Raw genomic sequence first — 144,179 nt, 5'->3', positions numbered from 1 at the left:
ACATTTCAGATTTGGAGAGGATAGTTTGCATTAGATGAGCACATGGACTAAGTAGCCATGGAGAGGTGGATCTATTTCTATGTGTGTAGGTTAGTATCGGGGTACATTGCCCTAAATACAGGTGGGACTAGAGTTACCTTGGCACTGATACTAGTTATCATGTGAATAATGGATGCAGGAGTCCCAACGGCTTGGGGGTCTCTGATGTTGGCAAAGTTATGTCATGATTTACACCAAATTGTGTATCAGAGGGCTAGATAGTAGGGGAGGAGTATATGGTTCCCCACATTATTATAGGTCTGGGCATGGGAGCACATCACGGCATTCAAGATGATCGAACAGAGGGATAGGCAGGAAGATGAGTCAGTGGCATATAGCTAGGAGATCCCTTGACCTATCATCATATAGAAGATTTGGACTGCTAGTGAGTCCAGATTGATGAGATCAGGGCAATGGTATGGAGGCTGTAAATGGGTTTGGGGCCATGGGTAGAGGAGCGATAGTATTTGTCATATACCATAACACCATGTTTTATTTTTGGGTGGTGGGAGTATATCACAGAGCAGTACTAGAAGGATAGGGCCTTGCAACAATTTGGATGGGTGCAGGTGGCTCTAGGAGGGTTGAACTGGTATCAGCGAGTTACCCGTGAGCCAATGTCTATGTATGGGCCAACGCTCCATCAAGAGGGATTATTACAGGCTTGGAGAGAGTTAGTGTCATAGCCTTGGGATTGGTTTGGTGGGGTGGCAGATGTGGGCTCCACATAGGAGTACCAAGATTGGTTCAAGCGATCAAGGCCAATAGGCCAAGCCCAAGTGATGAGAGTGGCAATTGTAGCAGGGGAGATAGCCTGAGTAGCATGACAAGGTAGATATGTAGCGAGAGGGCTATGACAGTGGGTAGAGGCTATAATAGAGGAGGAGGAGCCAATGTGGTAGAGATGGAGGGGAGGGAGGCAAGAGGAGAGAGGGGCACAACCTAAGAGAGGAGATGAGAGGCCATCGATGGAGAGGAGATCATAGGGGGGGAGGAGCAGAGGTCATAGAGGCTAGTGGGTGGAGGAGATAGGGGGCTCTTCGGTACAGGGAGGGGATGATGGATGGGCAGATGGATATGGATCCCTATAGCAGACACATGATGCTACTAGTCAGTTGTTGTGAGACACCAGCAAGAGAGAGATCAGCTCAAGATAGAGCAAGATCAGCTGCAACAAGAGCATGATGTGGCATGGGGACAGGCAGACAAGGCAGGGATAGAGGTGGGGACACCACAAGTGGAGGTTGGAGGTGGTGAGCCTAGAGAGATAGGAAATATAGGCAAGGGTGGACACTCTTCAATAGGAGCGAGATAGACTAGTGGTGGAGGTGGCGACCTTGAGAGTGCAGGTGACAATTGGTGGAGGGATGGAGGAGCTGAGGAGATTACGAGGAGAGGTGGAGTTGAGAGAGAGGGTAAAATTTTATTGGGGGAGGTACCATGCAGTAGTTCCAAAAAACTAGATAGAACATTATAGATGACCAACATGATCAGGGATAGTTGGGACCCACATAGGCATGGAGGGAGTGGGGAGAGTGGATGGAGCACTGGGGGCTCATAAAGGATGGGTGGCTCTAAGCGTAGGGTAGAGCCATAGGATAAGGTAGAGCCAAAGGTGGGATAGGGGAATGAGTAGGATGAGAGATGAGGCAGAGAGCTTGGGGATGGGAGGAGGATGGGTGGGGCCACCACCTCCACCACCAGTAGTGCCAAGGGTAGAGAGGGATGCCTATGAGTCCCGTGATGAGGAGGCAGCAGATGAGGGAGGGCGGTGATATGCTCATTTTGATATATTTATTGTTGGATCCACTGGTTGATGTATTTTTGCAGGCGTAGACCTGATGTATTGATATGATTATTTGTATGATATGATCACTGGATATTTGGACTATGATGGACATTGGTATTTTTGTAGGGATGGGTGATTTATTTGTTATTCTTTGTGGATTTTATATATATATATATATATATAGGGGGAGAGAGAGAGAGAGAGAGAGAGAGAGAGAGAGAGAGAGAGAGAGAGAGAGAGAGAGAGAGAGAGCAGATCATTCTTTGGGGTGGGATATGGATGTATGTATTTATGATGTCATGATGATTTTTATGATGTGGATGTTATTGTAGATGTATATGAGAGACTGATGTGTTTGGATGTAGGATGTGATGGTTATGAGAGGCATGATGTGACTTCGTATGATGCAGGATATGTCATTTATGATGTGATTTGTATGGATACCACTGAATATGTTGTGATGCAGGATATGATGTCTTGATGATACAATTTGATTGCACTAATAGATTATGATGCAGGATGTAATGAGCATTATGATGTGTTTTGTATGGATATTGCTGATATGTTGCGATGTAGGATATGATGTTTTCATGATGTGATTTGATTGTACTAATAGTTTATAATGTAGGATGTAATGAGCATTATGATGAGATTTTGACATGTTGTAATGATGATGGCTTTTTGTATGATAACCTTTTTCAAAAAATAATTACAAAGATCAAAGCTAAGAAATGAATGTAATACGATGCTAACTATGGGAAAAGATAATTGGAAATGAATGTTTGTAGAAAAGAATAATAATAAAAATCATGACCTAAGAGATGAACCATGAAGGTAGGATAAAAAAATAAAAATAAAAGTGTATGTGAATTTATGATGATGGTTTACATGTTTAAACAAGAGACATGAAACTATGATAAAAAATGATAAAAAGAACATAAACTATGATAATGACTTAGAATAAAATGAACACAAACTATGATATTTTGAACATGAGATTTATGATAATGAAACATAATACAAATGAATGCCAATTATGATGATAAAATGTGATAAAATGAACTCAAAGCTATGAGGAGAACATAGAATTAATGAACTAAAGGTTTAGATTGATCAACCATGAGAAATATATTGAACATGCAATAAATGAATTTTAACCTATGATGGTGAAACATGAAAAGATAAATTCTAACTATGATAATAGACATGATAAATAAACACAAACTAGGATGTTTTAACATGGTAGATACATTTAGCACTATGATGGTGAATATGACAAATAAACATAAGCCATGATGAAAAAAAATGATAAAGGAATTAAAAGCTATGATTCAGGAATATGATAAACAATGCAATCTATGATGATGAACAATGATAAAGAATGAATCTTGAAAAATATGAGAAATGTGATCGCTAAGAATATGATGATGGGAAATGAATTGAAAAAAGAACTCTAGCTATGATGAGAGAAAATAGGGTAAATGCACCTAGGTTTAGGATAGTGATCTATGATAAAGAATGCCTTTGGATGATGGTGAAACCTTAGCTAAGGGATAAGGGTTGGATAATAATATGATAATGAAGATGAACAAAATGTTTTTGAGGATAAGGAAATTGAATTGATAGATTCTGATGAGTGGCACCATTGACAAGGATGGTGCAACATATCACTAATAGGTCATGACCTTGGTTTAGAGGGGAAAAGGGGATGCACAAATTTAAAAAAAATATGAGTGTAAGAGGCTTGAAGGGAGGGGATTAGGTAGGAGTTTTTTTTTTGGGAAGACAGGAAAAAGGGGATAGGAGAAGAGATCCCTTTTGGAGGAGCAAGGAGAGAGAGGGGAGGTACATTTGTAGGCCAAGACTATTGTGATGTGTAAGGGTGATAGGAACAAGACATTTTTTTTGTATGGGAGAAATGGGTGAAAGTGAGAGGATGTATCAAAAGCTTGAGGGTGGGGTACTTCATAAAGAAGTACCACCATGTAGTGTGAGCACTTTATTTGATATAGTAATATTAGGGACATGCCAAGGTTACTAGGAATGTCAAGGCATTTTCCCTAGTATTACATAGGACTGACCAAACAAGCACACAAGGATTGCCCCAACATCACACATGAGTTTCATAGAAATCAATATGGAAACGATGCTAGGTGATCCACAAGAAAATGATAGTCCCCAACTACATCATGTGATCATGAATAAAAACATGTTTGGATATGCAAGGGTGATATCCAACTAACTCACAAGTAGAAAATGACCTTAAGTAGAACCATGCTCTTGAGTTGTCCCATTCACAGCACACCATGATATAGAAGATTGTGGCGACCGTGAGGAAGGAATAACTAAATCACCTAGGAGGTCCCTTCCAAAAGATAAAAGTACATGAAAACTCAATGTTAAAAGAAATTCATGATAAAGTAACCTTTTTCCAAAGAGATTGGGATAATTGGATATTGACAGGCTAATAGGAGAAAGGATACCTCCTAGAGAATTCCAATGACAATATTTGTTAAGATAATGATAAAATTGGCAACCATAACCTTTTATGGATAATTGGATATTGATACGGGATGTACTAAAGGACTTAAAAAATTTACAAGCATGACTATACAATAGGCGAATGATGCAAGGACTTATGACAAAATAAAGTAGTGGGTGTGCGTATGTTGGGGAAAAGCTCAAGATGAGGAGATAGGATTGATACAATATAGTTAATATTACATTGGTATGATACCTATAATACCACTAGTGCTACAAGGATATGATACACAAAATACTATGGTTGTTACAAGGATATGATACATATGATACTGCTATTAGTACAAGGCTATGATACATCAGATATGACATACATAGTAGGGTAGAAGGATAGGATGGCTACATCAGAATATGGTAGAATACATGATCTAGATGGGGTGTTGAAAGAGACAGCATGAGATTGTGGAGTGTGAGGGTGAAACTTCTTGGAACACCTTGAAGAATGGGAAGATGGGTGATGAGGGTGAAGGGGTGATGGGGGAGGTGTAGGTCATTGATAAATAATGAAAAGGCTAAGTACACCAGGTGCCTAATTGCTAGGTTTTCACCAAAGTACCTATCCAAGGTGCTTGAATTGCCAAGTTTTCAAAGCTTTACCCTCAAGTGTGGATAGCTAATAGACGCCTGAACCAAAAGAGCTATGATCACATAAGGATCGAGCCAGGTGGGCTCAAACTTGCCTTTCTTTTCTCTATCAACTTGTACCTTCATGTTTTCTCTGAGGACCATGCCTCCCTCTTGAAATTGGTGCGGATGGACCTTTCTGTTGAAGTTGTGCTTGAGGCAATTTTGGCAGACCATGAGCTGGTTATAGGCCTATTGCCTCTTTTCATCAAGTAAATCTAGTTGTGTAAGCCTAGCCACTTTATAGTCTTCATCTGATATTTGGCCTTGCAAAGAAATGCGTAGGGATGGGAGTTCAACCTTAATAGGTAATACTGCTTCAACACCATAGACCAAGGAGTATGGGGTTGTGTCAATGAACGTACAGAATGAGGTGTGGTAGGCCTATAAGGTGCAATTGATTTGTAAATGTCAATCGAGGCCAAAATCATTGACAACTTTCTTTAGGATTTTGAGTAGAGTTTTATTAGTTGCCTCTGCCTGATCATTACCTTGTGGGAAGTATGGGCTAGAAAAATAGTGATGGATAAGAAGGGAAGTACACAATTCCTCCATATTGAGATTTTCAAAATTACCTCCATGGTCAGTAAAAATGGTAGTCGGGGTGCTGAAGTGAAATATGACATGATAGAGAATAAATTTGGACACTTGAACTCATATGGCAGTGACAAGGGGGACTGCTTCTACCCATTTAGTGAAATAATTGGTGGTCGTGATTATCCACTTATGTCCTTCTGAAGAGAGAGGTGCTATAACACCAACAAGGTCAAACCCCCAACATGCAAATGGCCATGGCGGTGCAATAGGTTGTAGATCTTGAGCTGGGGCTCATATTAGATTAGCATGTTGTTGACAAGGTAGACATCTTTTCACAAAGTTGCATGCATCATGCTCTAGGGTGGGCCAATAATATCCTACCCATAGGATTTGATTAGCTAGAACTATTCCACTTGTGTGAGCACCACAAAGTTTGGCATGTACTTCTTTGTGAGCCATTGTAGCCTTATTTTGGTGTAAACATCAAGAGAATCATAATAGCCACTATAATATAGGTTTTGAGCTATGATAGTATAACGGGATGCTCTGTGAATAAGGTTCTAGCATTGGGTTCATGTGAGATGGGGAGATATGATACCATGTTGTAGGTAAGCATGAATTTCATGGTACCACAGGGATTGGGGACCAACCAACATGTAGATCCATGTTGATTCATCATTCTCGTATGGAAGCTTGTGTAGCTACTCAACTAAGAATTCATATTATGTAGCCTCTTGCAGGATCTCTAAAAGTGAGCCAATAGTGGCCATTTCATCCACAACTTTATTTTGCAACCTGGGTATCTGTATGAACTGTATTTGAGTAAAATGTTCCCTCAATTGATCGACCAACTATTTGTAAGGTTACAACTTGTCATCTTTGGTATGATATTCATCTAGGACCTGTTTTCTAATGAGTTGTGAATCATTGAAGATCTACAACTCTGTGATGTTGCATTCGACTACTATTTTGAGTCCTGCAATAAGGGCCTCATACTCTGAGATGTTGTTGGTACACTAAAATTGTAGTTTAAAATATTTAGGACTGTAATCTCCCTGAGGTGTGACCAATAGTATGTCGGCTCCAGAGCCATGGTATGTGTAAGATCCATCAAAGTATAACCTCTAGGATGGTTGTTCTTCTATTAAATAGAGGTTTTCATCTCGAAATTCCATAATGAGAGGGTGATCTACAACCAAAGGTGCATCTGCCAAGTGATCTGCTATAACCTGGCCTTTGATGGCCTTTCTATCAACATATTGGATGTCAAATTCACTGAGAAGCATGACCCATTTAGTGAGGTGCCTTGTGAGTACTGTGTGTGACAACATATACTTTAATGGGTAAATTTTGGATATTAGTTGCATAGTGTGACTCAACATGTAATGACACAACTTTTGAGTAGAAAATACTATGACTAAGTAAGCCTTTTCCATTGGTGTGTAATTGATCTCATATCCAACTAGAGTATGGCTAATTTAGTAAATAGCCCTTTCCTTCCCTGTATCATCAAGTTGTGCCAGAAGACCACCTAGTGTTATGGGAGTAGCTATAATGTATAATATGAGTGGGCCACCTACAACCGGAGGAACCAAGATAGGTGGGTTAGCCAAGTATTACTTAATGAGCTCAAAGTTGCATTGGCAAGTGGGGTCCCACCTAAAGTCCTAATCCTTTTTGAGTAGATGTGTAAACGGTTGGCACTTATTAGCGAGTTGGGAGATGAATCATCTCATAGACTGTAGTTTCCCTTGAAGAGAGCAAAGCTACTTGAGTGTCTTAGGAGGAGACATATTCATGATGGCCTTAACCTTTTTAGGATCAATCTCAATACCATATCATGATACAATGAATCCCATGAGCTTTCCTGAGGTAATGCTAAAGACACACTTTTTAGGGTTGAGCATGAGGCGATATGTAGCCAATTGGTTAAACACTTCCTTGAGATGAGATAAGTGATCAAGGGCATTAAGAGATTTGACAAGAATATCATCCACATAATCCTCTAAAGTTTTATGGATTAAGTCATGCAAGATGACTATCATGGCACACTGATAAGTTTCCCCAACATTCTTTAATCCAAATGGCATCATATTATAACAAAATGTCCCCCAAGGGGTTGTAAATGTTGTCTTGTGTTGGTCTACCTCTACTATCTGGATCTAATTGTATCTGGAGAAACCATCCATGTGTGATAAGAGCTCATGGCTTGTGGTGAGATCAACAATAATATCTATGTTTAGTAATGGGAAATCATTCTTCAAGCAAGCCTTATTGAGATCTTTGAAATCTGTGCAAATTTGAATATCACCAGAAGTTTTTGTGACAGGTACCATGTTGGAGATCCATTCTGAGTAGTCAATTGGGCGAATGATTTTTGCCTCTAGAAATTTTTGTAGCTCTGCTTTAACTAGTAAAGAAACTTTAGGGTGAATCTTATGAAGCTTTTGCTTGACAGGTTTGGCCTTTGGATCCATGGCCAAATGGTGTACTACTAACTTGGGGCCCACCCCTGGCATGTCTTGATAGGACCATGCAAAGTGACCAACATTTTCATGGAGGACTTCGATGAGAAGGTCCACTTGTTCAAGTGGTAGAGATGCTACAATGTATGTGATCTTTGGTTCTTTGGTCAGACTAATATTGACTGGTCTAGTTTCCTCTATCAAGACTAATGATATGGCAGGCCTGTAATCCTATTGGGGGAGGATGAAATCTCCATCTTCAGGTGCCTCTAAGAAGTTTTCACCATCGGATGCATCTTTTACTTTCTCTTTATTGTTTGAGTCATCCAATGGTGCCTCAAAGGATTTTTCACCAAAGAAAGGTTTGGCTTTCCTTTTTTGCTTTTTTGTTTCATTGTTCAGTTTAATTTTGTGAATAGAGATTTCCTCCTCCCCAAAGTAACCTATTGGATCCAATTTGTAGACATATGCGGAAGGTGGTGGTGATCATTTGTGTGGCATTTCTACCCCCATGAATCTAAGGAGCACATTCTCTATAGAGAATTCATCAACATGGACAAAACTTGGTTGGTCCCAATCAATGAGTTTGGGGTGAGTGAGTGGCAAGTCTATGAGGTTTAGTGATAATTGGCAGAGCACAAAAGCTCTAAGGATAATTTTGTCAAGGAAGATATCATCATAGGCTTTCTTTTCTACTTCCTCAAGGATGTCTTCAACCTCAATAGAAGTGTTTTGGATATTGGTGAAGGCATGACCTTCTTTCATGGTGCCCCCAGCTGTGGGGAGTCTGTAGCCTAAGTCTTTCTTTTTCTTTTCTCTATATGCTTCCATTGGCTACTTAATTCCTGACTCTAGATGACCAAAACTACCTAATCCAATTATTTAGTAGCAAGGTGATGTGACCATGGGAATTTTTTTTTGAGGTGATTGAGAAGTTCTTCACTCTTTGGAGGTTCTCACTCTTTGGAGGTGGCTCTTTGTATAGCCATGCACTAATGTTTGGAGTGGTTTCCTCTCCATCGAGGATACCTTTGGTAATGAATGTGGTAGGGCCTAATTTCTTTAGCTGAGAGGTTGTATCTAGCCTTGGTCTCTGATGTGTTGGGCGCCCTTGAGTATGTGGATCGAGGGGCAAAGCGTTGATAACAAAAGCATCTGTGAGACTGTACTCTCCACAACCTTGGTAGTTGATCTTAACCATGGAAAGGGTGGAGGCTAAAATGGTATCCAAATCATGGTAGGTGCTAGAGGAATTGGCCATGGTAGGACAATGGTTGGTGTATGAAGCTTCAACCACATTGCAATGAGCAAAGGATTTAGGATCTGCATGGATGGTTACCTTAGTGCCATTATGTGGAAACTTGATGTACAGATGATATGTGGATGGAACAAATTTCATGGTGTGAATCCATGGTCAAAAAAGGAGGATGTTGTATGGAAGGTTAAGATCAACTACATGAAAAAGTGTTTCTTGAGTGGCTGGACCAACTCTAGTAGGTAGCAAGATGGTTCCTTTAGTGGTGCACTCCTTTTTGTCATATGCTTTGATGGTAATGACCTCATTAATGATATTTGCCTCAGTGTATCTTTCTTGTTTGATGAATTTTTAAGTACGTAGATTTGAATCCAATCCATTATCTATCATGAACCATTTGACTGCAAAGTCAAAAACCATGATAGTGATGCAAAGTGGGAGTATATGAAATGGTTCAACTATTGAGATATCAGTGGTTTTGAAGGATAGAGCACATGATGTAGAAAGATAGACGACCAAGTTGCAGAAATCAGTGGCATTTATGTCAGTGGGGACGCGTGACTCATGGAGAGTATTGTCGAGGATCTCTTGATAAAGTGGGCTTGTTTGTAAGAGATCTAGAATGGAAATCTGAGCTGGCATATTTCCAAGGTGTTCTAAGATATTATATTGTGGTCCTAATGGTGGCGATCCTAATGAAGATGGTCTTGATGGAGGTGGTCAAGATGGTGTAGATACAGATGGGCTAACTATATTGAGTCGGGTTCGTCGCATAGTAACTACACATTGGGTGTCTAGGCCTTTGATGTTTATAACATTGATAAAAGGCTCAACTTGGGATATGTGCCCAATAAGGCTTCTGTAGTCCAAGTACATTGAAGTATAGTTTTGAGACTTGTCTCAGTTATCCCCTTGTTTATCTTGAGTGTTGTTGGGTTTTTTGATAGGAGTGTTTGTAGGTCCTTTACCTGTGTTCGTGTTATGGGGAGGAAATGCATTTTGGTATATCAGTAATCTGATATTTGGTGAGGTCTGTGCTCCCACTGTGATCTCTTTCTGATCAATAAGGTCTTGGACATAGTCCTTGAGTTGCATGCATTTGAGGGTGTTATGTCCTTTGACGTGATGGAATTTGTAAAACTCATTATCCTTATACCAAGATGTCCTAGACTGATTGGGTTCCAAGGGTTGTGTTTTTGGATGTCGAATAAGATTATCCTTGACTAGTTAAATTCAAAGATTGCATCAAGGGGCTCCCCCAATCGGGTGTATACACGAGGTTGTCTCTGAACATGTGGTTTAGGTCCAGCTAAAAGTGTGATACAAGTAGTTTGATTTTGATGGCTAGGTATTTGGACATTGTGTTGATTGTTCTGCATAGGTTGCTACTAATAGAATGGTGGTTGTTGTTGATAAGGTTGTTGTTGACAAAATGTGGTAGGAACATTAGTTGCTACCCCAACAACACGAACATGTCAAGTGTCAGTGACACCATCGGTAACAATTTTCTTATTTTTATTCCAATACCATGGTTTTTCATTGCTTGGGCCTTGGTCATGTGTGTTTTCTTTGTAAATTTTGATGATACCATCCTTGATGAGCCCTTGCTCAAGTACCATCCCTTTTTCTCTAATGTCTTTATATGTTTGCAAACTTTTCATAACCATGTAATGGGCAAGACTAGGATGTGTGTTGTTAATGAATATTTTGACAAGGTGATATTCAAGGATAGTACATGAGATCCTAGTTGTGAGGGTTTGCCAACATTGTAAGTATTCTGCAAGGCTTTCTCCTCCCTTTTTTTAGTATGAACTAGGTCCACTACAAATACCTCAGTCTCAACTAGGTGAGCATATTGATCCACAAAGGCTTCAAAAATATCAGCAAAAGCTTTAATGGTGCCCAGGGGTATCTAACAGAACCATTCAAGGGCAGGGCCCCCTAAGCTTTTTGAAAAAATGTGCATGAGGAATACATCATTATAGGCCACTTCTTGGTAATGCATATAGAATTCCTTGACATGTGTAATTGGGTCACTTTTCCCTCTAAATTTATCAAACTTGGGGATCTCAAAGTGTTTGGGAAAAGGTGTCATCATGATGATTTTCTCAAACGGATATGGACAATCATTTTAAAATTTGAAAGTTTTTGAGTCTGTCCTATCCTTGAGAGCCTTAAGAGCATTCTTCATCTCTTCCTATCCAGAGTTTACAAGTAGAGAGATGGGTACCCCCATTCTAGGTGCCCCCAGTGTAGGATATGTAGTAGATGTTGAAGTTTGATATGGGAATCCTTGACTACCATAGGGTGGTGCTTGAAATGCGGTTTGTGATACTGGTGGAATAGATGTTATGGGTTGTTGGAATGGGGTTTGGGCATATTGTTGCATCTTTTGGATAGATTGTAGATGAGGGATTTGTGGTAGGGGGACATATGTGTGGGGTTGTTATCCTTCTAAATAATAATGTGGGGATGCCTAGGCATGTTGCTAGTGTGATGACTATGGCTAAAAAGGTGGCAATGTAGGTAATACATGGGCCATGCTCTGAGCCTGTACACCTTGCTCAATATATGTGGGTTGTGCTCCTACTTGGGAAGGTAACTAGGTGCTAATGGGTGCATATAATTGATGTGTTGAAGGGTGTTTGCAATTGGGTGTTGTGATTGAGGGAAGATTTGGCAATTGCCTAAGGGCGGCATAGAAAATTAGTTGCTAATGGGTGGCAATGAATAGAATTGAGGAGGAATGGATGAATACAACTAAGGTATTGACATGGGCATAATGCTAAAGGGGATACTAGTAGTAGGCCCTTGTGTCATACAAGAACTCCAAGGTCCTAAAGGGAATGAAGCTAAAGTACTTTGGCTAGTGATAAATGGATTGATAGTGATTTTGGGTGGGATGGAAGATGAAGTATTTAACCCTAATGGGGGCATTTCTATAGTGTGTTGGGATGTGGGTTGGATATTTATGGTACTAGTAAAAAGAATTGGATGTATTTTAAGATGGAAGGGGAAATGTTGCACTGCCAAGTGGAAAAGGAGTATATTGTAAAGCAAAGATATGGGTGGTGGCAAAAGATGCAGATGGTATATTTGTGGTTGATTGAGTGAGGATGGGTTGAGTGTTTTGTGGAATGGGAGTAGTGACCTGTGTTGAAGGGATATTCAAGTTTTTTGGTTCTATTTGTGCTAGTTGACACCCATTGTGTGGTGAAAGAAGAGGATCATGAGGGAAAAGCAACCCTGTGGATGGTGGTTGTCATCTAAACAGAGGATGTGTAGGATCTTTTATGTTGTTAGGTGTTGGTCTTCCAAAATCAAAGGCACCAATGTTGTCTCATAAGAAGTTTGTCATGATGGTCCCTCTATTTTGATCTATGATAGCATTAATAATGGTTGTGTGTCTAGGTTGGTTTATGAAAGCATCAATATCTATTGAGGAACCTATTCCTTCAAGAGTTTGTGATGGTGGGTGTGGTGGTGCTACAGAAACTATGGGGTATGGCTAAGCCCAAGTTTTTCTACTACTAAGACTAGGATCCATCTCTTTCTTCTTCCATTTGTTCTTACCAAAACATGTGGTTAGTGGCATGAAATGTTGACTTTCTTAAGGATGGAATACAAAGAGATGGTGATTAGTGGAAGTGATAAGATGATTCACCTAGGTGTGACTAGAATGGAGGGATTTTCCTGATATGCAAAGGAGGATATGTGAAAATGTTTTTAGTGATGTCTAGGAAGCTTAAATGATATGGTACTAAGTGAAGGAGACTGCATTTCCCTTAAGTGTGAGCTTGAGAATGTGGTGGTGATATCAAACCCTAAAGTAGCCTTTTGAACTTGTGGAAGACAAATGGGATCAAGTATGTAACCCAACCTTTTGCTCAAGGTGATGTGGGACATAAGTGAAAGTTTATCCTAAACAATGCTTAGTGTGAGGAGAATTATGATAGTGATATGGATGGAGGTTTCTTTAGGGAAGCAAAAGCTCAAAGGGGTGATGCTAAATGTTTCTAAAGGTGGAGCAACTAAAAGAGGATTTATGAAAATCTAAGGTTGATAACAACAAAGGGAGAAGATGATTCTACCAAAGTGCACAGATTGGAGGAGGAGCTATACGAAAGATTAAACCTATGAAGAGATAAGTGCATAAGTGTATGTGGAAAAAATAAGGATCTAATCAGAGTGAGTAACACTAGAGTTGTTGAGAAAGCTATGGTTAACACCTTGTCAGAGAGTTAAGTTCTAAATTTTGTAATCCCACTCATTTTGTAATGCAATGTTTGTGTCATCTTTCTCAATTTGGTCTAGTTTGGTGATCCTTGGGTTGGGGGTATATTTATTGTGTTCTGCTTCTATTTCCTTGTAAACTAGTATTTGTGGAAGTTTAGCCTTTTTCAACTTGGTCTTGGTTTGGCCTAACACAAGATAACTCTAAGAGATTTGATCGTAACTGTGAGTGTTTATAGGTAGTGACTACTCTAAGTATACCTTTTTAACCTTGGTTTGGAAACATAACTTAGTTGAGGAGTAGCTAAGTTCCCAAAAAATGGTGAGGTAGTAAAGTGGGGCAAAGTAGGTTCAAGATTTGATGCGAATAAACTTATTAACAATCCTTTTGAACAAAGGTAAGTGGAACCTATTTTGAAGATAAAATGTGTTATTTTCGGTCAAGTAGGATTGGTAATAAGGATATTTTTTAAGGAGGCAAATTAGATCAAGAAAAAAAGGATTGGTTTGCAACTAAATTATGTCAATAGTTACTTTCGAGATAACAAGGATAGTTTTGAAAAAGGTAAAAAATGAACCAATGAGACAATTAGTTGTTGCGAATGGACTTGATAACAACTATTGTTGAAACAACAAAATTAGAACTTTTCTAATGTGTTTGGATTATGAGTAAATAGTTTCTCAAAGGACAAAGCAATTTTGAGAAAGACAAACAAGTGATCTCTTTAGCAAAAGGATTTGATAGTAACCATAGAAACTGTGTATGTTTTTACAAATTTTTTTCACAGGTCTTGAGCACAAATAAGACAATTCAAAAACACTCTTTATCCCTAAGGTCAAATTTTGGTTGCAATATGCTATTCAACAGCCCATAACTTGATGTCTCCTAATTCTAGTGCAATATGTCCCTCTAATCGAAGAGGTGAGTCAATACAAGAGTCAATCGATAAATGATAGACATCAAAGAATTTTTAAGGCATGGAAAATAGAAGTCCCCCTTCTACAGGAACAACGACCCTTGGAGATGAAACCCAAGAGGCCTTATGCCTCTACCAGGGGAGCACAATGGTGAGTAATCTTGAGGGATGTTGTTTCCCTTGCACTGTGAATGAATATACCATGGATAAAATCAAGAATGACTAAAATATGGTTGTAAATAGGTCGGTGGCATCTCACCAAATGGTTGTTACATATGTGATCTACTTAAGAATCTATTCTAGACATGCTGAAATAGTGGGAAAGTATTCCCACCTCAGGCTACCTCCAGAAACACACCACCCAAACTTGGGTGATAGAGTGAAAATTTTTACCTTTCCCCTCATTTATATACCAGCCAAAATTTTTACTAGTTTGAGCTTCTCACCAAAGGGGATGCACTTCCCAGAGGTGGATGAACTTGCTAGAAGCACTCCTAGGTTGTTGTGGATGATCTTGCTAACAACTTTTGGTACATGTGTCATGTATTTTAAGGTCTTAAGATGCAAAAAAGAGAGAAGACCAAGATGTGCTAGAGGGCACAATCTCAAAACATGCAAAACACTTGATTTATTTCTATTTTTACGCTTAAGTGTATCCTAACAAACTAGTTTTTTGAAGACACATGATTTTAGCATTCAATTCATTCATTTCCAACTTCACAATGATGGTCAACAAAAGGAAATCTTGTCAACAAAATTAAATCGATCGAGAAATATTTGTAAAAGGAGGGAATAAGAACTAGTTATAGCCTTCATGCATTCAAGATTTTATGATTTCATTTTAAGCACTAAAATTGAGGTGTTTGCATATAATGTTCATTTGCACCTTAAAATGAAGTGTTCATTGCATTGGTTCAATTTTTAGTACTTAACATTCAAGAGTGGATTTTTTATTTAAACTATCCAAGCATCCCAATAAAAAATGCTCTAAAAACTTAGATACTCATTCCATGAAAAAGCAAGAATTGTTCATTTTAAGCACCTAGAACACGATTTTTCTAACAATCAATCTAAGAAACCTACAAAAAACTAGTTAGCATTTCAATCCCAATAGTACCTACAACAAAGAGGTGTTAAAACTTGCTGCTATTTGGTCAAACCTGCAAACTCGTGGGCTTAGGCTGCAATCCCACAATGCAAGAACACAACTAAGAGTCATGAGATTAAGGTATAAGGATTGGTGAAAAAGTGCAAAAAAAATGGGCATTGGATTAAAAGTTATAGAGCGATCCTATGAAACCAAGATCCCATAGGTATTTGGGGGAGTGTTCCCACGAACAAATGGGTTGGCAAGTTTGATTGGAGAGAGAAAAAGTGGGTTTTAAAGGTTGACTAACTGGGTTAAGCATTCTTGCCAGTCTTTTCCAATGATCTCGCCAATAAAAAAATGACGTTCTCATGGGAATAGGGTTGGCAGGGATGTAAGGAGTCTATTTAGTGACACGTGGTAATGATGGTTGGAGGAAAATAATAATCCTGCCTTCTCTACTTCCCATTCCCACTTGTTTATGTATGTGATCTCACAACTATGGGTTCATGATTCTAGGGTGGCAGGATTGTGAACAAAGTGTGTATGGAAGTGGTTTAAAGTGAAAAATGATTTTATGGCTAGAAGTGTGATTTCTATTGAGAGACCTATGTACCTACAACAATATTAGAAATCCACCTGCATACACATATAAGCACAAAATGTCAGTTTGGTTAGTCTAGTATATAAGACACAAAAACAACATTATAGTGACCCAAATGTAGGCTCCCACCAGGTGTGCCAAAATATATCACGTAATCTAGTAGTGTAAAATGAATACTAATTAATAACAAAAGCATATATAAAACTAAATAGTTGACACTTAAGATAGGATGGGGTTATCACCAAGAAAGAAGGCAAACCAAGAATGGTAGGCTACTTGTGGTATAACCTACTATATATGCGAAAACCAAACCTATTAGAACCACGCATAAACAAGCAAATATTAGTAGCATGTGCATTCAAGATACAAATAAGATTGAAAAACTACTAATTCTACTTGAGTTTTAAAAAGCTACGCAACCAACGTATTAGAGTCCTCACACAACCTCAGAGCAACTCAACAAGGGTGCCCAAAAGAGGCCTTGTTGGTGTGCTTAAGTGTGAGGGATGTAGATGTTCTCTCCCAAACACAACTATTGAATCTCTTGATGATGAAAATGTAATATGAAATGAATCTATACTAAGAATGTGTGTGAAATACTTTCAAGCAATGACTATGAGTAAACCACCCTCAAAGGATTTCATGGATATGAAGGTGAATGGAATGCAATGAAGAAAGAAACCTAAAACATCATACTACAATGAAACTAATGCAAAATCTAGAAATCTTAGTAATGCAAACAACTACCAAAGGTTAGTTCTAAGCATAAAATCTCTAAAAATCTCTAGAACTATACTAGCATAATAACAATCCATATGGAGGAGATGGAAAAATGCTTGAGACAAGGGCTCTATTTATAGGTTTGAGAGAGGCCTTGGGAAGGTGGCATCTATGTGGCATCCACATAGGTGCCACAAGGAATACACATGGGCTAAAGGACAAGCCATGCAAAAGTCAAAAAGAGCCTTTATGGTTGAGAGGCTCAAGGTGTGCTCACACGTGTGAGCAACCTTGGGGGAAGGAGTGGGGGGACAAAGGTGTAAGAGGTGTAAATGAAGTGGAAGCTTTATTGGATCATGAGCTTCTCACACATGTGTGAGCAAACACTTAGGAGCTAAAAGGTGATTAGAAAAGTGTTTAGGATAATAACGTGGGATTAAGTAGTGAGTAGGCTTAGAAGGATGAGAGTGATGGGTATAGACTTGGTTTTAGGATAGGATTAGTATTAAATTAAATAAGATTTAACTTAATCATAGGATTAAAGAATTTAATGGAATGGAGTGAATTAAATAAATCAGAATTTATTAAAAAAGGAGATTTATGGAGCACTATGTATTAAATAAATTTAATACATTGGAGGGATGTATTTAAATTAACTTTAAATACATTAGGAAAATGAGCCTATTAATAAATTTAATTAAATAAGTAGAAGAATATGAAAAAATATAATTAATTAATTAATAATTAAGTATAATTTCAAAGGAAGTATTGCCAATAGTGGCATGTTGTGATGGTTAAGTTGTTGTGTTGTTATCCTTGCCAACAAGGATCAAATCTCATGGGGATGAGGTCCCCTGTTTGTGGCCTTACTGGTTCATAGCTTCAGGTCAAAGCGTTTACCCCTCTTTTTAAAAAATAATTTCAAAGGAAGTATTAAAAGAATTAATATAGTATTTGGGACAATTTTAAGCATCTACATTTTGCCCCTCTTTAATGTGATGTTGGAATGATATTACATCAAAAAAAAAGAAAATATAGGTTTCCCCAAAGAGGATAGGAATCCTAGGAGCTATGTCGAAGTGACAACAAGGGAGGAGGGTGCCCCCTCGAGAAAATAGGTCAAAAAATAAATTTTGGACAATTTTCGCTAAAAGGTCTTTAGAAGAAAGGAAATGGTAGGAAAAAGGCATAGATGAACATTTTGCATGACTTGGAGATAAACAGGGGTTGACATGGCCAAAGAAAGGGTACGGGCTCGAAAAGGGACCTTGGAGGGCCTATATAAGCCTCCAAAGGTGTCAAGGAAGAGTCATTTGCACACCTAAAGAGCAAAGAACCAGAGTGAAAGATGGATCCAATCAATAGATTACAGTTTGGAGAGCATGTTCGGGAGCACCAAAGGTCAATCGAGATGGGCCCACCAGTGAGTTGACTATCTCGCCTTGTCAAAAAAATTATTGCGCACTTAAATTGAGTATTTATTGCACATTAAATGGGAGGAAAACTCGGTAGGGGCTAAGATGATAGTCTCCACTCTGTCATCTTCATAGATGACAAACTGGGAACTAAAGGGTCTACGAAGATGATAGGATGTGTCCCATCATCTTCCCAGATGACAAAAGGGGGAAAAGGGGCACTAGAGTTGGGTTAAAGATGATGATCTTTGGGTCGTTGTCTCTGTAGAGTATAGTTCAGCAGGCGTCAATGGGAAAACTGACATTTGCGCAGCTACTAGAGATGCCAGATCAGTGTCTCCAAGGTTTGTCATCTCCGTCAATCCACATCTGCATGGATTGGCATCTATGCCAATTCACATCTTTGTGAATTAGCATCTTTGCTAATTTAGACAAACCGATAGAGTCGAGTGGCTATTATGACTAGGGAGGAAACAAAGTAGGATTTCCCATGCTAGGATAGGCATAAGAGTAGTAGATAAAGGATATACTAACCACTACATGTCTATGCTATAGAAGGAGACGGTGAAATTTCAATTGTGGGAGCACTATCCAATGACCATGGTGCTAAGGGATACATTGACTGAGGCAGAGTGGGGGCATGTGAGACTATGTGGTTTAGAGCATGTCCATGAGTGGCTTTATTTGAGAGCTCACTTAGTACAGCTATCAGCATTAATAGAGCAGTGGCATACACCAACTTCTAGTTTCCATTTACCTACTAGAGAGGTGATAGTTACTTTGCTCAATGTGTGGCAGATTATGTGGAGGTAGCTGAAGTATGTTCTAGAGGGTGTCAATCCCTATCTATGAGAGTGCTTTGGGCACCAACGATAGAGGCTACCCATACAAAGATCATGGATGGCATGGAGGGAGGCATTGGAGTAGAGATTGCCATGACTTTCCCTTTACCTTGCCTCACTCTTATGGAGTGTGGTACCGGACCATGTTGGGCATGGGTTCTTGATTGGGTGGACACAAGTGTTGAGCACTCTACTATAAGATGATGGCATGGTCTTCTACTAGGGTTAGATCATCTTCGTTGAGTTGTACCATGACTTACATATGTGCACCTACAGGACACAGTGGACTATAGGTCTAGGGTTGACATTACTGATGGTGTGGTCATGGAAGCACATAGCTGTGACAAACCCCATCACCAAACGAGAGACCTGATAGCTTGGCAAGCCATATGCATGTCAATATAGGTTGTTGATCCAGTACACCTCCATCGAGTCTGTTAGATTTTGGAGGAGATGCCTAGATGAAATTATCTTGTTTGACTGGACTCCGTATGATGGTGTAGAGTGGTAGGCGAGTATTTTACCAATAGGGGGAGAGGACAACAATGAGGATCAACTATACCTCTAATACACATAGACAGATTGTTGGTTGATTGGGTGAACCATGCACATTGTGATGAGATATATGCCCCCTAAGGTCCAGCGACAGTTCAAGAGGGTCCAGGATGCGGTGCCAGATAGATTTGTATATCTAGTGGTATCTTAGGAGTACAATAGATTATGGGGTCATGGGGCCACCTTGAGGTTAACTCGGATATCATGGCAGGGGATGCAGCCAGTGCCTTGGGTACACAGACAAGATCGAGGAGATGTAGGGATGACACGTGCATACACACAGTGGTGGGTGTCCCATCCGCAAGTATGACTAATAGTACCCAGAACACCACCAACAGTAGAGTAGGCACAAGGCAAGGGGGATGGAGTAGGGGATGGTGGGTAGGAAGCGATGGTGCCACCGCAAGGGCAAGGAGCATAGTAGGGTCCTCGAGGGGCACAGAGTCTACCAGAGGAGAGTACCAGTACCAGTGGGGCCACCACAAGGACCACAACTATAGGGGCCACCCCAGCCAGAGGATGCCGATATGGTCAAGGTGGAGTGAGATAGCCTTCGGACAGAGGTTTCCCATCTACAGGGTGAGGCATAAGAATAGCGGGCAAGGGAAAATAGTTCCCAACAGGCCTTGGTTGTCCTACAGGATGAGGTACAAGCACAACAAGTGAGGGCAAACAGTGCCCAGGAGGCCTTGGTAGCACTGTAGGCTAGGATAGATGTAGGAGAGTTCAATAATTTTACCATGTATACGAGGGTAGATGAGCTGGTTGAGCTAGATGTGTCGCAGTAGGAGGTGGTTGTCGTACAGGAAAAAAGGATGACACAACAGATACAGATGGATGAGTACCGAGGCTAGCGAGATATTGCCTGATAGATGGTACAGGGTGGGGGAATGGTGATAGTGATACAAGAGGCCATGACTACATGTCAACATGAGGCATGAGCCATGCAAGAGGCAGCCTACTATAGGTCTTTGTATCATGAGGTCATGCCAAAAGATTAGCATCGGCTAGAATTCTAGGGGGAGCCAACTCATGGACCATAGGAGGTCATCAAAGGTCAAAGTCGTTGGTTGGACAATGTAGGCCTCCATGAGGAGGGGATATAGGAGGAGCAAGGCCCTCATAGCCAGCTACATGATTCTTATAGTGAGTAGTTTTTTGACACAAATGCAGATGCAATGAGTTTTTGATGATGCATTTATGCACGATGATACTACATGATTTTTTTGTATATGGATTGTACACGGACACTTATTCTTTTGATATGCATGACATGATTCAATGAGCCTAGAGTTGTATGGATGATTGTTTCTTATGCATGTGATTTCTATGATATGGTTATGACATTGTGATGCAGGATGTGTGTGATGTTATGTTTCCTATGATTTATATATGATGACTAACGTGTGAATGATGCAGGTTCTATGGCAATATATGAGTTGTATGCATTGTGTTATATTACATGTATCGATATACTATATGCTCTGTGAGATGTATCATGATGTATATGTCACTAAATGTAATGATTATAATGTATGCACCTAATGGATTAATGCAATGAACCAATGATGAAATCTAATAATGAATAAAATGCCTAATGTAATGAATATACTAATATGACAATGAATGAATCCTAAATGAAAATGTTAAAAATAGAAAAAGATACTAATGAATGCAAAGTGAAATGATTTAACGTAAAGTGTAAATATGAGATATAAAAATGTAATATGAATGAACCTAATGAATGGACATGTGTCAAAACTCTTCACTCGTAGGAACCAAGTAGCGTAGCATAGGAGGGGGGAAATAAACAGAACCCTTGTCTCATGCAAGGCGCAATGAAACCCTATACTATATGAATCCTAAGTACATGATACTGAGGGATTCATTTGTGTTTATATGGGAGAGCAAACCCTAGTTTGATTTTGCAAAAGGAGTGATGAAAAATATGCTATACAAGCATAGATGACAAGATTCCTTTGAGTGGACTAGACTCTAAACATAATAGATACTTTAGGACGATATATGTAGTCTGAATAGTCATGGTGGAGCAAATGACATATACGTATTTACAGAGGTCTAGGCACTCCCAAAGCCTTTTTAGGGGTCTTTGGTGGAAAGTGTGCTAATCTGTTGCCCCTAGTGAGTAATGCATAATCATAACTCAAACTGACATACATGTACTAAAGCATCAAAAATAGATTGTACCACAAACAAAATGTGTAGTCAGTTGAAGCCATTTAGGTGATACCAAAATAAGGAAGATCAAGGCACACTGTAAAAGGCTACCACTAACACACAAAATGAAATCGACCAAAAGAGACCTCATGACCAAGTAGTTAATTAGTCCAAGAATGTTAAGTCTCAAAATGTGAAAATTGTTATACCATGTGTAGGAAGGAGTCATCCTATGTGTTTGTCTAATGTTGTTGCAAAAGTTTGTTGGCAAGGGCTGTGAAAAGAAAAATTTCTAGAATCATTAAGTCTCAAATGGTGATTTTGTTTAGGTTTTGTTGCAATCATTATCATGGGAAAAAGCTCAGTGTAATGGGTTTAGGACCAACACTCAATGGAAAAAATGCCTCGCAGATGAAAGGTTTTTTGAAAGATGGGAGTAAATAGATGTCTCACAGAAAAGAGGTCTTTTATTAGATGCATGAAAAGTGCAAGTTAGTTAGGACTTCTACACAAAGGTTGGATGAAATGGTGGAAAGTGGTGAGCCTTATAGATAATGGACCAAACTACTTTTTTCAGGAACTTTTTTTGCTTTTTAGTCTTTTCTGTAGGAACATTTTATGAATTTTTTTGGAGTTTTCTGATTTTCTAATTTTTTTTAAAATTTTGTGGAACTATAACAACACTGTACAGGAATTTCAAGACTCAAGCATATAATTTCTTGAGGTGTTGGATATTTATAGGTTCAAGGAGCGGATCTCCCTCTGAAGTGGCAATCTAATACACCCCAAAACCATATTTGGTTGTATGGACCAAGCCAATTAGGTTCAAATTTTCCTTTCTTCTCACAGTTTTGGAGGTTCTTCATGTTATGCTACAAAACTAAGTCACCCACCTCAAATTCCTGAGGCCTAACTTTTTTATGAAACTAAAGCTGAAGGCAATTTTGATACATGCGGAGGTGGTTCAGGGCATGAAACATCTCTCATCGAGGAGTTGTAGCTCTTGCAAGTAAGAAACTTGGTATTCTTCTTCGGACATTAGATTCTTGAGAGAGATTTTGAGGGAAGGGAGCTCAATTTTGATGGGTAAGATAGCTTCAGAACCATAAACAAGGGAAAATGGGGTGGCTCCTATGGGGGTTCGGATGGAGGTGTACTAGGCCCAAAGGGCGGGAGAAATTTGGAGGTGTCAGTCATGACTAGCTACATTAACATTTTTCTTTAAGATTTTCAAAATGGTTTTATTAGTAGCATCAGCTTGGCCATTACCTTGGGGGAAGTATTTGGTGGAAAAATGTTGGGTGATTCTAGATTTCCTACACAATGTGGCAACTTGCTAGTTTTTGAAAGGAGTTCCATTATCTGTGATGATGTCTTGAGGTATACCAAAATGATAAATAATGTAGTTCAAGATGAACTTCAAAACTTTTTTTCTAGTGGTATAGGTTAATGGGATAGCCTCAACCCACTTTATGAAGTACTCAGTGGCAGCAATAATATACTTATGGCCAATTGCAAAATTTGGATATATTTGGCCTAGAAGATCAAATCCCAAGCGGAAAAAGGGCCATAGTGTGATGATGGGTTGAAGGTCTTGGATGAGGAAATGTATCAAATTTCCATGCTACTGATAAGGAACACATCTTTTTACAAAATAATAGACATTCACTTCCATAGTAGGCTAATAGTAACCCATCCTAAGAAGCTTTCTTGCTAATGTAAGGCCACTAGAATGAGCACCACAAATTCCTTGGTGGACCTCTTCTAATGCCATTTTGGCTTCATCTAAACTGAGACATTGGAGGATGGTTCCATCAAAGTGTTTTCGAAAAAGTGTATCACCTAGGATAGTAAATCGGGCAATGTGACAAATGAAGGTTTTGCTTTGATTTGGGGAGAGGGTTATGGGGATTGTTTTGTGATGAAGATAGGAAAAAATCTCGATGTACCATGGAGACTCAAGATTGACAATCTCACACACCAACTCTGATTTGGGTTGCTCATAAGCAAGAAGAAAAAGATTCTCAACAAGAAACTCACACTTAGGACTGTACTCAGGCATGGAGATCATGGAGGCAATGGTGGCCATAGCATCTGCTACTTTGTTATTAGTCCTTGGTATATGTTAAAAAATTAGCTTGGTAAAGTGTTGTTTAAGATCTTCAACTATCTGACAATATGGTAGCAACTTTTCATCCTTTGTTTGGTATTTATCTGTGACTTGTTTAATGACCAATTAAGAGTCTCTAAAGAAAAGAAGGCTTTTGGTATTCCATCTGATAGCTTGATGGAGTCCTGTGACTAATCCTTCATACTCAGCTATATTGTTTGTGCAAGGGAATGAAATTTTATAAGACTTAGGAATGAGGTCTCCTTGCAGTGTAACAAACAAAATTCTTACCACTGATCCCTTTTGTGTGAAGGAACCATTAAAGAATAGCTTCCATTGTGTACTAGGGGTAACAGTCATAATTGTGTCATCTAGAAAATTTGTTATAATAGGATGGTCTTCTTGAAGAGGAGCTTCAACAAGCTGGTCTACAATTGCTTGTCCCTTAATGGCTTTGTGATCCTTATAGACAATGTCAAATTCACTTAAAATTAAGACCCATTTTGTAGCTCAACTAGTGAGGGAGGCTTTTGATAGAAAATATTTGAGTGGATCTATCTTGGAAATGAGATGTGTCATGTGATTAAGCATATAATGGTGTAGTTTCTACATGCAAAATATTGCTGCCAAACAAGCTCGCTCAATAGTATTGTAGTTCAACTCATAGCCAACTAATGTTCAACTGAGATAGTATATGGCTTGCTCATTGCCTTTTTCATCTAGTTGTGCCAACAGAGCACCTAAGGCAACTAAAGTGGCAGAAATGTATAGAATCAATGGTCATCCTGCAATTGGAGGGACTAGAACTGGTGGATTAGCCAAGTATACCTTAACTTGTTCAAATGCTTTCAGACATAGGCAATCCCATTGAAACTTAGTGTCTTTTCAAAGAAAATGTTCAAATGGATGGACCTTATCTACTAATTGGGACACAAATCATCTGATGGACTATAACCTTCCCTAAAAACTACGAAGTTGTTTCAATGTGGTAGGCGGAGGCATTTCCATGATGGCTTTTGCTTTGGCGGGATCTTCCTCAATGCCTCTTCATGACACTATGTAGCTGAACAACTTGCCTGATTAACCCCAAAAACACACTTCTTTGGATTAAGGCGCACTTTATATTTCTCCAACCTTTCAAAAATGGTGGTGAGCACATCAATATGGGAATCACGTGTCTTAGACTTTCCTAGGATGTCATCAACATAGTCCTCCATTATGACATGTAGAAGATCGTGGAAGATTGTAGTCATTGTGCATTGATAGGTGGCACTGGCATTCTTCAAGCCAAAAGGCATGACTTGGTAACAAAAGGTCCCCCGTGGAGTAGTAAATGTTGTTTTATGTTGATCTTCTTCTGCAATTTTGATTTGATTGTAACTAAAGAAACCATCCATTAAAGACAACATTTCATGTCCAACAGTCAAATCCACTATGATGTCTATGTTAGGAAGTGGAAAATCATCCTTAGGACATGCAAGATTTAAATCTCAAAAATCTAAACAGATGTGGATTTCCCAAGATGCTTTCCCTATGGGAACAATGTTGGAAACCCACTCAGGATAATCAATAGGGTGGATAAATTTTGCCTCTAGCATTTTTTGCAATTCTGATTTGACTAAAAGTGCTACCTTAGGATGCATCTTGCACAACTTTTGTTTCATAGGTTTAATCATTGGATCTACTGCTAAGTAATGCATAACCAAATCTGTGTCTAAACTAGGCATGTCTTTGCATGTCCATGCAAAATTGATTTTGTCTTTTTGTAGGAACTCAGTCATCACTTTTTGTTCTTCAGGACTCAAGGTGGCAGCAATGTAGGTGATTTATGGATTATCTACCATGCCCAAATTAATTGGAATTGTGACCTCATTTAGTATAGATGACTTTGATCTGAATGGAAAGTCAACCTCTCCCTCTTCTAGTGCCTCTAGAAGGTTTTCATAAGAAGATGTGTCCTTTATTTTATCCTTTTCTTCATCCAAAAGCACTCCAAAAGAGTTTTCACTAGAGGATGTTTCTTCTTTTTTTTATTTTTCTTTTCTTTTTTACTTTTGTGACTAAGAGAGTTGACTTGGCTACCAAAGTAGGCTTCCTCATTTTATTGGATCTCATGTTTTTAATCTTGGAGATTCTTAAAGCCAAAAAGTTCCATCACTGCTTCATTAGATTTATAGATATCGAGAGTTGGTGGTGTGTCTCGAAGGTCTCAGTTTATCATGTCAGGGTTGGTGAGAGGTAGGTCAGTGGATGAAAGGTCGGCTATGGTAATGGCATGAACATGGTTAGCTAGGTCATCCTCAATGTATTGGAAGGGTACTTCGAAGAATTCCTCCTCTTTAGTCTCAAAATTAGGTTCAACCATACAATAGTTGTTAGCAAAGGACACCTTGGGTTTAATAGAGCCCAAACCATGTCCTTTACGAAAGCTATTAGCCTCAAGGGGTTGTCTGATTCCATCTTCTTTAGGCCCAAGGCCGGTACCATGATATCCCATGTTTTTAATGATGTGAGGAGCCTTAACATATTTATCTTTAGGGAATTCCACAGGTTCATCTTTTCCATCAAAATATAGCCAATCTAGGATATTAGATTCCATGTGTTCATCACTAAGTGAACCCCAATGTTCAAATGTTGTCTTATTAACATGCATAGTATCCTTATTTGTAGAAGGTGGTATTTGGGAAGGCTTTCTAAAGGAGCATGGGGAGAGTGTTAGTTGTCCAACACAAAAGGCATTTTCAAACCTATACTCTCCCATTCCTTGGTCAGAAAAAGTAACCTTCTTCACTGTAGTATTGACCTTAATATCATCAACCTTCTCTTTTCCTTTATGGGAACTAGAATCATTATGGGATAGCTCTGGCATTATTGTGGAAGGTGATTCTATTATGGTGAGAGATCTAGATATAACCTTAGCAAACTCACTTCCTAGACAAAAATTTGTTGGTGCACCTTTCAATCTCTTACAAAAAGCAAAAGGCAAAGAATCACTTGGAATTGTGACCTTTCTTCCTTGGTGGGAAAATTTGAAGCATTGATGATATGTAGATGGGACTACTTTGAGTGTATGTATCCAAGGTTGACCAAGCAAGATGTTATATGGAAAATCCAAATCTAGGACATGGCATTCAGTGTTTATGAAAGTCAGCCCAACCTTTAGATGTAGCATGATAACTCCTTTTGACTCTCTTTCTCTTTCATCATATGCTTTGATTTTTATCCTTTTATTGATATCTAGGAGGTCTTCTGAAAGCCCCAAGAAATGGATCATCTTCAATGTACAAAGTTTCAAACTGGATCCATTATCTATAAGAACTCTTTTTATCTTATGTCATTGTATAAGGACTTTAATGTGGAGCGATAAACTGTGGTGTTGGTTAGGACCGTGGAAATCTTTATCTGTGAAGACAAGGTGTTGTTGTGCAACAAGATTTCCAATCATGGTGGTAAATTGGGATGCATTAATGTTTTTAGGAGCATGAGATTCTAAAAGAGTAGTCTCCAAAATCTCTTTGTGGATAGGTGAGGTGGTGAGGAGCTCTAGAATGGATATTTGTATAGGAGTCTTTCCTAACTAGGATAATACATCATAGTAAGAAGCAGGTCTTTGTGGAGTGGATGAAGCAATAGGCGCATGTGGAACTAATGGATTAATGGGGTTGGGAGTGGTAGCTTTCAAAGTAATTGTTCCTCGTCGAGTGGTTGCACCGCAATCAACTGCTTGTAGGACAAGGGTATTCATGTGAGTGTCTACCTCTTCAATGCAACCACACATGGAGTCAAAACCACATATATTGTTTGTTTCTATTTTACCACACAAGGAGTCAAGTCCTGATATGTGGTTAGTAGAATAGTCATAGTGTAATGCATTTGATGTGGAAGCTTGATTTACATTGTTCATATTGTTGTTTCCATTGTTGTTATTGTCATTGTTGTGGTCAGGAAATGGCTTTTGAAATATCTCCAGTTTAGCATTTTTAGAGGGTGGTCCCCCTTCTACCTCAATTTCTCCTTTGTCAACAAATTTTGAAAGAAAAACTTGAGTTTCATACACTTTTTTGTGTCATGTCCTTTGATGCGATGGTATTTGCAATATTTATTTTCCCTATACCATTTTGATTTGGATTGATTTTCATCAAAGGGCCATGTGTTGAGAAACACCATCAAATTGTGATCCACTAGTTTTTGGAATATGGCATCCAAGGATTCACGAAAGTTAGTGAACTTCCTATTTTGATCATAGTCATAGTTGTAATTATTGTTGGTATTGTTGTTGTTGCAAGGAAAAAATTGTGTTTGATTACGAGATTGTTGGGTGTTTTGATTTTGATTTTGATTGTCATGGTTTGAATTGTTATTGTTTCAGTTACGATAATTGTTATTGTTGTTGTTCCCACATTGGAGGTTTTGTACACTTTTAACACCAGTGACCATCGTGGGCAACACCTTTGTTTTTGGACCAAAATTTGGGTTTTTTGTTATTGTTCATGCCATTTTTTGAGGATGAAGAGCTATAATGTTTAATGGAACCCTTGTCTAGGAGTCCATTTTCAATGTTCTTGCCTTTCTTGACTAAGGTGGCAAAGTCTTCAGGACTAGCCATCTTCATGTGGAAAGACATCTCTGGTATCAATTTTTTGATAAATATATTCACAAGGTGGAAATCCTCAATTTTGTATGGCATGTGATTAGAAAGATGCCACCACCATTGTAGAAAGTTGGAAAATGTTTACCATTTCATTGTTTCATGTTGCACAAATCACTTAATGAGGCATGATGTTCAATTTTGTAAGAGTATTGTGCTACAAATTTCCCCGTTAAATCATTGAAGGAAGTAATGGAACCCTTGGGTAAGTTCATTAGCCACTCTAGTGCAGGGCCTGCAAGACTTTGTGTGAAGAGCCTCTTAAGATAATCCTCACTATAGGCTACTTTTTGACATAAAATGAAAAATTTCTTGAGATGTGTGATAGGACATATTTCTCCCATGTATTTGTCAAATTTAGGAATCTCAAAGTTTGGTGGAAATGGTATCATGTTAATGGATTTTTCAAATGGAAAGGGGAAAACTTCCTCAAAAGAGAAATCCTTCACCCCTTTGTTGCTCATGGTATGGACCAAATTCCAAAGTTTGTGTAACTGTTGGGCTAGATCTTGGTTTGGTTGAATTTGTAATTGTTGGGAATTGATAAACCCACCTCCCAAGTTGTATGGAGTCCCAAACGTATTGTGAGGTGGTGGAAGTGCTCCACTTTGGCCAATGTATTGCTATGCAGTCATTGGAATTAGCACAGATGTTTTCATCATATTTGTTGGCATTTGCAAATAAGAGGAATATATTGGTTGTGTTGGAATTGACATATGTTGTGTAGGTACTTTCCCAATGTTTAAGCATCCTACAATTGGACCTATCAAGGTTGACAGTGGAATACTAGAATTAGTAGTTTTGGCATAGCACTAATGATTTTTTGGATATGTTCCACAGTTAATTAGAATGTTGGTTGTGTTGAAACACTTGATGTAGATATGGAACTAGTTCTCTCCACAAGTTCCTTCTCTTTACCAAATGTTTGGGCTTTGTTTGAAGTTGGTAATACGGGAGCACCACCCTTGGTAATTTGTCTAAACAAAGTGCTCTCATCAAAACTCATAGGGACATTAACACCATCTTTAAGAAAGTTTAGGAAGATCTCAGTCTTATTTTCCCTAATGGACTTTTCCATCATTTCCAAGTTGTATGGATCTATAAGAAACATTTGGACATCACTAGGGATATTGTTGTTGTCAATAGGATCTTCATCTTGGTATACTTCTTCGTCATCATGTGAATTACTTCCTAGAGTTGTGTTGCGAAAGGATTCTCTAGTTCTTGTGTGAGTGTTGAGCTAGGCATACCAAAGTTTGTACTAGGGGGAAATGTGTTCCTCAATGGAGCTAATCGTGGTGGAAAAGGATTCTCCATCTCTTGTTGCCTTAATGATTCCAACAAATGTGACATGGGATTAAACGTGAATCTGTCAAATCATGTATGTACCACACAATTGTGACCAAACTACTACATGGAAGATTGTGGAAGAAAGAGAAGAATGTGTGGGAGAACAACTGAACCTTATATGATAAAAGGGCCAAGAACCTAAATGTAAACAAAAGACCTTGTTGATTTAGCAAACCAAGTGTGATATAGGATTAAAGTATCTTTCTCCTACCAAAGATGGACAAGTGATCTTTAGGCAAGATAGGACACCAAATTGATTACCCACTATTTATAGATGGACTTGTGATTCCAAATGAGTGAGTGTAACTATGATAAATGTTTGCTTATGGATAAAGGTCTAGTGTTGTAATCTTGAAAGTCTTGTAACTAAGATGTCCTTATGCCCAAAAGATTAAGGTTCAAATGATCAAGCTCTCTAGATGAAATTTTGCAAATGGAAGACTAGAAATTTGGAAATGGGGTTGATGTGGAAAATGAAGGTGTTATGGTCACTATGCAGTTAACTCAATCTTCTCTCACTAGGAACAACAATCTTGGGTTCACTCCAGGGAAAGCAGACCAATTTTGAAGTTTAGCATTGTATTCGATTCTATCATAATGGTCATGTTCAGCTTCTTCTTTCTTTATGTCTTTGATAGTGTATCAAAATTATTTATCACTATGTGTTAGGTTTTTCCTTTCCTTGTAAGCAAATGGTTTGGACAATTTCAGCATCTTAGGCTTGACTTTGTCGGTCATGATAGGAACAAAACAAACCTAGTTTCAAAAAAAAAATCGCAAATAAGCTTGTGACTAAAAGACCCAATGTCTTTCAAATGGTAGACCAAATATAAGAACTCCTAAAAATAACCGTAGGTCAAGAGGACCCACATACAATTATTTCACTTACTAAAAGTTTAGCTCACCATTTCACTCAATTTTTAAACTTGTTTGATGTTTGGTATTGGTTTTGGATGTTTAAACAATCAAGCATGTTGAACACATCAACAATCCTAATAAGGCTACCACTAGGATATACAAAGATTATCTAAAGGGAGTCCTCGATATATGTGAGGTCCAAATCTATAGATGAAAGAAAATAGTGTCACACAACCGGGGGGAGATGGTAACCCAAATCTCCGCCTTCACTTCCCAAAGGTATAAAGTTCTTTGGGGCTTATCTGAGTGACAAAATTTTACTTCCAAGAGAGGTTTCTTTTGATTCACCCCCTGATTCTTATACTCTGCTAGAACACTAGAGTTGAGGTCATCCCAAGGGGTGATGAAATCTCCAAGCAGGCCTCCTAAAAATATAAACAAGACCACTTATTTCTTGTGCACTCAAGATCACCCGAAGGTGTGAGAGGAGAGAATACATAAGTGGCCTCGAGGTTAAAAGAAACTTGTTCTTTCCCAATGGAGCTTTAGGTTTTGTAATCTACTCTTGAAGACCCTCATGTTTAAGCATGCATTGTTCTTTCCAACTTGACAGTATCATCAACATAATGAAAAGCAAGGATTCGTCAACAAATGTAAATCAATTCTAAACATAAGCAAATTGCTGAAAATAAAATTAATTCCATTAAGTCATTCAAGATTGAGTGAATTCATTTTAAGCACCAAGTCCAAATGTTTCATAGCAAGCTTCTTTGTCCCTTATTCATTCAAGATTGTGTGTACTATCTAACCATTCATTTCAATGAAAGCATGTCAATTTCCTGAAGGCACTCAAGATTGTGTTTGAATATTCTACACATTCATTCTAATGAAAAAATTGTTCATTCATTAAGGCATTCAAGAGTGTGCTTGAGCATCATCCATTCCAATGAAATGTGTGTAGATTTCTTTAAATCATTCAAGAGTGTGTAATATTTTTACCTTAATGCATTCAAGAGTGTTTTTAGCCTTTAGGTATTAGTTTGTAACATACATTCCAAAGAAAAATTATTATTTCATACAAGTTCATTCACCATCTAATCCTACAAGTGATTAAAATCACTAAAAATTTCTCAAGTGATTAAAATCACTATAAACCTTTAAGTAATTAAAATTACTACAATTTTTTTAAGTGATTAAAATCACTAAAAAGAAGTTTTCCAAAGCTTGTCTCCTGCAACAAAAACTAATTAGAAATCTCTATCAATCAACCAATCAATGAGTTAAGTGTTAAAAATTTGATTCAATTTGTCAAAAAGTAGAGACGACAGACACTAGGTGCAGACGACAGAACTGTTCAGATGCCAAAACATGTAGACGACAGAACACTAGGATGTACATTTAACTTTCCACTGATAAGTTGTCAGTCATAGACAATAAAATAGAGTCACAGATGTCAAAACTCAGAGATGAAAGAATACACAGATGATAAAGTACTAACAATATAGATTTTTGCAGCACACAACATAGATCACAAACTATTGTTAGTAGAGACGACAGTATAGGGATCGAAGACAATAGAACTCAGTGACAAATCATAAACGATAATATAGTTAAATAGTTGGTTTTAATTACCACCTGCAATGTAGACAACACTATGGTAAATCTACAGAGATGACAAAATAGACTTCCAAGATGCTAAAACTCAAATTTAATGCAGGATCAAGTTGACTTTAAAAAATTAGCATCTGCGGAGATGCGAATCTATAGAGACGTGAATCTATGGAGATGCTAATCTACGAAGATGATAGAGCATCTTGGCAGATGACAATTTGTCCTAGTGGAGATGACAATGCACAGGTTTCAATAGCAAGTTAATGGTTTTGATGATTCTTGCAAGTGGAATAGGGATGTAGGTCCCACTAGGCATGCAAAAATGTACATTCAAAAATCTAACCTATTAGGAGCACGCGTAAACAAGCAAACATTAGTAGCATGTGCATTCAAGATATTAGAGTCCTCACACAATCTCAAAGTAGCTCAACAAGGGTGCCCATAAGAGGCCTTGTTGGTGTACTTAAGTGTGAGGGATGTAGATGTTCTCTCCCAAACACAACTATTGAATCCCTTGATGATGAAAATGCAATATGAAATGAATCTATACTAAGAATGTGTGTGAACCTTCAAGCAATGACTATGAGTAAGCCACCCTCAAAGGATTCCATGGATATGGAGGTGAATGGAATGATATCAAGAAAGATGCCTACAACATCATACTACCATGAAACTAATATAAAATCTAGAAATCTAACTAATGCAAGCAACTACCAAAGGTCAGTTCTAATCATAAAATCTCTAAAAAGCTCTAGAACTATACTAGCTTGACAATAATGCATATGGAGGAGATGGAGAAATGCTTGAGACAAGGGCTCTATTTATAGGTTTGAGAGAGGCCTTGGGGAGGTGGCATCTATGTGGCATCCACATAGGTGCCACAAGGGAGACACATGGGCTAAAGGACAAGCCATGCAAAAGTCAAAAAGAGGCTTTATGGTTGAAAGGCTCAAGGTGTGCTCACATATGTGCGAGTAACCTTGTGGGAATGAGTGGGGGGACAACAGTGTAAGAGGTGTAAATGAAGTGGAAGATTTATTGGATCATGAACTTCTCACACATGTGTAAGCAAACACTTAGGAGCTAAAAGGTGATTAGAAAGATGTTTAAGATAATAAAGTGGGATTAAGTAGTGAGTAGGCTTAGAAGGATGAGAGTGATGGATACATACTAGGTTTTAGGATAGGATTAGGATTAAATTAAATAGCATTTAACTTAATCATAGGATTAAAAAATTTAATGGAATGGAGGGAATTAAATAAATTAGAATTTATTTAAAAAGGGAATTTATGGAGCACTATGTATTAAATAAATTTAATACATTAGAGGGATGCATTTAAATTAAATTTAAATACATTAGAAAATGAACCTATTTAATAAATTTAATTAAATAAGTAAAAGAATATGAAAAATATAATAAATTAATAAATAATTAACTATAATGTCAAAGAAAATATTAAATAAATTAATATAGTGTTTGGGACGATTTTAAGCATCTACACCTACGATGACATAGATATATCCCTGATGGATGGAGATGTGTGCTCAATCTTCCAATTGATGGATGATGATCAAGTATGGGAGTGAATGGATGTTTCAACAATGGAGGTATGGAGGGGTTTCAACATTATGATGGTATTTTGGTAGTTTTTAGGCTCTCAAAATAGCATGATAACTTTGCATGGAAGGTGAATGATATTTGTGAAGGGAGAGGGTTTCATTTATAGGCCAAGGGGTAGAGAGATGGATGGTTAGGATGCAAGGATAAAAAATGGTGAGGGAGAGTCAAGATGCACTCAAAGGGGAGCGCATGGATTGTGTCTATTTGGAGCCAATTAGGAGGTGGCACATGTCATAGGGTGATTGGATGGAGGGAAGGGCAAGTTGAATAGTCAACAAAGGAGACTCAAGAGATAAGGGCTTCATAAATGTTCATAAATGCTTTGTAAGAGCTTTTAATGCTTGTGTAAGAGCCACAAATGTTTAAGGGTGAGGGTGAGGATGAGATTGTTGACTTTGTCTTGGGTTGGCAAGTCTTAACTCTTGTTTAAAGTTGTTCACATGTTTAGGAGGGGGATTAGGCTTAGCTTAGAAAGGGGGTTAGGGGGCAAGTGGCTTAGCTTTGATGGGATGGGCTAGTTAGGAGGCTAAGTGAGGTTAGTATGGGTCAATAGGTTGGATTAGGAGTAAAGGTTGGGTTTAGGGATGTTTTAAAGGTTTGGAATAATTTATTAAATGATTTATTTAATAAATAGGGGATTTGGGATTAAATTAAATAGATTTGAGAATATATTTAATTTAATTGAGGAATAGGGTTTTAATTGATAAGTTGATTTTGGGTTATCATTTGATTTTATCAATTGGACTATAGTTAATTAAATAAATAAATTAACTAGGGGATGACGATTAATTAATTAAATAGTAAATATTTAATCAATAATATCCTACAAGATGACTAAATATGATTACCTAATGATGCAATCAGATTTAGGTGTCTACAACTCTAAATTATGAGAAGATTAAATTTTAATGACATAATATCCCATCTATTTTTTTTAAATTTCTCCCTCTACCTTTTGTAGGTATCCATCTTCCTCTGGTTTTGGTTTTTTCCCTTTATGATTATGTTTATGTTCCCATTCTAATCCTTTATTTTTATTTATAGTTCTAATGTGTGTTGTTTTGTATCCTATATGTTTCCTCCTTTCCTTCATTCCCCTCCTCTCCTTTTTTATTTTTCGTATTCCCCCTCCTTTTCTTATCCCTTTATCCATATTTCTTCCTTTGTCATCTTAATCTCGTATTTTCTATTTTATCCCCCCTAAACCTATTAGGCTTTTATCTTTCCTTTATTCTTCTCTTTGCAATGTTGTATCCTACATAATCTCGTTCTATATATTTTGGATAAATATTATTAGGATATAACATTTTTAAGGGAATAATTTCCCCTTTTTCTTTTTCATTTTTTTTCTGTAGCTATTATTTTTTGTCCTATTGTATAGATCTAAGTTCTTTTGCTTTCTTCCTATGCTCTGATATTTTATATCCTTTATTGGAGTTGATGAAAGCTTAACCTCACAACTCCCAATAATCACCTACATGTAAACACTTATCATAGAAAGAGAGAAGCCAAAGCTATGGAGGTTTGAATTCCCAAATCCAAAGATGAGACATTCTTGATGAGCAAAAAGACAAATTGTTATTATCAAAATTGAATGAATCTACAAAGAGAGATCAATCTTTATAAAGGAGATCAAAACCCTAAAAGGTAAAACCTAGGTTGCATTATAATAATTAATAAAAGAATTAAGTATTATATGCCTAAAGTTTATCTTAAGTAAAAAAGAGTTAATTACAAAATATCTAATTACTCTAACATACTTCATAATCACTTATTTTTGGAAATTTAAAATATGACAATTCCAACATAAGTGATTATAAGGATGTAAATAACCATAACATTAGGCTTTTTTCAATTCAATTAGATTTTAAATTATATCATTCTTTCTTTATCTTAATTTTACCAATGATTACTAACAACTTGATCAAAGATGGCTATGGAAGAATTAATTTGCAGGTTGACCAAGACTTTACAAAGAAATTGGAAGACAAGAAAGCAAAGCAATCCCCTCACTTGCTTAGACATGTACTTATAACCTATTCAGTGAGAATGTATGATCAATTTTTACAAACTAAACATGTTATTTTAATATTGCTAGTCTAGGGTGAAGATTAATTATAATTTAGTATACATGATTGATTAAGTCTTGAGGTACACTAGGGTTTTCTTACCTCGTTCTTTTCCCCTAATTTTCACATTTGAATAGGGTGTAAAAAAAAATTATATGAGCTAAGACTATTTCAAACAAAAAATAAATAATAATTTGAATTTGAATTGATGTATCTCCTATTTGTCTAGCAAATTATTCTCTCCAATATATAAACTTATATACTATTTCCTATCAACTAACTCTTACACCTCCTTTAAGTGAAAATACTAGTTTTTATTTTATGATAGATTCTATTTATCGTTTAGTCTCATTTTTGAAGTCCTCTTTTCTTCTTACCTCACGAGTTTGCAAGTGCATTTCTTTATTTTTATCTAGCTTCGTATTGTCTTTAAATATCTTTGTATATTTTGATGTATGACCAATTTTCTTTATTACTTTTGTTAAATTATATTTTTGGTATAGGAGAAGCAAGTGAACTCTGTATCACCTATTTTAGTAGAGTAAAATGAACACTAATCTATAAAAAGCATTCTCAATACTAAAAACAAATAAACACTTAAGATAGGACCAAAGAAGACAAAATTGAGGAAAGTAGACCAAAGATGGTAAACTCCTCAAGTGCTTCTCATGATGACGAAGCTATGTCCCTGATGGATAGTGGATGTATGCTCACGATGTGCTCAAGCTCCAAATGGATGAGTGATAATCAAATATGAGTGTGGATGAATGATTCAACAATGAAGGTATGGAGGGTTTTCAGCATTATAATAGTATTTTGGTAGTTTTTAGGCTCTCAAAATAGCATTATAAGTTTGCTTCAAAAGTGGATGATTTTAGTGAAGGGAGAGGCTTCTATTTATAGTCCAAGGGGTGGAAGGATGGACAGTCAGGATGCAAGGATGGCAAGATGGTAAGGGAGGGCTAGGATGCACTCAAAGGGGAGCACATGGATTGTGCTTGTTTAAAGCCAATTAGGAGGTGACACATGTCACAAGGTGATTGGATGTGAGAGGGTAGGATATGGGTTGGTCAAAGGATTAATGAGGGAGGTTGAGCCATAAATGGGGATGGTTGGGTCAAATAGAGATGGTTGGGTCATAAATAAAGATGGTTGGAAGGAGGATGAGATTGTTGACTTTGGCTTAGAGGTGGTTGGGAGGAGGATGAGATTATTGACTTTGGCTTGGGTTAGCAAGTCTTAACCCTTGCTTAAGTTGTGCACATGATTAGAAGAGGGATTAGGATTAGCTTAGGAGTTGGCTAACCTTGTTTAGGGAATGTGACAAGGTTAGAGGGGGGTTTAGGATTAGAATTGACATCTTCTAGAAGAGTCTAGGCTTTTAGGATGAGGATAAATAAGATTTTTTAGAAAATAAATAAAGTTTTATTTATTTCAAGAGTTTAGGTTGAGAAAATATTTATTAAAATATTTTTAATAAATATGAGGATTAATATTTAATCTTAATTAAATATTTTGAGTTGGGATTAGGGGTAGGAAATGATGGGATTAGCCTTTAATCAAAATTAAAGAAGGATTTAGAAGATTTTGGAAGAGGTTAGTGGTCTTAAGGAAATTGGCCAAGTTTTGGACAAAAAACAAATAAATAATTTATTTTTGGATTTTTGGTCAATTTATTAATTAAATAATTAATAAATAAGGAAATAATGTTTAAATAAGATTTAAACATTTTTGGGAGGGATTCCTTAATTAAATATTTTTAATTAAGATAAAGGGATTTAATGGAATAAAAATAAATAAATTAATTAAATAATTAATTAATTAATAAATGATGATGTCATCAGGGATTTTTTTCAGAAAATAAAAATACTTTATTTTCTAAAGGATTTTTAGGTGTCTACATTTTGCCCCTCTTTGAGATAGTTTTGGAACAATACTATTTCAAAGAAGTTTGAAGATAGACGACACGAAGGAAACTTTGAAAGGAACATGATTGCCCCAGTCTTGAATAGAAGAAGAGAGAGTGGACTGTGTGATGCCCCCTCAAGAAGATGGCGGGGAGAGAAGGGGAGGCCCGATAGCTTCTTGAAAGGTATAAGAATCTAGGACAAGAGGAGGACTGAGGGTAGCTAAGAGAGGTGAATCAAGGAAGCTATGGGAGAATGATACAAAGGAAAACCTTTTGCACAAGGATAACCAGTGGGTAAGAACACTAGCTTTAGGGAGAGGGGAGAGGGTGATTGGTTTTCTAAATTGAATCCCAAGGAAGTGAGGTGGAAGATGGGAGATTTGGGGAGATAATGATTCAAGGATTTATGATTGGTGATGACGAAGATTACGATAGATGCAGGAGATATGATGATGATTGATGTAGAAACTATGATTATGATTGATGAAGGAGCTAAGATTATGTTTGATGAAACACCTAAGATTATGATTGATGAAGGAGCTAAGATTAGGATTGATGAAGCACCTAAGAGTATGATTGATGAAGGAGCGAAGAGTATGATTGATGAGGCACCTAAGATTATGATTGATGAAGGACCTAAGATTATGATTGATGAGGCATCTAAGATTATGATTGATGAAGGACCTAAGATTATGATTGATGAAGGAGCTAAGAATATGATTGATAGAGGAGGTATGATTATGATTGATACAGGATTAAATACCATGGGATTGATAGGAGATATGATTGGGCTATGGATAAAACCTGTAGATCAGGATTGTAAGACTAATTGGATGGGATGCTTGGATAGGATGGGATGTTTTGATAAAATGGGAGTATTAAGTAATCCATTGAAGCTTGAGCATGCGGGTGTTCCAAAGGGGAGCACCACCATGTAGTTGAGCACTTATTTTGATATAGGAATATTGGGAATATGCCAAGGTTACTAAGAACATCAAGGCCTTTTTACCAATATTACATAGGACTGACACGAAACAAACACACAAGGATTGCCCCAGCATCACACATGAATCCCGAAAGAATCAGAGTGGAAATGATACTGGCTAATCCACAAGCAAACAATATTTCCCAAGTGCACCATGTAACCACAAGTGATCACATGTTTGGACTATGCAAGGGGCATATCTGACTAACTCACAAGCAGAAAAGAAAAAGAAAAAGACCTGATCAAAACCTTTCTCTTGAATTGCCCCATTTATAGCACACCATGATATAAAAGATCGTGGCGACCAGGAGGAGGGAACAACCCAAATCACTTGAAAGAGATACTTTAAGAACCAAATGTGAAATCCTGAAAAGAAAATAAATCGAAAGAAAATTTAAATCCATGAAAAAGGAACCTTTTGCCAAAGAGATCGGTAGGACTGGATATTGACGGACCAAGATCAGACGAGAGGAAGGATGCAGCCTGCAAGGATCTATCGGTAATATCAAGGACTAGGATGAGTTGGGCAATCAGAACTATTTAGGACAACATGTTGATGACAAGGGGTCTCGTACAAGGATTCGCGAAAGTATCTAACCAAGATAACTAAAAATGTTTATTTGTATTTGATTTTTGTTGAGCAAGCATGAATGGACATGAAGAGATGAGAGATATACAATGATACCAAGCGAAGGACTGACACACAAGAAATATACAGTGGATAAACCAAAGTATTTACAAGGGATGACCGTACAAAAGTTCAACATGATAGGATAGTGGCGGGAAAGATGAAAATGAGAAGGTTAGCAGAAGAAAATCTAGGGATGAGGAGATAGGAGATAGTGCGAGGAAAAGCGTGGGAAGTTAGTGGAAAGAGGTAGGATATAGCATATTGTTACTATAGGGGAGGGGAGCTGTGGAAAGGACGGAAGTAGTTGCCGACTTGACTATTATGATGGTGGGTATTGAAGCTTGTTGCCGAAGAGATGGATAGCGTGTAATGGAAGCGATGGAGAATGTTGTGGGTTCTATAAAAGGTGAGTGAATTTGATGAAAGCTGAACAACAAGAAGTGTTAGCTGAAGCATAAGAAAAGTGTGAGTGAAGAATTAAGCTGTGAGGGAAATATCAATGGCCGATTCGCAAGAGCAGAGGCAGAAAATGCCAGAGGCGATAGAAGGAGGAATGGGGGGATGGAGTGAAGAGGAAAATGAAAGCCAAGGAGAAAGGAAATGGGTGCGAGGGCAGAAGCGGGGTGTAAAGTGAAGCCAACAAGAAGGAAGAGAAACCTTGCCATGTCGAAGTGTGTGGCATTGTGATCGGGGAGTGGTGGAGGCTAGCAAAAGTAATCCAACTCAAAATCAGCCAGAAGAGGAAGAAGAAGATCCGACCTTGCTGCAACTATTAGCAAAAGGTGCGAGGCAACAAACAGAGGCGATGGAAAAAGAGAAGGAGACAAACTTACCAAGGGTGGAAGTGTGGTTAGAGGGTGCAAGTGCAGAAGATTAGCCATCTGTAGAAGAGACCCTTCCAGAAGGGGAATAAAGATCTGTGATGCGACCAACAGCGGTTGAATGGAAGAAGGGAAAAAGTAAATTAGGGGATATGATGCAGAGCTCTGGGGAACAAAAGGGTGACCCGGTGTTGTCTGCATTTCGGCCATTTCGAGCATTGCAATCTGATGCGGCAGCAGAAGAAGCTCATGATGCAGCGGTGGTGATGGAAAAAGCATTGGCAATGGAAAAAGAACGGGCTGACCAGGCGGAGAAAGATGCAAATTTCTTTCAAGGCCTGATTGAAAGAGCACGAGAGGATGGTGCACGAACAGAATTTGAGCGTCTAGGGATGATGTTAATGATGGAGCAAACAAGAGTGGAGACTGTGGAGGCGACTTTGGCAGCTAAGAGAGCGGCGATGGAGAGATGTGAAAATGAATTAGTGCTCCTACGGTCGCAAGTAGAAGCGTACAAGGAGTCAGCAGTACAGACCAATAGTTTAGCACGGAGGGCACAAGAGCAGCTGAATGCAAGTAATGCGCGCATTACATGGTACCGAAATCAGTTAAATATAGTGAAACATGAGAGGGAGTCAATGAAAATGCTATCGAATAGATATGAAAGAGAACGTGATATTGCGTAGAGGACAACAACTATTCCAGGAGCAGAAAGACTACGGGCAGAAATGAAAGATGTCATGGAGCAATTAGTGAGGGTTGCGCGAGAGGCGGCATATTACATGGGATTATATCACCAAGCGGTCCCTTTGGAGCAAAGGAGAGGAGTTGTATACTCTGAAAAACATTTTATGGAGCAAATAAACACCCTCTTGAGGCGTGGTAACATCCCTATCCCCATGGATACACTGTGGGCAGGTGTGAGGATGACTCCAGGGGCATCATCATCTGGGACTGGGTCTGAAGGAATGCCATTGTTTGGACATCCTGTCGTGCCACCTCCCCCAGGGAGGCTAGAATATAAAAAAAAGCTGCCAAACATTAGTAGGTGTTGCTGTCGTAGGAGAATAGAAAGTTTGTGCTTATTGTTGTGGCAATCAAAGGGACAACAGATGTTGTTCATAATGTAATGTTATGTTTTGTTTGTGGGATTTTTATGGAAGATATATGGATTTTTTTGTGTGTTTTTCGAATATTTAAATGTTTTTGGGATTTTTGATATATATTTTAATGTTTTTTGTGTTTTTGGGATAAATAATGAAATAGTTTGACACTTGTAAAAGTGGGAACAATACAATTGGTAGAGTAAGGGTAACCATGACTCATAGGCGAGAATGTTTGTGTAGATTTATCAAGTATGACAGACAATAATAAGACAAAATGTGGGGATATTTCTCTAGGTCTGTGATGAGACGGATGTTTATGAGGCATGGAAAAGGCATTGGGATCTACGCAAGGCATGTGATGGCCAAAAGAGGTCCTTGAAAAAGACGTGTGAGCCAAAAAAATTGTCTCAAGGGCCTGAAAAAGGCGCTTGAGCCTAAAAAGACAGTGTGGGGGCCTGAAAAAGGCGCTTGGGTTGATAAAGGTATCGGAGGGGCCGAAAAGGAGCAAAATAGGGCCTTGAAAAAGGCACTTTAAGCCTAAAAAGGTAGTTTAGGGGCCTGAAAAAGGCGCTTGGGCCTATAAAGGCATCTCGGGGGCCGAAAAGGATCAAAATAGGGCCTTGAAAAAGGCGCTTTGAGCCTAAAAAGGTATTAGAGTGATCCAAAAAGGACACTTGTATCTTGAAAAAGTATTTAAGGCCTAAAAAAGCACTAGAGTAGTCCAAAAGGGACACGTGGGCTTTAAAAAAAAAGCTTTTAGGCCTAAAAAGGCGCTAGAGGGGTCCAAAAAGGACACATGGGCTTTGAAAAAAAGCTTTTAGGCCTAAAAAGGCGCTAAATGGGTCCAAAAAGGACACATGGGCCTTGAAAAAGGCTTGTAGGCCTAAAAAGGTGCTAGAGGGGTCCAAAAAGGACACATGGGCTTTGAAAAAAAGCTTTTAGGCCTAAAAAGGTGCTAAATGGGTCCAAAAAGGACAGATGGGCCTTGAAAAAGGCTTTTAGGCCTAAAAAGGCGCTAAATGGGTCCAAAAAGGACACATGGGCCTTGAAAAAGGCTTGTAGGCCTAAAAAGGCGCTAGAGGGGTCCAAAAAGGACACATGGGCTTTGAAAAAAAGCTTTTAGGCCTAAAAAGGCGCTAAATGGGTCCAAAAAGGACACATGGGCCTTGAAAAAGGCTTGTAGGCCTAAAAAGGCGCTAGAGGGGTCCAAAAAGGACACATGGGCTTTGAAAAAAAGCTTTTAGGCCTAAAAAGGCGCTAAAGGGGTCCAAAAAGGACACATGGGCCTACAAGACAGTATTGATAGATTTTTGGAAACTGATTAGACTAAACGTGACCACTGCAACTTAAATAAGACTCAAAATCCTTCTTGATTTACATTAATAATGGTTGCATGGAAGGAAGGCGACAATCGGCTTTGCGGCATCTCTTTTGCTATCCGAGTTGTGCTGGATTTTCCTAAGCTTGAAATTATGTTTCAGGACATTACCACGCTTCTTCTTAATATCAGAACTTGAGAGGATTTTTGGAGTGGTATTTTAATGTTTCAAGCTTTTATGGCCATATTTGGTATTTATGACCCCCTTTGGAATGTTTGGGAATTTTATTGTATTTTTTTTATATTGTTTGGGCAAGTTTTTAATTTTTTTTGGTATTTCTGGGTGATTTTTGAATTTTTTTGGTATTTTTGGATGATTTTGAATTTTTTTTTTTTTTTTTTTGGGTGCTTTTGGGTGATTTTTGAATTTTTTTGGTATTGTTGGATGATTTTTGAATTTTTTTGGTATTGTTGGATGATTTTTGAATTTTTTTGGTATTTTTGGGTAGTTTATGAATTTTTTGGGTATTTTTGGGTAATTTTTGAATTTTTTTGGTATTTTTGGGTAGTTTGGGTAGTTGTGCCGGCTATCAGCGTTGTCTTTCCCTCCATCCTTGTAGGGTTGATTTTGGGGTGGTTTGTGCATAATCCTCTGGCAATCCGTTGGAGGACATTGAAGGGCGAGTTTGGCTTCATTTTCTAGATGTATCGATGGTCAGTAGAGGAGTGATGGGGTTGGTTCTCCTTTTGTGGTGTGAGGCAACTGGCATGGGCCTTGCAAACGGTTACAACACCAAAAGATTCTCTTCGAGAGGTCTATGTGAAAGGGTTGTAATTCTATTGGTTTCTCATTATGTAAGGTCTGTGAAAGGTTTTTGTCTCATGTCAAGGTCTTTATTGTGGAAAGGAAGGTGTGTGTGAAAGGGTTGTGAGAAAAGGAAGCTCTTGTTCTTTTTTTTTCTTTTTTCTTTTTTTTTTAAAATTTTTTTATGGATTTTTGGATGAGTTATGAATGTTTTTGACAAATTTTTTTTTGGCAATTTTTTATTTTTTTGGTATTTTTGAGTTTGTGGGAGTGAAACAGAGGATGTGAGTGAGATAGTGATGCTGGATGCTATAAGGCTCAAAAATATACAAGCATGAAAAGGAAATGGGTGGATGACTCTAGAATGTAAGATAAAACATAGTAGCGGATGTGCAGCGGATGTATGAACTTTTGAAAAAAACTTGGAAAATGGGGAGATGGGCGATGAGAAGGAAAGGGGTGATACTGGATATGTAGGTCATTGATAGATAATGGAAAGACTATAGTACACCTGGCGCCTATTTGCTAGATTTTAACCAGGGACCTATCCAAGGTGCTTGAATTGCCAAGTTTTCACCATTGGACGCTTTATTTTTCTTTGCCTATTTTTGATTTGCAAATTCTGCCTTTAGGCGTAGAATTTCTTGAGGTGAATAATGTTGGTAGGATCATTCAGGACTTCACCTTCAAGGGTAGATAGTTGATAGGCTCCTGAGCCAAAAGATGCTGTGACCACATAAGGACCAAGCCATGTGGGCTCAAACTTGCCTTTCTTTTCTCTGTCAGCTTGAACCTTCATATTCTCTTTGAGGACCATGTCACCTTCTTGAAAACTACGTGGATGGACTTTCTTGTTGAAATTGCGCTTGAGGCGACTCTGGTAGACCATGAGGTGGTCATAGGCATGTTGCCTTTTTTCATCAAGTAGATCAAGTTGAGTAAGTCGAGCCACTCTATATTCTTCATCAGATATCTGTCCGCGTAGAGAAATGCGGAGCGATGGGAGTTCAACCTCAATAGGTAGGACTGCTTCAGCACCATAAACCAAGGAGTATGGAGTTGTGCCAGTGGCTGTGCGAAATGAAGTGCGGTATGCCCATAGGGCGGGATTGATTTGCAAATGCCAATCACGGCCAGAGTCATTGACAACTTTCTTGAGGATTCTGAGCAGGGTTTTATTAGTTGCCTCTGCCTGACCGTTACCTTGTGGGAAGTATGGGCTAGAAAAACGATGATGGATATGAAGGGAAGTGCACAATTCTTCCATATTTAGGTTTTCAAAATTACCTCCATGGTCAGTGAAGATGGTAGCTGGGATGCCGAAGCGACATATGATATGATATAAGATAAACTTGGACACTTGAACTCTCGTAGCAGTGACAAGGGGAACTGCTTCGACCCACTTAGTGAAGTAATCAGTGGCGGTGATTATCCACTTATGCCCCTCTGAAGAAAGTGGTGCAATAAGACCAATGAGATCAAACCCCCAGCAGGCAAAAGGCCATGGTGGTGCAATGGGTTGCAAGTCCTGTGCTGGAGCCCGAATTAAATTAGCATGTTGTTGACAAGGTAAACATCGTTTCACAAATTCACATGCATCATGTTCTAGAGTAGGCCAATAGTATCCAGCCCGAAGGATCTGCTTTGCTAGCACCATCCCGCTCGTGTGAGCACCACAAAGTCCAGCGTGTACCTCTTTGAGAGCCATCGCAGCCTCATTTTGATCTAAACATCGAGAGAGAGTATCATGATAACCACGACGATATAGGGTTTGGGCAATGATAGTGTATCGGGAAGCTCTACGTATAAGGTTTTGGCGTTGGGTTCGTGTGAGGTGAGGAGATATGATACCATTTAGTAGGTAAGCATGAATTTCGTGGTACCATGGGGATTGGGGACCAACCAAGACGCATACTTGTGTTGACTCATCATTCTCATATGCGGGTTCATGTAGCTGGTCGACCAAGAATTCATATTGTGTAGCTTCACACGGCATTTCCAAGAGAGAACCAATAGTAGCCATAGCATCAGCTGCCTTATTCTGGAGTCTAGGTACTTGTATGAACTGGATCTGAGTAAAATGCTCCTTTAATTGATCAACCAAATTTTTGTAAGGTAGTAGCTTGTTATCCTTGGTCTGATATTCATTCAATGCTTGTTTAATGATAAGTTGAGAATCACCATAAACTTGAAGCTCTGTGATATTCCATTCAATGGCGATTTTGAGGCCTGCAACAAGGGCCTCATACTCTACAATGTTATTGGTACACCGAAATTGTAGCTTGAAAGATTTAGGAATATAATCACCTTGAGGTGTAATCAAGAGTATGCCAGCGCCAGAGCCATGAGATGTATAGGAGCCATCAAAATATAGCTTCCAAAGTGATTGTTCTTCTATCAAACAGAGGTATTCATCTAGAAATTCCATGATTAGTGGGTGATCTGCAACTAAGGGTGCATCAACCAAGTGATCTGCAATAGCTTGGCCTTTGATGGCCTTTCTGTCAACATATTGAATGTCAAACTCACTAAGAAGTGTAACCCATTTTGCTAGGCGTCCAGTGAGTACTGTGCGAGAGAGCATATATTTTAATGGATCAATCTTTGATATCAGTTGCACAGTATGACTCAACATGTAATGACGTAGCTTCTGGGTGGAAAACACTATTGCTAAGCATGCCTTCTCCATGGGCGTGTAGTTGAGCTCATAGCCCACTAATGTTCGGCTAATGTAATAAATAGCTCGTTCCTTTCCTGCATCGTCAAGTTGTGCTAGAAGAGCACCTAATGCTATGGGAGTAGCTGTGATGTACAATATGAGTGGGCGCCCTGCAACTGGAGGAACCAAAATAGGCAGATTAGCTAAGTATTGCTTGATGAGCTCAAAATTGCGTTGACAAGCTGAGTCCCATTTGAAATTCTAATCTTTCTTAAGCAAGTGAGTGAAAGGTTGACACTTATCAGCAAGTTGAGAAATGAACCACCGGACTGATTGGAGTTTTCCTTGCAAAGAATGAAGGTGCTTGAGTGTCTTAGGAGGAGCCATATCCATGATGGCTTTGACCTTCTTGGGGTCAATCTCAATACCATGCTGGGACACAATGAAGCCTAGGAGCTTGCCTGAGGTGACACCAAAGACACATTTCTTTGGATTCAGCATGAGACGATACTTTGCCAATCGATTAAACACTTCTTCGAGGTGAAATAAGTGATCAAGAGCATTGAGAGACTTTACTAAAATATCATCCACGTAATCCTCAAGAATCTTATGGATTAGGTCATGGAAGATGACCGTCATGGCACGTTGATAGGTTGCCTCGGCATTCTTTAGCCCAAATGGCATCATATTATAGCAGAATGTGCCCCAAGGTGTAGTAAATGCTGTCTTATGTTGATCTTCCTCTGCTATATGAATCTGATTATATCCAGAGAAACCATCCATTAGTGACAAGAGTTCATGACCTGCGGTGAGATCCACAATCATGTCGATATTTGGTAATGGAAAGTCATCCTTCGGACAAGCCTTATTAAGATCCCTAAAATCAGTGCAGATTCTGATATCACCCGAAGGCTTGGTAACAGGTACCATGTTAGAAATCCATTCAGAATAATCTATTGGGCGAATGATTTTTGCCTCCAACAATTTTTCTAACTCTGCTTTAACCAATAAAGCAACTTTGGGGTGCATCTTACGGAGCTTTTGCTTAATGGGCCTGGCCCCTGGATCCACTGCGATTGTGGGTTCGAGTCCCATCGGGCGTGCCAAAATTTATCACCTATTTTAGTAGAGTAAAATGAACACTAATCTATAAAAAGCATTCTCAATACTAAAAACAAATAAACACTTAAGATAGGACCAAAGAAGACAAAATTGAGGAAAGTAGACCAAAGATGGTAAACTCCTCAAGTGCTTCTCATGATGACGAAGCTATGTCCCTGATGGATAGTGGATGTATGCTCACGATGTGCTCAAGCTCCAAATGGATGAGTGATAATCAAATATGAGTGTGGATGAATGATTCAACAATGAAGGTATGGAGGGTTTTCAGCATTATAATAGTATTTTGGTAGTTTTTAGGCTCTCAAAATAGCATTATAAGTTTGCTTCAAAAGTGGATGATTTTAGTGAAGGGAGAGGCTTCTATTTATAGGCCAAGGGGTGGAAGGATGGACAGTCAGGATGCAAGGATGGCAAGATGGTAAGGGAGGGCTAGGATGCACTCAAAGGGGAGCACATGGATTGTGCTTGTTTAAAGCCAATTAGGAGGTGACACATGTCACAAGGTGATTGGATGTGAGAGGGTAGGATATGGGTTGGTCAAAGGAGTAATGAGGGAGGTTGAGCCATAAATGGGGATAGTTGGGTCAAATAGAGATGGTTGGGTCATAAATAAAGATGGTTGGAAGGAGGATGAGATTGTTGACTTTGGCTTAGAGGTGGTTGGGAGGAGGATGAGATTATTGACTTTGGCTTGGGTTAGCAAGTCTTAACCCTTGCTTAAGTTGTGCACATGATTAGAAGAGGGATTAGGATTAGCTTAGGAGTTGGCTAACCTTGTTTAGGGAATGTGACAAGGTTAGAGGGGGGTTTAGGATTAGAATTGACATCTTCTAGAAGAGTCTAGGCTTTTAGGATGAGGATAAATAAGATTTTTTAGAAAATAAATAAAGTTTTATTTATTTCAAGAGTTTAGGTTGAGAAAATATTTATTAAAATATTTTTAATAAATATGAGGATTAATATTTAATCTTAATTAAATATTTTGAGTTGGGATTAGGGGTAGGAAATGATGGGATTAGCCTTTAATCAAAATTAAAGAAGGATTTAGAAGATTTTGGAAGAGGTTAGTGGTCTTAAGGAAATTGGCCAAGTTTTGGACAAAAAATAAATAAATAATTTATTTTTGGATTTTTGGTCAATTTATTAATTAAATAATTAATAAATAAGGAAATAATGTTTAAATAAGATTTAAACATTTTTGGGAGGGATTCCTTAATTAAATATTTTTAATTAAGATAAAGGGATTTAATGGCATAAAAATAAATTAATTAATTAATTAATTAATGATGATGTCATCAGGGATTTTTTTCAGAAAATAAAAATACTTTATTTTCTAAAGGATTTTTAGGTGTCTACAAACTCTAGCAAAACCAAAATTATGATCTTGTAATTTTACTAAAAAATTAAAGAAGTCTATTTTCTTCTTCAAAGAAGTTCATTAGAAATAGTAGAATAATCCAATTATCTTAAAATTGGACTTAATAGTGGACTTATTTGGGAGATTGTAAGAAAAAATGACAAAATGGAATATTGAATGCTTTTTATGTAAAAAGCAACCAAAACAAGGGGGTTGGCCCATAAAACAGACAAACCAGTCCACAACTAGCAGATTACCACCAACCAAAATTACCCCCTACCACTTTCAACACAAAAACATTGTTTGGAAGCATGAAGATAAAAGTATCAACAAACATTAAACAACTATTGCTTGTACTAAAACTACTAAAACTAAGAAAGCATAAAAAAATGGCACCATCACCTTAGACCCAACAAAGTTTGACAACCAACAAATAAAAACATAGAGAGCTAGGGGGGAAAAGGCCCTAAGGCTTCTTGGCATCCTTCCCCCTCAGGAGGATTTTTGCCCAATCTTCAACAAGAAAGTCAAATAACATTCTAGACTCCTCATTGGTTAGATCACCCTCCTGATCCATTAGTAGATGTACAGTGGTAGCAACAGCATGTGTCACCTTGACAGTGAATTTAGTCAAGAGATGCATTCTCTCCTCTAGGGTGTAGATTCTCTCCCACAGCTCATTTCCAACATTCTTTCGGATCTCCTCCATGACCTCCTGCTTGCCGCATTGGTAGCCATCCACCTACTCCTTAGTGAAATCCTACACAATTAGAGGGTTAGGTATAACATTATCCTTGGTAGAAACCCTAGTAGGAGAGGAAACCATAATAGGGGAGGGCATTCTATCCACAATATCAAGGAAATGGTCCTGAGTTAGGTCCACACATCCCATCCCTATGGAGGCCAAAACATGTGTCATCTCTTTCCCCCCTTTAATCACACCTCTCTGAGCCAGATCTTGAGGAATCAGAAACCTCCACTTCTTCCTCCTCCATATTCCCCCCACCAAAATTCAAAGCCTTCTATTTAATCCTTTGTTTAGGGTGGCCCATCTCCTCTGAATCTGGATCCTCCTCCTTCAAGGCCCTAGATCTCAGTTTCCTTTTAGTATTGGATTTCACAATCCTCCCCAACCTCCTCCTACCATCTCTCCCCTTGCCCTCTAAGTCCTCTAGCTCTTTCTCTTTGCCTTTTTCTAACTTCCTTTTTTTATCCTGGGGGGGGGGGGGGGACTTCATCTCTATAGGGGACCCACTAGGTGAAGGTTATGGGGTTGGGGCTCTGGGACCTGTGATCCTAAGGGGGATTTGTTGGGGGTGGGGGGAGTAGGGATATCAATCTCACCAATCCTAGGGGGGACCAATGCAAGGTGGAATTGATAGAGACAAAACATCAACCCTTGATGCAGAATGGTATAATTAACCCCCTTTCTCATTTTTTCCTTAACATCAACAACCATATCAATCAAATCATGTAACAGAAAAAATGGAATAGAAATGAAATCATGGTGGCCAAAATGGTTCAGAAGAGGGAAATGGTAATAATAGTAGACACCATACCTCCCTTCAAGCATTAGATACTTCATCAACACCAAACATACTTTGTTCCAAGGCTCTGAAAGCTTCTCCCTCATAAACCCTCCTCTATGGTGAATAGGTTCCTCACCCTCCCAGAAGAAATGATTCAAACTCACTTCATCAGCCACTCTTGTCACTTTTTGTCATTTCCTTCCCTTCATAGCAAGACCCATCACTAGAGATATCACTTCCTCCAAAATATGAAACGAGATACCATTAACCATAACTTTTCTATCCTCCCAAGAATTAACAAACTATAGGGAACAACTTTCATCATATCCATTCAACTTTCATCATATCTATTCAACACCTCCATGAACGAGATAAATCCTCCCTCCTTCAACATATACCAAACTAGCGGTTTCCTAGCACTATCCTTTATCATAGAAGGCTCAATTCATGAAAGATCACCCCCCATCTCTGCAATTTTCCCTAAGAGTCTCTCCTTCTCCCAAACCCATAGGCAATTACTAAGAATGCAGTCACACTTAGGCACAAAAATAGTGGGCCTTAAGCATTCATAAGGGCCTTTATTGTTAATAATAGTTGTGTCCCATCTAGACATATTTGTCACGTGTCGACTACCTTTATCCCTACTCTAGTCTTTTCCATAATTCCCAATAAGCCCAAACCATTTAAAATTTGAACTTTTACTCATCACAAAGTATGAGGACACATAATTTTTTATTATTAAAAATACACTCTTCTCAAACTTCGATATTCTTTCCATATTGGACCATGCAAATTTATTATCACAAGTACCTTTTTTACCACTCCTTGTCATATGTCTATAATGACTATGTCCCTTCCACCAACTCAATAATGAGTCACTATAATTTAAAAGGATCCTCTAGCTAGATGTATTGATGCTTAATTTTTTTAACCACTAAATCTCTTACCAAGTTTGGTAAGGCGTTAAATTCCCTCCAACATCGTAGGTCCTTCACATTTAGACCTAACATTGCCATTCCATCAGCCACCCCATTTCCCTCCCAAAAAACATGATGCAATTCAAATATTTTAAAAATAATTAATAAGTGTCTGATGCCTTTAACAATTATTTTAATTGCCCAACCTTCATTCATGGTGCCTTTTACAATTTCAATAATAATTTTTGAGTCACCTTCAATCTCCACATTTTCCCATCCAACACTAATCATCATTTTCAGACCCCGTAACAGAGCCATAGCTTCCACAATATTGTTGGAAACTTTCCCCAAATGTCTGACATAGGCCAAAAGCATCCTTCTCTCGCTATCTTTGACTATACCTCCACTAGCTGATCCCTCCTTTCTAGCAGTGCCATCAAAAAATTGAGCTTAACCTAATTCTCTCTTAGGGGTTTCCATCGTGTTCTTTTCCTTGCCAACAGATTGGAATTATCAATCTCCCTGAGCCCCTCTTCCAGACCCTAGCTCTTGGAAATCCTAATTTCTATCTAAGTATGGGGGATCATTTATTTCCTCCACTTGTAGCTCTTCACATTTTTTACTAGAAGTTTGCAAATCATGCTCGCAACAACCTCCTCACTTCTCTTTTCATTCCCGAATGCCCCATTATTTCTCTCCTTCTAGATACCCCAGCAGACATGGGGGGGATTACCTTCCACATTCAAACAAGGAGGGGGTGGGTAAAAGGGCCTTTCCAACTCTCAACAAATTGCTCAATTCCCCTATTAAACACCCTATTCAAATCCAATTTCTATAATAGCCTCCCCCACACATTAGAAGCATAATTACACTCAAGGAACATATGGGTAATATTCTCCTTCGCTTTCTTGTACAAATTTAACATATGTTGGATAATTGGAATCCCCTTTTCATGAGATTATCAATAGTGAGGATTTTCCCATGAATGGTGGTCCACCAAAAGATATTTATCTTCAGGATCAAATGGTTTAACTAGATATTCCCCCAATAATCAGGCTCTAAATTTTTTTCAAACATTAATTTGTAAGAAGCCCTGATAGAGAACTCCCCGGTCCACATATCCTCCCAAAAATTAACCTGATTGCCATCATCCACTAACCACCTCACACCTTCCCTCAAAAGACTTTTGTTTCTCAGTATATTACCCCAAACCTTAGATCCCATTGGAAGATCATTTCTCTAGATGCAATGAGAAAAAATCAAATTTCCTAGATACTTGGCTTTCAAAATTTTACACCAATTAGCCTCCTCCTTCATCATATTCCACCCCACCTTCATGAGAAGCACATTATTTCAATCTGATACCCTTCTAACTCCTAAACCTCCTCTACTCTTAGGTTTACAAATTGTGTCCTAGCTAACCAAGCGTAACCTATTCTTCTCACTTCCTCTTGACCAAAGGAAATTCCTTTGGATTTTCTCCAATTTATCCACCATGCCCTAAGTGATTTTGAAGAGAGAGAGGAAATACATAGGAATGCCTTGAAGGGATGAAATTAGAAACTAAAGCTTACCTGCACTACTCAGGGTTTTACCTTTCCACCCAATCAACTTCTTTTCCATTTTTTTCTAGAATGGTATTCCAAAAGTTATTTCTTACATCTTTCGCAGTCAAAAGGAGCCCCAAATATGTATTAGGGAGCAAGGCAGTATTACACCCCATAATATTTAAGATCCTTTGCTGAATATCTGGAAGAGTGTTAAAGAAGAACACCTTGCTTTTATCTAAATTAATTTTTTGTCTCGCATTAACCGCATAAACTTCTAGGACAAATTTCCAAGCCTTAGCTTCCCTCATAGAGGATTCCCCTCTTAGGAAAGTGTCATCCACAAACTGTTGTATCACCTTTGGTGGAAGCAGGCTTAATAGCTTTGATCTCCCCCCCTTTCATCTTTCTCAAGAAAGCCCTACCTAGTACTTCCGCCACCATAATGAATAGGTAAGGAGAGATAGGGTCCCCCTATCTTAGTCCTCTCTCCCCACCAAAGTTCCCCCAAGGCAAAACATTTACCAGCATCGAATAATTAACAATATCTATCATTGATTTAACTATCCTTATAACCTTCTAACTAAAACCAATTTTAACCATACCATCATACAAGAAGGTCTAGTCGATCCTATCATAGGCTTTTGAGATATCAAGTTTCAAAGCCATACCCAAATTACCACTCTTCTCCATAGAGTGAAGCATCTCATGAGTAGTTATGGCCGCATCAAGGATTTAACGCCCTAGAACAAACTCATTCTTGGTTTTTCCAATAAATTTATGCTGCAACAGTTTTAGCCCATTCACCATAATTTTAGAAAAAATCTTATAAGTAGTGTTACAAAGGCTAATCTGTCTAAAATTTGAGAGAGCCCCTAGGTCCTTAACCTTAGGGATCAGGACAATAAGCATTTTATTGAGTTGCTTGAGAAGCTTCCCAGTTTTGAAAAAGTCTCAGGTCCATTTTAATCATCTCCTAGAAGTGTTGGATAAAATCCAGGGGGAAACCATAAGGGCCCAGGGATTTATAGGCTTTCGTAGAGAAAAAAACTCTGTGAACTTTGTCCTTAGTAACCAATTGTGTTAGTTCCTCATTCTCCTCCGTCGAGGTCACTGTGGGTATGGAATTAATCAACCATCATCTATCCTCTTCCCTGACATTTCTATGCTCCTCTTTATAAGAGTTCTTGAAGTAAGCAGTAGCCCAACTACTTATCTCGTCAATTTTTGTAAGCTTCACATTGTTATCATCTTTGACAACATCAATAGTGTTTCTCCTTTTATGGATGGATTTAGACCTATGAAAAAAAGGAGTATTCCTATCCCCCAGCTTGAGCCATAAAACCCTTGATCTTTGCTTCTAGAAGGTCTCATCTCTAATTATCGTATCTTTCCAAACCCTTCTACAATTTTCCTCTTCCAAAATCATATCGTTGGAGGCTAAGCCCTCCCCCATAATTTTATGGAGCTCCTCTAACTTCATTTCCACCTCCTTCTTAGTCTTAAAGATATCCCCAAAGTATTTTTTTTGCCAAGGTCGAACATTCCTTCTAATATTGTCCAGTTTAGCAGAGAGTTTGTAAATTGTAGTTCCTTCCACATTAATCCCCCACCACTCCACCACACGAGCACTAAACTCAAGATAATATTGCCGCATTATTTCATATCTAAAGGGTCTTGGGCCCCCCTAAAACACCTCTTTCCAATTAAAAAGGATGAGAGCATGATCTGAGACCATCCTGGGTAATCTTGTGAGAGAGGAAGAAGTCGGACCCTCCCAACCAACCAGGACCAAAAGTCTATCAAGTTTGACTTGGATAAGGTCAACTCCCTTCCTATTATTCGACCAAGTGAACTTCACACCATGCATCTCCATATAGATTAAATCATTTTTATTGATGAATTTAGCTAAGTCCCTCATACTTTCATTAAAATCCACCGTTTCCCCAGCCTTCTCCGAAGGGTATAATGGGGAGTTAAAATCTCCCATACAAAAAGTATTTTTGTTATGAAAAATGAACATAGATAGTTCCCCCTAGAGACAACTTCTACCTTGTCTTGAGTTTGGGGCATACACATTAATGATGTTTCATGATCATATCATCTTTCCTATGTTCAGTAATAAGATAGTTTTTAGAACAATGTATGAAACTTCCTTTACCGACACTTCAGTTCTAGAAAGTGGCCACACCTCCCGATGCTCCCTCCACTTCACTGTAACAAAAATTAGCACCTGGCCAAATATAACTAGCAATACATTCAAGGTTAGACATAGTCATTTTAACTTCCTGGATCAAAAGGATATCAACTTTCATGTTAGACAGGTGCTACTTAAGGGAAAACTATTTTTGAGGGTTATTCAACCCCCTCATGTTCCATGTTAGAATAATCATTTTCTACCTTTTTTCATATACTCTAGGGTAGGTTGCCTGCCACTAGCCACCTCCTTTGCCATCTACTTCGTTCTTCTACTCTATTTCTCAGATTTCCCCACATCTGTCTTCAACTCTTTCTCCACCTTAGATTTCTTTGATACTCTTGCTTGCCTTCTCTGGGTTTGTTATTTCCCCTCAGCATCCTCAAGCGTGGCCAATGACATGCTGGTTTTTTCCACCCTCTTAGAACCTGGGGGAACATCTTCACTCCAACAAAGCACTCTAGCTACCTCTACACCTTCCAAGTCTTTCCCTTTTCCCTTCTCTATTACTTTACTTTTTTATTCCAAGCCCCCATATACCTCCTCAATCACCATATTTCTTGATGGGGTGCTAAGGAGGTCCTCTATGCCTTGCAAAAAGGGGAAAGTCTCCTCTCCATTAAAATCCTTTATCTCACCTTCCTCTAACCCCCTAGAAGATCCACCTAGTTTACGAAACTTCTTAGAACCCTCTGTCATTTTAAGCTCCACCTCTCTTGGGTAGATAACAACCTCCCTTCTAGCCACTTACTAGGTGAAGAAACCATCTTCACCTTCTCCCCCAACTCCTCTTCTCTTTTATCCAAAGATACAACTTCTTCCTCTCCTAGTTCTGAAGAAACAACTACCACTTCCTTCTCCCTATCTTTCCTCCCCTTCTCAATAGACTTATTGTTCTTATTGCAATTGATAAAAAACTGTCCAAATGATGAGCATTTCTAGTAGAAAAGCCCCACATTTTCATAGATAATGGGTTGCACCTTCTTACCCCACTTTGAGCTCAGAACAATGGACTCAGGTAAAGAAGAACCAATCACAACATTCACACTAAATCTTGCAAACACTAGCCTAGACTTTTGTAGAGTAATTATGTCTGCCACAACATAATGTCCAAAGGAGTTCCCAATAGATTCCAGGATCCTTTCATCCCAAAACTCCAAGGGGAGACCCAGGAGCCTAACCCAAATCAGAGCCATTCTATTCAACTTTTTCATCAGGTCCAACGTAGGGTGCCATTTGGCCACAATAAGACTATGCTTCCCATAGAACCAAGACCCCACCAACACCATTGTCATGTCTTCTACTACCATAAATTTGAAGCAAAAAAGACCACCTGACATCATCGAAACAATCATTCTCCCCTTCAACTTCCATCTCTGACTTACCTACTTCCTAACCATCTTAATCAATGGGCGGAAGGCCACAAACTTGAAAATCAAACAAAGTTTCAGGTTGGCAAACACACTTTCAACCAGGCTATCTAGGACAACAATTTCCACTCCCTCATCTCCACTGAACACCTTGGGTACTATTGTCACTTAGGTTTGCACCCTTGTCCAGAGCCTATGCATGAGGACAACCTAGTGAAACATGGAAACAACCTCCAAGCTATGGGACTTGAACTATGAGGTTGAGTCTCCAGAGAAGGCTGACTTCCTCTTACTATCAGGGTGCACCTAACTACTCTTGGAGGGGAAAAGGGAGAAGGAGAGCATGAAACAAATCTACCTAGCCTAATCTAAAGAGGCGATGCACCAAAATAGAGTGTTCAGACCAATCTCTGCCCATATATGCACTATTGAACTAGAATGAAACTAAGGATATACACATTCAGACTTACTTTAATCAAATAACCACATGCAGATCAAGATGATCAAGATGAATGTCACAAGGAAAGAGAGATTCACTTATATACCATTCACAAGCCAACAAAGATACAGTCATGCAGATTATGGACTTTCACAAAACAATGGTGAAGGCAAAGAGTTCTTGCACTTTCATACCAATGGTTGAAGGAGATAAAATAGAGAATCATACAGTTCAGAGGCAAAGGGGAATTTACACTGGAATTTTAGAGCAGCAACAGAGAAAAGCTAGAGTAAGGTTTGACCTCAAAAAAATCTACAAAAGTTGCCTTTATAGTTCAGGCATAATTGAGATCTCTTCCAGCTGAAGTGACTTTGCAGCTACCTGCCATTAAGTTCTGCAGAGAACAATCAAGGGGAAATCTGATCTGGATGCGGATCCAAACACAATGATTTGGAACAGGGCCCTGAGAAGAAAGAAACAATGCCATAACTACGCTCTAACCCAGTAGATGGATCAAAAGATAGGTGGTGGAGTGTTCTTCTCGTTCTGCATTCATTTCATGGTAGTTGGAATCGATCATGAAGATCAGATCATGCAACAAAACTGATTACCTTCATTTTTTGGGTTGTGAATTAGCAGAGTCAGCGAGTCAACTTGTTTCTGTAAGCAGGATGGACCACGTGGACCAATAACCTCTTTTTATTTTTCCACCTCGTGGAAGTCCTACATAGTTGACCATCTCTTCATCACTAACCGCGCCAACTCCTCAAACTCCAGTTGTGACGGTTACACTAACTGCCAGCCGTTAACTGTCAACCTTGGCCAGGGCCACGAGACACGTGTCACCAAGGCGCTATGTCGCTATGGTATATAGTGTGAAACTTTCAATAGCGCAATAATTCCAACCATCAATCTTCCTAAAATCTGACGATCATGAAGACTCATCGTAATACTACGCTTGTTCTTACCCGGGCCCATCATACCTAGCGCCATCTCGGCAACTGCACCACACTCGAATGACACCTGGCAATCCTTGGCACACATACCTTGGTGAAACCTGGCCCCTTGATCCACATGGAAAAAGGGTGCTATGTCGCTATGGGTATCTATAGTGCAACTCTCAATAGCAACATGACGCCATCCGTGGATCAAATTCACATCTACGACACTCAAACTCTTTGTAGGACATCATACCTAAGACCCACCGACACATGGCAGAAAGGCTCTATGTCGCTAACGACGAGAAGCTCATATTTTTTGATAGCGCCATGGTGCCCACCGTGGAACTGGAAAAACCCGACACCAGAGAAACAATTGAGAAAAAGGGGACCCACTGGACACGCGACAGAAGGGCGCTATGTCGCTAACGTATCCACCGTGCAACTTCCCATGGTGAGATAGCACCAACTGTAGATATTCTTTAGATCTAACGATGGAAGACTTGTGGGCCGCAGAACACATTATAAGGTTTGATCGGGTATTTAAAATAATATTAACTTTGCACACTAGCTGTTGGCGGGTAAAACATTTAAAATTTGATTCTTGGTGGGGCATAAAAAATGATAACATTTCTAGTGACTCACAGGGGATGCGAGCCTGGTATGCATAAGACCAGTGGCCTAAAGTGTCCATTGGGCTAAAGAGTCAAAAAGATGTAGACCCTGTGCATTGTGAAACCCTAACCCTACTTCTGAGAGAAAAACCCAGAAATCTCTGTCTCTACAACTGGAACCAGAGACCAAAACTCCCTGTAATCTTCAAAATTTTGAAAACCTACTATCTCACAGAGAGACAACCATGTGCTCGTGCACTTCTTGGAAAAAAGGGAACAAAAAAGAATAGAACTAAACTAACTATATACATGGAACCCCAAACCATGTCAGAAACATGGCTTAAGGTAAATCCCATTGACTGGGATGGGAAAAATCTCACCATTAGGCCTGCTTAACTAGAAAGCATTGGCCTACTTACAACTGATAATTAGATAAGGACCACTCCACAACGCATCAAACTTTGAGTGTCTTCCTGGTTTTGCCCTATCTGCATCCCACTTCAGAACCAAATCTCCCTCCTTGAAGATCCTAACCCTAGCCTTCTTGTCAAAACTCCTCTTCACCTACTGTTGGTGTGCCTCTAGGGTCTGCATGGCCTGATTTATCTTTTCTTCTAGCTCCATCAGTTCTTCCATTCTCACTGTCATGGCATCATCCTCAATCAACTCCAGCTGATGAGCTAGTTCTAGGGCTGGGAACTCCAATGAAATTGGAAGCCTTGCTTCTCTACCATATACCAACACAAATGGTGAATTCCCTATTGATCTTTTAGGTGTTATCTTGTCAACCCACGGTGCAGTCTTCAACTTCTTATGCCAACACCTATGATTATCCTCTATTGTCCTTTTCATGATCCTGATTAGGTGCTTGTTGGATGACTCAGCCAAACCATTACCCTGAGGATAGTAATTTGAGGATGTGCTCATATAGATATTATGATCCACTGCCCATGCACAAATCTGAGCTCCAACAAAAGACTTTGCATTATCTAAAATAATGGTTGAAGGGGCACCAAACCTAGTCACAATTTCATCAAGGAACTCAACAACTGAAGATTCGGTGGCATCCTTCAATGCCACTGCCTCTGTCCACCTGGTAAAGTAATCTGTAGTAGCTAAAATCCATTTGTGACCAGAACTGGAAGGAGGATTGATAGGGCCTATGAAATCCAACCCCCACTGAGCAAAAGGTTGATCCACTTGGATAAGATGGAGGGGAAGAGCTGCAAGTCTTTGTTTGCCAGAGAAGAAGGCACATTTTTCACACTTCCTTACATACTTATGACAGTCATGGAACAGAGATGGCCAGTAATAACCAGCCCTCATGATCTTCATTACAGTTGTTCTAGTCGAGAAGTGGCCACCATCAGGACCATCATGAAGTTCCTTGATCATTCTTTCAGCCTGATTTATATCAAGGCACCTTAATAGGGCTCCATTAAAATCTCTTCTAAAAAGGATATCATCAACCATGACATAAGGAATTGACTGTAGCCTATATTGTCTCCTTTTAGCTTTGTCTAATCCTTGAGGGTATCCATTCCCTAATAAGAAATTCTTCATGTCATCCATCCAATTCCTTGGGCCATCATTTCTTGCTTCTTGTTCTTTTGTTAATATCATGAAAACTTCTTCATCAGGCTCTTGAGATGATAACATCTGCTTACACAATCCTTTACCTCTTACCAGCTTAGTGACCTAGATATCGACATCATACTCCATCACTCTTGTAATCCAACTAGCTCTTTTCTCACTAATATCTTTGCTCAAAAGGCAACCCTTCACACTGGCATGGGGTACTAACAAATGAATCTTTTTATGGGACAAGAGCTGTCTGAATTTCCTTACAGCTCTGATGACTGCAAGGGCTTGCTTCTCTACATAACTATACCTATCTTCATACTCCTTAATCCCTTCACTAAAGAAAGCTATGGGATGTTCTTCATTATTGTCATTTGTTTGAGTCAAGATAGCAAAAATGCTTAACTCACCACCTAAGGTATAAAGAATGAAATCCTTCTCAAATTTTGGGTTCATGAGAGTAGGGGCTAAGGCTATGGCTGTCTTGATCTCTTCAAAACTTTCCTTCCCTTCCTTGGTCCATGTAAAGACCATACCTTTCCTAAGCATAGCTGTAAGAGGTTTCACCATGGTAGCAAGATTTGGGATAAATCTTCTCACAAAATTTATCCTGCCTAGGAAACTTTGCAGCCCTTTCTTGTGTTTAGGAAGAGGAAGGGCAAGTATTGCTTTTGTTCTCTCTGGATCAATGGTTAAGCCATCCTTAGATATAATATGCCCTAATAATTTTCCTTGGTTAGTAGCAAAGACACACTTGCTTGGGTTAAGGGAAACCCCAAACTCTCTACATCTTAAGAATACCTGTCTGAGATGATCAAAATGATCATTTACATCCTTTGAATACACAGTGATATCATCAAGGTAAACTAAGACAAACTTGTCAATCAATTTCTTGAAGGCCATCTCCATTGCCTTATGAAATGTAGCACCTGCATTGGTTAGCCCAAATGGCATCTTACAAAAAGCATAGGTACCCCATTTAGTGGTAAATGCAGTCTTGTACCTGTCAGACTCTTTAACCAGCACTTGATTGTAACTAGAGAATCCATCAAGAAATGAGAATCTCTTTGAGCCACTAACCTTGGACAAAATCTGCTCCATAGAAGGGAGAGGATGGCGATCTTTAAGGGAATCTTGGTTAAGGTCCCTAAAGTCCACACACAATCTAATTTCCCCATTCTTCTTCCTAATAGGGACAAGGTTTGCTACCCATGATGAGTGTTTGATAGGAAAAATTATGTGGGCCTCAATCAATTCGGATAGCTCTTTTCTCATTAATGGTTCAATCTTGGGATTCACTGGTCTTTGTTTTTGTCTTACTGGTTTTGCATCATCAACTAAATCTATGGTATGCTGAAATAACCTTGGGTCAAAACCCTTTAAGTCATCATATGTCCAAGCAAATATATCATTAAATTCCTGACATAGATGAATAAAATTTTCTTGTTCAATTTCAGAACATACCTTCCCCATGTTTAAGGATTTTCCATCAGCAACCATGACTAGAGTATGGTCACCCTCATTAGCAGCTAGGTTCATGGCCCTGCCCTTTGCTTGATCATCAGGATTAAAAACACTCTCTAAAGTAATGAGACCTTTAGGCAGCTTGTTAGAACTGAGATGAATGATCTGATCACCATACTAATCTTGTAGTCTTGACTGATTTCTTTCTGAAAATTCTACCTCATTCTGCAAGAAGCTGACAATTTTCTCATCAGACTCAAACACTTGCCAGTGGGTGTTATTGTCAGGGATGGCAGGCCTTACTACCACTCTGATTTGTTGCTTCTTCTCCTCCTCAAGATTCCTTGGCACATCATAAGATGCACCTATTGTTGTAAGTCTATCAGCATGTCTATTTTCTTTTCTAGGGATGCTTTGGATGTTAAATGCATTGAAACCCTCAAGCAAATCCCAAACTCTATGCTTATAAGACTTGAGAAAACCATTTTTGGCGATATTCTGATTTCTCACTTGATTAACCACCAACTCACTGTCTCCATAGACCCTTAAGGCTTGAATTCCTCTTTTTTGAGCAAGTAAGAGACCTTGAATCAAGGATTCATACTCGGCCACATTATTGGTGCAACTGAATTGGAGCCTAAAGGAGAAGTAATACCTTATTTGTGCAGGGGAAATTAACATTACACCAGCTCTTGATCCATTTTTATTCCTTGATCCATTGAAGTACATACTCCATATCCCACTTTCATCTTATTTATCATCCACAAGATTGGAAAGCAGGGCATCCTTTTCCAATATACAATATGTACTGAGACCTGTCTCGAGGATCTCTGACATAGGGTCAAATTGATATGCATCAGCCCACTCATCCAAGAAGAAATCAGGTATCTCTGCTAGGGGAGTGGTGGGCTCCTTCACTATGTCATTCTCATCCATCTCTAGAGTAGGGCAATTCATGTTGATGGGGTTGGGGGTGTAAGATTCAGTATGATGGAGGGCTTGAGGCTCTACTATGATTGAAGCATTGGCTCCATATCTAGTTTTAAAAGACATATATGACCAATCAAAAGATATGAAACCACCTATTTGGGCAGTAAAGTCTCTTGATAGACAGATGGAAAAATATGGCTTGACTTCAGCAATAGAGATATCTTGGGTTACAGTACAACCAGGGCATGCATGTAGGGCCATCTCCACATTCCTAAGGATCCCTACAGTCTTGACAGTACTACCATCCAACTGTAATACATCCCTAACAATGGGCTCATATTTCATTCCCAAAGCATTAGCAACACACCTAGGCATCACTGAACTACTGGCCCCTGAATCAATCATGCAATTATGGACTATATTGCCTCCTATAATTAGGGAAACATAGAATGGAGGAGGTCTAACCCTTTTACTTGTTTCTTCCTCCCTTGATGGTTGTACTAGGCTTGTGGCACTTTCCATTCTAGGTGTCTAATCCATTGGTTCAATTCTTTCTAACTCTTCCTGCAGCAACCTCCTTTGCATTGGTATAGTAGCAATAGCATCCCACATGGAGATATTCACATTTGTCTTCTTCATTTGCTCTACCACACTAAATGGCATAGCAGGTGTTTTGGTAGAAACCTTAGGGGCTGCAACTGTATGAGGTTGTGATGGGATGGCCTGAGGATCACTTGTATCATTTCTACCATGGTTTTGCCTTTGCTGCTGAAAGGCACTTGATTGATTATTTGGTGCTTGTTCATGAGGTACTGTATTCGAAGTTGAGGCCTGATTGAGAGGAGGAGGGACAACATCTTCCATAGCTCTTCTTTTGCTTCTAGTATTATGAGCAATGGAATCCTGGTTTACATTACAATGCTCCTCCATCTGATGATTCATAAAAGAGCAATCACCCTGTCTTTGCATATCTGAGGCATCCTTAAATTGGTCCTCCTTGTATGCTTGTTTTGTTGCTTTTTCTTGGACTATCAAGGCCAAATAAGATTCAGCCTTCTGACACATACAATAGGCATAAGAGTAGTTACAGGAGGGACAAAAATCTTGATCTTGAGGCATATTGTTTTGATGGACTATGGCCCTATGGTTTACATTTGAGGTTGAAGCCTGGCCACCTTGCCTACTCTGATCAAAAGAATGGTTCCAATGATTAGGATTTGGAGGCCTACCACTATCCGGAGTTTGATATTGCAATTGATGAGGCTTACTACCTTGAGCTTGCTATCTTTCTAAAGTCATCACTTTGTTGCTCACTTTCTGCATCATAGAGAAATTATCCTCCAGCCTCCTTCCTTGGTCTTCTAACTTCCTCCCTTGATCCTGCAATCTTTTATCAAGGTTCTTGTCTCTTTTGTCCATGTTCTGCATCATAGATTGCATCGTCTCCTTGATTTCATCTATCCCATGTGAGGATGTGGAAGCTTGAGAGACTGGAGTAAGGGATTGTGATATAGAAGTTGTGGGAAGGGGAGCCATTGCTAGTTGATGATTTGGAACATCAGGGAAGAAAGGCATAGGAGGTCTTGGAGCTAACTTACCTCCTTGTATCAAGATGTTTTCCACCCTTATTGCTATGTCATAAGCGTTAGGCAAGGTATCTCCTCCCAGAGTTTGGATTGTAGTGGCAATGTCGTTGTTAAAAGCTCTAAGGTAATGCAAGAAGGCATTACCAGGGGTAGGCTTCACTGAAGTAGGTAGTCTATCCCATGTCTTTTGGAATCTATAGTTAAAATCAGTCATACATTCATGGGGGGCTCTTTTTATAGTAGTCAACTGCTCTAAAAGTGACAAATAGTCACTCTTATCCTCAACATGTTTGCACAATCCTGCTCCTAATCCATCCCAATCTGTTATAGAACCATGAGCTAAACCTCTATACCATTGTAGTGCTTTTCCTTTCGAGGATGAGGCTAGGAGCCTAACTGCAACATCATCCTCTGTAATGCCATGGCTATTGCAAACATTTGCAACCTCTTGAATGTGTTCTGAGGGGGAGGTAGAAGTTTCACCAATAAATTCTGGTATACTTTTGAGTGCAGCTACTGGTATGTCATGTCTTTGGGCTAACAAGAGAGGGCTCCCACCATTAAAGGTGGCAAAAGTATGAGCTCTAAGCAATGCCATATAGACAAGTGATCTATTGATATGTGCTGATAGCAATCTAGGCTGAGATCTAACAATAGAAGGAGTAGAGATAGATCTTGCAGGAGTATTTGTTACTACTGCGCTCCTAACTGGTGATAAGGATATTCTAGTCTTCCTTCTTCTAGGGTTTGAAAGTGAAAGCTCTTGGTATTAAAAATTACCTCTAGAAGATGTCCTTATCTCGGCTCTGGGCATGAATCACTACAACTTTGGTCTGGAACCAGATATGTTTTTGAAGCTCAGAGTCACCAAGTACTTTGAAGAATGAGCCTCTTGAAGGCTTAAACACCGAAGCCAGTACTATCTCTTCAGTATTAATCTTGAAATCTTCCCTTTTGACACCAGTAGACTTGAAATTTTTTGAGATGTTGTCCCATTGGGCATGCCAAAAACTGTTGTCACTTAGGTTTGCACCCTTGTCCAGAGCCTATGCATGAGGACAACCTAGTGAAACATGGAAACAACCTCCAAGCTGTGGGACTTGAACTGTGAGGTTGAGTCTCCAGAGAAGGACGACTTCCTCTTACTATCAGGGTGCACCTAACTACTCTTGGAGGGGAAAAGGGAGAAGGAGAGCATGAAACAAATCTACCTAGCCTAATCTAAAGAGGCGATGCACCAAAATAGAGTGTTCAGACCAATCTCTGCCCATATATGCACTATTGAACCAGAATGAAACTAAGGATATACACATTCAGACTTGCTTCAATCAAATAACCACATGCAGATCAAGATGATCAAGACAAATGTCACAAGGAAAGAGAGATTCACTTATATACCATTCACAAGCCAACAGAGATACAGTCATGCAGATTATGGACTTTCACAAAACAATGGCGAAGGCAAAGAGTTCTTGCACTTTCATACCAATGGTTGAAGGAGATAAAATAGAGAATCATACAGTTCAGAGGCACAAGGGAATTTACACTAGAATTGCAGAGCAACAGCAGAGAAAAGCCAGAGAAAGGTCCGACCTCAACAAAATCTACAAAAGTTGCCTTTATAGTTCAGGCATAACTGAGATCTCTTCCAGCTGAAGTGACTTCGCAGCTACGTGCCATTAAGTTCTGTAGAGAACAATCAAAGGGAAATCTGATCTGGATGCGGACCCAGACATAATGATTTGGAACAGGGCCTTGAGAAGATAGAAACGACACCATAACTACGCTCTGGCCCGGTAGATGGATCAAAAGATGGGTGGTGGAGTGTTCTTCTCATTCTGCATTCATTTCATGGTAGTTGGAATCGATCATGAAGATTAGATCGCGCAACAAAATTGATTACCTTTATTTTTTGGGTTGTGAATCAACAGAGTCAGCGAGTCAGCCTATTTCTATAAGCAGGATGGACCACGTGGACCAACAGCCTCTTTTTATTTTGCCACCTTGCGAAAGTCCTACATAGTTGACCATCTCTTCATCACTAACCACGCCAACTCCTCAAACTCTAGCTACGATGGTTACACTAACTGCCAGCCGTTAATTGTCAACCTTGGCCAAGCCCGCAAGACACGTGTCACCAAGGCGTTATGTCGCTATGGTATATAGTGTGCAACTTTCAATAGCATGATAATGCCAACCATTGATCTTCCTGAAATTTGACAATCGTGAAGACTCGTCATAATACTACGCTTGTTCTTACCTGGGCCCATCATACCTGGTGCCATCTCGGCAACTGCACCACACTCTAATGACACCTGGCAATCCTTGGCACACATACCTTGGTGAAACCTGGCCCTCTGATCCACGTGGCGAAAGGGCGCTATGTCACTATGGGTATCTATCATGCAGCTCTCAATAGCGACATGATGCCAACCATGGATCAAATTCACATCTACGATGCTCAAACTCTTTGCAGGACTGCATACCTAGGACCCACCGACACGTGGCAGAAGGGCGCTATGTCGCTAACGTATCCATCGTGCAACTTTTCGTGGCAAGATAACGCCAACCGTAGATATTCTTTAGATCTAACGATGGAAGACTTGCGGGCCACAGAACACATTATAAGGTTTGATCGAGTATTTAAAATAATATTAACTCTGCACACTAGCCGTTGGTGGGTAAAACATTTGAAATTTGAATCTTGGTAGGGCGTAAAAAATGATAACAGGTACTTCTAGTGGGACATGAGTCACCTTTTGTCCAAGGACCACATCCTTCCATCCTTGAGCCACTTTAAGACCCATTTTTCCCTCTTGACACTCCACAAAGGCCACCATAGATTCCACCGGAACCCCACAAGTAGGATGATCATAATCTACACCCCCCTGGACAACCCTAAATGAGGTCAGAACAAGTTGTAGGTTCAGGTAAGAATTCGGGATCTGGCCTAGCCCTTGGGGGCCATTCCCACTCATCAAAATTCAAAAACCAAAGGAGCGAGAAATCACAAAAAGTTACAGAGAAATTTTTTTTCTTCTAGCTTATGTTATCATGGAGTATTGACTTACATATTAATAAATATATGCATAAATGTAAAATTATAAGAATGTGAAACCTAGAAAATCTTTTTGGTTTATCAATCACACCAATTATCCTTTATGATTGTGAAGTATGACAAAAAAGTATGTAAAATCACAATATAAGCAACCAAAATTAATCAAAAAATATTTAATCATAAGTAGTCTTAAAATTAAAATTTTTCTCCCTTATGAAACCCTTTTGGCCAAAGGAAGAACTTTCTTGTTGGAGATATTAGAAATAACCCAAATGCTAAGTTATCTAAAAATGGCTTGACCCATTCTAGAAGAAGTTTACCTTTACAAAGAATATGTGGATGGAGCAGAGCAACACATGAACAATAAGCAAGACACTAAATTGTAAGATAGTCATAACATTAAAGAGGAGATAAAATGTGCGAGAAAAAAATAGAATTGTCATATAGATAAAACAAATTGATTGGAAGAAAGTGTATCATATCAAAGAGTTAGACCCCAATTTAGATCATGATAAATAATATATTTGAGAGACACAATTATGAAAAAAGTAGAGTTGTCAATTGTTTTATTTTAGATTCGATCACATCATTTTAAATTTAAGATTAACAAATAAATTACATGATTAGAAAAAAAGAAGAAGAGTATTTTACAATAAAATGACTTTGAAAATAACAATAACACTGCATCATTAAATACATATAGCCTAAAAAAATAATAGTAAAACAAGAGACGCACTGCGTCATAGTTCCTGCCTAACGCATAATGGTTGTAGAGGTGTAGATGAGTTAGAATAAGGTTAAATAGTTCTAAATTAACATTGTGAATGCATTAATTTTTTCCTAGAAATGCACTTGTGATCTGATAGGATGGCTCATATTTTGTTGTTAAATTTTCGTCCTAGAAATGCAATTGTGATCTGAAAGGATGACTCATATTTTGTTGTTAAGTTTTCGTGTTATATTATTATATGTTTGGGCATTTAAGCCCAATAATAAGAGGCCAAAGTCCCCAACTATGTATTATTCTCATCTTGATTATCAAATGGAAGACACACTATTTTTAATCATTATATAGAGATAAATAGCAGTATAGAACAATAACAACATAAACATATATGCAAAGGAAAAAATGATAGATGATATATAGGAGGAAGAGGAAGAGAGATAAAATAGTAAGATAGAGCGATACTAACATAAGTTGTGTGTGTGTGTGTGTGTGTGTGTGTGTGTGTGTGTGTGTGTGTGTGTGTGTGTGTGAGAGAGAGAGAGAGAGAGAGAGAGAGAGAGAGAGAGAGAGAGAGAGAGAGAGAATTAAATATAATTATTTTTCTTAATAAGACAAATAGTCAAAATAAAATCATGGTTATAATGAAAAATTAAAATATAGTATATTTTAATTAATGAAACTAAGAATTTAGTTTTTATATTAAAACTCACATTTGTATAAGAAAAAATGAAATGTATTGAAATATAAAAATATTTAATAAATAAAACTAATTGTTTAATTTTACACAGTTAGAGAAGGCTTACTATTTAATGTTTTGTATTTCCATTTTTTCATAAAATTAAGTAATTTTTAATTATAAAATAATATCTATATAATTTAATATGCACATTTGTAAATAATAAATAGATGTAATACATATAAATTTGATGTTGATGAATAAATATGATGTAATAAATAAGAAATAGAATATAACTATTTAATTTGAATACATAGTTTATAAAAACTTAATAATAATTTACATATCTTTTAGAATTGGATTATTTCCTTTTTGTGGTTATTTCCTTTAGTATGTTATTTTATTGTAAAATATAATTATTAATTTAATATTAAAGTATATATTTAAGTTTTAAATATATTTAAACTAAATGATAAATTGTGTAAATATAAAATATTAATAATAGTAAATGATATAATTTACTAATTGTAACACTTATTAATTATATATATTACAAACACTATTATAAAATATAATTAAAAAATAATATTGTTTAATTTATTTTTACAAAAATAAAATAATAGTAATAATTTAACTAATTTTATTAAAAAATCAAAGTTTAAAAAAAATTATAAATTCAAATACAAAGATATAACATATTGAAATTATATTGCTATTGAGAATTAATATTGATTAGAGATGTTATGTGAGGTGGGAGTTAAAATGATATAAAATGTAACACCATCAGCCTTTCCAACTCTACTCTTAAAGAATTAGAGGATGATTATTTTATTGAAGTCATACTTGCTGACAATAATTCTGATAATACTACTTCTCAAAAGTTGGTTGGGAATAGTTTTATGAAGAATTTTAGAAATCCGGATAGTATGGTGACCCAGACACTTGATGGATCACATACTATTGGGGATTTCAACATGGTTGAATCTCAGTTGAAGCTCTCTCAGTCTAATTTTGGAGAAGTTGAAGAAGATCCCTTTTCGGGTCCTAATGCCTCTAAGAAGAAAGGCAGGCCCTTGGGTTCTAAGAACAAAAAGAAAGGGGAGATTTTGACTCCCATTATTGGCCCCCTCATGCATTCTTCATCATGAAGTGCATATCTTGGAACATAAGAGGCCTCGAGTCTCCTGATAAGAAGCATATTATCAAGAGATTTTTATTGGGGCATAAGAATATAGACTTTCTCATGATGCAAGAGCTTAAGGCTGTTAATTTTCTTCTTAGCTCTTCTCTGGACTTTATTTGGAGGGATGCTATTAAAATTTGCATAAATCATTCCAAGGGGAAAGGTGGTGCTGCTCTATTAATCAATCCTTATTAGGGAAAGTATATTAATTCCTTTGGTAGCTCCCCTTGCAATTGTGTGGCTTGGGCCATAATTGATTTCAATGGCTCCTCGTTTGGGGTGTGCTCTGTCTACGCCCCTAATGAGGTTAAAGACATAATTATTCTTTGGAATTGGCTTTGTAACTTATCCAACATTCCTTGGATCCTAGCTAGAGATTTTAACATGGTCGAGTATCAAGAGGATAAACTTGGTGGTCTTCCCTTTGCCTGGAAGCATCAAGAGAAAATTTACTGGGACCAATGTAAACATAAACTTAATTTGTTTGATCCTTTGGAGGGAGAAAGAAATGTTACCCTTGGCCTCTGGTTTGCCTGGTGCAACTTTCAACAAGGGCATAATAGGATTTATTCCAAGCTTGATAGGTTTTATGTTAACTCTAATTTTTCTCCTTTTCTCCCAATCATCAGCAATCCCCTATTTTTGCTTCATCTTCTACCCTTTCTGATCATCTTCCTATTATTGCCCTCATCAATATTAGTAATGCTCTTCCTCCTAGCACCCATCATAATGATAAATTTATTATTAACACTTCCTTACTTAATGATCAGGACACCATTATTGCTGTTGAGATGGTTAGAATGTTCAATCTTGTTAATAACTTCTCTTCCCATGTGGACCGTTGGAATAGGAATGTCTCCTCTTGGAGAGTTATATTCGAAACTTTAGACCAATGAAAGGCTAAAATTATAGGAGAGTTGAAAATGACCTGAATGCCTGCCTGCAATTTGTTGAATTGGATGCTCAAGCTAATCCCACTTCTATTCCTATTGTTAAACGTGTCTCAGCTATCAGGGACTCCTTGAGGAGACATCAACATTTTAAAATCATTGGAGTTGCTATTAGAGGGTGTCAACAATGGTTAAAATTTGGGGACAAGGGCTCTAAATTCTTTTTTAATTATCTCAAACTTAAACAAAGTAAGGAGGAAATTGATAGAATTGTCATTGATAATCAAGAACTCAGTGACATCAATGACATTGTTGCTACCTTTGAAAACTTTTATAAAAATTTATTTAGGTCTGAGGACAATAGCATTGCCAAGGAGCTTAGGAATAAATGCAAGGCACTTATTCCTAAAAAAATTTCTGAAAATGATGTTGCCACTCTTAGGGCTAGGATTTCTCTCTAGGAAATTATCAATGCTATATCTGCTCTTAAGAAGGATAAGGCTCCTGGGCCGAATGGTCTGCCTACTGAATTTTATAAATCTAATACTGAATGGATTGCTAAGGATTGCTTGAGCTTTACTCTAAGGCTTATGATCGCGGCACTCTTGGTAGCTCTATTAATATGGGGATTATTAAACTCATCCCCAAAGATGGAGATGAATCTCTCATCAAGAATTGGAGACCTATAACTCTGCTCAATGTTTCTTACAAAATTCTTGCCAAAGCCTCGGCCTCTAGGCTTGTCAATGTTCTTCCTAATTTTATCTGCCCCACCCAAACTGGCTTCATCAAGGGGAGATATATTCTTGAAAATCTTGTTACTAGTTGGGAATCTATGGAGTGGGCTAAGTCATCTAATCAAAATGCTGCTATGTTTCTCCTTGATTTTGAGAAAGCTTATGATCGTGTTGAGTGGGATTTCATCCTTTCTATTCTTTAGGCCTTTGGCTTTCCTGCTGAATTTGTTAGATTTGTTCAAGTTCTCCTTAAGGACTCCTCTGCTAGATTTGAAATCAATGGTCTTTTATCCAACCCTATTCCCCTGTCCTGATCTATTAGGCAAGGTTTTCCTCTTGATCCTGCTCTCTTTGTTATTGCCTTTGATGCTTTGTTCTATATTCTTAGAGATAATATTATTTCCCCCAAGGTCAATAGGATTTCGCTTCCTGACAATTCTGAGATTCTTAATATCTAATTCGAGGATGGTACCTCTCTTTTCCTTGAGTTATCTTGTCTTAACATTCAACATCTTAATTAGAAGCTTGAACTCTTTGAGGCCATTTTTGGTGCTCGCATATCTAAATCCAAATCTGTTATGCTTGGCTGGAAAGAGGAACCTCCTAATTGGCTCCTTCAGTTTGGATATTCTTGGGGGGGACCTAACAAGATTGTTAGGTATTTGGGGGTTCCCTTTTCCATCTCCCCTTTACTCAAAGACATGTGGATTTGGGTTAAGGATAGAATTTTCAAAAAGCTTTACAAATGGGATAACAAGGTTCTTTCCCTCGCCAGTAGGGTGCAAGTTTGTCAAAAAATTCTATCTTCTTATAGTATTTATTATTCCTCAGTTTGGATGTTTAGTAGTTATCAAATTTTTGAAATTCAAAAGACCATTAGGAGATTCTTATGGTCTGATGGTAAAGGAAATAAGAAAAAACATCCTGTTAGATGGAGCTAGTGTCACATTGATAAGAGGTTAGGTAGGTTAGGCCTCAAAAACCTTAGGATTCAAGGGGTCTCTCTTGCAGCTAAATGGATCTTTCAGGCTCTTCATGGGCAAGAGCCTTGGAAAATTCTTTTGAGACATAATATTCAATCTGGTTTTCCTAAGCAGGCCAAGTATTGGAAGAATCTTCCTTTTGTTGATCTCGTTGCTGGGACGTTCTCTGTCTCTGTTCAAGGTTCTTTGGTTTTTAAGTCTATTTGGAAGGCTTGGGAACTTGTAAGAGGCTTCATTTATAATTCTAATTCTGATAGTAATAATACCATTCATGGTGAACGCTCCATCTGGTGGAATTTGAAGCACAAGGACAAGCCTCTCGCCCTGACTCAAGGGTGTTCTGCGCTGCTATGGAACAACCTTGGTATTAAATGTTTCATTGATATCATTGAGAATGATAATCTTGCCAGTTGGTAGGATAGCAAGCTTAAGTTTAATCTTCCTGATTCCCATAGGCGTACTTATAATTTGATTTCTAATGCCTGCAGTTCATTCAATCTTCCTTGTAGGTGTGATGTGGACTCTCACAGATTCTTATCCTTTCGTCGGGATGATGGTTCTCTCTTGCATAAACTCAAGGCTAATGATATTTATAAAGTTCTTAATAAAGATAATTCCATTCTCTCCCAACTGAATTCTATTTGGTATATGAATCTTGATTTTTCTGAATGGCAAAAAATTCTTGACAGGTTTTGGAAATCTCATATTCCTCCCAAAATATTGCATTTCAAGTGGCAGCTTCTTCTTGATAGACTTCCTATTAAAGATCAATTTGGCAATACTAACTCTTGCTCTGTTTGCAGCACTCCTGAAAACTTAAGACATATTTTTCTTACTTGTCAGTTTGCTAAGATTATATGGAAATTTTTTGGAATTATTATTACTGATCATGTGTCTGTTATGGATATTATTCTTGGCTATATTATTGGTCTCAGAAAGGATGCTAATTTCTTTTGGAATATTCTATCCTCTCATATTCTTTGGTTTATCTGTAATTTTAGAAATGAGGACAAATTCCAAGACATTGGTAGATCCCTTACTTTGTTTCAATTGAAACTCATACAATTTAAGATAGTTTCGTAGGTGTGTTGCATCATGAAGCTTGAGGAAAATAAATTGAAAAGATTCCTGCATGATGGCCATGGATTGGAATGGGCTAGCACTGTAGATGATCAGGCAGCTTTCGAGGTTGCCCTTAAGCGTCTGTTGAAGGAAATTAGAGACACTAGAGGCCCTTCTGCTGATAGGTTGGATTTCTTTGCACATATCCTTGAGAGCAAGAAAATAGTTTGGATGGAAGGAGAGCAGGGTTGGACTGCTTGGATTGAAGACCATGATGACATTCTGGATTAATTTTCATCTTTTTCTTTTGTATTCTCGAAAAAACTGATTCATATTGTGCGAGTTAGCTATTTTTTGGATCTCAGTTGAACTTGATGGTTGAGTTTGGTGGCTAAGGCTTGCCTCCCTTGCTCTGATTTTGTACTCATTTCTTTTTGGATGTTCAATTATTTAATTTAAAAAAAAATTGATATAAAAAATAAAATCTTATCAACTTGTCACAAAGATAAAGTTGTAATTAATGCATTCATTAATGCAAGATAAAGTTGTTAGAAAATATTTGTATTTTTGTTGAAGAAAATTAATTTTCTCCCCCACCAAAAATATATGGACCAATAGAATGAATAAAAAATGTGATTTATAGAATAATGAAAAATTAGAAAAAGATATAAACATTTGAAGTTTCTTATAATCTTTTAAATTCTTTGATTTGATTGGTTAGTGTTAATGTGATATTAGGATGACATGAATGCACAAGTATTCGTGCGAACTAATAATTTGAAAATAAACCATCTAGAGTTAAAATATAAAATATAACACGACAAAGAATTTATAAGATTTCTCACTTGTACATTTAATCCCTCTATTAAATTGCAAATCCATCCATCCACAGGGATATATATATTGGGTTTCTAGTTATCGATTACCCTTGAGTTCTTCCCGCTGCCATTGTTCTATTTCCTCAAACCATATAACACCTTGGAAGTCTACATACGTCTCCCAAACCACCCTTATGATAGGCCGTCTACCTTGGCGATAGAGCAGTCAGTCGAAGGGCATCCACGCTTGAGAACAATATTTAAGCAAGCACAACTACGCACATGGATGAAGAAGGACGTTGTAACTCCGAGGCATCCTCCTCCTCCTTACATGATGCTGATTCTTCCATGCTTACTGAGCCTACAGTTGGCAATTCTTCTTTATCTACGTCTACCGATTCTCATGTGGGTGACTATGAAAATTCTGAATCGTCCGGGAAAGAGAATGTCTCTCTTCAACAAGATCTGGGTTTAGACCGGCAGCAATTGGACGGCACTCAAATTTTAGCAAAAGGGATTGTTTCTGTGGTGGGTCCAGTCATAAGAGATTTTGACTCCAGGGCAGAAGGAGCTCTCAAGAGCCAGGGCGTTCTCAAAAGCAGCATTGGTCGCCTCACCAGAGGTATGTCTGTATCGCTACTCATATCCTCATATTACTCTCTTTGACTATTGCCGGTTTCTCTGTTTCAATTTGAATTCCCCCTCATGTATTCAGATTTATGTAGGAAAACCATATGTCATGAGATTATAAATGTCAAGTTTTCATTTATTTTTCGGTTGTTTATTTTTCTGATGATGGATCATGGAGTAATAAAATTCATTAGGATGCAACTGTTAAAGGCTTGATGATTTTATCTAACTAGATTTTATAATCGGGCATCTTATTTTCAGAATTTTAACTGGTGTGCGAGTTTAACAGTAAAAAAAACATCTTTTATATGTAATGCAGCGAGCCATTTTAGCATAAATCCCATCTATTTTTAACGATAACTACTATATTTTCTAGAGAAAAAGTGCCAGTGATGAAAAATGGAGTGCAAGCGCACCTAGAAGTTGAGTAATGAATTATGATTGGGGTTCTATACCGTCCTCCTGTAATAACTAACTTTTTTGTCTATTCCATGTATCTATATGCTTATAGTTGCAAAGCAAATCATATATTTGGAGGCCTTTTTTCACATTTTCAAGATTGAGTTCTGCAAGTTGTTTCTTCAAGTGTCAAATGGAGTTTTTTAAGCTTTGAACCAAAAAAAGCATTCTCTTTTCTATTGGCAAATTAGTTTGTTGGGCAACAGGACCAACATAATACAGCAGCATCATTTATTACTTGGGGAAGATCTCACATTAGGTGCTTGGATTCTAAATAGTTCTAGATTAATACTATTCCATTGATGTAAACCAGATTATTATTATTATTATTACTCCATTGGTGGATTGTAATTCCCCGCCTGGGAATCCTTGGAAACAAGGATAAAACAATACACTAACATTTTTTCTTTAAAATTAAAGTATAAATACATACATACATCAATCAAAACGATAGCAAGCGGAACACTAATCAAAGATTTCCAAGTGTTCCATTACTTACAAAATGCATACGTTTCCATCTAGGCGGTTAATCATGCAAGGTTAAAACTTAATTCCATTATCCAAGTTAGCATTAGATATGACTTTAATTTTAGTTTCCAAATACAATCTTCTAAATGATTAAACATACAAGTTCATTTTTGGCTAAATTGCAAGAATAACATGATAACCTTGCTAACTCACTCGAAGTGCCCGATATTCGATCTGTTCTGAATTGGGAAGATGTGACTTCCAAATGGGTATCCGAAATTCCAATTCACGAACTCTGAAAAAGTCCAGAAGTGCTCATTGCCCAAGGTGTGATGATTTCCCTACAATATCGTGCGATGAAACTCAAAAGGGGGCGCAATACAAGAATTCATCGTGCAATATGATGCTGAAAACTAGTAAGTATTTTGCCAGTAAATGGCATGATACGATGCATCCTCATGCAATGAAATGCTTCCATTGTACACAATGCTATGTCTTAACTACACACAGTGAGATGCTAAACAATTTTTTATTGCGCGATATGATGCTCTTGAGGGGTGCAATACAATACCTTGCTTAATGAGAAAACCATAAGGAAAGCAAAATATGGAAGGTAACCTCCACATCGAGGAGTACCAAATACACATGAATCGAGGAAATAAGCACTTGATCATGCCATGATAGTCTATACATCAGATGCATGAATAACAAAGAACAAGAGAACAACCGCATCAAGTGCAAGTACAAAATGAGATCAAATGGACAAGAGAAAAAGGGTAACTTGACGATATCTTTCAAACTAGAAGATAACTGTCTCTTTTCTTTTATCCCCAATGAATTTATAAGTAGCAATGTCTCTCAACCGCATGAAACCTGTAGGCCCACCTCGCCGTGCCTATGGAGATAATGACCCGACCACAATCACAAAAGACAAAGGCATCCAAGGCTAACACACACACACCAATTAGTGCATGACTCAAGAGCTCAATGATCATGAATGCAATGCAATCCATTAGATCACTAGCCAGACACACTATAGGATAACTATATAGGGACTCTAGTGGAATGTAAATGTTTGGCTTGTACTAGCCCAAGTCATATAATATGGTATGGTAAATCAACTCCCTTGGGAGGTTGCATACTGTGCCCTCACACCAACTTTTGCAAAAGACTGGCTACCATCTAGACACACCATCCTCGCACCAGCTCTCTCTAGATGCACGACTACTGTCTGGATGGGTAGATCACATATCCTATATTAAGTTTTATTATCCCACGCATTTATTTGGTTATCACTTGTTGGAACCTGATCGTGTTACCTTGCCAGCCAAGGTACCTGTGAAAAGCTACTCCACACGTCTACTTGTACATACCCATGCTTGTCACACAACAAGTGCCCGTAGGCAATGCAGATTCCCAACCTAATCCGCAAATGAACAATCACTCTACCGGCCTAAATTCGAGAGTTTGGGTCTCGCAAGATCTCGCCATATGCACGTGCATGTGCTCGTGGGTTGGCACAACGAACTCCACATAATAACATGATAAAACCAATGCAAGGGTTAGATTCGAGAAATGCAACAAAAAAATTCAAGTACAAAAGTTCACTCAACCGAACATCTTGCCAGGGCTACGAATTTGCCAACGAATCTAAATTCCACAAAATAAAGCCTTAGGATGAATGAAATAATGGAGTACAATCCAATTCCATTATCCAAACATATGCCACAAGTGCTCAACAAAATTTGTGTGGTACACAAAACAAGGCAAAGATAGAAATGCCCAAAAACCAAACTTCTTAGATTTCAATGAAATCGAAAACCAACTTCTAAATGTGGTCAAACAACCAAAAGATTCATTAAAAAACAAGATTCAAGCTCACACGCAAAATCCAACAGCACAACACTATCAAACCTTACAAATTAAATAAAAAACCTCGTAAAACACACACTCGACCACTCGGTTCAAATTCAGGCATGAAAATGTAGGGGAACAATGATTCTCAATCTTCAATCGTTTAGCAATCGAAAGAATGCATTAAAACAGATTAAATTAAAAGAAATGGGAGAGCCATACCTGTCACAAAACGCTCAAATACGGAGAATGGAAAAAGAAAATGGAGAGACTTCTGAAGACACTAAAAGTCACAGTGTAGAAGGAGATCCCTGCTAAGAATCCAACAAGACCTCTCTTGCGAAGATTTGACAAGCCAAACTCCAACAACAAACAAATCTTTCAAAAGACCAAAGAGGGTTTCAGAGAAAATTCTCCAAAATCCTGAAATAAATGGGAGAAGTGAGTAATAAAACTCACTTTTGCCTAATGTAAACACTTTAAGTAAAGTGACCTATAAATTAAATTATTAAATTAGTTAATAATCTAATTGAACTCTTTTTCCAAATAAATTAGATAATTCTAGGCATTTGGAATTCAACTACAACAAATTAGCCAGTAATTAAAATAAATTAAATCAAATAGTGAAATTCCCCAAAATCAATTAAATCAGCATTTTAATTAACATTTTCCGCAACAACTACAAAATCCTAAATATATAGACACGTGCTCATTGGTCTAATCACATAATGCACTATGAATCTGGATGTACCAATTATCGGAGGGTTAATAATAACAAATTCATTGCCCATACAAGGACGACATTGGCTCAACATGAATGGCCAAGGTCACTATCTCCTGGTGCCATTGCTGAGGATATAGGTACTTATTCACATCTGGAATTCAGGGTGAATGTACCTAGTACCTGGTCAGTAAACAACAAACATCAAGTGCAGATGCTTAATAAATAAGTAGTTTAAGCTCATAAAGACACATAATCACAAGAATGAGAACGAAACAATGCGAAGATCTTGCAAGCAATTGACTACGGCCCCATTCCCACTTTGTACTAGTACCAATAGACAATCCACGCATAGAGTGGTGCAATATAGTATAACAACATATAAACATATGATAAAACATTTAAATTCACTCATTTAAATAAACATTAGACATCATTTGAGCCTATATTTACTGAAGGTACAAGATAGATATCTATAACACAAAAGCACACCAGAAAGAATCCAATAACATCCATTGATAACATATAAACCATAGTCAAAGTCCAAAAACAAAATAAACCAGGTATCATCATAAAGCATCATGTCACATCACTAGCATCATTATGTAGATGTGGTCAAACTGAATAGCAACATCATCTAACTGTTAGAAGGTCAAGTCCACCAATGCAACTTGGGGGGGTGAATCAGTTGTATGCTTGATCAAACTTAAATCCAACTTCAATAACCAATAATGTGAACAATGCCAAGAGATAGAACATACACAATAACACAACGATTTGTTTACTAGGGAAATGCCTAATCAGAGGGAAAACCTTGGTGGAGATGGAATGAACAATATGATGCACTAATATATAAGTTCCTCATGGAAGGATGTGACCCTGTTAGGAGCTAATTACAATACAATTAGTACATATAGTCCCTGGTACCTGGTCAATAAATGACAAATTTCAATTGCGGATGCTCAATGTATAAGTAGTCAAAACTCATAAAGGCACATAATTGTAAGAATGAGAATGAAACAATGTGAATATCTTGCAAGCAATTGACTACGGCCGTGTTCCCACTTTGTACTAGCACCTATGAACAATCCATGCATAGAGTGGTGTAGTTCAATATAACAACATATAAACACATGATAAAACATTTAAATTAACTTATTTAAATTATCATTATACATCATTTGAGCCTATATTAACTGAAGGTACAAGATAGATATCCACAACACAAAAGCACACTAGAAAGGATCCAATAACATCAATTTGATAACATATAAATCATAGTCCAAGTCCAAATACAAAATAAACCAGGTATCATCATTAAACATCATGTCACATCACTAGCATCATCATGTAGATATGATCAAACTAAATAGCAACATCATCTAATTGTTAGAAGGTCAAGTCCACCAATGCAACTTGGGGGGGAGGGGGTTGAATCAGTTGTATGCTTGATTAAACTTAAATCCAACTTCAATAGCCAATAATGTGAACAATGCGAAGATATAGAACATACACAATGACACAATGATTTGTTTAGTAGGGAAACACATGATTAGAGGGAAAACCTTAGTGGAGATGGAACACACAATATGATGCACTATATAAAAGTTCCTTGTAGAAGGATGTGACCCTACTAGGAGCTAATTACCATACAATCAATACAAATAGTCCCTGTTAGGAGACTTTGAATCCCTGTCAAAAGATTCTAGCCCTATTAGGATCACAAGGAAGACAACTGAGCCCACTGTCCAAATTGCTTTAGCATGGGTACACAAAACAAATCTTTAGGATAACATATTCTGTTAGAGTAAATTATTTATTACTCTAGGTGCTTTAGCTCTCTTAGGTTCATATAATTAATATTTTATATTAATTATATTGTACAAACCTAGCTTTCTTTCCTTTAGGGTTTCGTTCACCTTAAAAGGTTGAACTTTTGTATTTTGTTTTCATAACTTAGAATACATTTTTTTTTGCTCTCACATTTCTGAGAACTTCTAAGCTTTGCTTTTTCCATTTTCTGGCTTCTCTTCATTGCAGGATATTTGCATGCAGGTGCTCTTGAGGGTCTGTGAAGTTGGATTTCTCAACTTCTACATGGTATCAGAGCGGGTCTGCTGCTTCCTCTTTTGAAGATTTTTGAAGCCACGATTCACAGTCAGAAATCCCAGCTTTTTTGGAGTTTTCTTCTTCAAAAGGGTGAAGGGCGAATTTTCGGGGCACTTTGGGCTCAAACGGACGTCGCCATTGGATCCGGAAGGCCGTTTGCAATCAAAATACATAAAAAACTTGTTGTTTTTGGACTCAGGGCAACTGGGAAAATTTTTTTTGCCCCTCCGGATGCCGTACGGACACATTTTTCGAGAAAGAAATAAAAAAAAACAAAAAAGGGCAAGTTTTAGGCCTCTTCGCCCACCGGCCACCCCACGGCCGCCAGAGCGCTGCCTGCGCTCGGCCCCAGCTCCGCTGTCGTCGGCGCTCAACCCGCGGCATGGCCTCCGCCACCAGCGGATCGCCGGTTCGCCACCTCCTCCGGCTGAGCCACCAGGCTTGCTTCGCCTCTGCCCTGCCGCCACCAGCAGTGCCGCCGCAGCTGCCCTGCCGGCTGACGTCAGCATCCCGACTGCTGACGTCAGAAAACGGTCGTTGACGTCACTTGCCAGCAACATTTTCCGGTGATCTCTGACGTCACCTTTTCGGTGGATGACATCATTTTCAGGCAATCGGATTTTTTTGCCGGCGACGTCCTAGAGATGGCCATACGGCCGTCAAATTTAAGATATTGTCTGTAATTTTCCAGAGAGTTGTTTTTCTAGACCTATAGTCAGTTTTTTGGCTATAACTTGAGCATACAGAGGTCTTTTTTCGATCCAAAAGAAGCATCGAAAAGCTGACTCAGAGACGGAGACATTGGTGCTGGTTTCGTGTGATTTCGAGTTCGTTTAAGCTTCCAAACTTGGCGTTGAAGTAGAGGCTTTTGTTTTCCTCTTCTTTGCATACGAATTCCAGGTTCTTTTCTCACCTTTTGTGCTTTTCCATAGTTGTTGCTTTGGCTTTTCGGGATATTTTTTATTCGTTGTGGGGGGAGCATTTTCTATTCTGTAATTTGCTTCAGAATTAGACCCTTCTACTTCCGTCTTTTCTTTAGCTCAATGTCGGATCCTTCTGTGATCCAGCTCACGCCGCACAACTATCACACCTAGAAGACACAAATGACTAGACTTCTCATGTTAAGAGGTCTATGGTCTTGTCTGGATGCGAATCAGCCTGCTCTTACGCGACCTTATGAGGTTCTACAGCACAGGAACAAAATGGATGAAACCATGGGACTGATTGCTCTCAACATTTCAGACAGTTTGTTATTTCACTTGGATGGTTTGACTACTCCACGGGCTTATTGGCTCAAATTTCAGACTTTGTTTGGCCAAGTGAATGAGTTCCGGGCACTTCAACTTAATGCAGAGTTGACTTCTTTGACACCTGACAGCTTTCCCACCATTGAGGACTTCTTGATGAAGTTCAAATCTTTGTGCACAGTTTTGCAGGGATGTGGTAAAAACAAAACAGATGATGAGTGTATTTTTTTGATACTCTCAAAGTTGCGAGGACAGAATCAGATCTTTTCTTCCACTTTCTACTCCACCATGGATGCCTTGGGTAACAGACATCAGATGCCCTCATTTGAGACATTTTGTGATCGGTTGACACGGGAACAAGCTAAGATCCAACAGGTGGATGCCTCTGGCTCTTCCAGCCAAGCATTGGTTGCTCAGACTTCTCAGGGGAAACCAAAACAGAAAGCCAAACTGAAGAAAGATGCACCAAAAACTGATGCCAAACCTCCAGCTAACCCTTCCAAGGGTAAATCTACTTCGAAGTCTACTGAGTCTACCTCCAAGACTAAGAAGAAATCAACTGAGACCTGCAGTTTTTGTGGAAAGGACGGACATCCCGTTTCTAGGTGTTGGAAACGTTTGGAGGCTTTAGAGGAAGCCATGCAAGAGCATCACATTTCAGCTGCTAAGTCAACATCCCCCCCTGCAGGGAAAGGTCATGCTCTTACTGCACGAGCTATGACTTCTGGGCCTACTTGGATTCTTGATTCCGGTGCCTCTCACCATATGACAAACACTCAGCAGTTGGTCACCTCACTTGCCTCTTCTCCTACTACCCAGATTGCTATTGGGAACTCATCACATCTTTCCGTCATGGGTTCTGGTTTTGTTGCATTAGCTGGGGGCTCTCTTAAGGATGTTCTTCTTGTCCCTGACATTTCGACGAACCTATTGTCTATATATCAGATTTGCCACTCTGGCTTTGGTAAGACAGTTGAGTTCTCACCACATGATGTGGTTATCCGGGACTTCCATGATTCTGAGATGATTGTGGCTATTGGGAGTGTTGATTCTGCATCTCGCCTCTATCGATTTGATGGATTTGAGTCTTCTGATGACACAGGTTCATGTCTTGTTGCACATGCAGATTCAGTAAGCAGACTTTGGCATGAGCGTTTTGGCCATGTCAATTACAGATATCTTCAGCAGATGAGCACATAGGCACTTGTTCTTGGGCTTCCCCAGATTTCCTGTACAGATGGTGTTTGTCAGGGTTGTGCTCTTGGCAAACAACATAGGGATCCTTTTCCACATGGACAAGCCACTCGTGCTTTGGCACCACTAGAGTTGATTCATAGCGACCTCATGTCATTTCCCACTCCTTTTTCAGGTACCAGAAATGTACTTACTTTCATTGATGACTTTTGCAGATGTGCATGGGTGTACTTTTTAAAGTACAAGTCTGATGTCTTCGATTCATTTCGAGTCTTCAAGACATTTGTTGAGAAGCAATCAGGTCTTTCTATTCGACGGATACGCACAGATAATGGGGGGGAGTATGTGAACCAAGCTTTCAGGGATTTTTTCTTTGAACATGGTCTTTGGCATCAGTTTTTAGTGCCCTACACCCCTCAGCAAAATGGTGTGGCCGAGAGGAAGAACAGAACCCTTCGGGAGATGGCTAATTGTATGATTCAGTCCAGGTCCATGGATTCGTGTTTTTGGGTAGAGGCTGTTAATTGTGCCAACTACATTTAGAATTGGACGCCTCATAAGGTAGTTCGAAATATGACTCCTAAGGAGGCTTGGTCTCATGTCAAGCCTGATGTATCTTCATTCCGAGTTTTTGGTAGTGAAGCATGGGCATTTATACCCAAGGCTCAGAGGAGAGCAATGGAGCGGAAGAGTCGACACCTCATTTTTGTTGGCTACTGTGAGGATGTTAAGGCCTACAGATTGTTTGATCCTGATTCCCGCGAGGTCCTCTTTCGACAAGATGTCCAGTTTGATGAGCACCTTCCCGCAGTAGATACCCCGCATCCAGAGTCTACTTCACTTACCACCACTCCCTCATCTCTTCTAGTCTCTTTTTCGGATGATGAGGATGATGATCATGTTGATCTCCATTTACCTTTGCCACAGGATCCTCCCCAGATGCCTAAATGGGCTCGAGCTACAGTTGAGGCTGCAGGATCGCTAGCTGGTGACCCTACCACTTCCCGTCGCACCCGTTCACATACTGCGGGTTCTAGTCTACTCAGTCATGCTATTTTTGATGATCCTCAGACTTTTGCAGCAGTGACAGGACATCCTGAGTGGGACAGTGCAATGGAGGAGGAGTATTCTTCTTTGATGAAAAATCATACTTGGGATCTTTGTTTTCTTCCTAAGGGAAGAAAGGTTGTGCGATGCAAATGGTTGTATCATACTAAGTTTGCTGCTGATGGTTCCATTGATAAGCGCAAGGCCCGTCTTGTTGTGAAGGGTTTTTCACAGGTTGAGGGTATTGATTAGACTGAGACATTTGCCCCTTTCACCAAGATGAACTCTATTCGCCTTGTCTTATCCCTCGCAGCTTCACAGGGATGGCCCATTTTTCAGATGGATGTGAAGAGTGCATTCTTGCACGGTGATCTTACTGAGGAGATTTACATGGAGCAGCCTCAGGGATTTGTGCAGGATTCCACCTTGGTTTGCAGACTTCGCCGCTCATTGTATGGTCTCAAACAGGCCCCTTGGGCTTGGTATGAGAAGATGGACTCTTTTCTGCTTTCTACAGGCTTCACCCGTTGCCATTCTGATCCTACAGTCTACATTCAGCGTCTTGAGGCTGAGGTTTTAATCCTTGTGCTATATGTTGATGATCTTCTTCTCACAGGTAGCTCGTCCTCTATGATTAAGGATGTTCAAAGAGCATTGATGGACCAGTTTGAGATGACCGATCTTGGCTTGCTACACTATTTTCTTGGTCTCCAGATTGTTCAGTCCCCTGTTGGAGTCTTTGTTTATCAACAGGAGTATGCTCTTGACATGCTTCGACGCTTTGACATGCTTGATTGCAAGCCCGCTCCTACACCTTTTTAGTTGGGTGTTACTTTTTCTACCTCTTGCACTTTGCCTTCAGTGGATCCCACTTTGTACCGGCAGTTGGTTGGCAGCTTGTTTTACCTGACACACACTCGTCCTGATCTCTCCTTTGCAGTGGGTCTTGTCTCTCGGTTCTCCCATGAGCCTCATGAGAGTCATTGGCAAGCTGCCAAGCGTATTTTGAGATACATTCAGGGCACCTTGATGTATGGCATTCATTACACAGTAGGGACTCCTCACATTGTTGGCTACACTGATTCGGATTGGGCCGGTGATGTCGATGATCGAAAGTCTACTTTTGGCTTTGTTTTCTGTCTTGGCTCTGGTCCTATCACATGGTCGTGCAAGAAGCAGTAGGCTCATGCACTTTCATCTACAGAGGCTGAGTATCGAGCCGCAGTGCTTGCTAGTCAGGAGATTTTATGGCTTCGGCAGTTGATGACTGAGTTTGGTTTTCCTCCTCATCGTCCCATTGTTCTGTGGTGCGATAATCAGAGTGCTATTCACATTTCCCGCAACCCGATGGAGCATCAACGCACTAAACACATTGAGCTTCATATGCATTTCATTCGTCATTTGATACAGGATGATGTTCTCTCATTGGAGTACATTTCCACTGATGCACAGGTTGCTGACATCTTCACCAAGTCATTTGGTTCGTCTCGCTATCTTCAGCTGCGGTCTATGCTTGGGATTACGGAAGTTGTCCTTGGGGGGTCTTCTTGAGGCCTTCATTCCTTCATGTTTTTTTTTTCAGCATGTTTATTCTATCTCTTTTTGGAGAGGGGTTTTTCCCATTGGGTTTTCTCCTTTGTCTCCGGTTCACAGAGATTTCCTTGTATTGGGTACCCGATCAGGCCTTGTTTCCGGGACCCATTTTTTCTGCATTCATAGCTTTGCTAGGTTAGCTTCCTCCTAAGCTTCGCTTAAGGGGGGGTGTTAGAGTAAATTATTTATTACTCTAGGTGCTTTAGCTCTCTTAGGTGCATATACTTAATATTTTATATTAATTATATTGTACAAACCTAGCTTTCTTTCCTTTAGGGTTTCGTTCATCTTAAAAGGTTGAACTTTTGTATTTTGTTTTCATAACTTAGAATACATTTTTTTGCTCTCACATTTCTGAGAACTTCTAAGCTTTGCTTTTTCCATTTTCTGGCTTCTCTTCATTACAGGATATTTGCGTGCAAGTGTTCTTGAGGGTCTGTGAAGTTGGATTTCTCAACTTCTACATATTCAAGTAGTGAACTAACCAATACAACAACCTCTTTGCCAATACAGTTCCTTTGAAGTTCTCAAGTCAATCTCAACATAGTCCTCTGCTTTTCTCTTAACAAATTTGCATCTTCCCACCACATCGACATCAATATAATACAATGTGATACTTACAACCAAGGAAACAACCTTTCCTTTATCCCTTGTCGTAACAACTAATTGAGTCAGCCTTTTGAGCTTCCCCAATGTATAATTGATTACATAGGACCTCAATAAGATATTACAATAAAGTCCCACATGCTACATTACACTTTACAACTTCCAAAATAAATCCCATTACAAGAGTCGACTACCAGTGAATATATCACTTGATACACTTCAGCGACCTCCACAGAATAATCTCTAGAATTTGTGTAATAAACAAATTTTCATAGCCAATTTAAACACCGAATAATCTGATTTAATAACTGATTCCATTTCACATGACAATGACTTCCATTAACTGAATATAACTATGGTAAAAGTAACTGTTTCTATTCTAATTGTATTTCATGTTCAGCTGATATAACGAGATCAAAAGAAATAAATACATTTCTAACATTTTAACAATTTCCAACTGATAACATATTCAGTTGAAAATAAAGTAACGACTAACTTCTATATCAACTAATATTTTCATTCAAACTAAACTATCTAATTATTCTTCTAAGGATTAAAGGTAAAAGTGTAAAAGAAACATACAGAAATAACAGAAAATTCCCTTCATGTTGTTGTTCAAGTCTCGGCATTGGTGAGAGGAGAAGCATTGACATAGGCTTAACCTCCCAACCTCGAACTATACTTTTCCCCACACATTCTAACTTATTAGAACGACCCTCCCTACCTCGAGATCGGGCTTGGGATGTTTTTCAATCTAGCCATCTGAGCTACCCGGTGGTTTGAGTGCCCCATCAGTTATACCTATATAACTGACATCTACGGATAATCAAATGATCTCAAGATTGGCACATATGCCTGAACTACCTTGGCCAAGGATTTCAATTGGGTTTGTGAACTCGATCACCACCACTCGACTTGACAACAGATTCCATTACCCGAACATGCATGAGCTATTATTCATTATTTTAATATTCAAATCTGATTTCATTATTTGTTTTTGCAGGATTATTTCCACCTCTTCACCATTCTATGGCTTCTTTGCTTGGTGAATTCCTCGGTGTTCGTATGATTATGAGCATTCTGATATTGTTTTACACCTCTTCACCAATTCTTTGGCACCTTGCCGGTGAATTCCTCAGTGTCCGTTTGATTATGAGCATTCTGATATTGTTTTACACCTCTTCACCAATTCTTTGGCATCTTGCCGATGAATTCCTCAGTGTTATAAGTATTCTGAATATGTTTGGAAAATCATAATAGCATGTGCATTGATGTTGATTAATATAATCAAACAAGTTTGATACAACTACCATTTGAATTCATCAAAGATATATTCTCAGGGATACTTGGTGAATGATCTCATATGCACTTCAGGATACCAACAGCTAGTATTATATATATTGATCTCTATTTACCATGCCTATCCGGCTATGGATGGATACTCAAATCAGAAAGAAAAGGATTGAAAAACATATTTAATTTATTCTCAATCCTATCATATGTACCGACTGAAAATAGATATTATCTCAGTAAAATCGAATCATGATTTACACTGCTTCTACAGTGTTCAATCTTGGAATGAGAAAATCTGATTGCAGTCGGGCTTATCTTTAGAAAGAAAAAGGTAAAAAGAAATCAGGAGTCATGACCTGTGATTAGATTGTGACTCCCTTGCTTTGGCAGGATCTCTTGTTCACCTGCTAACTTGAGACTTAATCTCAGACTTCGGTTGCCGGTAGTATTAAGAATAAAACAGGAAATTGGGGTGAGAAATGATGAAGGGTATTCGGCTGTGAACTTCCAACTTAGCTTAGTATGAAACGCAACAGATAAAGATAGGAGAGCATAGAAAGAAAGGAGGAGAGGATGATCCGTCTAATTCGATCATGGCTTCTTAAAGACTTAGCTGAGACTCCCGAGCTTCCATCAATGTCCAAGATGACTATTCGGATACAAACATGAATTCAATTTGAAAAGAAAAGAATTAAAGAGGGAAAAGAAATAAGGAGGAATTGAAGAGTTTAACTTTATTTTATTATTATAATATGCTCTTATATACGTTCACATAAGTATATCGATGAGGTGACATCATTAGATTATAGTATTATAATTTATTGGTACCATTTCATTTTTATATTTGTGTTCATATTTAAGTGTTTATTATAATGATAAAATAAGGAAATTCAATAATAAATCTCTAAAGGTATCGATTATATTTTAATTTAGATTATTTTATGTTTTTATTATTTTGTTTCCCTAATAGCTCATGCGATCCCATAATGTAACCTGTGGACAAGTCTTTGTATCCTTTCCAAGGGAGTCTTAGGTCATACTTGTCGATCCTGATGACTGAAAGAAATGACCATCCCATTCCGATGATCTCGTTTAGCAATGCTTCCCCTCTCTTCAGTCTTCTCCCGCAATCACCCAAACAAAACATTATCGCCAAAACATTAATTCAAAATATATTGATCGTTAAATCAAACAACTGCTAGTCATCTAATATCAATTATAGGTTACTAATCATTTCATCAACGTCTATAAATAACTAACTCATTACACATGATTATGAAAGAAATAATTCGTTAACAGTTGATACAACGTATATAAATAACTAACTCGTTTCACATGATCAGGAAAAGAAATAATTCATTAAACCAACAATTATGATCAAATTAAAAATTAGGGCAAAAATTTGGGATGTAACAATTTGCTAACACAAACATAGCATATGAACATGTCTTCAACCATGATCTTATTACGAAGTAATTGGAAAATATTTGCTTGTTATTAATAGTGATCAAGAGATCAATTTATACAAGAGAGTGAATGATGGTTCCTTAAGAAACAGTCGTAATGATAGAAACATTCTATTCTAGAAACAAATAACTAAATATTAGAAACATTCTTATATTTAGAGAAGATTACAATAGATAACCATTAGATACTAATAAGAGATAATAGAAACTATCTATTATCGTAATACCCTCCATCCAGAGCATGAAGCGGTCAAAAAGGGTAAAAGAAAAATTCTATCTGCTTAAGGGGCTCTGCACTATTCGCTGTGGGCTGCAAACCAGAGTGTTTAGATAGGGTAGCTAAGCGCTTCCGACATCAACCTTTATGTGACCAAACTTGTGGCAATAGTTGCATCGAATGTTCTTCTTCTAGGAGCCTTCTAAATTTGGAGCAGAGGATGTCTACTGAGAAGACTGCTAATGATATTTTGGATAACGGTCCAAAACTTTGCAGATGAGCATAATGCTCCAAAACAAACCGCAAAAAGCCATGATTTTTAGGAGAAAATCGAAAGAACCAAACATGATTTTTGGGGTGAAAATCCAATCAAAATGCAACATGATTTTTGTGGTGAAAAATCAATCAAAACCCAACATGATTTTTGAGGTGAAAAAAAATCAAAACCCAACATTACAAAGCTTTGTTTATTTTATAGGAAAAACGGTAAAACTCAATAGATAATTTTTGAGGAAAAAATTACAAACCCACTAGAGGAATCCCACACAACTTTGCAAATTATAGAATCGGAAATTTTTAAGGGAAAGTTTATAGAAACCCATAAGAAATTTTTTAGGGAAAAAATATGAAACCCATGAATTTTTTTTAATGAAAACCCGCTAGAATTTTTAAGGGAGGCAAAACATGAGACTTTCCATGGTAAAGCAACACATTCAAACGACATGCAACAAACATGCAAGTACATGCAACCCTCAAAAAGTAGAGATCCAAAAAATTTAAAGGGTGACCCAAAAGAGAGCTCGAAAAATCCAGAAAGAATATGTTGTCGGTTTTCGGATTGGTTGGCTCAAAAATCGAGGCACCCAGAAAAATCTGATGACAACCCAATTGAGATCTCAAAAATCCCACCAAGAATCTATACATTTTTTTGGTCTAGAACAAAAAATTAGGGTTTTGAACAAAAATGGCCCTGCTGCAAAAAAATCACAAAAAAGAGCAGAAATTTGCAGAAAAAAACAGATGGATCTGGATAGAAATGGGTTGCAGAATCGAACCAGTAGTCAGCGGATTCAGATCTCTCAGAACGGAAACCCTAGTCGAATTATAGAGAGTTGGAAGCAAATATGCATGTAAATAATTTAAAAAATTAAAAGGCAGATAATTTCAACCAAGAAATTATAATTATTTTCGAAATTTTTTAGAGTATTGGCTTTGATACCATATTAAAAAGTAATTGGAATATATTTGCTTGTTATTAAGAGTGATCAAGAGATCAATTTATACAAGAGATTGAACGATGTTTCCTTAAGAAACAATCGTAAAGGTAGAAACATTCTATTCTAGGAACATATAACTAAATATTAGAAACATTCTAATATTTAGAGAAGATCACAATAGATAACCATTAGATATTAATCAGAGATAATAGAAACTATCTATTATCGTAATAGATCTAAGCTTGCTTACCTTGATTCCATCTCGCTTTCCAAACACTGCCAATCTACCAGTAACTTGCTTCCTGCACATTGGCTTGCAACCAGTCTACACTAAATCAATTCTAATTAATCCAATCTTTCATATTAACATGCGCGAACACACTTGCAACATCTAAACATATCCCTAAATATGAATCTAAGTTGACATAGCTTGCCTTGTCATATACAAACCTTGTTAACCAAATCTGCCACTGCGATAAACATAATCATTATCTGACATAAACTGAAACACATATATGTTGACATCAATGATAAACTTATCATGAATGCAACACATAACATTCAATCCAAGTACCAACCACTTGACAATCTCCCCATAATCCTGACACCAACATCTAATAGCTATGATACTAGTAATCAAAATATTGTATATTCATCAAAGCATCTCAATATGCAAATAACGTGTAAAACCCATCAAAGTATATCTCAGGTCAAAATAACTATGGAACATAATGCAAACATGGGAGGCACTACATGGATTCCATGCGAAATACTGAATCTCCAACTCTCTGTTGAATTAGGATGCTCATACGCTAAACAATGTATATGGACTGTGTGATCAAATGCGACAACCCCAAGGTTCCTTATTGTGGACTTGACTTAGTTACAAAGGGATTTGCATTGTTCAATAAATGAATACCAATTACTTCAAACACTCTCAACCAAACAAACTACAAAGAGGTAAGGGTTTAGAAAGCTATTCCAACTCCTCGAATGTAAGAAATTGTAATGTCTTTACAACTCTACCAGAGTTAGTTTAGCCATTGACATCAACCGAGCTAGTGTGATTTCCTAAGGTAGATGTAAGATGTTCAAACTATTACCATTCCAATAACACCATCCATTTATGCATGTCAATATGCAAGCAATAATTGAAGTAAGGCTCATAAATATGTCATTTGACTACACAAGGAAAGTTACCAATCAGCAAGCAACTAGCGGTTTTGGTGTAAACAAGTTCATTAAACTTGTATCCAGAATATCTTCCATTCAACTAAACACTATTTCTAATCAACATGAAATAAAATCTACTCTAAGTGAGAAAATGTAGAAACTATGCAATTTTCCAAAGCAACACAAGTAATGCACCATGAAGATCAACAATGAATTAATATTATCAATCTCTTTGATAGCATAATGGTTTCAATTTCTCCAATTCTCTCACTTAGCTAATCAAATCTAATTCTAATCTCATGAATAAAAAATGAGAAGGCATTGGCCTTTTATAGTTGTTCACTTACAATGTAGGATCAAGATTGATTTGAAATCATTGGCCATAAATAATCTACAAATGCCCTAATCTACCTAACAACTACAATCATTAAATCTTGACCAATCACAATTAAGCACCACCTTGTGGGCCAATAAGAAAATTGCATTGCTTTGTAGGGCCAATAAGAAAATAAGTTAGATAGAAGCTAATAGAAGAAAGCACCAACCAATGGGCCAATGATAAAAAGCCACATGGGCTTACAAAAAATCTTCTTCTAGAAGATGATTTTCTTGGACTTTTCCCCCTTTGGCAAACTAATAAATCTGGATATGATTTTGTTGAGCTCTCCCATTAGGATACTTGGCATGAAATGATTGGTTGAAGAAATGGGTACCACCTCATTATGCTTATCATATAGGCTTGACAAATACCTCTTGATGATGAGAAAATATCTCAACATTATCAAGCCTTCATTGTGATTGTTCATATTCTCAAATTGCTTCAAGAATTTCTTGTAATTTTGGAAATTTTCCCACTGCACTTGTTTGGTCTTGAAATCTTTATTTTCTTGACCATTGTCTGCTTGAAGTGACGAGGTCTTTCATGCACTTGGACCATTCTTGGCTCAGTTGAGCTTGGATTTTGACGATCTTCAACATCACCTTGGTGTACATGCTTGATCCTCGAACTTGCTGCCTGAAGTTTTCACATCATACTTTTGCTTAATCCTTGCCAAAGTCCTTGAACATGTTCTTGAACAACTCCATCTTGTATTTTACCTCGACCCTTTCACCTTGCCAAACAACATTGTTTCATTAAACTCTTGACTTTCTCATTTTCATATCAAGTCCAAACTAATGTTAGAAAATCAAAGTCCTTGACAAAACATTCCTCCTAGATAGATATTATGATAATCATTCCTCCTTGCCACAGTCCTTGAACAACTCCGTTTTGTATTTCACCTTGACCCTTTCACCTCTCAAAACAACATTGTTTCATTAAACTCTTGAATTTCTCATTTTCATATCAAGTCTAAACTAATGTTAGAAAATCAAAGTCCTTGACAAAACATTCCTCCTAGATAGATATTATGATCATTCCATGATTTCAAAATGCAAAACTTCCATCACTGAGATCTGGTTTCACCTAAACAAATGAAGATTTTAAAGCTAAACAATTTAGTTATAACCTTACTCTTCATTCAAAATGCTTGTCAAAAATGCAAACATAAACCTTCTACCATCCCTAAGAAACCAGATTTTACCTTGCTGTGTATGATAAATTCTGAGCTTTGATGCCTAAATGTGGAAGTGTTTCGAATCCTAGAAGGCCTGATTTATTTCCAGATTTATGAATTTTCAAAATATCTTTGGCTTTTCCATTCAAATGCCAAGGCTTTTTTTTAAATGATAAAACTGGGCTCGTTTTAATGATTCGTTTTGACATCCAATGTCCTCCAGGTCCGAAATTGATCTGTTGTTAAATGACTTCACAAACTTGGTTTATACCACATGAATCTTATTGTTGTTAAGAAAATGAACCAGAAATACGATTGCAAGAACTAAATTGCAAAAATAAAACAATCAGAACAAACTCAAAATGTATCTTGGGAAAATCCCTCCTCACTGAGGGAAACAATCTAGCCCACTGCAAACAGATCCTTTATTAGATTTTTCAAAAACAATTACAGAGCCTCTGTCTTTCTTCAACGCTCTCAGAAATTCAATGATCACACATTGATCTTAATGAATTTATGAAACAATAATGTATTACAGATTGTACATGAAAAGTTTTATTAGATCATCACAGCTGCTAATACACAAGACAGAGAGTAAAGACAATTTACAAATATTCTTTCTATCTCACACCAAATGGATAGAACAGCTCGAACAGAATCACCTATATCTTGTCTTCACACACACTAGTGAATAGAACCTTAATCACATGACATTATAACAGATATTAATATTTTTTTCCGAGTCTTCGATGATACCATATCTTTTTACACTGAACTGAAAAATATCCATATGAAAATGCAAGTAGTATAAGTGCCAATACAAAATGCTCAAAGACCTCTTGTCTTCATTCATTCTTGCTGCTGTTTTAGAATTCACCAACACACACAACTCAAAATGAGTCAACGCTTCTTGAAGAGTGTCGATGTTTAAATATAAGAAAAAAACCATCGCCACTAAGAGAGTTATGATGACATGAAGGAGAAAACTGCTGACATGGAGAGAGCCAGGTATGCAAGAATGCCATGTCATCAGCTGACCAGTGCCAAGTCATATATGGCCAATCATTAAAAGAAAAAGTCATTATACTGCAAAGATAGCATACAAGAACCCAGAAGAGACTCACCTGATGAAAGAAGCACGAAAGAAACATCATATAGAAACAACAAAGAACCACCAACAAAACACAGCAAGGAACACTGACCAAGAGAGAGCCAAAGAGATAATAAGGTATGAACAAAACTTCTGAAAGTTGTATGAGCAGAAATATAATGACTCTAGATCTCTATTGCTGCTACTATGTTCAACACTCCCTCCTAGCAAGAGAGAGATTTTCAGAGAGCCATCTCATGACAGGTGCACATAGCTGCAACCAAAGAAAATGTCAACGCCAAAATCTCATCATATATTTTCACAATAAAGATTGTTGTCTCAGCATAACAGTATTTACCATAGCTACTCCAATAGGGTGAACCATAAAAGCACAAGATTGAAGTCATGGAGTCACAGACATGACTTCCACTCTGCCTACTCGTAGAGGGTGGATCCACGATACCTACTCGCAGAAGGTGGAGCAGGGGCTTTCACCTCAGACTTCTTCTAGAAAAGAATGCATTTCCACCATGCCTACTTGCAACGGGTGGATCAAGGGTTTTCACCTCGAACTTCTCTCATAGAAGAACTCATTAACAAGAGATTGCACCTCAAACTTCTCTGGCAGAGAAGAACTTATAAAGAAATGATTGCACCTCAAACTTTTCTCACAGAGAAGAACTCATTAATCCTGTGCACAAAACCACTGAAGCTGAGATTCTCTCTCAGCAAGAGCACCATTCTCCACTATTGGAAGTGGCTCAGTGAGAATGTCCCCAGCCTGCTCTTCTATAGAAATGTACTTAAGCTCAACAACTTTCCTTTGAACCTTATCCCTCAAATAATTGTATTTAATGTCCACATGTTTTGTCCTGTCATAAAAGAATGGATAACTGAAAGCTTCACACAGCTTTGGTTATCACACATAATCACAATAGGCTCCAAAGGCTGCCCAAATAGATCTGCAAATAATTTATGAAGCCACGCAACTTCTTTTGCAGCCATACATGCTGCAACATACTTTGCTTCAACTGTAGTCTAGGCCGTACAAGATTGTTTCTGCTGCATCAAGAAACCATAGCTAAACCTCGGCCGAAACAACATCTCAAAGCACTCTTGCTATCAAGCACACAACTTGCACAATCTGAATCACAGACCCCTGTAAGTTCAGCTTTGCACATGAAGAATATTTCAATCTATGTCCACTGTACCTCATAAATATCTCAATATGTGTTTGGCTGCCACAAGATGAATTTGCTTGGGTTCACACATAAACTGACTCAATATATTAACTGTAGAACATATGTCAGACTTTGTATTTACCAAATACATCAAAGAACCAATTAGCTGTTTATACATGGTAGGATCAATTAAATCTGAAGTGGCTGCATCGTCATTTACTTATTCAAATTTGCTTCCATAGGAGTCACCATACACTTACATTCTAACATGCCAATTTTTTTCAAAATATCAATTGCATATTTACCTTGACTTAATATTATTTCATTTGATCTTTGCCATACCTCAAGCCCAAGAAAATAGTGTAGCAAACCAAGATCTTTTATTTCAAATTTTGAAGTTTACTCCTTACATTTGACAATCAGACCATCATTACCAATGAGAAACAAATCATCAGCATAAAGCACGGGAATCAATGCTTTGTCATCATTTACCTTGAAGTATAAATTTGGATCCGCATCATTCTTATTAAAACCCAAACTTAGAAGGTAATGATCAATTCTCTCATGCCAAGCACAGGGAGCTTGCTTAAATCAATGCAATGCCTTTTTCAGTTTGCAGTTGCACACATAAGACTCTCTATAATGGATAACAAGACTCTCTAGCTGTTCAATGTATACTTCCTCTTTAATTACCCCATTTGAGAAGCCTGTTTTCATGTCCATTTGATGAAGTTGCCAGCCCTTCACTTCTGCAATAGCTATGATAGGTCCCATGGAAGTATTGCAAGCTACTGGTGCAAATGTTTCTTCGTAGTCTACGCCTTTTTTTTGTGAGAGACCTCTGGCTACAAATCTGACTTTATATTTTTCTATACTACCATCAACAACATATTTAAATTACTGATTTACCTTTTGCTCTGGAACCATATCTGATACATCATTTTTAATGATTGACCGATTCTCTTCCATCATGGCATCTTTACATCATGCTGATTTGAAGCTTCTTCAACAATATAAGGTTCAGATGCAATAATGTGGCTTAATGCTACATAACCAACATACTTATGAAGCCTTTTACTCTCTCTAAAAGTGCCATGCGGGGCTGCATTTTGTTCAGTTTCTTCCATAATATTTCTGGCCCACAAAGATTTTTTCTTGGTGGCCAAAGTATTACTAGGACCTGCTGAAGTATCACAGGAGCATCTAGTTTAGTTGAATCATCTATAGCTGCATTCTTCCTCTGAATCTCTGAAGATGGATCTGGATCAGCCATCAGTGAATCTTGAGAACGCTCAAAATCTTTCCCATCTTTGTTAATGTTAGACTCTTTTGATATCTTGCAAGCTACATCTTCATCAAAAGATCCCTGTTTATTTTAATTATTTTCAACCTCAAATATAAATCTTGCAAGCTCACGGAGAATCATGGTATCCAACAAAGATACCTTTCTATTTTGAAGGTTCTAATTTTGATTTTTTCTCTTTCGGAATATATGAATATAAACTGGACATTCAAAATTTGTGAAGTAACTAATTTTTCATTTGATACTTGTAAAAACTTCTTTAGGAGTGATGTTGCCAAGAATTTGGTGAGGACTACGATTCTGAATGTGAACTCTTGTCCTGCATGCCTCAACCCTTAGAATAGTTTGAAGGCTTTGGTCAAAGATCATTGCCTTTGCTGCCTCAATAATTGTCTCGTTCTTTCTTCCAGCTACACCATTTTGTTGAGGATTATAGGGAACACAAAACTTCCTCTTAATCCTAGCTTCAACACAATAATCATGGAATATATGAGAGAAGTATTCTCCTTTATTATCAGACATTAAGATCTTAATCATTTTGTTAGATAAGTGTTCAACAAGTGCTTTGAATTGTTTAAAAAGAGACAACACCTCATTAGATTCCTTAAGAAAATAGATCCAACACTTATGAGAAAAATCATCTATGAATGTAACATAATACTAATGTAACATGCTAAAAATGTGAAGTCTATATAACCGATTATCTTAAAGGAAAAGGCAACTATCTTAACCAAATGAAAAATGATACAGTTAAATCAGTTATTCTGCTCTTTCACATGAAGGGGAAATACGAGATAACTGTAATTTAAATTTCCAAATAATTAGGAACTAATAACCATTTAACTACTAGATTCACATGACATTCAGTTAATAGCTATCATTTCACTTGCATTTCCTAATCTAATTTCTTGACTTTAGGAAATATTCAAATATATGAAAGCAACATATTTATCAAATGAAATGGAAAAAACATGAAAAGGTTATCAAAGAATAAGTGATTGATGACACTGAGTTGTGCAAGCCTTGACATCTAGAAGAGAAGAGAAGCATTGCCATGGGCTTAAGGTCCCAACCGCGAACTCTTAGTATCCCCGCAAAATCTCCATTGAGAAAGACCCTCCCTACCCTGGGAGTTGATTTGGGACACCCTTATCTAGCCACTGAGCATCCTGGTGTTAGTGTCAACTAGTCATCTGTCAAGGTTGTGTATGCTTTCCAATCAGCCTATCTCACAACAACTAGCAATCTGACCTCTGGTGATCATAGTGGCAAACATGCCATTAACTACCTTGGCCAAGGATTTCAAATGGGCAACTTAGATACCTGATCACCCACCGCTTGACTTGACAACAAGAATTTAATACGAGGATTCCATGAGCTATCTTAGTTACTGAATTTGAATGTTATTACTGATTTTAATTTCCTTTCATTGTAGGATTATCCCCATTCTCTTCCTCCATCTTGACTAAACAGGTCCTTAGGGAGGTTCAATATATGATATTTGGTTCAAAGGAGTACTTATACATTTGCCTTCTTCATGCTAGTTCTGGCCTATGGCATCATAAGTAAGTTAAGCCTTTATTCTGATAATTAATTTAACATATAGAGCAACTCCCCATCTCAGAGATATATTAGTAATATCTCTGTATGGGTCGGTTCTCATGACAAAAACATATGTACTTTCAAATTCAAGTACTATCACATGTAAAACCTTTCAACGATCAAACAATTTCTTTCGTGTAACAAGGTATAATGGGAAAAGAATAAAGCCACACATCCCAATTCTGGGCTTCCAATGAAAACAAAGATAGAGGCCTTCTCAAAGAGGCAAGGCGGCAAGTTTAGAATGCATGATGTAACATGATAAGCAGCATATGAATGTAAATGCATGACCTCATTCTGCAGATTTGATTTGGAAAATATGGTTGCTACTAGCGTCGGGTAGATGCACCTGCTTTTGCTAACAAAGCTTTCAATTTCGATTAGAGAATGATAAAATGGATTTCCTCACATGCTCAGCAATGATCAAGGCAGTTACTGATTATAATCACCACTGTACTTGATATGAACAGAGATGGATATAGCATGAACAAGAAAGGAAATTACGTGGAAGCAAAACTTGAATGCAAAGACCGTCTGAGAGGGGTGAGAGCAACATAAATAAAAACATCCTTTAAGAGGCAAGCAAGATGATCAGTAGACACCTGCATGCATGCTCAATTACGCAAGAATGATTGAGTTGGCAAGAATGTCTGCACGGGTCTTCCAATTCATATATGAATAAAAGGAAAAGCATATAGCTTGATGCCTTAGAAGGAGTCATGGAAAAAGGTGGCCGCTCCAAACAATTAAATAAATAATAAGTAAATCATAGCCAAGGATCAAAATAAAAGAATAAGGGTGGTAACAATGTTATCGTTCATTCCTTAGTGTATTAATGTCGCCCCTTTTATATTCATGCTTGCTTGGGTAGCCTTAATATATATATATATATATATATATATATATATATATATATATATATATATATATATATGTATGTATGTATGTATATGTATGTATGTATGTATACGCCAAATATTGAGATTCACATACATATATATGTGTGTGTGTGTGTACGTATGTACACATTTTATACCCACACAAGTATGAGTATAGATACAATATTATTATACTAAGACGTGATCGCATAACAAGTACACTAAGACTCATGCATATAATGAAGGTAATATTTCTTATTTGAGTTTTAATGATATTTTTAATTTAATTGGTTAGCTCATGGTCATCCTTGTACTTTTTTGCTTGTCTAGTCGTTTTGCCCTTGGTCCAAGTGGTTAGATTCATACCTGATGGCTTGATAGTGGATTTAGGTGTCCCTTTCCTAACTCCCATTTTGGCACACTTCCCCCCTTCATTGTGCTCTTGCAAAATGGAAATGATTCCAGGTAGCAACATATTTCCACAAATCGAAATAAGAAGAATATATCACATAATCATTTTCAATTTCTAAGATATTCATTTTTGAATTCCCATAATAATGGCTAACATACATGTCACATGAAGCAATAACGAAACCGAATTCCCATTTCACAACAATCAAATTATCTTAACAACTTTATCAATAGATCAATTTCACATGAACAATCATTTTCAACAAATTTACTGAACAACTAACTTCACATGAATTTTTCCAACCGCTAGAAGATTATTTTCAAATGTAACAAAATTCAGGATGTAATAAGTAAGAACCACTAAGAGAAGCAATTGAAATGGGACCAATTAAATCTGAATGAATTGCTTAGAACACTTCCTAGATCTTATAGATATAAGGTATATGTTGTTGAGAAGACACATAGACAAGTATACATTGTTTGAACTCTATGGAGCAGTCTTTGCTTTTGAGATGTGGGAATTGGAATCTAATGATATCAAGAAGGAAGCTGCATTCAAAACTAGTAAGAAAGTAGAAGATGAACCTGATATAAGCAATGGTCTAAATGATGTAGAAGCAAACTTTGTGAGAAGATTGGGGAAAAGCACCAGAAAGTACAAAGGTAAGTTATCCTTTAAGAATTGGTCATCATGCATCTAGATGTAATTTTAGATATGATGCTGTTCAAGATCAAAGAATCCCCGAGGGAGATGTCTGACCTTGCAACAAGAGTAAGAAAAAAATGAAAATACACAAACAAACTTAGAACAAAGCACACAATATGGAAATATCAGTGGAATTATCATTAAGTTGGCCTGACAAGAGTAGCTTCATTCCATCATTTTACAACTTAGACAATACATCATCAACTGAAGCTCCAAGATTTGTTCCCTACAAGCAGTCCCTGGATGGTACTGTCTTATTGCTAATGGCCATGTATTACTTTTGCCAGACAACTCGTGCTACAACCTTGCACTTCTGAGCTCTACGTTGCACTACTAGCCTCCTGAAACGAGAACCCATACTGTACTTATACAAGATCACCAACCACTAGTCAACTTATTTGATCAATAATCTCCAAGACAAAGGAAACATATTACAACATATAGGTCAGGATTCAAATCCTTAGAGTAACCTCCATAAGAATACATTGTGCCTTGCGAACATACATGAGGGTCAATGAAATGTGTTATAACATAAAACTAGAATCCATATCCTACTTATATACAAGATTACCAACCACAAGTCAACTTATTTGATCAGTAATCTCCAAGACAAAGGAAACGTATTACAACATATAAGTCAGGACCCAAATCCTTAGAGTAACCCCCGTAAGCATACATTGTGCCTTGCAAACATACAAGAGGGTCAATGAAATGTGTTACAACATAGAACAATGCTCCAAGGTGCATCTCAAGTCATAAATTTCCATCACAAGCCGAATTTCGCCAACCTAGTTGTTCAAACTCCCTCTCAGAAGGGGCAGTATTCTCACTGCTTTTCTTAACAAAATAGAGCTGAATCCAATGAAAACCAACAAAGAAGTCTTAAAGATCACACTGCTACACAAGCTTACTGATCCTTTGCAAAGGATTTGGCACTATCCATAGGCCACTCAAGGTCCCTCTGAATCTTCAAGCACTTGCATCAATCTCTTGACCTCCTTGATCAAAGATGACCTGCAATACTTGCCTTAGAGGAACCATGTTCAACATACACCTCTAAAACTTCTGACATGGTAAATTTCAGGATTGACCTTCTAGATCACTCTACACCGAGTTTGTGGAGTTACCAAATGGCAAATCCAAATTGACTTTGCAATGCTTTTCTTTGCAATTGAAGAGATTTACCATGGAATTTTGCTCCTGGCCTTGCAATACTGCAACCCTCTTAGCTGACGTAAAGGCTTTTACACAGTGTTCTCTTTTTATTGCTGCTTCCTAAGAGATTGCAACAAAGCTCCCTCTGAGTGTCACCCCTAGAAATAAATCTGTATTGATTCATTACACATGTTAGTTATTCATATAATATGAGGATTCAAATACCTCTATATGTCCAATAAGTACCTTACAGGCGAATATTAACTTTTAAGTTATTTGGGGTTTATTTTTGGACTTCAATGAAATTTATTCTTTATTGGTTTATTTTGCCATCCTATCCAATGACTGATTAAGATTTCTATATAATCTTATGCAGTCACAGGTTCCATCGTTCCCATAGCTTTTGAATGGCTGCTTAGGTATACCCTCTGCAACTCTTAGAAGAAATTGGTCACAAGAGAGTCTGAATCTTCATTCTTCAGCCTACGTGACTACCTCATAGGTTGCATTAGGTTCTACCTCCCTTGAATGCAATCTCTCATCATCCTTAAGCACCTTTGATCTCAAATTGACCACTAAATAAGCTCAGTGCACCCTTGCTGCTCAATAAAGAAGAATAACCTTTAGAAGCAATCACCTGTGTCTTCTTATGATAGAAAGTAAACCTGCAACCATGATGGCTAAGAATACACTTCTGAAAAACGAACTTTGAAATCAGATAATTTAGTCTCTGTAACTAATATCAGTCACTTAAAATCTAAAACATCATTAACATGTCTGCTGCAGCAACCCACAAAGATTCCATCTTCTCATCACCATCCCGCGGTAAGATTGATCCTTCACAAAGATACACAGAATGGATCTTTTATCAACTCAGTCCCATGGTCTCCCGTCCTGAAAGCATTTTAGAGAGCAGTAATAATTTATAGAATCAAACGACCCAGAAGAGAAATATACAGACCAATCACAACTCCCAATATTATTGCATGAATTTTATATCATCATTATTCAATGTATAAACATAAAATTATCTTTATTTCCTGTTGCTCAATTTAGCAATTCCTTTTTTTCAGAATTTTTTCTTCACATATGCCCAGTATAGGAACAGAAAATGCACGTGATAAATAATTGTTTATAGGATCAATCTATTCAAAGAGAAGTATGAAAGATAAAAGCATACATAATTCACTATTTTAATATGAGAAAAAACAAATATACATAAAAGATTCATGGACAGTATTCAAAAAGTATGAAACACTTATCTCTTGATTGTATAGTTTTCCTCCCAATCCACCAATTGCTTTCCTGATCTTTGCACCTAAAGATTCAGATTTCCAGATACACATGTAGCACTCAATCAGCAACAGATGTAAATGCCACCATGCAGATCTGTAGTAATTCAAGCCTTTCAAATACTACCAGCTTATTAAACCTGTCTATACCCATGAGCAAACTGCTATGACTAGCAATCAGAGAATTTACAAGCTAAATGAATAATTCAGGAACCAGTCCAATCAAGTCCAACTAACGGACCTAAGGATGAACCATTACAATTCTAAGTAAAGTGGTGTCAATGTAATACTTTTCAAGCTGTCATAAAAATGTAATTAATTAATCGTGGATAACTCAAGTATGGCCTGCATGTATCTTCCATAACCATCTCTGCTTTCCATCAGTACAGATTGGTACCCAGAAAAGAGATATCAACTTTTATCCTACAAATAAAGTGCCCTGAACTGCAATCGTGGCTAACTGTAGCCCCTCATTAATAACACTGTCTCTATACAAGAATCTCAAGTCTCTTAAGCCACAGACATTACAAATGTGATTTAAAAAGTAAGCATCATCCTCTACCTCAGCTACCAGCTACAGTCACATTGACCAAACAATGGAATCTATCATAATCAGTCAATGATCCAGCTTAACCAGACACATTTCTTATGCAAACAAGAGTTATAAATACTAATAAAATGGATGCTAGCTGATCGGACAATTTCTCTCATCTGTTGCTCCAAGATTAGTCCCACCTCTTACCAGCCCAAGGGATGAAATTAAACAACTTTACACCAATTTGCAAGCCGCAGAAAGCACTTAAAAATATATCAACTTATGATGTAAGTATTGAACCGCTGCTACTTTAGTTCACACACTTTCACAATGATTTGACAATAAATTTATATAGGAAGCTTTGTCATTTTTCAGAATGTGTATCTCATAACCGTACAGTGTTAATGATAGGTGGCTTGCATTCAATTGCTAGATAATTCCTCTTCTTGGTTCATTCTCTTTAGGGAAAATATCTTTGATTCTATGGTGCAGACTTCTTCATTGACTCTTTCTGATCCAATCTCAAACATCCCCACGGTTCAATCAAACTGATAATATCTTTCAATCCTGATGTTGATGTCTTTCTGAAGAATAAACATCTTCAAGAAGCTGAAACACAACTGCAATTCTCCTTCGAATGCTTAAATAAATCTGGTTCTGGATCTTTCTATGGGACCCGCTATGATAACATGTTAAATTTTGAACTGGAAATAAATCAACAGATAATATACAAAAAATGCAAGGCAAGAACACTCAACACTAAAGGCTTTATCCTGGGAGAATCCTCTGCCTGAGGGTGAAAAACCAAGCCCGCAAAAATAGAGACATCATTAACTTCTTCAAAATCAGTACACGATCTCACACTAGAGATATATAGCTGCTGTAAGACAATTATAAAGTCTGATAAAATCCTCTGCTTAATCTTACACACTAGCTCTTATTGAGCTTAAGAATGAACCACAAAATATCAGGGTACACTCTATAATACTTTGCAAAATGACTATATTCAGCACACAATACTGGTAGCATCACTGAGCAGTGAGAACATGCAAAATGCAGCTGATGATCATTGATTGATCATAATAAGAATAATAAATAATAAATATGTCTCCACTATCTTCAGACAAAACTGGAAGCAAACAACACTGCACACAAGTCTGTCACAAAAGAACTTGCTAAATCATGATCACTTTTTATCTGTCCTGAGACTCCAATCACTACATGTTCAGCATGATACACTGAATGTCGAATATCCAACAAGAGTTTTTCCTTAGGAGATATGCTAAAGGTTGGAATCCCTAGCATCATCAAGAGCTGCCATTACACACATGAGAAAAGCCAACAGACAACAGTTACAACTCATTTATCACATTGCATAACTTAGGACGGTGATCGCATCCACTTGGAGATAAATGCATAGCATTGAACAGTCATTACATTTTTCTCAGCTTTGAACATAACAAATTCTTGGTCGGTGCTCGTATCCGACAACTGAAGACACATCGTATAGCAGTGGATAGTTTTCATGAAGCATCAAATACAAATCCTTTAATAGTTTTCATGAAGCATCAAATACAAATCATTTAAAAGAGCTAACACCCAAGTGCCCAGAAATGTATGACTAACAGTGAGAATGAAATCCACATGACAAGGAGTGTGTCACAGCCAGACATGCTACATGCTACACGAAAAAAACAGTCATCTGAATACAGCAATGTTGACTGATCATGAGATGGAGCCTGAAGAAAATGTCGGAACACAACACTGCAAGGCTGGAAATGCAACACGACAAGAATACTGCTAGAGTTGAGCAAGACAGACAAATATAGAACAGAGAAGAAGCATCTAACGAACTCAACAAGGAATGGGGAAGTACTGAAGACTGGATAGGGTATATATGATCTCTATTGAGGCTACAAAATTTCAACACTCCCTCTTAGTAAGAGAGAGATCACCAGTATGTCAATAATAGAGGTCTGAAGTTCTATCCCACCTACCAACAACAACAGTATGAGCCTTAGTTGCCGATTCATGAAATGAATCCGAATCGGGCATGTGAACCGGATCTGTGGATTTGGGATTTTTTTTCCCAATTATGATTTGTGGAGGCTTCGTGTGTTTATATATATATAAAATTCTAAAACTAAAGCATTTCATAGTATGAATCTATGATTCTAGCATGGATCTATGAATCTAGTGTAAAGTTTCTGCAAATTTATGTGATCAGACTTTGATAGTAACTTATATATTGTTTGCTGTTCTTGATCTTCCTTCTATCCGACTTGAAAAGAGATGTCAGTATCAATTGTTATTCTGAAATGTATTTGTCTCAACAAGTATTCGAGTATAGGCAGAATTGCTTAAAGGAGCAGACTTATTCTTCTTGTGTGTCCTTTAACTACAACCACACCTTGTATAAATATCTTAACCAAAGGGCATGTCCCTTGAAGGGACATGACCCTATCTTGGTCGGTCCAATCACTGCATTCTCATAATCAGCGCCCAAGGAGATATTGTTTTAGCAAGTGTAACTAAAATTAGTTAAGGTAAATGCTAACACACAATCATCTAAGAAATCACCAATCATGCCTAGTCAAGGAGCAATGTATTTATAAGCCATCATAAGGTATTATATGAAAGATAAGGTCTGTGCAATTTGCACAATCAGATCTGTATGATGATCAAAGTTATAGTTTTAACACTCCCTCCTAACTTGATAATTATACTAAGAGATAACATATCTAACATCATCAATTTCAATGAATAAGCATAGAATGATACTCTATATCTATTTGAATCTTCTTAGCTTGTGGTATCATTGAACACATGATACTATGTCATATTACTATACCCGTGATATGACTTATCACTGATACTAGTGATAACAATATTGCATGGAATGCAACAGACAGGATAAAATCCGAAGAATGATTAAATTCTTCATTTATCTAGGTTGTGACTCATAGGTACTGACAATCCTATATCACAACATGATCCTGAGTTAAGATCTACTAGAACACAAGATAAAGTCTGAAGAATAAATTCTTCTTTTATCCAAGTTGTGACTCATAGAAATGTCTGTCACAAATGATCTTGAACTCATCTAAATCTGACAGTAGTTCTTTACTGTTCAGCACATTATCTAAGAGATTGTCATCTCTCATAATGTCTTTTATACAAGTGTTCATTATCTTAGAGATCATCACCTCAAAAACAATAAATACAAATGGTAGAGCCCATAACACTCAATAGCTTGACAATAAAATTATTTTATTAATAATTTAAAGAATACAATTTTTTTCATAATTCAACCATACCAAGTCTTTTCCTGAAGTGATCTATCTTCACTCGAGAGAGAGGTTTGGTAAGAAAATTTGCTGTCTGATCTGTAGTACAAATGTATTCTAATTTTACAATATTCTTGTCTACCATATCTCTAACATAATGGTAAGGAATTTCAATATGCTTGGACTTGTCATGAGAAACTGGATTTAGAGAAAGTTTGATGGAACTTTGATTATCACAATGAATAATCATAGGATTTATGGCTATACCAAATAGTTCCACAAGTAACTTTCTAAGCCAAATTGCTTCCTTAGAGGCCAAAGTTGTAGCAATGTGTTGGGCTTTTGTGGAACTTTGTGCTACTGAAGACTGTTTTTTGCATATCCATGATATCATCATTAAGCCTAAACTGAAATAGCATCCTGAAGTGCTTTTCCTGTCAGTAACACTTCTAGCCCAATCTTAGTCTATGTATCCATGTAGATCCAATTCAACTTTCTCATAGTTGAGCCCAAGGTTAAGAGTGCCTTGTAAGTATCTCATGATATGTTTGACTGCAACTAGGTGAATTTCCTTTGGCTTGCACATAAACTAACTTAAGGCATTAACAACATAGAAAATATTAGGTCTTGTATTTACCAAATACATAAGGGATCCAATCATCTGTCTGTAAAGAGTGGAATCTATGGAAGGTGATTCTGCTGTTACTTTCTTAAATTTATGTAGATTAGTCTCCATGGGAGAAGACATAGGCCTGCAGTTCCACATTCCAAATCTCTTCAAGATATCTAATGTATACTTTCCTTGATTGAGTATGATGCTGTTAGAATTCTGTCATACTTCAAGTCCTAGGATGTAATGAAGGAGTCCTAAATCTTTCATCTCAAATTCTCTGATTAGATCTTTCTTGCATTGATCTATGAGATGATAATCACCTATTATTAGTAAATCATCAACATACAGTATCAAAATTACCATATCATCTTTATCCCTTTTATAATATAGATTTGGATCAGCTTCATTCTTAGAGAATCCTAAGGCGGTGAGATACTTATCAATTTTTTTATACCATGCCCTTGGAGCCTGTTTAAACCCATAGAGAGCTTTCTTGAGTCTGCAAACAAAAACTTTAGGGCTATGAGTTTCAAATCCTTTGGGTTGCTCCAAATATACCTCTTCTGTAATCTTTCCATTCAGAAATGTTGTTTTTACATCCATCTGATGTACTTTCCATCCCTTTGATGCTGCAATAGCTAAGATTGCTTTTACAGAGGTGTATCTAGCAATAGGAGGAAAGGTTTCTTCATAATCAATCCCCTCTTTCTGAGAAAATCCCCTGGCTATGAATCCGACTTTATATTTTTCAATGCTACCATCAGCAACATGTTTGATTTTAAATATCCACTTGGAAGAAACAACAAATTTTCCTTTAGGTCTTGGAACAATTTCCCAAACATCATTCTTCATAATGGAGTGATATTCTTCTGTCATGGCATCCTTCCAAGTTGTATGTTTAATAGCATTTGAAACATTGGTTAGTTCTGATTTAGTTAAATCACTCATGTTTGTTGCATAACAAAAAAATCTTTTGGGTCTTTTGCTTTCTTTGGAGGTTCTAGATGGTGTAGCAAAGTCTTGTGCTTCCTCTACTATCTTAATGGCCCAAAGTGGTCTTTTTTTAGAATTTTGAGTTTCTTCAAGATTGAGATTTTGAATTTCATCTTCAATTTCTTCAATGTTCTCCCTCTAAGACTCAGATTCAATATTTTCTTTAGAACTAGGTAAGGGAGAGGGATCTCTAGAAGTTAGGGCTCTTTTGAATGCTAAATCTTCTTCAAAAATTACATCCCTACTAAGTTCAATATTTTTCTGATCAAGTATGAAAATCCTATATGCTTTAGATGTTTCACTATACCCTACAAAAATGCCTTTCCTCCCAGAGGGTTCTAACTTAGTTCTCTTTTCTTTTGGAACATGAATATATATTGGGCACCCAAAAATCCTAAGACGACTTATATTAGGTTTAACCTTAGTAAAGACTTCTTCAAGAGTTTTATCTCTAAGGTAGGAGTGAGGACTTCTGTTTTGAATATAGACAACAGTACAAGAGGCTTTTGCCCAAAGATAATATTCTAGATTTTGATCAAATATCATAGCTCTTGCAGCTTCTATAATTGTCCTATTCTTCCTTTCTAATAACCCATTTTGTTGTGGGTTATAAGGAATAATATACTCCCTCTTAATTCCTCTTTCTTTACAAAATTCTTTAAACAAATCTGAGGTATATTCCCCTCCATTATCAGTCCTGAGAGTTTTAGTTTTATGTCCTGATAAGTTTTCAGTTAAGGTTTTAAATTCTTTAAATCTCTTAAGGATTTCTTCTGATTCTTTACCTTTTAAGAAATAAATCCAAGTTTTCCTAGAGAAGTCATCTATAAAAAGTATATAGTACCAGAATTCTCCAAGAGGGAATAAACATAGGTCCACATAAATCTGAGTTGATTAATTCCAAAACATTGTTAGTTTTTCTAGTGCTATCATGAAATGGACTTTTGGTGTTCTTACCCAGAGCGCATCCTTTGCATATGCTTGAATGATCTTTATTTAACTTAGGTAAATCTGTAACCATCTTCTCCATAGTCAATAAGATTTTGAAATTTAGATGTCCGAACCTTCTGTGCCATATTTCGTTTTATATCAACAGCTTCATGAATTAAGGCTTGAATGGGTCAACTAGGTTCTGAATTTAATTTATACAAGTACCCCTTTCTTTGATCAATCAATTTTGCTTTCTTAAATGAGGAGTTCTTAGCCCAAGTCATTACTTTACCGTCCATGAATGCAACATTATGTCCACCATCTTCAAGTGCTGTAACTGAGATTAGATTCTTTTTTATTCTTGGTACATAGAGTACTCCTTTGAGATGTAGAGAACTACCTGACTTAAGTTTTAAGGCGCAATTTCCAATTCCTTTGACGAAATGTGTTGAATTATCACCGATGGTGATTTTGCCATTAACTTTTTTCTGATATAGAGCCTAGTGCTTCTTTCTATCTTGTAATATGTCGAGATGATCCACTATCAATCACCCATGCCTTACTTGAGACTTCATTTGATAGAGCCGAATACAATACATGATTCTCAGATCATAGTTATCTTCTTTCCTAGTAATGTTTGTACAATTTACTTGTTGCTTAGAATTCTTAGGGCAATTAGATCTATAGTGTCCAAATTTTTCACATTTTTCGCATTTTATTTTGGATAGATCTTTCTTAGGTTTGTCATTCTTTTGATTACCCTTTTTCTTCTTGAAGTGCTTCTTCTTACCTTATAGGAATTTGTGTTGAGAACATGAAGTTCTTCATCTTCAGTTTTCAACTTTCCCCCTTTCTTAAGTTTTCTAGATTCTTCTTAAAGACAATCTCCCTTAAGTCTATTGAAGTCAGGAAGATTGTTTCTAGCACTTACTCCTTGTGCAAACGTTTCCCATGAATCTGGTAACCCATCACTGTTAGTTCCTTGTCATCAATTATGGTTCCTATATTTGCAAGTTCATCTCTTAGATTGGCAACCCTTAGGAAGTAAGAATTCATTGATTCTCCATTCTTTATTTGCATATGATTTAGTTGCCTTTTAAGTGCAAGGACTTGAGTTGCATTGTTGACCTCATATGCATTTAATAATGCATCCATCATATGAAATGCTGTTTGATGTTTCGTTAGCATGGGTACTATTTCATTTTTCACTCCATCTTATATAATCTGCATGGCTTTCTTCTTTCCTTTACTCCATATAGTTTTATTACGCTCAATAGTAGGTTTTCTGGATGCTGAATCAACAAATTGTTTTACATCATTTTCTTCAAGAGCAATCATGATTTTGAATTTCCAAGCATCAAAGTGTTCTTTCCCATCAAACCTGTTCTCGAGTCTGATTGTATATGTCATTGAAGATAGAAGAATGATGCTAGATATTTATCAAGTCTGATTATTTAATTTGCAAAGCCTAGGTTCACAACCTGGCTCTGATACCATGTAAAGTTTTTGCAAATTTATGTGATCAGACTTTGACAGTAACTTTTATATTGTTTTTTGTTCTCGATCCTCCTTCTATCTGACTTGAAAAGAGATATCAATATCAATTGTTATTCTAAAATGTATTTGTCTTAGCAAGTATTTGAGTATAGACAGAATTGCTTAAAGGAGCAGACTTATTCTTCTTGTGTGTCCTTTAACAACAACCACACCTTGTATAAATATCTTAACCAAAGGGCATGTCCCTTGAAGGGACATGACCCTATCTAGGTTGGCCCAATCATTGCATTCTCATAATCAGTGCCCAAGGAGATATTGTTTTAACAAACAAGTATAACTAAAATTAGTTAAGGTAAATGCTAACACACAATCATCTAAGAAATTGCCGATCATGCCTAGTCAAGGAGCAATATATTTATAAGCCATCATAAGGCATTATATGAAAGATAAGGTCTGTGTGATCTGCATAATCAGATCTGTATGATGATCGAAATTATAGTTTTAACATCTAGTATACTTGATAATTGATCTATTTTCACGATTATAAAAAAATTTGACACATTCACATTGAATTACTGAATTACAAAATGAAATTATGAAAATTCAAAGTATAGATCATTAAACTTAAAGTTTGTAATATGATTCACTCATAAAAGAGTCAAGAGTCAAGACTAAAGTTTTTGATTTCAATCATCAAATGCATTTTCAAGAAAATCCACATCAGAGGGGTACTGATGAGCTACAAGTGCCATATCTACATCACAAAAGGAACCCAAACCAGCTCCACTAGTAGTAGAGGGTATTGTGAACTCATAATCCTCCTCATCATCCACATCAGCCAAAGTGGATCTAGCAGGATCCCAGATGGTGATATCTAAATCAGGAGTCTCGGGTGCTACATCCCAAAGCTTTTCGGGCCCCTTGTACTTAGGATCATTCTGTGACAACAAGCGCAAATTGTTGTGAATGAACACAAGGTCTTCTACTTTTTTTGCAGCCAATTGGTTGCGTTTGACTGAGTGAGTAAAGGAGCAAGTACTCCAATTCTGCTCAGTTGCTAAAGAGCTGACAACCTAGAGAGAAATTAAAAGAATATTAATGCAATAATCAAGATAAATTTAAGGAATTGAGAGTGTTAACTTTAAGCTTAAGAAGTTAATTTTAAGTGTTAAATTTTATGAACTTACTTGGGATAGGATCTTTATGGCAAGGGGTTGGAGGTATGTGGAGTCTTGCCCATGAAGGTACCACCATTTAATGACATCCATCTTGGTTTGATCCGCTATAGCAAGAGGGTGGAAATCATTTCCTGAGATGAAGGCGGCAAATTTATTCCTCACAATCACCTCAATTTCTAGATCTTGGAAGATTTTAGCTAGTGCCCTCTTATACCCATTTGCAACATCTACGTCTCTAAATGGTGCCAGTCTACCTAGAAGGCAAAGTACATTTGCATTATAGTACCTAGAGATAATGTAATGCAATTGAACATTATCAAATATCAATAGCACAAACGTTGGATAACATAAGCACAAACAATTGATAAGCACTAAAGTACATCGGGGATAGAGCATATGCGAGGAGGTGCAAAGGTGTGGTCATCTTGTTCCATCAATGATGCACAATTGCTTCCACTTTTTTGTAAAAGGTGTCCTAAGGATCATTCTCCCTCCTCTGTATGACCTAGGATATGAGATATGAATAGTAATAATAATTAGTGATTATGCTAATTTAAACTTTATAATCTAGATATCTCTCAAATAAACAATTGTAAAAGAATCTAGAACTTACCATTTTAACCTTTTCAACATAATGTCCATGAAATCATAAATATCCCCAAGGCATGGCGCATCACTGTTTGCAAAGCAAAGCATTGCCACGATTGGATCGGTGAATTCCTAAGTTGCCGATTCAGGTTCGGGGTTTGGGTTCGTGGGTTCGGGAAAATTCTTTTTTCCCCATTTGGGTTCGTGGGTGGGTTCGTGAGTGTGTGTGTGTATATATATATGCAAAAAAAAAAAAAAAAAAGCTCGCATAGTTGTAAAACTAACTTACTAATTCATTTCATAGTAAGAATATATTAATGTTACTTGATTATTGATCAATGCCAAATGTCAAAAATAACATTAAATACTCACTCATTAATCTATGTTAATGTTGTAATTAAAATCATACATTGAATTACTAAATGCAAAATGGAATTTCAAAACATAGAGTACTTCATCAGATTGATAGATAATAAATTATAATTTAATAAAGTTTGAAACATGGTGATAAATCATAAACGAGTCAATGACAAATGTTTAAACATAGTTAATCAAAGATGCAAATGCCCTTTAAGGGTCAAATGGGTCATCAAAATATGAGGGATCAATGGCTTCATCTTCATCTATATCATTTTCCTCGTCATTGGAACCCAAACTGGTACCACTAGCCCCAGATTCAAACACATCCTCCTCGTCCTCCTCAACATCTAGCAAGGCAATTCTAGATATATCCTGGACAACCATATCCAAGTCAGAAGTCTCGGGTAGTATATCCTACAACTTCTCTGGTCCCTTATATCCTGGATCCTTGCATGATAGGAGGCGCCAGTTGTGAATAAATACCAAGTCCTCTGCTTTCTTCGAACCCAACTGGTTACGCTTCATTGAGTGGATAAAGGAGTATGTACTCCAATTCCGCTTAGCAACAAAAGAGCTCGTAACCTAGAGAGACAACCAACACAATTTAAAAAAATTAGAAATTGTAATTTTACAATACAATAGGAATTTAAGAGTGCTAATTCGACAAGCTAAGTGGCCATAAGAAATGGAAAATAAACTTAAATACATACGTGTGACAAGATCTTAATGGCAAGAGGTTGGAGGTACATGTAACTTTGCCCATGTAAGTACCACCATCCAATGACATCCATTCTACTTTGGTCATTGATTGCATCAACATTTGCATTTTTGCTTGAGACAAAATCTACAAACTCTCTCCTAACATTCGATGCCACATTAGGATCACTAAAGAGCCTGCTAAATGCCCTCTTATACATAGTAGAAACTTCAGGATCTCTGTATGGTGCCACTCTACTAGGAATAGAAAGTGTCTCAGCGCTATAATATTTGGGAGAAAGTGCATATGCCAGGAGTTGTAAAGGTGTAGTCATCTTGTTCCAACGATGTAGAACAATTTTCTTCACCTTATTGTACAAGGTATCCTCAGGATCTTGCTCTCTCCTCTGAATGACCTAGGATGTCAAATGATGTACATGTAAGTTATCTTGATGCAGTGTTAATAACTTAATTAAAATAAAAAATAAAAATCTCTCAATAAACAAGAAGAAAGTATTGTATAAAAATTTAAACTTATTGATTTCATTCTTTCTAGCGTGGAGTCCATGGCATCATATATGTCCCTCAAACAAGGCTCATCAGTGTCGGCATACCAAAGCATAGACATGATGGGCTCAGTGAGTTCTAATGCATATTCCACCCTATTCCAAAAATCATCACTCAAGATCAAATCTTTTATAGTTTTAGCCCTTTCTGTATCGGCTTGCTTCCATCCACCCCATTTGTTGCTAATAACCATTTGATACAATGCACCCTCACAAGTCGTCTAAGGATGATTCTGTGTGAAGCAAACCTTGTTTCAACAACTTATTGCCATGTTAATTAAAAAAATCAAATTGTAAGTTAATATGATAACACATTTCAAATATCAAATATGTAAACAACACAAAAATTTAAAAATATGTAAAGTATGACACAAAAATTAAAATGATAAATAAAGCTAAATAAAGTTTAAAATTTACCTTCAATAATTCCAAGTGGGAGAAAGTTCTGAAAATTGCTTGTGACATGGTGGTTTGTCACAAACATTTGGATCTGCTCACCCTCCTCATACACTTTTTTCACCCATTCAATTTGGGTGCCAATTGCTTTCATCAGCAAGTTCAAGGAGTGGACAGTGCATGGTGTCCAAAAAATATGCTCATATCGTGCTTCTACCAAAGCACCTGCAACTTTACAAACTTTAGCATTGTCCGTTATTACTTCGACAACATTGTCAACTCCCACGGACTCTATGGATTCAATGACAAGTTTGGCAATAAAATTTACATCCTTTACCTGCCCTTCACAATCAACCGTCCTCAAAAACATTGCCCCCTTGGGGCAGACAGCAATCACATTTATTAATGGATGATTTTTGCAATCTTTCCATCCATCAGAGACAATGCTCAACCCCGTTTGGATCCAAGAATCTCTTATTGGTTTGAGGAGGTTTTCTACATTCTTTCTCTCATTATGCAATATGATGGTTCTCAACTTTTCATATCAAGAGGCTCAGTAACCACAAGGTGCTTCATTTATTGCTTGCATCATCTCTCTCCAATAAGGTGATCTCACTAGATTGAATGAAACACCATTCGTAATGAGGCAATGCCCAATCTTTATGTCAGCAATTTCTCTCTTTTCATTTTCAAATGCCTTATCTAATGGGCCTCTCTTGTGGGATGGGGGTGTTTCTATTTCATCTTCATCCATAGATGGGGTAGGTAGGAAGGGATGTGGTCTAGTGGTTGTTTGAGAGGGTGGTGTTTGTGATTTTTGCTTTGATTTATCTTTTTTCGCCTTTGACACTAACCTATCAGCCTCTTGTTCTTTTAACATGCCTGCTATTTGAGGAGCCGGCAACCCCTTTTTACCTCCCTCTGGGGGCCCCTCACACATGCTAATCCCTTGACTTGGTGGGCCTATCAAATGATGTTTAACCCAGTAATATGAGCTTTTATATTGGTTTTGGAAAAAATTGCATTTCCATATATACCCTCCCCCTCCAACACATTGCTCAATTCTTGTTGTATACTTCCACAAAGGAGAGCTTTTATCAATTTTAATCTTTGGGATCCCACCCCACCCATTGAACCCTGACTAATTCTATGATTCTTGCAATCTATAATTTTTTTTTTTTTTTTTCAGAACTTAAACAAAACTTGATAAAATATTAGAACAATAAATATTAAAAAAACTAAAAACAAACTATGAAAGAAGCAAAAGGAAGGATCAAATGCATACCTGGAACACCCAACACTGATTATTTGAAGGATTTGAGACTCCACAAACAATCTTTACAACCTTCTCTTCAAACTTGCAAAATGGCCACACCAAAATAAGAGAGCAAAATGAGAAAGAAAATGAGAGATTAGATGAATGAAAAGCAGTGTTCCAAAACTTTGTGAGTCTGAGGTAGAGGCGACCTTTTCGAGGCAAATGGCCTCTAGACTTTGACTCGGCCGAGGCCTGGCAGAGTCCACATGGACTCGCCGAGTCCAGGGACTCTACCGAGTCCCGAGCCTAGGACTCTCCCAAATTTATTTTTAATTTTAATTTTTAAATTTAAAAAGATAAAGATTTTTGGAAGGTGTTTTTTTTTCAGTGTATATTAATTCTAAAAATGATGTTGTAGTATGTTTGGAATTTATTATGGATTGAATCTTAAATCTTAAATCTTCAACTTTATATTATGTTATTCAGTTTTTTTCCTTTAGAAATTTGTTGTTATACTTATGTGATCTATGCAAAATTGTATACGAGTGTTAAGTAGCTTCTATTTATCTCAATTATTGTGTATTTGATGTTAATTGGCTAAATGATGCATGAAAAAATAGTTAAATCCTTAAAAATCTTTGAATTTCATAGGTTTTTCGATTTTCCAAGTCCTTGCTGATTCCTGGTCAAGTTCGGTTGCTGAGTCCGAGTCTAAGTCCGATTTTGACTTTTTGAGTCAGAGGCGAGTTCGAGTCCCGTAACTATGATGAAAAGTATCTAATATGCCTTCCTTTAGGGTTTGAATTTTTTTTTAAAAAAGCCCATTTTAAAATGTTTTTATGGCCACTTTATGGCCCCACATGCCGCGGGTCCTCCCAAATTCGACTGGGTCTGGGCAGGGTCTGCGATTGGGCCTGTGGGTCTGCTTGAGCGCAGACTCGAGCGGACCCACAGGCTCAATCATGGACACGCGCTCGGGCGGACCCACAGGCCCAATCGCGGACCCTGCTCGAACCCGTAGCGGACCTGGGCTCGAATTCGGACCCGGACCCGAGCTCTAGGGTTTGAACCTGGCAACTCAGGTGAATTCCAACACATAAGTCACAAGACCCCACCAATCCTCATCTAGTATCATTCTTCTCACATTTTGGGCCCTTGTTGTATTGGAATTCTTCCAAATGCCCCATTGGGGAGTAGTGACCATTTGTTTCAATGCTTCCTTTACCTTCACAAGTCGTCTCAAGACGATTGTGTGAGAGGCAAAGTGGGTTTTAGCAACCTAAGAACATGTTAAACTCAAGTTAATAATACATTTAAAACATGTTAATGTAAACAACAACAAAAAAAATATTATGTAATCCAATAATATATAAATTGAATTTTAAATTTACAAATTTACCTTTAATAATTCTAAGTTCAAGAAACTCCTAAAAATTGCTTGCGACATGTGGTGATTTGTCACAAACATTTGAATCTTTTCAGCCTTCTCATGTATCTTTTTCACTCAATCTATTTGGGCGCCAACTGATTTCATCACTAAATTGAGAGAGTGGACGGTGCATGGTGTCCAAAAGATATGATCATATCTAGACTCTACCAATAACCTTACAGCCCTACATACTTTCGCATTGTTTGTGACCACTTGGACAACTTTATCAGGACCAACTAACTCTATGGCATTAATGAGAATGTGGGAAATAAATTCTGAATCTTTCACTTGCCCTTCACAATCAATCGCCTTCAAGAGCATTGCCCCCTTAGGGCATACATGAATAACATTGATCAATGGATGGTTTCTACAATCTTTCTTCCCATTTGAAATAATAGACACCTGATTGAACCCAAGAATCTCTTATTGGTTTCAGCCTCTACATTTTATCTCTCATCGTGTAATATGGTAGTGCACAACTTTTTATAACTAGGTGCTTTGTAACCATAGGGTGCTTCATTTGTTGCTTGCACCATCTCGCTCCAATAAGGTGATCTCACTAAATTGAACGAAACACCATTTACAAACAACGTCTAACTTTGTGATCAACAATGTCTCTCAATTCATTTTGGAATGCCCTATCTAGTGGGTCTCTCTTGCGGGTGAGTGGAAATGGGTCTACAACTTCATCATTTGTAGATGGCATAGGCAAAAAAGGATTTAGTCTTGTGCTTGTTTGATTGGGTGGTGTTATTGATATATTTGTTTTTTTGAAAGCACTATGTTTTCCTTTTGCAATTTCTCTATCAACATCTTTTTGCTCTTTTACTAATGCTACTATTTGTACAGCTGGTAATCCCTTCTTATCTCCCCCACTACCCTCACACATGTTAATTCCTTCACCCATAGGGCCCAAAAATGTAGTTTCACTTGGGAATAGGAGCTTCTATATTGTACATTGCAATAATTACATTTCCATATGTATGACCCACCCCTCGGACATTGTATGATTCTTGTTGTGTGTCTCCATAAAGGAGATCCCTTATCAATTTTGAGTTTTGGTGATCCAACCCCACCCATTGAGCCTTGACTATTCATTGTTCTATTTTTGCAATGTAGAAAAAAATGAAAGAAAAGCATGCTTCAACAATTATACAAAAACTTGAAAATTTGAAAACTAGAAATAAAATAATAATCTATGAAAGAAGTTGAACTAAAGAAAATGGTTGAAATGCATACATTAATCACTTCTGCCAAGGTATTTGCAGCTCCAAAACGATCTCCTTCAAAGCCAAGGTCTTTTCTTCAAAGTAGCAACTATGAGAGAGAAAAATAGAGAGCAAATGAACTTGCATCATGAATATAAGGGTCGTTTTTAGGGTTTGAAGCAAAAAAAAAATCAAAAAATGCACTTGGGCCCACTTTTTTTTTTGTTTTTGTCTTGCATTGCTGCGGGTCTGCGTTGGATCCTTGGGCTGTAGCTTGGATCTATGAGGATCCTCATGGATCCAAGCCTGGATCCGAATCCGGATGCGACCTATATGTGACAAATCCGGCAACTAAGGTATGAGCCTCAAAATCAGATGTCTAGGCCTAACTCATGCCTTGAATTCGAACATATGGCCCCTTAAGTCCAATAAGTCTGGCCTTAAATCCTAATGTGCAGTCCTAAGTCAGTTCTTAAATCTCAAAAGGGCTGGCCCTATAACTGATAAGGCTTAAAATCTAAAAACAACCATGGACCTAAATCTAAACATATGGGCTGTAGTGCCTAATTTATGGCTACATCTCATATGCACACCTTAATTTCAAATGAGACAAGCCCTAAATAAGGTGTAGAATCCGAACATGTGGGATGATATAACTCTATAAATGAAATGTGTGGGCTAATCTTGGAGATAAGGCCTTAAATTTTAAACATATGGGCTCATAATTCAAATGCATGGCCATGAGAATGACATTAAATCCAAACATGTGGGCTTGAGTTAAATAGTCAGGCCTAATACCAAATGATGTGGGCTAAATCAGGCCTCAAATCAAACGTATTGCCTCAAACCTCAATCCACATGCCCCAAATTCACGAGACAAGAATTAAAGGAAGCCTAAATCTGTGCGTATATGCATTCAAATCATGTCCTAATTGATGGCCCAAGGCCTCTAAAATTTAAACTTCTAGGCCTCAAATCAGTAACAAATGGGTCTAGGGGTTGCAAATTCAATGTAAAACCTCTTAAATTCAACGCAGGTCCCTAAATCTGAGTGAATACAACCTTATAACAAATGAAGAGGATGATTCTTTGATAAAATGTTTTTGTATATTTTTTTTCTCCAGCAAGTTGGCCTGGATAGGAGATATGCCTCTCCACCTGGAGGCTTATATAAAGAGATAAATTGAAATTCAACTCAGTTCAACATCATTGCATGTTGAAAATAAGGAGCAAGATCAGAGCAACTTTATTTATCAAGGTAGTGTTGTGAAGTTTTCACACCATCGCTCCACTGCAAATAGGGCCCCCCTCTCCGCCTCCCCACCCCCCATTTCGCTTCAGGCCTTAGAGGCGGTTGCTTTTAGTCAGTTTCCAATGTCTTTGATAGCATCAACTCTGAGTTTATAGGCCTTAGCATGAGTTTGATGGAGTCTTAGTGTGACATGAGATCAATCAATGAATGCCTTGAATCCTAGTTTTGAGCTTGAGTAGTAAAATGTTTATGTGTGGAAGAGGGCTGCATGAAAAACTCCGCCCTCCCTAGGGGATAATATCCTCTCCTATGCTTGATTTCCACCCCTTGAGATTTTGACCTTTCAGCCTTTTTTGAGCAAATGTCATTGAGATGGAACATAATTGGAGGATTCTTGAGCAGATAGGAAGAAGTTGGTAAAGTTTGATTGGAATCAAGTTTGTGAATTCCTCTGTGGAGGGTGAGCTCCACCATTGTCAGAGAATTTTTCCTCTCAGCTGTCTTATTTCTGCCCAGCACTACATGCACAATCCTCACCCAATGGTATTCTCTGCTCTAGGCATATTGGAGTTTGATGTTCAATAAAATATCTCAGTAGAAAGCTATTGATGTTAAGGCAAAGGTAAACCTCAAGTGATTTAGATAATGGGCACGAAGGTTTGAAAGTGAGGTCTTTGTGGAGGCAGATCTTGGAATCTGCCCTCCCCAGAGGAATTTGTCCTCTCAGCCTACCCATTTCTGCCCAGCACTAAGGTAAACTCCTTACATTCTCTACATTTCTTCCTTGGGGAAATTTTGCCTTCAGGATGTCATTATGATGAAAATCTGAGAAACAACTGAAGTAATGAAATAAAGAATGCCTTTGGCATGGAGTAAGATATTGAGATAAGGATGTTGATGCGAGTTTTGTATCACTTACATAACATATTAGGATTTGAATATTCAATATGGGATATCAAACATGCAACTCCTCTCTTGAAATGTTATTACCTATGAAGACATAATCAATAGCTCCAATGTTCCTTACACCGTTGGATACTCGCTCAGTTTTATCGATGTGATTTGCTGGTAATCACATAGGTGGCCTTACGCTATTCATTCAAGGATGACTTGGATTTTGGTGGAATGATGGTGATGGTGATGGGTTTGTGAAAGCTAAATGATGTTGATGGAAAGTGATGGTGGTGGAAGGTGAATGGATGTATTCTAATGCTTGACCTACTCCTCTAACTTGCTTCTCTAAGCTTCGACTACCCAGCTACTTAGTATTCTACTCCTACTCCTATGAATGGAAGGTTAGCAAACGGACGGGGATCGAACCTAATGAGAGTTGACCAGCGGCCTCACTTCCACAGGTGCAATGATTCAAAGGAATAATAAACTAGTTTACCACACAAAGCTTCCCAACCAGCCGCTAGGATGCTAGTGGTCTAGTATTGATCCCTATCAAACATTTACCAATGCTACCATACAACTATCCATCTTTACTCTTGCTTAAACAACTTGAAATGAAATTTGCTTCAACAACTTGAAAAGAAATCTAACTATGTGGAAGTAGAAAACATGCAATAATACCCAATGTTTTTAATCAACATGCAAATTGCAACAATGAAAAAGAGAGCAATTTTGGTATTATCTTCGCAACAATTTCTCCAACCCTTTACAAATGAGAGCAAATGGCCTTTTATAGGGGCCAGAAATACAACGGACAGTGGAGATCAAAACAAGATCAACGATCTAGATTGGATCCTCAAAACCCTAATTAGGGTTGCCACCCCATCGGCCAATGAGAAATTGCCACCTCATCAATGGACCAATGAAAAAAGTCTAAAAGTCAACCAATGAGAAGGCATCAAAATGGTGGCCAATCAGAAATAGACTCTTGTCCTATTCTAGAAGAAAGGGAAATTGCCACTTGGGCTTACATCAAATGATCTAATATAAATCTTCCCTTCATAAAAAATGATGGATTTACTGTTTAGATCAAATTTGGATTGGCATTCCACAATCAATTCTGGATAGGGCAATGTGGGAGGAAAAGCCACCGCATGTACAATTCCGCTCTTGTATATCCTTTTGGCCAAGGGGGATTGTCCTTCCTTTAGTCTGTCCCTCAACCGTATCATGTCCACTATACCGATATTGGTGTCGGTTATTCTCTTCATTTTCGAGAAGAAGGGAGTTTTGGGCATCATATCCTCTTTATCCCTTTGCAAATCAGAAATTTAAATCTCTAAAGCTATCCAACACTTGCCCACAAAGCAAAAATCAGACTTCCATATGCATTCCTTCACCCAACAAAATCGCCTAAGTCTGATATAAAGAATGCAGTCCCAAATGGAGGAAAAATCAGGCCCTCTCACAAATCGCCCATGTCACATAAATCAGATCTGCCTCAAAAAAATGCTAAGAGTGGAAAATTCTGCCCTCAAATCACTTTGTCCAAGCATGGGAAGTCTCCAATTTGCCCACAAATGTCACCTAGGGCACAAATCGCAGCCCACAAAAGGAGAAAAAAAATCACCAAATACTGCAAAAAACTGCCCTCTTGAGAAATCGCCAAGCACCAAAAATGGCTAAAAGCAAGCAAAATCGCCCAACAAATGCAAGAAAACTGCCTTCCACAAAATCGCCAAGTACCAAAAAATCTGCTCCCAAGAGAAATTCACCAAAGAAATGAGAAAATCTGCCTTGAAACTTAATCTTCAAACACCAAAAATCTGCTCCTTAGGAGAAATTCGCCAAAGCATGGAGAGGAGAAATGAAGTGTGAGGAAGAAATGGGAGAAAGGCCTCTTCTTATACCCAATTTCTTACCTCCTCTAGGCCAGCCGACTTGGTCTTGGAGGAGACAAAAAGCAAAAATTAAATCAAAGTCATGGCCCATAATTAAATACCTAGCTCAAAATTTAATTTTACCAAAAGGAAAATTGCACTTTAAATTGCCATTTAGCTCCAAATTGCAAAAAAAGAAATTAAATAATGCCTTGAGGATGTTAAATATTTCCATTTTAATGAGGGTTTAGTAATTAATACGTCATTAAATTTGGATTTTGGCTAACCAAAAGCCATTTTTTCAATATTAAATTACCAATTTCATTAAAGGCAAAAAGCTTTCAAGGCAATTTTAATCTATTAAAGCCAATTTTTTGCAGTTTCTCTCTAAATCGATTTTGCTATGCCAATAAAAAATAAAATAAAATAAAATTGCATCTAGAACCAAAAATCGATTTTTTGCAATTTAGCCCCATTTCAACAAAATTAAAATTTTCACCAAAGAAAAATTTGAGATTTTCCAAAACTTAAGTCTAGCAAAATTTTTTCCTTTGAAAGATTTTTAAAAAAAATTTTACACATTTATATCCAGATTTTCAAAAGAAAACATCTAAGTACAAATTTACAATTTTATCTTGCCAAATATTGCTCTTTAAAATTTTGTCCGGTCTAAGGATTAAATTAGTGGCTCTGGAAAATCAAGCGGAGCCGGGTGAAAATAAGCTAAGTCTCCCCACACTTGTCTTGAAGGTGCCAAGGTGTGAAATTTTCAAAACTCAAAATTTGGGCAATCCAAAATTTTCCGAGGCGATTTAAAAAAAGGGGGGGGGGTCCCCAAAATTTTGGGGCGATGGTGTGAGAACCTCACAACAAAGGAAAGATCAAAATGCAGTTCTCCTTGGAGGGCGGATTCCACCCTCCCAAGTGAATGAAACCCTCTCAAATTTGAATTTTTTGCCTATAGATTGACTTAAACAATGCATGAATGTTGATGCACTTTGAAGTAAGGAAATGTGGCAAGTTTGAAGAGATGGTGCTTCCTCAAGAGAGGGTGGAATCTGCCCCCTCACGAGAATAAAATCATTTGTCTAATGTTATCTCCATCAAGGGAACAAGGGATGAAGGTGTGTTTTGAATGTCTATATCATAGCAAAATCAGTGAGAAACTGTTGTAACAGTAGTCTTGACGGTTGAAGGGATGATTGATCTCAGTTTGGACATGAAGAATTCGTCAAGGGAGGGCAGAATCTGCTCTCGTTTGAGGATTTTATCCTCTGACCTTGCCTAATTCCGCCCTTATTGTGATCTCAGAAACAAACAATTAAAATGCCAAACTCTCTTAGGCAAGTTGGCCCAGCCACTTTGCATACTAACTTTTTGAAATTAAACTTGTTTTAAAACCAATTTCAGGCCTTATCTAAGTTGGCTTGTAGAGGCCCTAGAAGTATTTAGCCTTAGAAGTATTTAAATAAAAGGTTTTTATTTACCCAATCACTCCCAGGTTGGCCTGAATAGTGAAGTCTTCCATTCCTATATAAATACACACAAGTGAGTCCGTTTTGACATCAAGGATTAGCGAATTTCCAGTGATTCTATCCATGAGTTAGAGATTGAAGGGGAAATAGAAACTTAAATCTGGGCATGTCCTTTCAGTCAAAGCCCATTCAAAGGCCAGAATTTAATCGAATTTATTTCAGAATTACAATTAGATAAAAACCTGGAAATTTTGTAGTGAAAGGGAGTTGAATTTCAAATTGGAAAGGTTTCATGATTACAATTAGAAGAAAATAAAATCTGAAAGAAACTTTATATCATAAAAAATTCTGAGTCTTCTTTCATTTTACTTATTTGCTCATCAACCTTTCATAAACTTAATATGGTTCTTTTATCTTTGTTTTTGCAAGGTAGATTGGAGAAAGAGGAAGGCAAGTGGGATGCTTCGAGATCAAGGCTTCAAGCTCGAGGATTCAAAGTGAGGAGGATTCAACATCAAGACCATCAAAGTGCAAATACGAATCCAACCTAGCTACATGTAGGATTCCAGAAATTTAATCAAGATTACATTTCCAAAATGCAAGTTCAAATTTGAAAATGAGGATTGGAAGGTTTAAGCTACAAATAAATCAAGCCATGAGAAGATTTTGAAACCAGAGCTTGGAGAAGATTAAAAAGATGAAGCAATTTGGGAATATGAACCATCTCATTCATCTACAAGAGGCTATTAGTTTCAGAAGAGTTAATCAAAGTTAGAAGGATGGGAATCAGGATTTTCTTCATCAAGAGTTATTTCTAACCATCAAGCAAGAACTATTTGGAGTTTTAACAAACACCTTACACAGGCCAAGATTCAAAGTATATGAGATTAAATAGATCTACAAGATATGGATGATGAGGTGGTAATTGGTTGTCTTCTCCTATTAGAAAATTCCAAATTCAAGTAGAGTCAATCAAATTGTGCCAAGTGTTCTTTTTTTTTTTGCATTGGCTGGAAAATCATTGTAATTTCCTTATTGGAACATGCTTTGGTGCCTTCATGTAGTTGGTTGTAAATTTAGCAACCCCAAGTAGGGTTTGTGGGGTTAAATCTTGGCCCTTCATTGTAATTGGATATCTAGAAGAAGCCAATGCCCTTGTTATTTGTAGAGAGTTAGAAAGGGAGAGCTAGTAGTAGAGGAATTAGAAGTTAGAGAGCTAGTAGTAGATTAAAGTAGGCTAGCTAAGGGGGATACTTGATCAAATTGTTGCTATAATGCTTTCAAAGTAATGAATAGTTCATTGTTGGTTCTTCATGGTGAATTACTTAATATCACTTTGAGGTGTTGCATGGTTTTCGCAATCTTTCACTTGGAGCAGGTTTTTCTCTTCATGTTGAAGCACTTTTGTTGAATGCAAGTAATTGTGAATATCTTTTTGAACGACTTGAAAAATCTGGGCCACTAGCCCCTCTTGCCGATGGTAGGAGTGTCTTGTGTGTTAAGTCAATGATTGAAAGCACTCAACTTCAATTGATATCTAGTCTTTAATTTGTATCCGTTTGATGGGATTGAAGACGGTAGATATTGATTTGAAAACCATTCGAGTGTTCCTTACAAGCTTGCAATAGGTGGGTGGAGTTGCTGATTAAACTACATCTAGTAGAGTCCAAGTCCATCCACGTTCCTTGCATTCATAGTTAGAAGGAGAAGTAGAAGCACATTTAAGTTGAAGTTGAAGTGGATGTTTGAAGATCAAAATCATATTTTCATTGCACATTGTGAAGCTAAATCTTTAGAGGTACAAATGGTTGATATGTATTGAATGAATAGTGTAACTCCCCATAGTGATTACCAACAAGTCACAAATTTCATTGAGCGAGTATCCATAGTTGAATGGAAGCTTGAAGTCATTTCATGATATTACTTTGCAAGCGTAGCATGAGAGATGCCCTTATATCAATAGAGAATTGTATATTTGGTGTTTCACCGTGAAACATGAAGTGTTTGATTCTAAATCTTCTAGTGGAACAAAACTCACATCAATAGGTAGGAGCCATTATCTTTGTCAAGAGACTTGCTGATCCAAGGTGGTTAAACTTCTTGATTTTCGATTTCAAGTCAGCAGTGTGTGGGAGTTCAATGATAATAGGGGGCTTTAGGTATGTGGTTTTGAGAGAGTTCAAAGTTGGTATGGTTCTGATCAAGGGTTGTAAGGTGAAGTTTATACTCTGTTTGGTGTGTATAACTAGATTTTAAGAGCAAGACCTTTTGTTGAATTCAGACATAATTTTTTAAAGATGATTGAAATTAATGCTTAGATAAGAATGAGTTAAAGTGATGTGTGTGTGTGTGCGTGCGTGTGTGTGCGCATGCGTGGGTGTGTGTGTGTGTTTGTGTGTGACAAACGTTGTTTTCTTGTTTTTCAAGGAGAAGAAAATGTTGGATTTGAAGATGAGAAGACGTTGTGGTAGGATTATATCACGAGGACAAGAAGATCAAGCTTGGGATTTAAGTAAGAATCTAGGTTGAGGATCAAAGTGAAAGCTTGAAGTCAAAGGCAAAGACACCTACAAAGGAAATGAACCCAAGGCTTCATGCACTAGCAAGCTACAAATTAAAGATCAAATCTACAAGATATAAATACAAGATCAAGTCTACAAGATATAAATACAAGATCAAGTTAAGAATGGAGTCCAAGGAATGAAATTCAAGGACAAGGGAGCCAAGGAAGGAGGTGATTCAAAGGCCAAAGTATTGAGGTGGGATCCAAGAAGCAAGTACAACATCATGATCAATTCTACAAGCCAAAGGAAGAGATTATCAAAACTTGATTTTTTTGGAAATCCAAGCTCAATTGGATGGCCAAAGTACATGCTAGAGACACATTGTTTCCAAAAGTACAAGATCAAGTTCTATACATCAAGAAGAAGTCAAGAATGCTAGAATAGGCATAGGCAATGAGAAGATTTCTAAGAGCAGAAGAAGTTTATGTGGAAGATAATGCTGAGGTGGCACCCATTCACCTTTAACCAATCGAACATGCCAAGTGTCGTAATGGAGGGGCTTCATCATATTATGTCCAAATTCATTGAATTTTCCAAAAGACGAAAAGTCAAAGAAAATTATCCTCTAAAAGAAGATTTTATGCGAGTCCATGTGGCATTTTATCACTGGCCCATTGATGAGTATCTTCTCTTGCAAACTTCTACCTAATCTTTTTTCTTATTGGCACATGAACACAATGTAATTTTCTTATTGGTCACAAGGTGGTGCTTAATTGTATTTGAGCAAGCATTTAATGCTTGTTGTAATTAGGTAGATTAGGGCAGTGTTGGCATAATCTTTAATCAATCTTGGCCCTTCATCGTGATTGAACAACTACAAAAGGCCAAGGCCTTCTCATTTGTTACTCATTAGAGATGAGATTAGGATATTAGATGAGAATTAGAATAGATTAACTAAGAGAGGGACTTGTTGAAATTGTTGCTATAATACTAACAAATTTTTGTCATGTTCTTATGGTGAATGTTTGTGATGTTTGGAGTATTGCATGGTTTTTTCACTTCCTCACTTGGATTAGATTTCAATTCATGTTAAGTAGAAGTAGAAGTAGATGAATGGAAGATAATGTTGAATGGTGATTAGTGTTGGAGCTAGTGTCCATAGCTTTTGGTACTTCTTGATTGTAAGTAACAGTTGAAGGTTACTCTAGGCCTAAACTGCAAGTGTTTGACTTCTGTTGGAAATCTTTATTTTGATTGTGCCTTCGTAGGGTATTTGATTGATTTTTGACAATGTGAAAACCATTCTTGCATCCTTAGAAGATAGCACTTTCATATGCTTGGTTGGCACGGAGAAGCAAAGACTGGTTATATGCTCACCCCCATCATCAACATTGTCTTACATTCTTAGATTAGATTTTCTAAACCTTTATCCCTTTGTAGTTTGTTGTTGGAAGTAGTTGGAGTAGTTGATATCCATTGATTGTACAACATAAGTCCCTTTGTGATATCCAACATATCAAATCATTAAGACTGAGTTAAGTGCACAATAAGAAGGAACCTTGAGGTTGTCTCATTTGATCACCCAGTTCATCTACATTGTTTAGCATATGAGCATCCTTATGAGAGAGAGAGAGAGAGAGAGAGAGAGAGATTTGACGTTTCATCCTGGAATTCTAAGTAGTTCGTTCTGCATGTTGTAGTGGCATAAAACTCACATCAACAGAAATTGGTGACAGAGGGTCCTCTCAATCTCCCCACATCCAGGAATCTGAAATAGGAGCAAACACTAATGCTAAATGCCTTGGATCAGAAAAGATGTTGTGATTGGTACAACATAAACAAACCCTGATACCATCTGTTTGACCTAAAGAGAATGATTATGGCTAGTCTGCCTACAGAGATTATATATTACAGTCACTTCAATTGGAAAATCCATTATCAGATCCATGGTAAATTGATACACTTGTTTTTTTTCCCTCTGAGTTCTCATTGTTAAAATTTTATGAAGTGCAAATAATAGCCCTTCACCTCCAAAAACTCAAATGACATCTTTTGTTAATAATTGTAACTCTTTAATAATTTATTCAGTGAGGGGACTGTTGCGAAGCTGGGGGCGCCATCATCACATTGCCTAGGAAAAGTACTGAAATGGAGAAGTCAATTTGTTGAGGCAGTCTGTCCCATAGGCTATTTTTAGCTTCATGGACAACAACTTTTCTTCTTCTTCATTGTCATTTTCTTCTTTATTTCTCTTTTGGCTCCATCTCATGTTATTCCTTCTAATAAATCTCAGATGCTCCTCATGCTGTGGTCTTCTGGTAAAAGATAAGCTGGTGAGTGCTCCTCGTTTCCCTCATCAATGCCAGCATTGACAGTTTTTGGTGCATCCCAGAATTCGTAAGTTACTAAACTTATTGATATTTTCATGATTCATTGTGGTAGCTGCTGCTGGATAAGTCTTTGGATTCCTAAACACCATTAAAATAACATGCTGGTCCACATTTATAAGTGCATCATAGTATCTTTGAAGATTAAACTTCACTGCAGTATGAGATAATAGTAGAGTTACTTCTTAATACTGAATAGCCACTGAAAACATGAAATAACTGATTGATAAAAACAAGTTTTCTTCTGCCTTCGCTTAAATCTTTCTTACTTCCTGGAAAATGATGGCTTATTTGAAACAGAACCAGTGTTGACTTTTTAAAACAATCTTGTTGGTTTGTCAGAATTGGATACACTGCTGGAAGATGCACCCTTACCTTTTATTACCCAGCATGCAACCAAGCTTTCAGGTGTACGTAAGAGGGTTTCATCTTTGAGCTCAACTTTGCAAACTATACAAAGGCGCATTGACAACATTGAGCGAATGCTACTCAGACAAGGTGTGCTTGTTTTGATGTGACACTTTTGTAAATTTTTTCCATCTCTTTGCTGCTTTATTGAAGTTTCAAGTTTTTATATATTACCATGTTTTGAGGGTTTTTCTGATGCTGTTATAACTCAGAAACCCTTCCTACAGTGATATATCTCACCTTGTTGCTCTATGTTAATACAAAAAAATCATAGCTTGCTGATTGTTTACCTTACTATTGAATAAAATAGCATGCATGTTGAAGTAAGTTCCAGTCATGTAGGAAGGGTGTTAATGTCATAGATAAGTGCAATACATTGCCTGACACTAAGTATTTATCTTTGTGATGGTATATTCAGCTATTCTACCTTTATGATTTTGAATCTGTTCTGAAAATTTTCTCCATAATTACAGTGCATGTTTTTAACATGTCTTGACAGATTCTTATCCATCTTATAGTTGTTGGCTATTTGCAATGAAGCAAGACAGATGAAGATTCTCACTGACAGTTTCTTTCTACAAGTGTCACGAATATTTAAATTTGCAAAGTTTAAATTGATTCTTCTTATTTTTCTTAAGCTACTCACTAAGAAGCAAGACAGCTGAAAGTTCCCATTGGCTATTGATCTTTATACTAGTGAACCATTGAATTTGCAATTTCTTTTTCCATATAAATGACTTGATGTTAATGGTTTTATGTGCCCTATGCCTGGTGATATTTTTGCTTCACACACTATGTGAAACTAATGGAAAAGTTAGTCTAATCTAATTTTTTGATGTTCCCTTCCTAACTTTCTGTAGAAATTGCCCTAAAATCACAATGGCAACAAATTAGGGTCAGGGTTATATCTTACCAAATAAATATTTCCTCATAAGATAATCTTGATTTGGATCCCGCAATCACAACATGAAGAACACATGGAAAATATAGACACCTACACACACACAGTTAATCGTCAGGGTTAATCAAGCCTCATTATATTCAGACTATACACACATTGGGGGAGGAGACATGATGGGTCTGCTTGAAGCCATTTCTAAACCATGCCTTAGAGTAGATTGCCATCTCGTAAAGAAGTTTGTAAGGGGGTTACTGTTGTGTGGCTTTCACACCATTGCCCCATTCCAAATGGGGACCTCCTGACTTTTTGCTAAAAGATTTAGATAGTAGAGTGAGTTTGGCAAACAATCGGGCTTTTAGAAGGCCTTCTTGGAGCAAAACTTGAAAATTTGGAAAATTTGGCTAAGTCTGAAAGTGGGAAATAAAGACAGAAGTTGAGGTAAGAGGAGGTAAAATTGTCAAGAATGATTTGGAGATGAGACTTCTCTTCATTCCAATGATTTGGAAACAAGATTTCTTCATTCCCATTATTTGGAGAGGAGACTCCTCTTCATTCGCACGATCTAGAGATTTGCTCCTAGCAAACCTCTTCCCATCTCAATTTATAAGTGTAGGAAGCTCTTTCTCATCTCAAGGTTAATGAAAGAAATAGGGGAATGAGACATAGAAGCATTCCTAGCATGATGGGCCCAATTTTCTTTGATGTGTGGCTCAAAACTCTAGGCATAGACCCTCATCAATCAAGTTGGTGGCTTAAAATTTGGCCGTGTCTTAAAGTAGGAAGTAAAGATAGAAGTTGAGCTAAGAGGAGGTAAAATCAATCTAAGTATGATTTGGAGATGAGACTCCTCTTCGTTCCCATGCTTTTGCTAGCCCCAACTGATAATGTCGTTAATGTATGTGAAAGAGTCATATTTGTTCTGTATGATACCTAAGGTTGAGGTGAGAGACCTCATTTGTTCTGAATTGGGCATGTATCAGAATGCAAGGGGCAAGCTATTTTCTTCAGACATGGTGAAGATAAGAAGAAACACTCTGACCTGTCGATGTTAGTTTTTATACCACATAACATATTAGCAATTGAATATCTGATACGGAGTATCAAACACACAATTCCTCTCTTGAAAAGTTAATACTCATGGGACATGAGAATAACTCCAATGTTCCTTACCCTTGTGGATACTAACTCAGTATATCGATGTGATTTGCTGGTAATCACGTAGGCGGGCTTACGTTATTCCTTCAAGGACAACTTGGATTTTGGGATGATGGTAATGGTGATTTGATACGAGTGCCAGATGATGTTGATAGTGATGGAGGGTGAGTGTTCGAATGACTTATGCTTTCTTAACCTTCTTCTTCAAAACCTTGACTAATCAACTACTCGCTATTCTACTCCTACTCCTATGAATGGAAAGATTAGCAAATGGACGGGGATCGAATCTAATGAAAGTTTACCAGCGGCTCCACCCTCATAGATGCAACGATTCAAAGGAAAAGGAACTAGTTTACCACACAAGGCTTCCCAACAAGCTGCTAGGATGCTAGTGGCCTAGTTATAGATCCCTATCAAACATCTACTAATATCACCATACAATTAGCCATCTACTTCTACTCTGGCAACATGAAATGAAATCCTACTTTTAATTTGAGAGATGAGAAGAACCATGCAATACACCAAAATGATCATGTATATCCACCATGCAAGCCACAACAATGAATAGAGAACAATTTTGATAGTATTTTGGCAACAATTCTCCAACATAACTCCCTCACAAATGAGAGCAAAATGGCCTGATATAGAGGCTCCAAATTACAATGAATGGCCAAGATTAAGAGGCAAAATCAAGGGCCAAGATTATATCTTACAAACCCTAATTAGGGTTACCATTATTCAACCAATTACATGAGAGCACCAACTTTGTGGGCCGATTAGGAAATTACAATAATTTGTCAACCAATGAGAACATAGGACACTTGGCATGATTTGATTGCATGCACATGAAAGTGCCACCTCATCAACCTTATCTTATAAATTTATTCAATCCTTGAGATAAGGTGAAGCCTTGGATGCTCGAGCTTGTTCTTAGAAACTTTCTCATCACCACTTGAACTTGCTTGTACCTAATGTCTTGACCTTGAAAGGGTGAAGTCTTCATGCACTTGGGGTAATCTTGTCTTGGCCTTGGTGGCTTCCTTGGATGTGAACTTCTTTGCAACTTGAAAGCCTTGCTCTTGGCCACTACCTTGAAATCGAACTTAACCTCCCCCATTATCCTTGCCTTCCTAGTCTTCCAACCTTCCCATTCGAATTCAACCAAGCTAGCTTGCACGAATAGCCAAGCCTTGCCTAGCCTCAAATATTTTCAAATCTCTTCTACTAATCCCCTCTTTCTTGAAATTACAAGGCTTCTTGAATCTTAATCTTCAATCAAATTTGCTCTTCACCCGATTTCATTTTTCATCAAAGCTCGCACTTCAACCTTTGCCAGCTTGCAATCAACTAGAAGGGCTAGGACCCCATGTGGAATTGCTTCTAGTTTTGCACTGCCCTAAGTTGTAATTCTAGATTTTTACTTATAATTCTAGCCCAATCAAATTTGCCCTTTCCATTTGCAATTTCATCAATAAAGTAATACATCCAATTTTTGAATTGCATACCTTATGAGACGCTCATGACTTAGCTGAGAAGCACCATGAGATCGCCATATTCTGATTTTAAGTCTACCACTGTGAGCCTCGATGATCTGGTGACTCCTTTCTTTCCTTCATGCAACCAATTCTGCTTTTGTAGATCTTTGCCATGGGGAATTGTCCTTCCTTTAGTCTGTCCTTTACCTATATCATATTTTCTGTACCGATATTGGTATCGGTTATTCGCCTCATTTTCGAGAGGAAAGTTGTTTTGGGCATCATATCCTCTTTGTCTTTCTTAGTAGTTGTTCCCTTAGGGTTCTTGCTTGCACTACCATCTACCATCCTAAATACTTATTTCTGCCCCTTCGTTCTAAGTGATATGGACTACCCTTATCAATCTCCAACCTTCTTTCTATCGATGGATTCTACACTTATTTCTGCCTCGCCAAGTCCTATCACTACACTTATCAATCTCCAATCTTCAACCTAAGGGTGGGACTACCACTTATTTCTGCCCCTTCGTTACCTTAGGATGGACTACACTTATATCTCCCAACTTCAATCTAGGGTGATCTAGCTTATTTCTACCTCGCCAAAGGCTCTATCATGAATTCTATACCTATCGATCTCCAATCTTCAACCTAGGATGGGATGATGAAATGGTGGATGATGAATGCAAGAAGAACCAAGAGAAGCAAAATTAGACAAGAACAAAAGAGCAAAATCCGCTTAAGGACCACTTTCAACTCTAAATGAATCGAACTTACCTTTACCAATGGCCGAGTTTTCTTTTGAATTTCAGATCAGACTTAAAAATTTCAAGCCCTTTGCAAATATTGATGCCCTAGCTGAAGAAATCAAAATTCTGCTCACTTGAAATTGCCCATGCATGTGCAAAAAAATCAGCCTTTAATCACCTATTTCCTTTGCCAAATAATACTGTCCAAATCTGATGCAAAATTGCAGCTCTTCAAGAAAATCAGGCTTCCACAAATTTCGGCTCTACAAAAACCGCAGCTCCACAAAAATCGCAACTTCACAAAATTCGCAGCTCTCTATGGAAATCAGACATCAATCAAGAATCATCTAAGGCAAGGAAAATCAGATCTGCCTTATAAAAATTGCCAAGAACTGCCCTATAAAAAAAACGCCAAGGAAGAAGAGTTGCTCCCATATGCAAATCTGCCCTTTGCCAAAAATCGTCCAAGGAGGAAGAGTTACTCCAAGCATGGAAGAGGAAGATGGAAGAATAAGGAGACAAGGGGAAGGAGAGCCTTTTTATACCCAATTCACTTGCCTTACCTAGCTGGCCGATTTGCACCTAGGAGAGGAAAAAAAACAAAAAACATTAATTAGTGCACAATGTGGTCCCAATTAAATGATAAGCCAAAAAATAATTTTGCCACAATGAGATTTGCATTATTAAATTGCCGGTTAGACCAAAATTGCAAAAATAAAATTAATAAAGCTTTGGAGATGCTAACGTTTTCATTTAATGACGATTTAGTAATTAATATATCATTAAAAATTGGATTTGGCAAGCCAAAATTTATTTTTTCAATTTTAAATTACTAATTTCTTTAAAGACTTAAAAATCTTCAAGGCAAACTTAATCCATTTAATGCCAATTTTTGCAATTTAATCTAAATCGATTTTGCTATGCAATTTTAATTTTTAACCAAAATAAATCATTTTTCTAGAATCCAAAATCAATTTTCCTATTTGATTTCACCATCACAAACTTAACTTTCTTTACCCAAAAAAATCAAGATTTTTCAAAAAAAAACCAAATCTAACAAAAATTTTGTTTTATTGAAAATTACTCAAGTTTATACAATTATATCCAAATTTTCAAAAAAAATCGTCTAAGTACCCAAAATTTTGTAATTTTATCCTGCCAAGTGTTGTTCTTTGAAATTTGTTTGGCCTAAAGATAAAATTAGTCGTTCTGAAAAATCAAGATTAAAATCGGGTAAATCTAACCTCCTCCCTCCTGGTTTGAAGGTGTCCAAGACGTAAAATTTTTCTAAGATCGGAAATTTTTTGACAACTTCAAATTTTTTTTGCCTATATGACCGAGAAAAAGGGTGTACCCAAAGTTTTTGGGGCGATGGTGTGAAAACTTCACAACAAGACCCCATGAACAATATTTGGATCTTTGGAGTCTTTCACATGCATGATAAATAGATGAAACTAAAATACGTTTTCATCTTGCTTTCTAACTCTAAATTTTTTTATTTTGTAGATGCTTGGTAGCAAAATTGAGGTGGAAACACCCTAAATTTGCAAAGACTTGCCCTTCAAATCTTATGCCAACCTTGTAGTTCATCTAGTTTTGAGTGCAATTGGAGCTTGTTCGAGGCCACCCATATGAAGAAGATGAACAAGTTAGGACATAAACATTGGACCTTTTCTTTATGCAATGTAACCTTTAATTGCGCGTAAGAAAGGTAGAGGAAACACTAGCTGGTCCACTTAATTTGGATGATATAGATCCTTACTTTGATTGGACATGACATGAGCAACTTCCATTATTTATAGAGGACGAGATCTACGATTTGGAGATGCTAGCTATGGAGGGTGGATTTGCATTGGGATTGGACAACATTCAGGAGGATGAGGATGAGGATGAGGATGAGGATGAGGATGAGGAGGTTGAGGATGAGGAGTCGTCATTGCCAGCACCAACACCATCTACATCTAGGATGGAGGTTGAGTCACGGTCAGTTGTACAGGGAGGAAGCACAACCACAATGGACTTCTAGGACTAGACCCCCTACTACTCCAGTAGTTTTTACTAGAGATGCTCTGAAGGGTAAGAGGAGGATGTAGTCTTTTTTGATGTTGTACATGTATTTACTTATAGTTTACAAAGACAATTTGCTATTTTTAGTTTGCTTCAAAGATCAGATTATCAAGCTATGGCTACCAGCCATTGCTATTCTACATGAGGATGATACCCTATTTGCATTTAAATGTATCTAAACTCAGCTTGTTTTGTTTTGTTTACTCGTTAGGTGCATCTCCTCATTGAATTTTACAAAAAAAAAAAATTATTTCTAATTAAATTTAAGCATTTTTTTTGCCAACAAGATGCTGATTAATCCCCAATTTTTGCCTTTTACTTTTTTTGGCCCTTGGCGATAAGCTGCCAATAAACAATATTTATGAGAGAAATATTATAGGAGATATCACTCTGCTGATATATTGTATGTGGCTGTTGCCTTTGCATAACACTTCAGAAAGTGTCATCAATGTTTCTAGAATTGCTAATAGCAAACCTGTTGTATCACCTTCATTTCTGCTTATGATGGTCTCTTCAGTGAATTTAAATGTAACCAAATTTTCAATTTTTAGTCACTGTCACATGAAAGGAAATATTAATATCCTCGTCTCTAGTTTCTTTTTGAAAAGGATCATACATCCTCTTTGAGAATACAATTCCTTATCTATTCACTATGTTCTGGATGTTGCATGCAATAATTATAACTAGCATGGATAGTTATCCTTGTTGGCTGCTATTGCTTGTTTTTTTAATGATTATGGGTCTGTTTCAGTTGAGCATATGTGCGGTTCCAGTTCTAGAAGTTTTTAATACTGAATTACTGATATGTCAATTGACAAGGCTTTGGCATCAGGTAAAATTCACTAAACAACTTTATTTGCAGGACTTGAGAATGCTGCAAGTTCAGGGAAGGACAGTCCGATAATGCCTCATAACAGCAGTCAACATATTGAACACAAAGATGCGGATGCACAGCAAACATAAGTAATGCAATCAATTTCACATAAATATTCACTTTGCAGTTAATTTGACTGTCATTTCTGTAATGTTCTTCATACATTCATCTTGATTTTTATGTTTTTATCTTTTCAGGCCATCTTTAATGATTCCATTGCTTGTGGTACGGATACTTCAAATGTCAACTTTAGCTTTCAGGGCTTACAAGATGCTCCAGAACATCCGAGATTCTCCATTAATAGAATATTGCTTCTTTATTCCTGAATTTATGTAATTTAAGCGTGGGCGGGATGCATCCTATCTGGATGGTTGGTTTTCATATATTTAACTTGAGAATGAGTTGGGTGTTATCAGTATCTTGGTGAAGTTCCCATAGTAATGAACTTAATGGAGATGTAAACAATGAGAACCATTTAATGAATTATAATTTTGTAGAAGTTTATCTCTGTGTCCTCTTTAATGACCAATTTCCCTGAGTAGTCATTCCTTGCATGATCTTTATCTTTCTTTCTTATTTACTCTAGAAATAATCTGTAACGTGAAGCATTCATTTACTTTGATTGGCTTCAGTCTGAGTATTAATGCGAACATAGTCTCCTTGAGCATTAAACAGACTTTCCTCTAAAAGATTTGCATTTTATTAACCAATGGGCCATGTAACTATGGTTTTATGGAGTGAAGATGATATGCACTGGTTTACTGCTATAAGTAATGATTGTAAAACGTGCTCAGAGCAAGGGGTCAGAATATCTCTAATATATTGATTTATGAGGGCTATAAGTTTTTCTTTATTTCAGCTATAGGATCTTGCTCTCATTTTTAAAAATTAATAAATCCGTGGCAATCCACAACAATTACATATTTTCTACCAATGATACGAGTATAGTTAAAACTGACGCAGACATTGACAGTTGGCTTGAAATGCTATAATTTTGGTCCGATGATGTTTCAATGATATTTAGCTTTGTCTTTGTGATTATTTTTGCTCCCACATTGGCAGGTCAACTCCCAGGGAAACTAAGCGGGGCCATCTGCTTAGGGCTTTTCAAATTTATTTTATTTTGAAAGGGTCATTGCCAAATACGTAGGCTGTTTGACCCATTGGAAATAAGTCCTATTAGGTTCGACATGGATGCTTGTGATAATTGGAAGGACTAATCTGGTAGAAAGAGCTATCAAGATTCAATCCCATTGAGAAGTATTAGCATTCACCCAGCTCTCGTCCATTGAGGAGGGATAAATCAAAATTGGGGGCGACGAGAACCCCAAGTATCATATCAACCATCTTTTAATTCGGACCTTCACTTTAGGTAAGAATGTACAATAAGTTTATTACTCAATATGGATTAAAATGTTCAATAGTTACAATTATCGTAAAACTATGATTTAAAATAATGGTACTCTGATTTTAAAATATAGAATGATAAAATAATAGTGGTTCTTGAGGCTTCTAATAAATTTTATATATTATTTTAAATTAATATTCAATGCATACTCTATGATTAATCATCTAAGATGGTAAGGGGTTGGTTGACATGAGACAAGGAAGAATGTGAGAGAGGAAAAAATAGGAAGAAAATTAAAGGGAAAAAGGAAAATGAAGAAGAAAAGATGAGGGATGAGATGAGATCTTAAAAGGTAGGGAAAAAAAGAAAAGTGTGTAAGGAAAATGAGGTAAGAGATGAGCAATTAAAGACAGAGAAAAAAAAAAACTAAATAAAGAAAACAAATAGAAGAAAAAAAGAAATTGGATATGATATATGTATATATATGTAAGATTTATATAATAACAACAATCCATGTAAGGAAAACATTTTTAGTCCTACCTATTTATAGGCGGAGACTATAGTTTTTGATGGACTATTTCTTATAAATCGTCTTTTCAATTGTCCTATAATTTGCAAAAAAAATTCTGTTTATGCTATGGCCCGACTAAAATTTCCCATCAAATAAAATTTCTGATTTTAATTTTCTCCTATTCAATTGGATCTATTCGATTGGATGTGGCCATTTTTTTAGATAGTTTTTTCATTTTTCGTTAAGCAAATCTAAGTGAAAGTAGGGTTTCAACATGGACTTACGACATTTCAAAAAGGTAACAGATGTGTCATTTTGGAGGTTTGTGTGGCATTATGCTAATGCAACATATGTCATCACACTATCCTAAGTTTAATCCACCTCCTCCCCACAAGTATGCAACATCCATTTTTTACAAAACAACAAAATTCGCTGTGGATCTTGATACTACAAACTTGGCCTTGAATTAAGAAATTTAAAATGGTGAATTCTAGGCTCGCTCAAATTTGAGAACTAATGTTGCTAATTTTTTTATTTTCATTAATTTAGAAGATAAGCTACAAAAGATTTGGAAAAATATAGTTCACAACATAGGCTTGTTTTCTTTTAAACTCTTTCTAACAACAATTATTTACAATGATTAAAGATTTAGATTTAGGGTCAACTTAATTCCATTCAAAATATTTCTTATTGTTTTTTCTGTATTCTTTATAAATATTTGAGACAAAATCAAATTGCATATTAAAGGATATGAAATCATTTCATCTCCCAAATGATTTCAGATGCCTTTGATCACTGTACGTTTACCTAGAAAAACAAATAATGACGCATAAAACTACTATAACTGTCATCTCAACAAAAACATATTAGTTGGGGAATAGATCCTTGCACACAGAGGCCCCTTTCTGAATTTGATGACATATGGTGGATCCCCTAGGACAACAATATCTAGGAAAATATTATATGATACACTACATCACAAGGAAACACCAATCCAGAAATAAATGATAGATTTAGATTGCCTAATATAAGGTAATGCAAAATCAAATTTCTTCTCTAATGGATGCACAAGAAATTTGTGTTCAGAGAGCGCACTCTTTTATTTTGTTCAAAGTAGTTCGGTTCTCAGTGTAGACACACAATAATTAGGAAGTAAGGGTCTTTAATATTTCTCAACTTTTTATGTAGATGCCCATAAAGAAAAAATTGAGCAACAATAGGATTTAAATAAATTATACTTATTTTCTTTTTTTGGGACTAGGAAATTGGCATAGGGATTTGAGGAAGGATCTCCAGTATCCTAAAAGTAAATTTTTATTAGCATTCTAGAGTACAACTGTGTTGAATAAATACATAATACTCCCTTCTTGGGTCCATCTCTTCTTAAAGGAAGGAAATCAACATGTTATGACATCACATTGACACTTCATATTTAGAGCCTTTCTAGTACAATAAGATTGCAAATATTTTATGATGTGGTGCAGTTAATGATAGAGATAATGAAAAATAAGACAACCAAATACAATTATAATCAAAATTTTAAATGATGAAACAAGTGGCCAATTTGGAACAAGCCAATCTATAGGGATAACATAACATAACATAATGTGGAAGGGATGTTAGTTGCAACCAATAATTCTTTCATTATCTTCAAACATTCCTTGCAGAAATGAAATCTTTGCTTTCAATTTCAAATTCTCATTATTGTATAGAGTCAATAAGAAATCTATGAGATATGTTTAATACTCTTTGGTACACTTATGCTTGCTTGGTTATAGGAATACAATGATTGTGCATTTTATTTTTCCTTTAGGGATATAATGATACTTGGTAAGAATGGTTTGATTATATCCATGGTTAAACTTGAGACCTAAAACTAGCCATCTTATAACAATGATAGTTGGAAAGGCTGAATTAGTCTCACTAGAACTAATTTCATGATTTTGGTAATTTGTTTGGAAACATTACAAGGTCTAATTGAGAGGTTAATGGTTGTTTAAGCATTCACATTTCAACTTTCTTTATTTTCATGCTTACATACATTGATCACTTTAATTTAAAACCTCTTTTATTTTACAGAAGCACATACCCATTGGTTATTCTGCAAGTGAAAGTCATAGTATTCCATTAATTATTTCTTAATTACATCTCTATTAAATTTATCGGCTCCAAAGCAATATATGGATATGTGGTTCAACTTCTAATATTTCAATTATAAAGTTGGACATTATGATGATTTAATCGCCTGCTGCTTGGCAAATTTTAGTTAGGTATTGATTATGATAAACATTGTGAGACATGATAATCTTAGTTGAAGAGTTTACCAAGATTATGTATGAAGTTAAAGCATAGGGCATTTTATCTGTGGGTTTTCTATCCTCTATAATTCGGTAACAAGTAAAATATAAAAAATAACATAATGAGTTAGGTGGGTTTGATTTTTCCAAACCAACTCAGGAAGCTCTTAAGTCTTAATATATTTTTCATTTTTTTTTAAATAGTGAGGTGGTGGGAAAATAGTAAGTAGAGTTATCCTTTCCCCTTGCACAATTGACTTCATCATTGCTAATTTTGCATAAGGTAGAACTATAGCTGAAACACAACACATGTTAGTTTTACTTTCTCATCAAGATAAACGTCCACTATGTACAACCTTACCTGACTGTTATAAAGAAAGAATGTTTGAGAGAATAATTATTTTCGTTATAAAAATTAATTAATTAATTATTTTAATGTAAAATCTTATTTTATAATTATGTTATTTGTAAATAAGCCTACCCATCATTAATTCTACATGCATTTATACATCTCACCATATCAATAGAGAGAAATGGACTATTGTCGCCAAGTGATTTAAAGGCTCTGAAGAAGCATCTAAATCAGGAGCATTTACCTTCTCTTTGCTATAAGGATATGTAATAGCACAATAATTTGTAATCTTTGTCTCAGCCGATAGGGACCAATGCTCTATGGAACAAGGTATAAATATATGCATTAGAAGTTGGTGTTGGGAAGCTAGGGAGTTGTTTGATTTGAAGTTATCTTTCTTTTATTTGAGTTGTGGCAACATTGGATTAAAGTCCAATCCTCCCATTTTTCAACCATAGGCCAAGGCTCCTATGTAGACAAGGAAGAAGATCTGGATGAAGCCTCAGTTATCTTGTTGAAAGACACTCTTTTTATCTACAGGAACATTGCTACCTCTTTTTGAGGACCAAGTATTTCACTTACAAGCTCATGCACCACGGTTATGGATTGCATCTATAAATGATTTTTAGGAGGACTTCAGGGAAAAATTTGTTTCTAGGATATTTTTTATTGGTTTCTTTGCATAGAGCCTTCCAAGTTTATCATTTAGCTTGATTTTGTTTGATCAACTAAGTTTGTATTGCTTCTTTGTAATATTTTTTACTGCAATTTTTACTCTTGTTTAGATCACATTATTAAATTATTTGTGTAGTTGGGGAATTGTATTTACTGCCTTCTTATAGTAGCTGTGTAAGATTAGCTTCATTCTACATGAACTTTCTCCAAAACAACCCCAAAAAAGGAAGACTAACAATCCTACAAAAGTGATTCCCACACTTGTGCAAGTCACTTGACCTCATATGAAAGGTTTATTTCTACAATTAAGGGTATATTTAAATCAATCATGAGTAGCCAGTATAGAAATAACAACTATAAGTTATATCTATTGGTGTTTGCTAAAAAGAGATTGTTTGAAGTGTGGAACCTCTCATGGGACAATCATTATTTTGTCAATAATGTCAAACTTGCTACTTGTTGGTGTGACAAATTCCTTTTGTTCCAAATGCTATCATTTGTTTGATTGATGAAGAGGACTTGAAGAGAGAAGATAACAAGAGAATAGAGAGAAAGGTTGAGTTATTTAGTGTATAAAAGGAGCACTAAGACCAAGTAAGACATTGATGATATTATGTATTGTTGATCTACTTAAGGCTAAAAGTAAATGGTTACTTTAGCTAAGTCAAGAATAAGTGTTTTAATAAAAAGTGTTTGCCAACCCTGGCCGAGCAAACAATGTAAGCTAAGAAAATTCTAGTTTAGGCCAAGCAGAAAATTAGTATATGCTGAGCATCAGTAAAATTTAGTAAGTGTCGAGCATTAGGTAAATAATAGTGGTGACCAAGGTAAGAAGATGTGGTTGATGTCGAGCAACCTAGTGTTGGCTGAACATCAGAAGACTGTTATTGCCAAGTGAACAATATTGATGCTGAGTGATAACAAAAAGTGTTAAATTGAAGATTTGACAAATATGAGCCAACTAGTTTGATTTCTTGAATTATGTGAAGCGTGTGCAAGATAAATATGATGAGCTAGTGGCACATAATTCAAGATAAACCATTTTGAGGCGAATTCAAGGAAGATTACAGAAGAAATTTCTAGAGGGACTAAAATAGAAAAGTTGATAGATTCATTGAATTTTACCTAACTCTAAAATGGACAATTGTGGTTAAATAGAAAAAGACCTAAACTCTCTACTTATAGAGATAGCAGGCCAGAAGCAAAGGTTGTCATGTGTAAGAACCTAAGGAATACAAGGAGTCTAGGGTGTTGCTTCATATGGTGGCCGAATAGAAAAGACTACAATTGGCATACAAAGAAAGAAGGCTTAAGAGGTTGAATGCTTGAAGGGTGAACAAGTTGTCAGAGATAAAGAATATGAATGCCAAGCAGAATGGAGAACTAAATTAGAGATCTGTAATATGCAAGTGAATTATATTTTATATTTTATATAGTTGTTACTTTTTAACAACTGTATTAGTCTGGATAAATCCTTTGGATTAAGGTTGACCTAACAGTCATTTGTAAATCCTTTAATCAGGTGACATTCTAATGAAATGTTCTAAAGTCCTCTAAAAAGGCTCACTCCTAATAGTGTGATTGAAATCCTTTAACTAGGTCACATTTAACAATGTGTATTGTAACTTTTAATAGGGTTGGCCTTTAACAAAGCATCACTTCAGAAGAGTGAAATTGGGTAGTTAGTTACTAGTGGTTTTGCCTAATTTGGGTTTCCACATAAAATCCTTGTGTCAAATTGTGTGAATGAGTTTGTGGTATTTCATGTTTATATTTCTGCAAAGTTATTTTGACCTAGGACAGTGACCTACTAACTTTAGGATCTAATGGATGCAGGCATGATATGGTTTTATGATTATGAATTTGATAAGAACTGAAAAGTTTTATTTGTACATTTGGACCTTGGATAACTCATTCACCCCCCTTTCAGTTATTTTAAAGAATTTTAAAAATTGGTATCAGAGCATTGGTGCTTGTAAGGAAATAGTTTGAAGGTACTAAAAGCTAAAAATCAAGATGTACAGAAAGGAGGTGCCCACACTGAACAAGGAAAACTTTCCTAGATGGAAAAGTTTGATGAAGCTACATCTAGGAGGTCTTGGAGATTATGCACAATCTACCATTAACACTGAGCATGTTGATCCTACTAGAGCCCCTACTGCTAATGATATGAAAAATAAGAAAGAACATAATCAGGCAATGTTAGAGTTTGCCTTTGCCCTAAGCTACTCAAATTTTGATGACATCAAAGGATGCAATTTTGCTAGGAAGATGTGGGATGCTATAGAGATGATCTATGGAGGAGATAAGAATGGTTTGAGAGCCAAAGTGAAAAGTCTAAGAGAAAAGTTCAATGACATGAGAATGCAAGAAGGTGAGACTATAATCTATTATTGCACAAGAATCAAAGATGTTGTGAATGCTATTAGAGGAGCAAATGGTGTTATTAAAGATGAGACTATGATCAACAAAGTATTAAGAACAATGATGCCTATCTATGCTATTAGAGTCTCTGCTATACAAGAACTAAGTTGTGTTCTTGGTAGTAATCTAACTCTTGAAGGACTAATGGGTAGAATTACTATTTTTGAACTTTCTCATTTTGATAATTTAAAAAACTTGAAAATGTTGAATTTGCTTTCAAAACTAAACTGATACTGAAAGAACCTAAAGAGAAAAAGAAAAAGGTCAAGCATGTTTCTAGTTAGAAATGATATAGATGAAGATGATGTAGAAGAGCTTAAGCATTGCTGGCTAGGAGATTTCACAGAGGCAAAGGGAAATAAAAAGGTAAGCTACCTATCATGTGTTTTAATTGTAATGAGGTTGGTCATATTGCTGCTAGGTGTCTAGAGAAGAAGAACAATAGAAGTGGAGATAAATATAGAGGTAAAAGAGATAAGAACAACAAAGACTATAAAGACAAAGGAAAGAAGTCTTGCTACATTGC

At 37.3% G+C, this 144,179-nt stretch overlaps 1 protein-coding gene across 1 annotated transcript; it reads left to right on the top strand.

The window, feature by feature from the left end:
* The first annotated feature begins 74,139 nt into the window (after positions 1-74,139).
* LOC149542657 (SNARE-associated protein-like protein) lies at positions 74,140-136,550 on the top strand. Its single transcript, XM_089797547.1, has 4 exons — positions 74,140-74,649; positions 128,764-128,919; positions 136,035-136,135; positions 136,244-136,550. Exons 1-3 carry the CDS (start codon positions 74,310-74,312, stop codon positions 136,133-136,135), a joined length of 597 nt encoding a protein of 198 aa, XP_089653673.1. The 5' UTR covers positions 74,140-74,309; the 3' UTR covers positions 136,244-136,550.
* The last annotated feature ends 7,629 nt before the right edge of the window (positions 136,551-144,179 follow it).

This window comes from Cupressus sempervirens, chromosome 8, assembly GCF_028749045.1.
Source record: "Cupressus sempervirens isolate cs-2001-9-10 chromosome 8, ASM2874904v1, whole genome shotgun sequence".
NCBI lineage: Eukaryota > Viridiplantae > Streptophyta > Pinopsida > Cupressales > Cupressaceae > Cupressus > Cupressus sempervirens.
Note: the sequence above shows the minus strand (reverse complement) of the source record. Positions and strands in the feature narration are given on the sequence as shown.

Excerpts from the sequence above, each read along its gene's own strand:
- LOC149542657 (XM_089797547.1), top strand. The coding sequence starts at position 74,310 with ATGGATGAAGAAGGACGTTGTAACTCCGAGGCATCCTCCTCCTCCTTA. Across the intron at positions 74,650-128,763 it reads CATTGGTCGCCTCACCAGAG|AATTGGATACACTGCTGGAA; the intron begins GTATGTCTGTAT and ends TTGGTTTGTCAG. Across the intron at positions 128,920-136,034 it reads GCGAATGCTACTCAGACAAG|GACTTGAGAATGCTGCAAGT; the intron begins GTGTGCTTGTTT and ends CTTTATTTGCAG.